General features: G+C 46.3%; 2 protein-coding genes and 1 pseudogene across 6 annotated transcripts; 2 read left to right on the top strand and 1 right to left on the bottom strand.

The window, feature by feature from the left end:
* Positions 1 to 31,036: 31,036 nt before the first annotated feature.
* Positions 31,037 to 137,834, bottom strand: LOC147609672 (uncharacterized). Of its 5 annotated transcripts, none has more exons than XM_086787757.1 (8): positions 137,604 to 137,832; positions 99,624 to 99,686; positions 91,570 to 91,731; positions 90,967 to 91,155; positions 77,929 to 78,075; positions 77,639 to 77,764; positions 31,490 to 31,696; positions 31,037 to 31,416 (listed from the first exon to the last, which is right to left on the bottom strand). In XM_086787757.1, the coding sequence occupies exons 1-8, from the start codon at positions 137,670 to 137,672 to the stop codon at positions 31,174 to 31,176; spliced, it is 1,206 nt and encodes a 401-aa protein (XP_086643883.1). In that variant the 5' UTR covers positions 137,673 to 137,832; the 3' UTR covers positions 31,037 to 31,173. The 5 variants fall into 5 exon arrangements, with proteins under 5 accessions (XP_086643883.1, XP_086643884.1, XP_086643885.1 ...); XM_086787758.1 differs by having other exon boundaries at positions 91,570 to 91,728; positions 137,604 to 137,831; XM_086787759.1 differs by lacking the exon at positions 99,624 to 99,686 and having other exon boundaries at positions 91,570 to 91,728.
* On the top strand, positions 102,573 to 104,046 carry LOC147609674 (uncharacterized; annotated as a pseudogene).
* On the top strand, positions 104,096 to 105,483 carry LOC147609673 (uncharacterized). Its single transcript, XM_086787860.1, has 3 exons — positions 104,096 to 104,521; positions 104,615 to 104,776; positions 104,872 to 105,483. The coding sequence occupies exons 1-3, from the start codon at positions 104,096 to 104,098 to the stop codon at positions 105,325 to 105,327; spliced, it is 1,044 nt and encodes a 347-aa protein (XP_086643986.1). The 3' UTR covers positions 105,328 to 105,483.
* Positions 137,835 to 144,179: the final 6,345 nt, after the last annotated feature.

Here is a 144,179-nt window from a genome sequence, read left to right as displayed (position 1 = left end):
AAAGCAATAGATGTCATGATTGCAACAAGGAAAGGTATGCTCATTGATTTTACATAAGCAATAGATGTCATAATAGCAACAAGGAAAGGTATGCTCATGGATTTTACATGAACCATAGGTTTATGAGAGTGTCGGGTTGGGAACATATGGAAGAAAATAGGTTGTCCAAAGAGTAGAGACTATGTGCAATCAAGGTGAAGCAAGTTTGGTGACCCTTGAAGTTGGAAAGACATGAAGAAGATTAGGATGTCTAAAGAGCAGAAAATACGTACGACCTTACACAACGTGCCCCATCGAGCATTTTTCGGAGGTGTGCTGATCTTGCAAGGTGAAACCCCGCAAAAGGTAGTCAATTGTTACTCACTCAAGAGGCCATTTTTGAGGGTTGTCACTAGCCTAGGAGGGAGGCTAGCAAATCAGCAACTCTTTCACATTAGCTCTCGATGCCGCAAGGTTGTTGAGTGCTCCCATGGAAACTTTTTACCCTTTAGTATAGTGTACATAACACTCACTAGTACTCCTACAATACTTTTTTGCTTCTATTTAATGGCTTATGTGTGCTGTGAATGTTTATTTAGTTTTGTTTTAGTGGATCAAGTGACTAATCAAGTCAGGTGTTACAAAACCTTTATATCTTGCCTTGATGCATTTATCATGATGTTTTTCCAAATACGTGGCTTTTCTTTAGACATAAAGAAAGATGCATGATTTTTTTAAGTTAAATTAATGCATCACTTATGTTGTAGCCTTGTTAAAGTGTGGTATAGATTGCCATGTTGGAATGAAGGGATCATTAAAGCAAGTTACTTCAATGAGTCATTGTCTTCTGAGGTAAGTGAAAGTGTTGGCAAAGGGGAGAAAGAGAGACAATGCTTGAATGATGATGGAGTGCTTAAAGGGGAGAGAGAGAGAGTGTGTGTGTGTGCATATGTGTGCTTAAAGGAGATAGAGAAAAAGAAAGAGAGTGCTTTAATGATGGATCAACATTCTCCTTTTCTTTGTTTTAGGGATCAAATACAGCTTATGTGTGTGTGAGCATGGACTCCCAAAATCCTCATGTGACAGGGAGTCCCATGTTTATTCTCCATTCTCTCAACTTACATTCTTTTTTTACATGCAACAGTCCCAAACCCCAACTAATTCAATGTGGTTGGTCATTCTCTTGAGGTTAGAACATCTTTCCCCATCTCTACACGCATTCGACCCACTACTTTCACAGACTATCCATGTGCATTTAGGCCCTACCAAAGACCAAACATACCAACAACCACTCTAAGTCATCGTCTTGCAACCTCCACATTTTTATGTACAAGAAGAACAACAAGTGGGATTTGCTTTGTGAAGATACCAAATTCCACCCAAGTCTCAAAAATTTCATGTCAAGCAAAGATTTGTGAGCAATGATGTTGACTTGGAAGAAAAGAAAGGAGTAGATAAAGGGGATGACAAGAGAAAGAAGACAGTGGCAAACAAAGAACACTAATATGGAGGACCATCTTGTTAAGGACAAGAAGCCAAAGGTTTGGAAGAAGGCATGGATGGCACAACTCATTCACAATGATGAATTTGGAAAAACTCCAAATCAAGGAGCTGACCTTTGGTCAAAGGTTACTAAATTGGAAGAAAGTGAAAAATCAAAGAGCTAGAGGAAAACTTTTAGAAAATTTCACCAAATGGGTATAAAATTTCAAGTGAAATTCACCAAGAAACTCAAATTTGAGCAAAACAGTGTTTCAACCATTGAGGTTGAAAGTATGAAATTGGGATTTGTAAATTGGGAGAAAATGAGAAATTGAAGAACTAGTGGAATACTTGTAAGAAATTTTAACAATTGGGTGTGAATGTAGGTGAATTTGAGGATTGCTGCACATAGTCACAATAATTTCCATCTATTTCATTGTTCATCTGTATAGGTTTTAAAAGAAAATTGAGGGATGGAGAGGAGGACAAAGTGAAGGGGAAGAGAAAGAAGAGGAGAAGAATAAGGTTTCTTTTTTAAATCAAGTCTGGGTGAAATTTTATTTCGATTGGGTGTGTTCTGTTTTGTTTTGAAAGTTTTCATTCATTGCGTGTTCCATAGGGACAAAACATGTTTTCATGTACACAATTCCATTTCATAGGAAACTCATGACCCTCCCTGTGGGTCAATAGTCACAAACCTAGACACTGCCCACAACTTCTTGTCAAAGGTGTAGTAATTTAGCTTTCCTTTCTTTTAACTTCTTGCTCTTGCAAGCAAGGAGATCTATGCTCATCTTGATGTAGCACAGCACTAATATTATGCAGAGTTGCATAATAAGGCCCTCAAAAGAGTATTTGATCGCACTATGGTGAATTGAAACAACCCTTACTGCTGCTAAGCAAGTCTTGTAAGGTTCATCAAACTTTGCAAGATATATACAATTATTATCAGCAGAAGCACATCCCTTGTATGGAGAGTCATCAATAAGAACCGTTCTACGAGCATCACAATCAAAACATGAAGCGATTTTTGACAATCGCTTGAACATTGCCTGAAATGTTGGATTATCAGGTCTAGCTATTTTACCGCTTTTGAGAGTGAGAACAACAAAGATTAATTCATGTATGCACATGCTCTATTGCACACTAAAAGGCAAAGGAGGAATGTAAGAGTTATATTTGGAAAGCACGATGATGTTGATGAGATTGGGAACAACAAAGATCAATTCATGTACGCACATGCCCTCTTACACGAAAAACTAGTTATGCATGGCATGATGTTTGTATTACTTACTGGTGATGCCAACAGATGATAGACACATTGGATGATGCAAACAAAAAGTGTTACATTTACCAAGCTATCTAGAAGTATGTATTTGGTCACAATGGGTTTAATAATAATGCATCTTTAGGTTTTCATAACTTGTAACTATAGAGAGCTTTGTACAATGATGGATGTTCATAGGGTCTTCTTCCTCTCAATATCTATTTCAAAATGCAACAAGATGGAACCTTACCCAACAAAGTGGTGTTCGTATGCATCATCAAGGCATGTTGTTGCATTGGATGTATTAAGTGAAGGTGTTATTGGGGTAAAGGTGTTACTTTATCATCGTTTCTTATTAATCTGTATCATCATACATATAATGGGGTCAAGCAAAGCCATACAATGTCAAACATTACACCCCCATAACCTTGTTAAACTTTGGCCCCTTACACTCATCACTCATCATCAAGAGTCCTCATGATACCTTTCAATCATTTAACACTAAAACATCCACAAGTAATGATTGTAAACTAATCCAGAGATACTTCTAGCTTCTCTACTCGAGCAATTAGCAACTAGCACGTGGTTAGGAAGTGGGGATGATTGAAGGTTGCATTGGTCTCAAGAGTCTAGGAGTTGGCACTATAGTGGAAGCAATCTAATAGTGGCAATTTTCAACCTAGTTAGAATTATTCTTTTTTTTTCCCCAAAGTTACCTTATCAAACAAACTACATTGTCCCTCTTCCATTGTCTCAAAGTAGATTTGTGCCTTTCTTGATGAGAAGTTGTAGTTGTATGAGAAATAAACCTCTTAACACTCATTGCCAAGTGCCTCATTCAAGTATTGTTTTGCAACATCAACATGCCATGCTTCCTCAAATGAATTCTCCCCAACATCTTCACAGCTCTCTTTAAATAAATTTTTTTTATTGTAGGAGTTGGTTTACTCAAACATTGCCTAGCACCAAGACTCATGTTGTTAATGTTTGATGGTAGAGTAACCCTTTAACAGCACGTCATATTACATAGATATATGAGGCACCCAATAGCCTACTAAAGTGATACATCAAATTGTTACCCTACATCCTAGAGACTAAGTCTAGCACTTGTCTCTATTGGTGTAGCAACAGGCTTACAGTCTTCAAGAACAAACCGTGTTAGCAACCTCTATATGTACTTTGATTGTAAGATCACAATACCATCATCATGTTGCAAAAAATTATATGCCCAAAAATAATCATGCAATGAATGTAAATATATCATCTCAAATGACATGTAATTCAACCTTGAAGGGTGAAATCTTATCCTTATTAGAGCCTATGCTCAGCATGTGCTCAACATGTCATGCTACCATCAACTTTATGCTTAAGCTTATAAACCCACTTTATATCAATAGCCTTTTTACTATAAGACAAAGGTGTGAAATACCAATTGCCATTTTTAAGGATTGAGTCGTACTTAACCTGTATCCAATTATCATTTTCCTATGCTTCCTCAAAGGAAACTATTCCTCTTGATTACATATACTAGCAACGATCCACAAAAGAATAAGATGCATAATGAGAACTTGCACGTGTTCCTAATAGATAAAAGAGTAGCTAATTTATTATCTTGTAATGTCCTCACCAACCATTTTGACATACTCTTAGACGTCTAAATGGCTCCTCTTTCATCATCCACAGTTACCTTATCAAAAGAGATTGATCTATGGGCTAAAATTTAAGCTAGTTTTCAGCAGGGCTGCAAGGGCTTGGTAGGGCATCTGATTAGCACTAGCATATAAGTGGCACACATAACTGCCTCCAACCAAAAAACATGAGCTAAATCATGGCTTTTAACCTTTAATCATGCAATGTGCCATATCCATGAGAGATTTGTTCTTCCTCTCAGCCACACCATTTTGTTGAGGTGTGAAAGGCAATGTGTATTGTTGTTTTATACCTCTTTCAACCATATATGCATGACCGACAGACTTGAAGCCAAAGTCACACTTCCCTCCACGTTAGACTTGATATACAAGAAGAACATTAAGCTTCCACATGGATGAGAGCCATTAGGTGAGAACCTTTAGAAAGAACCAAATTGATAACGCTAATTGAACCAGTAATACCAATCCAATTAAGACAGGGAGCTGCAAGAGTTGAGAGCTACAAATATAGGGCCTAAAGTGTACCAATAGCTCCTGAAGCACCAGAATATGGATACCCAATGCCGCATTTATACCCCTTGCATAACCATGAGAAGCATCTTTTGGGGTGCCAGCCTATGGTTATGTGTGACCATCCTATACTCGTGTATCTCACAAAATGGAACCTAGTCACATGACCGCAATGAGTTTTGAGACAATTGTAGAACCAACAAACACTAGGTTGAGAACTCACATAACCCATGAAATAAGAAGAATCCTAGATTCCATTTTAACCTAATCAAACCTACCAGGGGATTAAGGGAGGAAATGGACTCTAGGATAAGACCCTCTCTCATAGCCAAGCTAATTTCGAAGATCGATGGAATGTGAGATCCCTACATCCATTTGGTTGCTTTCAAGAAGCAAGTGTGTACTACAAAAATTGTGACTGATCGTTGAATAAAGATAGATTCATTTGGTTTAACCTTAGAAAATAACTCTTTGATCTACTTTCAATTGTTAGAAGAATCCCAAAAAGAGACCATGGACTTGAAGCTATAATTTACAACATGACTCTCTAAGATGGGTGTTAAGAATAGCTCAGTAACTTAACTAGATGGATTAATCCTCATAAACAAAACATAAGGGAGACCAAAGAGATAGACTCGAGGGACCTACCAAGTTATTTTGAGGTTGAGGATGTTCTAGATTCCTTCACTTAAATTACCTTAGAAGAAGAGCGAGGAGTCGAAAACCTAGATAGACCAATCCTCACAAACAAAGCATAAGAACTTAGGGAAAAAGTCCAAAAAGTGTTGCAATCCCAGGGGGATGAGAGGAACAAACAAACTATCCAAGGGATGATCCAGGATACATTGAAATTGAAGATGTTCTAGAACTTTATATTCTTTGGACGGGATGAAAAGTAGTGATGGATTCATCCTAATATAGGACAAACAAACTCTTGGAAATGGCCAAGAGAGCTATGGAAAGGGGATACAAACCAAGACTAAAACATGAGGAAACCCTTCCTAAGAAACTACAAGAATACCCTAACCTACCCAAGAGTCCTAGGAGATTGAAAGAATCACATAACTCCGTATAGTGGACCCAACTAGAAATAGAGGGACCCGCGGGACCAATCATGCTATTTCCACATAAGATTTCTACACTGATACCTCTAGAGCCAATCCTAGAGATATATTCTGAGGGCAGCATCTCGATCTATGAATCACAAAAATATCGATAATCAAATCACCACTCGAGCCAACAATGAGGAAATAGGGAGGCACTAAAAGAGGTTAGAATTGAAGAGGAAGCCTATAACATGACTTTAGAGCATGGAGAGGAAACCTATAACAAGATGCAAGAAACCTAAGAGCGTTACATAACCATATCTTAAGGGAATGGGAGATTCATGAGAGGTAGCTTACACTCGAAGAATCTATGCTAGGAGAAAACATTGAGGGAAATGAGTCTGAATGGGTGTGGGTATCATATCAGTCAAAAGGAAACTCATTGTGGACCATGCCTTCATACATTGGCTTGGAGAAAGAGTCACCTTAAAAAGGAAGAGGCAACTTGTGAAGGTAGCAATCCCTTACATGCTTATCTCAGGCTAGTTTTATAAAAAAGCAAGAGATGATAAGACTCTATGTGTGTGAGGATAAATACATTGATATTATTGAACAAGCTCATGTAGGAGTCATTGGAGGATACTTTGGGAGTGAAATCACCACTAGAAAAGTCATGTATGCTGGATTGTGGTGGCTCAACACTTTTTGGAGATGCCATGGAATACATCAAAAGATGTGATGAGTGCCAGTACTTCACAAAAAAAACTTCTCAGCATGAATTATTTTCCTCACTCGAGTTTGCTCCTCAAGAAGGGATAATCACATGTGTAAAAAGCTCCTCGCATCTAATAAAGGAGTTGGTAAGCTTGTTCTCCATTACTACAACAAATGGTGGGAAAATCACTCTCTCTTGTTTATGCTAGGCATAAAAAAGCACTTACTATTAGCCATTGCTAAGGTAGGCCTTTGTTGATGATAGGTGTACAATTCACCAAAGTGATGGAGACATCACTATGGTATATGGTACTCTAAGCCATGGGCTTTACATGCTGCACATGTATTGAACATTAGCAGCAAATAATGCCTGTTGAGTTACACGAAGCTATGGCACACCCGCTTTGGTCACTTGAATCTTGGTAGTTTATTACACCTTAAAAGGCAGTGTCAGAGTTGCCAAAGCTCGAGGTCCCTGTCAAACATATATGTGAGGGGTGAATTTTGGGCAAGATGCAATGAGCATCATTCTCAAAAGTGGATCACTTAGGGCTGTTTAGAAATTATAACTTATACATACTTATGTGTATGTGGTCCCTCGTGAGAGGACATCATCAATCAGGGAATATCTCTACTTTTGTGACTTTTATTGATGACTACTCTAGACACACCTAGGTGTATGCATTTAAAGGCAAAGTTAGAGGTTTTTTCACATTTAGACACTTCATTTCTATGAATGAAAATGTATCTACATGTAAACTTGGCACCCTTTGTACAGATTGAGGAGGGGAGTATACGTCAAAGGAGTCTCATGTATATATGGCTAAAAGAGGCATAAAACATCAATGCATAGTGCCTTATACACCTGTGCAAAATGGATGGCTGAGAGGAAGAATATATCTCTCATGGAGATGGCATGTTGCATGGTTAAAGAAAGGCCAGGATTTGCCTCATGTTTTTTGGTTGGAGAGGCAATCATGTTCATCATGCCACCACTAAGCATATTTTGATGAGGAAAGATGTTATCTTTATTGAGAACTCATTTCAACCCATGATTTTATGTAAAAAACAACAAAATGTATGCTCGTAGGACACCTTTGATACACTCCTACCTTTGTACAATGTTGGCGGGTGAGTAGCCATATGTGGAGCAAATGAATACTCAAAAGGTGCTATAAATCAGCCCCTACTATCTAAAAATTGGCTCAAATTTTAACCCACAGATCACCCTATTGATGAGACAATTATGGATGATGCAGTGGTGGGGATGAGGAAAGGGCAACCATACATAGGCATCCAAGAGTGTGCCAAAATGGTTGGTGTGCAGACATTGTAGGACATGAAATTAGCTACTCCTTTACCTAGCATGACACATGCAAGTTCTCATTATGCATCTTATTCTTTTGTGGATCATGCTCTCATTATGCCAGTATTATATGTAATGAAGAGGAACCTATTTTCTTTGAGGAAGCACATGAAAACGATCATTGGATATAGGATGAGTATGAATCAATCCTTAAAAATGACACTTGGTATTTACCAAATTTGCCTTATGGTAAAAAGGCCATTGGTACGAAGTGGGTTTATAAGCTAAAGCATAAATCAGATGGTAGTGTTGATCGCTACAAGACAAGGCTTATTGCAAAGGGTTATGCTGAAGAGAGGAGGTTGATGTATCTCAGCCTCATGGTTTTGTTCAGAAGGGGGTATGAATCTAAAGTATCCAGGTTAAGAAAAGCTTTATAGGTCTTAAGGAGGCTCTTAGAGCATGGTATGAGAAGATAAATGCGTACTTGTTTGCAAATGGTTTTTGCAACAGTCCAATTAAGAGTACCCTCTATGTAAAGAGGAGTAAAGATTGTTTTTTTCTTATCATTTAATATATTGCTGTTGACATGATATTCACAGGACCTAATGAGGAGAAGGTTTCACCCTTCAAGGTTGAATTACATGTGTCATTTGAGATGATATGTTGCATTATTATTTAGGCATATATTTTATAGTATGATGATGGTATTCTGATGTTGCAGTACATACATAGGCTACTTACAATCAAAAAACATATAGAGACTTCTTACAAGGTTTGATCTTGAAGACTATAAGCCTGTTGCTACACCAGTAGAGGTAGGTGCTAGGCTTAGTCTCCAAACCAAGGTAGGATCAAAACGTACGTACGGATCCAATCCGTACTGTACATCCGTACAGTACGGGGATCCGTACGTACGGATCGATCCATACGTGTTTTTTTTGGGTGGTTTTGGGTTTCGCCTGCGATAGCGTTTGGACTCCATATCTTTTTTTTTTTTGGGTTTCGTCGATACCGTCTGGACTCCGTACAGCGCGTGTGGTGGTTTCGGGTTTCGCCTGCGATAGCGTCTGGACTCCGCCGTACAGCGTACACCTTCCGATAAGGGCCTCTACAGTCTCTCTCTTCGCTACTTTTGCCACCGCCTTCCCTTCAATTCGCCTCCCTCCAGGTGCCTCGCCATGTTCGCCTTCCCTTTTGTGTTCGCCTGGTGTTGGCCCCCCCTTTCCCCACCCACCCTTGCTCTATGTTTGCCTGGTGTTGGCCGCCCCTTTCCCCACCCACCCTTGCTCAGGCCCCCAAGGCAGCAACATAACTCTCTCTCTCTCTCTCTCTCTCTCTCTCTCTCTCTCTCTCTCTCTCTCTCTCTCTCTCTGATCCTTAGCCCACCATCTGTGGACCGTGCACTGAGCTCTCAGCGCCTCTCTCCTTCAAGTCTCTCTCTCTCTCTCTCTCTCTCTCTCTCTCTCTCTCTCTCTCTCTCTCTCTCTCTCTCTCTCTCTCCCTCTCCCTCTCCCTCTCACTCTCACTCTCACTCTCACTTGAGTTGCCCACTAAATATTATGCATTGCGTGATTGCTGAATCCTGATTGAAATTGTATGGCATTGTGCATTGAATTTGTCAGAGCAATCATGCCGAAGCGAGAGAACCCATACTGGAAGGAGCACACAAATGTCATTCGCATTGTGACTACTCCAAGGTAGGGAGGTAGTGGCACTCGACAATGGCAGTGCAAGTACTGCAATTTCACCCTCACGAGTACAATTACTCGTGTCATCAAGCACCTCACAGGCATTGGCACCACCAACAATTGTGCAGGGTGCAAGAGAGTGCCACAAGCATTGAGAGATCAGTTGATTGCTGAAAATTTCCCTACAATGGGGGCAGCTGGAAGAGGAAGAGGCACACAAGAGACACAGGATGCGCTTCATGATGCTCTTCTTGGGGACTTGGCCGGTCCATCCACGCAGGTTAATGAATCTCAGCCTGCCTCTTCTGAGCAGGCATCGTCTGCTAGAAAGAGGCCTCCTGTCATGCAAGATGAGAATGAGGGTGATACATATACGGAAAGGCAAACCACCTTGCCTTCTCGTGTGCATGCATAGTCTTGGGTCAAAGAAAGGCAAAAGGTGGCTGAGATGGAGATTGCTCGCACTCTCATAGAGTGCAATATCTCCTTCAATGTTTAGAGGACTGACCAATGGAAGAGGATGGTCAAAGTTATAGCCCAAGTTGGACACACGGAGTCATGGTCAGGGCTTGAGTACAAAAAGATGCACACCACGATGCTTGATGAGCAAAAGGCCTTGATAGACAAGGCATTGGTGCCAGTGAAAGTAGGTTGGCAACAATTTGGTTGCACTATCATTTCAGATGGTGGCTGGAGTGACACATGACAACGACACATCATCAATATTCTTGTCTCTTCATGTCTTGGTATGTATTTCTTACGCGCTGTGGATGCTGGGAAGGCAGGTGAACGCATCACTGCTGAGAGTATCTATGAGCATATTCGCCAGGCAATTGTTAAGGTTGGTCCAGCGAATGTGGTGCAGGGTCTTCCACAGCTTACAGATATAGCTCTGCGAGTGCCATCTCAGGTATGTATATCATGTATGTACTATGGACTATGAACTAGTCTTGTGAAGCTTATTGGGAATTGCCGAGCTCACATGAATGAAGCACTTTTTTTGAATTGGAGTGCAGGATTGTTCAGCAAGTGCTTGTGAGCGCAACTGGAGCGCTTACTCGCTCATACATACAAAGATACGCAATCGTTTGAGCACCTCTCAACTAGAGAGACTGGTCTATTGTAGGGCCAACATGAAGCTCGTACAAGCTTATCATGCTTTGGGCACCCCAAAATAGGTGAGTTTATCCTATTCATTCTCTTATGGGGATTGGCCTCCCATTTACATAGCTTTAATACTATAGTATACAAAAAGTTGAGTCATTGACACTCCGCGTTCTCTTTGGTTTTACGTTGAATAGGTGGATCCAACACGTGTCAAGCTGGTCCCAGATCCTACCACCATTGATGAGGTGGATTGGCCTCCCATCTACATAGCTTTAATACTATAGTATACAAAAAGTTGAGTCATTGACACTCCGCGTTCTCTTTGGTTTTACGTTGAATAGGTGGATCCAACACGTGTCAAGCTGGTCCCAGATCCTACCACCATTGATGAGGCAGAGCTACGGTTGAGAGATGAGCAGGATGAGATTCTTTGCCTCCTGCATAGAGAGCTGGAGAGTGTAGATAGGCGGGTGACGAGATCGAGAGCCCGGGCTTATAAAATTCAGCTACATGAGGGACCTGGAGATGCAGAGAGTTTTGGCCGGAGAGGCGCCCGGAGAGGGAAGCTGCCTATTTAGACTCCTTGAGCACGTGCAAATGAGGCCGTTCGCCTCATTCACACTACCCAGCAAGATGATGCAGAGACAGGGACAGGGACAGGGACATCTGAGGCAGCCCACCCACCTGTGCCCATGATGACAGGGCCTGAGTATGATGACGAGGGCAATATCATCACGGAGGGTTATATGCTTGATTCTCCAGGGTCATCATCCTCATCGGATGATGAGTTTTGATTTGGATTACCTTAGTTTTGATTTGGTGTTGTATGGACATGGCACATTTTGTCATTATTCATACTCATTTTCAAATTTCATCATTTTTTGATGTGAATTGTGAGTTGTTACGACTCACTTGTGACAATGTGACTTGTCTTAAGTAATAAGTATTAAGTATTAAGTATGATTAACTTATTAAGTATGATTGACGACTGTGTGATTCTAATTTCTCACTTTTGAATTAGTAGGTTTTTGACCTTGTTGTGTCTCTATTTCGAAAGTTTTATATGTCAATGTGGACATGGACTGAAATTTAATGTAGGTGGCTGAAATTTCTGAGATTTTATGTATTTTTACCAATGGTACGTATTTTTACGTACCTTAAAATTTTTTCCCGTACCAAACAACGTACAGTACGTACGGATCCGTACAGTACATAACGTTTGGAACCACCTTGCTCCAAACCAAGATGCAGGTGAACCATTTGATGCATCACTTTATCAGTGAGTTGTTGGGTGCCTCATATATCTATATAATATGAGGCCACACAATCAGTTTAGGGTCTCTTAGTTGAGCAGGTTTATGCACAGTCTCGAGAGTAAGCATTGGCAATAGGTTACTAAGTGAGTATTCAAATACTTTATAGGGCACTCAGTCCCTTGGTTTATTTTATGCTAAGGGGGATGATGTTCAATTTCGCATTTAGTGATTCCAATTGGGCTGGATGTTATGACACGTGAGTGTCCCACTAGTGGCTTTTGCTTTCACCTTGGTGATTTATGTATATCATGGCTTAGTAATAAGAAGTAGCAATAGTGGCCACTTTTGTTGAAATATACAAGTGAATAGGGTGCGTGTGGGAACAAGCCCTTAGCAAGTGGCTGTAAAAGAGAATCTGTAAATGTGAGAAGCTGTGAAAAGGTGAGAAGTATCTACTGGAAGATAATAAAGGGTAGCATGAGGAGATTCAGGAGGTGTGGAGATATTATGGGAAGAGGTGGAGAGAATCAAGCAAAAGAGGTGGAGTGAATCAAGGAGAGATCAGTGGGAAGATGCTAGATGTAAACCCTATAAATTAAGGCATTGGCCTAATCAAAATTTGCTAGTTTTTATTATCCATGCCTACATTAAGCTATCAGTTAATTGCTCACTAATCACATATTAATTATCATCTAATCTCTTTTCTAATGATGTTGATTCTAGCATTTGATCCACCATAGCTCATCACATTGCTGCAAATTTAACATGGTATCAGAGCCTAAGCCTAGAATCCATCAAATTTATGAGCCCACTATCTTGCTAATCATCGAGCTAATCAAGGTTTACCTCTTCTTTTTAAAGAGCTTCTATACTCCCAGCTGGTGGAGGGGCTTGATCTCCCTCCAGGCTTAACAATAGCCTCCAAGATTTTAGCCACACATAGCCACAAGCCTCATGCTCCAGCCCATTCAAACAATTCGTCAAAACTACCTACTAAAGTTGCCAATTTTTGCTAAAACGTTGGTGCCTTTTTTCTGAAGGGAAATGGAGATCTTGTCTACACCAAATGAAATCGCTCTAATTCCTCTTGGCTCTAGTGGTTTTCAAGGATGCTCTACAAGCTGGTGAAGATAGTTTTTGATTTGATCAAGTCTACAGTGAGATCCAAGCTCTTCATCAAATCTGCAGGTGAATTTGGTGAAAGAGAGATTAAGCATTCAATGTTTGGTCAAATCTTATGTTTCTTGGCTTAATCCTCTACTAGAATAATTGCTATTGATGGCCTTGAAAGGATTTGAGCTCATTTGAACTCTAAGACCCTAGATATGGACTCCCCGCATACTCTGTTTTCTGCACACAAAACAGAGGATTAATTTGCTAATCAGTAATAAATCAATACTAATCAATGTATTTTAGGGTTCAAATTAACCATTGGGTATCTGATACAGATCCTTATAACTTCATATTGCAGTTCGGAGATGGTTTGATACTCCAACCATTCCATACGGATTTGTTACCCTTGGTTTAATTTAATTTCTCGTGAATTTATGCTCATAAATCTGTTGTAATCATCACCTAAACACCAGATTGAGTTGTAAAAGGGTAGACACTGTTCTTGAATCTTGAAATTGGATCAAGAGGTAAGACCCCCTTCACACCATCACATGAGTACAGCACAAGAGATAGCCAAATTTAATAGGGAGTAGTTTTACACATGGCAAACAAAAACCATGTATCTGCTCATGAGGAAAAATCTGTAGGGGCTAGTTGAGGGAAGAGATAAATGCCCAGAGGTGAGAGGGGAAAACGAGTGGAAAAGCAGGAATAAGAAAGCATTAGGACTTATCGCACTCAGTTTAAATGATGAAATTATTTATCACATCACAAGGATACAATGGGCAAAAGATGCATGGGATGAACTCAATAAATTATTTGGCACTCAAGCACAAAATTCAAAGATGAATCTGTTAATGCAATTCTACAAACTGGATATGAAGGAAAGTGAACCTTTAATCACACACTTGAACAAATATAAAAGCATTAAGCAACAACTATCAACCATTGGCAAAAAGGTAGAAGATGATGAGTGAGGCACTATAGCAGTGCTTCAAAAGAGTGTGGACAAAGGTGAATATGAAAACATTGTAGCAACATTAAAGAATGTACCTTAATAGCTACACGAGATAGAAGGAGCTCTACTAGAGTAAGAGACCAGAGTCAAAGAGAAGAAATGGCTGGACTCAACAGCTGGGTGGAGAAGAAAAAGCATTCTTCACCCGAGGAGGATTCTCTCGAGGACGAGGACGAGGAAGAGGCAGAGTAGGAGGAAGGACCTTCACTTGCCACAACTGTGGAAAGCTAGGACACATGGCAAGAGACTGCTACAGCAAACCCAGTGGAGAAGGAACGACATCGATAAACTTGTTAAAAATACAAGTGAATAGGGTGTGTGCGGGAACAAGCCCTTGGTTAGAGGTTGTAAAAGAGAATGAGTAAATGTGAAAGAACCTGTGAAAAGGTGAGAAGAATCTACTAGGAGAGAATAAAGGGTAGCATGAGAAGATTTAGGAAGTGTGGAGATATTATGGGAAGTGTGGAGATATTCTGGGAAAAGTGAAGAGGTGGAGAGAATCATGGAAAAGAGGTGTAGTGAATCATGGAGAAATCAGTGGGATTTGATGCTTGGATGTAAACTCTATAAATTGAGGCATTGCCCTAATGAGAATTTGCTATTTTTTGAGTATCCATGCCTACATTAATCTATTTGTTAATTATCCACTAATTATGTCTTAATTATTTAATAATCACTTTGTTAATGATGTTGATTCTAGTGTTTGATCCACCATAGCTCATCACAATGCCCTAATTTCAACATGGTATTAGAGCCATGCCTAGAATCCATCAGGTTTATGAGCCCATTATCTAATTAACCAAGATTAGTAGATAATTAAAAATTAATCAAATTTTTAGTTATTTTTCAAATAGCCTCCAGCCAGTGGGGAGGAGCTCCCTCTCCTTGCACACATAAAATTAGCCCAAACCCTTCTAGCCATAGATAGCCAACTCATTGCTACTCTAGCTAGTCAAATCAGAAACGCAAACCGCCAACCGGATGAAGAGAAATCGCATTTTTATCAAGCTCTGTTTTTCTGTAGCAGCAAATCAGTAATTTCCACTCGATCAAATCAAATTGCTCTAATTCCTCTTAGCCCCGGGGGTTTTCAAGCATGCTCTACAAGCTGGTGAAGATAGAATTCAATTTCATCAAGTCTACAGTGAGATCCAAGCTCTTCATCAAATCTGCAGGTGACTTTGGTAAAACAGAGATTAAGCTTTCAATATTTGGTCAAATCTTGTGTTTCTTGGCTTAATCCTCTATTAGATTCATTGCTATTGATGGCTTTGAAAGCATTTGAGCTCATTTGAAGTGTAAGGCACCAAATCTAGACTCCCCGCATACTCTATTTTTTGCACACAAAACAGTGGATTAATTTGCTAATCAGTGATTAATCAATACTAATCACTATATTTTGGTACAATTGAGGGTTCAAATTAACCATTAGGTATCTGATACAGATCCCTATAACTTCAGATTACAATTCGAAGTTGGTTTGATACTCTAACCATATATTTTGGTTAGAGTATCACTATATAGTGATTAATCAATCACTATATTTTGGTACAATTGAGGGTTCAAATTAACCATTAGGTATCTGATACAGATCCCTATAACTTCAGATTACAATTCAGAGTTGGTTTGATACTCTAACCATTCCGTACAAATTGGTTACCCTTGATTTAATGTACTTTCTGGTAAAATTGTGCTGATAAAATTGTGATAATCATCATTTTGCATTTAACCCTTGGTTAATGCCTGTAAATCTCACTCAAATTAAAGATTATTCATAGCCAGAGTTGCATTTGGGAATGTGCATAAGAATGAATGCTATACGCATTATGTATTGGACACATTGCATCAGTGTAAATATGGGATCAGACACTGCCCTTGTCCACAATAAGGCAAGAGGTAAGACCTCCCGCATAAATTTGGGTTTGCATTGCATAATGACACAAGATGAACATCAAAAGGCCAAAGAAACTGCCAGCAAAACATTGAAACATGTTGCTCACATGGAGCAAGAAGACTTGACAGACAAGCTCATGGCCCCAGCAATGAAAGAAGAAGAATATCTCTTTCCAAGAGGAAGATCCACACCAAGAAAATCTAGAGGAAGCATTGAAGGAAAACATGGAAACAAGAAGAGAAGCTGCCCCAAGAAGAGTGAAAGAAGAAGAAGAGACAGACGCGTGGAGAGAAGCTGCCACGACAAGAAGACTGAAGACAAGAGAAGATGTGAGGCTCCAAAGAGTGAGGAGCCATGTGAAAATCTCTGAGAGAGAGAGAGAGAGAGAGAGAGAGAGAGAGAGAGACCCCACAACCCAATGTAACCTGCCCCAACAAAGTAAAACCACCTCTAAGAGAGAGAGAGAGACCCTACAACCCAACGTAACCTGCCCCAACAAAGTAAAACCACCTCTGAGCCACCGCCGATGATGTAGGCCATGTGGTAGATAGATGTATGTGTGAGCACTTTAGTCAAGGTCGCGGGCAACTATAGTAAGCCTTGGACACATAGAGAGAGAGAGTGTCAAGGACTATGAGTTTAGGGACTTGAGGCACTGGTCGCGGGCTATCAAGTAAGAGAGAAACTTGGTACAGGGTCCAGGTGTGCTAAGATAACTTGAGGGGAGGCGTGCTAGACACTGGTCGCGGGCTATCAAGTAAGAGAGAAACTTGGTACAGGGTCCAGGTGTGCTAAGATAACTTGAGGGGAGGTGTGCTAGACACTGGTCCGGACTATCAAAAGTAAGGGGAGGCAAACTTGGTATAGGGTCTAGGTGTACTAGGAGTATTCACTTGAGGGGAGGTGTTAAAAATACAAGTGAATAGGGTGTGTGCGGGAACAAGCCCTTGGTTAGAGGCTATAAAAGAGAATGAGTAAATGTGAAAGAACCTGTGAAAGGATAGATCGAGGATGAATGGTGGCAGGGAGAGAAAAAGGGATAGATGGGGATAGACAAAGGGGGAGGGAGAGAGAGCCTGCGGTGTGGGCATGTGTGGAAGGAGGAAGAGAGAAGAGAGAGATAGAAAAGAGAGAGAGGATGTACGGTGACAAGGAGGAAGATAGGGAGAGGGAGGGTGGGTGTGAGTTGTGTGTTGGAGGAGAGAGAGAACCCAGCCATAGACGGAATGGAGATAAGTTTCTCCATTGCCGGGTATATATGGTGGCTCGCCTGCCTACACATACCTGACTGCCCGCGGAACTATGCCTGGGTGTCCTCTCCCTTGAACCCTGGCTCGATCGCCGCGCTCCGGTGGGCAGTCTCGAAGTCCGATCGAGCTCCCCATAGCCGCTACGGGCTATGTAACAACATTCGAGAAAGGCTTAAAATTGTAAGGCCATTTCCTAATCAATTTGGCTAGCCTTAAAATGGTCTTTATAAGAATTACAAATAACATTTTATTAGTGAATTTGGCTTGGCCATTGGCTTATCAATGGCCAAGGTGAGTATTTTTGATGACCACCAAGAAATCCTATAAGAGGCACTAACTTACCTCGTTGATAAGTGTGATCCTCCATGATCACTTACTAGCTCCAACAAGCATCCAAATCTAGAAATAACTTGCTTATACAAGAATTTAGCATTGGTACGAGCATCTACCTACCGCATTGATAACATGTGATCCTTTAGGATCTCTTCCTAGCTCCAACAGGCATCCAAATCTGGAAATTCTTGCTCATACAAGAATTTAGCACTGGTACGAGTGTCAACCTTCTTCATAGAGACCCCGGTTTCTATTCATTAAATGAAATAGTCAATTACCACAATGATGTAGCATGCTTGGGTTTGTCATGCAGTCGGACTCACAGGTTCTATGAATTCCTTATAGCTTGTGTTTTATTTATTAAATAGCCCCCAAAAATAATTTTTTTTTTGAAAAAACATACTTATATCTTAAAAAAGGGATTGGCCACAAGGCAACCGATGTCGCTCCATGAGAGAGGACTCTGCAGGCAGCAGCAACCTACCGGACAGGAGGTGTTGGGGGGCAAGGACAATCCCCGTGTAGCTCAGTAGTAGGTACGGTGTGGCCAGATCCGATGCTAAGAGCAGCAGCAGTAGTAGTAGTGGTGATCATCATAGGCAATGACTTCCATGCATGCGCGAGTGTCTTCGGACGGTAGGGTGGCATCGCACATTGATAGATGCCTGGGCCCATGGGCAGGCTTGGGGCAGATACCAGCACCTAAGGGACACTAGCAGAGTCAGTTGGGCGTACAATCAGCAGCAGAGTCAGTGAAAAAAGTTACCAAGTGGCCAAGAAAGGGTGTTACAAGACAGAGCACGACAGGGGAAGGCTAACCAGCTAGAGAACATGGTTATGCACTTTGGATATGGGGAACTATGCTGGTGGTTGGTCTCCATGGTACGTCACCTGGATTTTCTTGAACGGTGCGTGTTGGTCATGTCCACACTGTCGGCTAGTTCAGGTGTGAACCAAGCTTACTCACGGGCACTTTTTCCCTATGATTGGACACAGGTTTTTTTCCCGAACATACTTGTGTGTTGGGCACCTTGCCCTAGGATTTTATGTACTCCTTGTCCTTTGTACATTATCATCATTATTGAGTACTTCTTTCAACGCTCCAGCTCTCTCACATTTTTTGTTCAAGCTGTGTGTGTGTGTCACTGTGAGCAGGCAAGCTTCTCCCATATCCAACATTGGTATCAAAGCTTGGTTAGGGTCAGGATTATGGTTACACCCTACTGTCCCCTTAGCTTGAGATTTGGCCTATTACACATAGACGTGTGCCTTCTCTCTCTACAACTGCACGCATTTTCTCTCTCTTCGCACATTGCTGCTGCGTGCTAACGTACGGCTATTGTTGTTCTGTCCGCGCTGTTGCTGTTGCAGATTTGTGCGACCATATTGCTGCTGTTGCAGAGTTGCGCACGAGTGCTGTCCCTTGCGTTGATGCAGCCTTTTTGCTGCCGCTGTGCACTGCCACTAACTTGCGCCGCCCTATCTACACCTTCTGCCCGACCTATTCTGTCCAACTTATTGAAGCTATTGACTTAAGCTGCTCGGCGATTGCTACGGTATGTCTATAATTTTTTTTAAAATTAGCAAATTGATTGCATTAATTCTGGGACTTTCCACCATTGAGCCTGAAATTGCAACACTTGCACTTTTTGGGTGTTACATGCACATTCACTTGGCATTGGGATATTTCTCCCAATTTTTTGGGTGTTACAGCATTGGTACAGGTGATAAAGACACATTTGGGGCATTTCTCCCAATTTTCAGGTGTCTCAGCATTGGGTTGCATTGAAGGTTTTTGCACTCCAGTTGATGTGGTTTATGCCTATGTATTGAGCAAACACAGTGGTACACTTGGGTCATATTGCAATTCACACCTTGATTCAGTTACACTACCTGTTTGTACGCATTTGAAACAGCCATGTCTGGAAACACTAGTGATTTATTTGGCATGTTGTCTGTTGAGGATAAGTTGGATGGCACCAACTATCTTATATGGGCATATATGATGAAATATGTACTAGTCGCAAAGAAATTATGGGTCTATGTATTAGGGGCTAATGTCAGGCCTATTACTCCTGCACGAGCAGTAAGTGCTTCAGGCACTAATGCAGGTGATGATGTATCTTCAGGTGGTGCTACATCTTCTGCACCTTTGCCACCCAGTTTATAACAGCTAAGATGGGATACCAAGGATGCTCAGGCACATGCTTTGATTGCTCTTTCATGCAAAAGGTAGGTTATACCACACATTCGTTCATGCACTTCTTCTAAGGGTACATGGGATATACTTGCTTCTTTGTATCAGGTTCGCAATGAGGCTCTTGTTGCTTATTTTTGCAAGAAGATTGAGTTTGAGCATATGGATGAGGGTGATTCAATGGACAAGTTCCTTACCCACATCAAGGATTTGTGAGAGCAGCTTATCAACATTTATGAGATAATTCCAAATGTTTCACTTGTGTCTATAGTGCTTTAGGGTTTTCCAAAACCCTATCAGGGTTTTGCTACTACTCTTCGTCTACTCATGCAGGGTAATCCAAACTTGTAATACCTTTGATGAGTTGGTGGCTCTCTTATTGCTAGGAAGAGAAGCCTCGTTCTAATAGGACTACTATGCTTTCTGCTGATCAGGCATTTGGTACCTTTGATCGAAACAAGGGTAAATTTGGGGCTTCATCTAGTGGTAAGCCTAAGGGCAAATGAGCTGCCCATTCAGATTCTACCTTGTCTAAAGAGGGTGACACCAAGAAGAAGAAGAGATGCAACTATTGTAGGAAACCTGGCCATCTCATCGAGGAATGCAAGAAGCACATCGAGAGCGAGAAGAAAGCAAGGTTTGGTGGCTACAATGGACACTAAAGAAGAGGCTAACTTTGCTCACATGAGGGCTATGCATTAGTAGTTACATGTAGTTTTCCTACTTCTTGTATGTCTATCTCAGCTGGAGATTGGTACTTTGATAGTGGTGCTTCTAAGCACATCACGTCTTGCAGGGATATATTTTTCACTTTGCAGGATTCACCTCTAGGTGGCATTGTTATGTGTGCCAATGATGCCTCTTACTCCATTAAAGGCATTGGCAACGTGGAGCTAACAGCATGTAATGGGGATAATTTTACTCTTAGTGACACTTTATATATACCAAGCATTAAGAAGAATCTCATTTCTGTTTTAGCCCTTGTATTATCTGGGTTTAAGGTTCAGTTTTCTGACCATTGTTGCTCAGTGTATGACAGAAGAGATTCAGCTTCTCTTATGCTTTTTGGGACATTATGTAGTGAGTTGTATAAGTTTGACATGTATGACAGGAGTTCTCATTCTCATGGTTCTCATTCTCATGATGCTATGGTTGCATCCACCTCCCGTGTGTTGAGTGAAATTGAGTTATGGTATGCTCGGTTTGGTCACTTGAATGTGCTTGGTACCACAAGAGATACATACATAATTGACTGCCAAAGGGTTTCAGAATAGTTCAGCTGAGAGTACACCTTATGTTCACCACATTGGGAACAATGTTCTCATCCTTATTCTTTATATGGATGACATGCTCGTCACTGGCCTTGAAGAGGGTGATATTTCAGCTTTTAAGGCTGATTGGCAGCATGCATTTGATGTCATTGACATGGGGCATTTACATTACTATTTAGGCATATAGTTTATACCTTTTGAGGGGGGTATCATGTTATCTCAGTGTAGATATGTTGAGTGGCGCCTTGAGCGTTTTCACATGACAGATTGTAAACCTGTTTCTACTCCTATGGAACCAGGTCTAAAACTATCACTTGAGCATGTTGGTGAGCCTTTTGATGTTGCCACCTATCAACAGGTTGTGGGATGCCTTATTTATTTATGCTCTACTCGTTTGGACATACAGTAAGCTGTTGCTCAGTTGAGCAGATTCAGGCATTGTCCGAGCACTATGCATTGGCAAGCGTGTAAGCGTGTCTTTCGCTATCTTAAAGGCACCACAAACTTTGCCTTGCTCTATGGCAATTCTTCTACATTATGCTTGCTTGCATTTAGAGATAGTAGTGATTGGGCACGTTGCTATGACACGCGAGTGTCAACCAGTGGTAACTGTTTTCTTTGGTGACTCATGCATCTCATGGCTCAGTAAGAAGCAGCCTACAGTGACCACTTCTAGCTGTGAAGCTGAATATAGGGCAACCTTTACCGCTACTGTGGAATGTGTTTGGCTACGACGCCTATTAGTCGATCTTGGTATTAGACAGCAGTCTCCTAACACCATTTACACTGACAGTCAGAGTGCTTTGGTAGTTGCACAAAACCTAGTTTTTCATGCCCGCACAAAGCATATTGAGGTTCACTATCATTATGTCAGGGAAAGGCTCCATGGAAGAGATATTGACTTGGCTTATGTGCCTACACATGCCAATATAGCAAATGGGTTTACAAAGCCTCTTTCGAGGGAAACGTTTGAAGCTTTCCACAAAGCTTTGAGCTTACAGCCTCTACCAAGGTAGTATGCTACACCCTGTCTCCGTTCACACCATTCACTTGAGGGGGGTTTGTTGGTCATGTCCACCCGACCACTCTCGGCTCTAGTTCAGGTGTGAACCCAACTTACTCACAGGCACTTTTTCCATGTGAGTGGACACAAGTTTTTGCCCTGTGTGAACACACTTATGTGTGTTGTGGGCACCTTGCCCTAGGCTTTTATGTATTCCTTGTACTTTGTACATCATCATCATTATTGAGTACTTCTTCCAACACTCCAGCTCCCTCACGTTTCTGGTTCAAGCTGTGTGTGTGTCTCTATGTGCATGCAAGCTTCTCCCATATCCAACAATGCGCACACAAGTGGTATATACCTCCTCTTCAAATGACATACCTCGGCATAAAAAAGACCTCACTTTTTTTCTAAACCAAAGTGCAAGAATATCAAAGAAAATAGAAATAAGAGTCAAAGAAAGCAAGGAGTTTGAGTTTTCAATTGGAGAACATAAGGACACACCTTATAGCCCAACATGATATCTTGCATACATAGGTACTCACAATAGCTAACACCTGCACCATGCCTCATTATTGACACTCATCCATGGACATCTCTGGATGGGGGGCCATAGTGGGTTCTTCAAGAAAATAACTCTTTCCGAACTATATCAAACCATTTTCCTCTTCTTTGACTCTCTTCAAGAAAATAACTCTTTTTTATCTACATTGAACCATTTGTCTCTCCTTTGACTATCTTCATCATCATAGTAAAAACCTTAACCAACAACAACAAAGCAACCTAGTATCCAATTCCACCATGAGATCTATGAATTGTACCTCACCACACCAAGCAATTCTAGACCACTAGTGGTCATTGCCAATGAAATGAAGGAGGCCTTGGCACGGGGATGCGGCCTCACATCATCCTTTGCAAGAGGGAAGAACAAGCCTTTTCTCAAATTGAAAATATTATTTTATATATGTCCATATAAATAAATAAAAAACTAATCAATTAGATGCCGGCACCTTTCTAAGACAAAGAGCTTCATGAAACCAACAAACTTGAGGAGCTGGTTGGAAGCAAGCAATGAAACGTTGTATCACCCCTTATTTTCAACAATTTAGGTAATGAACAAGCTGTACGCTTTAGATGCTTAGATAAATTGTTTTTCTTTGTAAATTTGGCAGTAAAGGATGCTTGTAAAAGTATCTGGCAATGGAGTTCAAGAAAGCTATAGTTACAGCACTCCAAGATCACAAAAGCTTCACATCTTCGACTATGCGCTCTTGTCAAGGTCTCATGTCAGCAGAGGACTCAACATGGAATGGTTCAATCTTCGTATGTTTTCCGAGTTCTCACCTTATTTGCTATGTATGGACAAAATTGTACAATATATGGAGTTACACTCTGTGCACTCTAAATGCAGAAGCACAAACATGCATATTACTGTATGTGGGGCCTAGACATGTTGGAAATAAGTTTCTCATCTTTAATCCATATTGCCACTACGGAACCAAGACTGCTATGTAAGTGTTGGCTTTTTGACACACTAGTGACTCCGGCAATGACGTATGCATCCCCATTCTAGGCATCAGGCTTACCAGTTGGTAGATTGGCAACGCATAGAGTGTCCATAAATTTTGATGCTATCCAAATTGATGCGTAGCAAACCATCTATCCCTCACCATACCATTCGAGCAGAGTTTACTACTACACCTATGGTGGTAGAGGACTTATTCCATACTCTTATGTACACACAATCCATATTGATGATGGATTCATTCACAGTTGACCATACCCGACACTACAACCTTCTCCGGCGATAGTGGAGAGAGAGGTCCATCCATCCTCTGGTATGCTTCTGTCCTCACATGGTTCACCACACATGGGCTACAGATGAGCCGACTACCCCCATTTCAGTTTGACATAGACTCCCCCTACACTAGACTCACACATGTATGCCACATGCCATGAGGATAGCACTTGGTTAGCTTAGGGTCTCATCCCTTAGGCTCGAGATTAAGGTTGGCAAAGCAACAAGGATCCCTAGAGAGAGCAGACTGTGTAGATTGTGCCAGGGAGGAGTAGAGTCTGAGGAGCATTATATTTGTTAGTGCTCGGTGTATTATGAGAAATAGTTTAGAAAGATTTTGGAGAGCTTAGATTTTTCATTGGTGCACCCAGATAATAACTACCTCCCAATTAGCTGGTTAGAGATTCGACGACATAGAGAGTTACTATTTAGGGATCCTCAACCTCAGCAACCATGTCAGACTACCATCACCAATTTTTTTCAGTCATAAGAGGAGGACACTCAATCGGATGAGTCCCCGCCATAGTAGCGATGAAGGGCCCAAATACTTCGTGATATGCTATACATGATAGTCAGAATAGTCAAACCACTCAGGCAAAGAAGGGGAAAGAGTCTCCTTATGCATCATTGTCTGATAAGATCTCATGAAGTTCTCCTCATTGGGGACTTCAACGCTAGGATCGAGAGTGAGAGTTGTCTTAGTTATATAGCGTTGAGGACCCCATCACACTACACGCACTTGACCAAGAGGGCACAAGATTGTTGCAAGCGGGCTTCTTAGGACCTTGAGCTATATCACTAGATATGGGAGCACCTCCTCGAGTTGGGTTCTCGGGATGGTCTTATTATTTATAACAGGATGGCACAACGGCGGTTGGCTCACAAGCTTTCCCTATCATGGAGGATCGATTAGGGTAGATTATATTATGGGACCCCCTCAACTTGCTTCACTCATCTCCAAGTTCACCATCCCCAGATGCCCTCTTGGAGCCGACCACACCTACCTCTCCTTCTCCATTGCTTGTACACCATCCAGCCCACCGCCGCTACCCCCACTTACCTCCCACTATACCAAAATCCACTTCACACATGGACAAATAGGCAACGCATAGAGCATCCATAGATTTTGATGCTATCTAGATTGATACGTAGAAAACTATCTATCCCTCACCGTATTATATGAGCAAAGCTTTCTACAACACCTATGGTGGTAGAACATACAATCCATATTTGGTAATGGATTCATCATGGTTCCATACCTGGCAATATAGTCTTATCTCACGCAATAGCAAAGAGAGAGGTGCATCCATCCTGTTATGCTTCTATCCTCACATGTTTCACCACACACGAGATACAAATGAGTCGACTACCCCCATTTTAGTATGAGCTAGACTCTCCCTACACCAAGCTCACACATGTGGATAAGAATTGCGTAATCAATACGAATCGCTATAGTTATACATTTGAGATACATGATTACCCAAGGAGCCCCTATCACCCAAGACACAGTACTACATGGATTACCCCAGAGGAGCCCTTACCACCCAAGATGCAATACTATGGTGACCACTTTCTAAGGCTTACAAAGGATGGATTCGTATAGAGGCTAGGGTACCTGGATGTTTTAATGTCACATGCCATGAGGATAGCACTTGGCTAGCTTAGGATCTCATCCCTTTGGCTCGAGATTAAGGTTGGCAAAGCAGCAAAGGATCCCTAGTGAGAGTAGACTCTATAGATTGTGCCATGTAGGAGTAGAGTTTGAGGAGCATTATATTTGTCAGTTTGGTGTATCATGAGATCAAGGGAAGATTCCACTACCTATTAAGATAGGGGGGTTTGGGTCACTATCTCTAGTTATGGAGTATCCAGATTAACGTCGTCTTGGACTATTCCTCTTGGAGATCCGACGACGCACAGAGTTACTATTCAGAGATTCTCGACCCCGGCACCCATCTCAGTCTACCATCACCAATTTTTTTGCTTATAGGAGGAGGACACTTAGACAAATGAGGCCCCATCATAGTAGCGACGAACGGCCCACCATCTCGCCCCTCAACTAGAGTTACCTTGCCTTGTGCCACTACACTTCGGAGAGCCAAACGGCCTCACCCTCCCAAACCTCAAGCACCCCAAACTCACTAGCCCCAGACTGATGAGATCCTCACCCACCACCGAGCATTTGTAGCTGCTACCTCATCCCATCTTCTCCTTGGCCTTGCAAATCTAGGGGCCCTCCTCACACCCTCATCGATGCTAGACATCCTTTATGGACCCCTACTACCACACGTTGATGGATAGCTCCCTCTCTGCACTCACACCATCGTATCCCTTACACCCACCTTATATCCATGATGATGAGGATGATGATTATGATCCATACATATCTATATTTACCTTGGGATTAGTGTTAGTTTTTTATTGTTATGTTGTCTTTTTTTTTTCCCATGATGAGATTCCATGGAACATTTTGCCTCAGACTCGTTGGGTCCTTTGTAAGATGTTAATATATATTTTCTTCTTCTATTCTTCTTCTTCTTCTTCTTCTTCTCTCTCTCTCTCTCTCTTTCTCTCTCTCAGCTAGCTTCTTTACCCACTCGATGGTACAGGAAGCTATCCGCCGCCTACAGCATGGACGGGCTGCCGACCATATGGGCCTGCAGGGTGAGCATCTCATATATGCAGTAGATTCTTTAGCTCCTTTTCTTGCACACCTGTTTAACAGGGCACTAGCAGAGGGTTTGCCTGCGGAGTGGACGATGCACACCATTGTGCCGATTCACAAAACAGGGGATATGCTCGATCCGAGCAACTACAGGACGGTTATGGTTGGCCACGTGCTGGCCAAACTCTATGGTGCAGTGCTGGAGCAGGAGCTTAGCTTATATGCTGAGCGAGCAGGTTTACGCTCATCAGGGCAGGCAGGCTTCAGGAGAGCTTTCTCTACCACTGACCATGTATTCACTTTGAGATGTATGATTGATCAGGCCAGAGTGAGGAAGAGAAAGCTCTATTGCTGCTTTGTGGATTTCCGCAAGGCATTTGACACAGTACCACGAGAGAGGCTCTTTCAGCGCCTGCAGTCTCTTGGCATACCAGCAGATATGACATGGGGCATCTATGCATTATATGAGCAGGTTTTTGGGCGAGTCAGATGTCCAGGAGGTATGTCCGAGACTATTGCTAGCACCATTGGTGTGAAGCAAGGATGCCCACTTTCCCCCACGCTATTTGGGTTATACATTGATGAGGTGGCTGACTTCATTACACGGGGAGGCGGAGATGGAGTTGATTTAGCAGGTACCTCAGTACATATTATGCTCTATGCTGATGATATTGTATTAGTGTCTGAGTCCCCCGGTGGTCTACAGCAGCATCTACATGCACTCCATGATTTCTGCACACAGAGGGGTCTTACTGTGAACCTTGGGAAAACCAAGGTTATGGTCTTTCATACATCGAGACAGGGCAGGAGTCAGCTGACATTCACTCTCGCAGGATGCCAGGTGGAGGTGGTGACATCATACGTGTACCTAGGGGTTACCTTCTCTGCAGCAGCCACACGCTTTACCATGGGTTCAGCAGCCAGAGCTAGATTGACACGGGGATATGCAGCATTGGCTATGCTAGAGAGACAGTGCCACCAGGCGCATTTTCAGGAGCCCCGGACGAAGGGGTGGCTATTTGACACATTAGTCACACCGGCATTGATGTATGGAGCAGCAGTATGGGCGCCAGGCCTTGCTACACATTGGTGGACACAGATAGAGAGACCACAGGCCCTCATGATGGCACGCATGATACGCAGCAAACCGTCAGTACCTCATGACATTATCCGAGCAGAGTTTGCTGCGCCTCCTATGATGGTAGAGGCCATATTTCAGACTATATGCCTGCTAGACAGATTCAGAGAGATGCCACAGGACAGATTATCATACAGAGCTTTTCAGGCATCTAGACAGTTGGCTGAGGCAGGAGACAGAGGATCATGGTATGCACAGGTCACACATTGGTTCTCACAGCATGGACTAGACATGGATCATCTACCACCATTCCAGTATGACAGGGATGCACCACATATCCGTCTCTCTCATAGTGAGAGGAACAGAGTGTTGAGACAGGATCTATGGCAGCTCTATACACGAGAGACATGGATATCGCCTACACAGCCTCTTCCACCGAAGATGCTATACTACAGAGATCACTTCATGAGTATCACTGATGATGGATTTATAGAGAGGCCTAGATACATGGAGGGATTTTTACCACACGGCTCCCGAGTGGCTATTGGTCAGCTCAGAGTTTCATCACACCGATTGGAGATTGAGCTGGCAGAGCAGCACGGATCCCCCGAGAGGAGAGGGTATGCAGATTGTGCAGAGAGGAGGTGGAGAGTGAGGAGCATTATGTATGCAGATGCAGAGCATATACAGCCATCAGAGAGAGATATCCCATTTTATTCAGAGAGCCACATTCCCTACGCCAGATCTTTGAGGCAGCAGACCAGCGCATACTGGGGAGATACATTCTAGACATACAGCGCCACAGAGAGACATTATTACAGGCTCAGACAGCTCGAGAGGGGGGGCGACAGACACAGATTACTACATTTTTTCAGAGATCCATACCCCTCCCAGCCCCTACACGGCAGGGAATTACTCTCCAGAGAGCAGAGACACTTAGAGCCCGCAGGAGACAGAGGACACCTGGCTTTCGGACACCACGCCTATACCAGAGAGAGATGACAGAGATCAGAGCTCAGTTTCATAGAGAGGGTGAGGAGCGACTGGCTCGCTTCAGAGCACACCCAGGCATGTTCTTCAGAGAGCTGTGGACACCCCCTTCACTGATGTATACCATTTTATACCCCCAGTATGGTACAGGATGGAGCTAGCTAGGTTGCATATCATGATTGTATACTCCATGCATATAGCTTTGCATTCTCCTAGTAATAGAGCTCCATCCCCTACACACCCAGATTCAGCTTTTTTATTCAGTACTTTTTCATTTTGTTGGGATGACAGAGGATACCCCATACATGTACTCCGATTTGTCTCATAGGCCGAGTTCGGTCTTTTGGAAGACGTTAATAAAATCTTTCTTTCTTTCTTTCTCTCTCTCTCTCTCTCTCTCTCTCTCTCTCCATCCTGATCTCTTTTTTGCCAGCACAAGCTCTCCAATTTCCTTAAGGTCACATGCGATAGAAATTTTGGAGGTAGCAACAATGGGAAAACCATTGAGTTGTCGATGTTGTGTAGGAGAATGGGAATCCCAAAGCCATTGTCCTTAAGATTGCTTAGCGGCACAAGAAGAAAGACAGACTCCCCACATCTCTTCACCTAGGACCAGCTAAATATTCATTTTATATCCTAGGGAGTGCACATCACAAGGAACAAAGACACATGCTTTTGGCACTTCATGTCAAGTATATGAACGTATCACGAGCAAGATAAGTACCTAAGATTCCTTGGACATTGTCTCTGCCCCAAAATTCATAAAGGCAATTGATCCATAAGCTCATAGTCTCGCACATTTGGTGGGCATGGTGTATTGAAGAGACTCACCTCACTCTCATAAAAATAACCAAAAAAACTTATTCACCCTCTTTGTGGTCAATGTGAGTGTTTTTTGAAGCACATATAGGGCTTCACATAACAAGAAGTTAGAGACCTTCCTTATCTAAAGGCATAGATGGAATTACGTGGTGTAATAGACCCCAACCTTTGCATTCAAGAGCACCTACCTATGGAGGGGTTATTCCCTTCTCGTTTGACTCGTACTTCGCAAGTTTTTTCTAAAACAAATCTTTGGTGTGCCTTTATAAAAGGCTTGCTATAGTAATCATTCTCATTTTTAGCCAAAAATTAAGAAGATAACGATTAAAAGAAAAAAAATAAGATGATAACAATTTTCTCTCTCTCTCACTCTCTCTCTCTCTCTCTCTCTCTGGTCATATTTGGTCTCTTGGGATTGTTCCTACGACATTAAAAGAGCTTCTTCTTCTTGTTCTCTCTCTGTGGTCATGCAATATAAGGACCAAAGATGTTTAGGCATGTATTTATTGGAGCTTCACCGCCACAATGAAATATTGTTGAGATAGTACTTCGAGAGACAAGACTAGTGAGGTGCCTCCTAGACCTCCATCACAAATTTCTTTGAGTCACCACCACCGTCTATAGTGGCCTGATAGAAGCAACAACATGAGCAACCTAGTCTATGATAACCTACATGAATGCGCCCTCCGACACCAAGTACACAGGGTGCCACTAACGAGCGTGCGCAATCCCTTATGAGAGTCATATACCCCACCCAATAGTTGCAAATCTAGGATGTCCTTCGACGCTATGGCAAGCTCCCATCACAGAGGGGAGATGCTATGGCTAATTGCATTCTATTATGGAGGAGAATGGTATCAATGTATGAACACACTTTGTCATCATGTAGCATCACCCAAATACTTTAACTTATGCAACTAGTTTTGAACACTTTATTTTTATTTTCCAAAGTTCAATATTATAATGCTACCTTGTTGGTCTCATGGACCCTTTGGGTCCCCTCTCTCTCTCTCTCTCTCTCTCTCTCTCTCTCTCTCTTGTCAACAAAGGTAGGCTCTTAAAAAGAAATTCTTCCCTTGTTTCTTCTAATGTTGTTGGAAAAAACAAGGGCTTTGTTCACAGCTTCAAAATTATTGTATTTCCTTTGACATGCAAGTGATTAAACATATAAAATTTAACATTTGATTGATTAATAATACTTTATAAAAACATTGTTCTATACATGAAAACCATCCTCCTTAAAAGTGTTCCGTCTAATGAGATTGGAGGTTTTTTTTTTGTATCTTGCTCATTTGTATATCGATTAATATTTCAAACTTCAACAACACTAAAAATAACTGAATGAATTGCAATATTCACAACTTGAAATTTTGCATTTGCACCTTGAAAGTTTTTTGTCTTAAACCTCTAGGGGCTTCTTCAAACTTTTACTTAAGCTTTGGACTGTGCATGAAAGAATGTGGGGTGGGAAATCAACCCCCCACAAAATCTAATAAAAGCACGTGAATAAGAGATACTATTTCCTTTTTTTGGGGGGGGGGGGGATAAAAGCACGTGAATTGATACTATTTTGCTTCCTTTAAAAAAAAAAAAAGCATGTCAATTCCATCTCTTTATATATATATATATATACATATAAGCTAACAGAGACTCCTCTGTAGTTGAATTGCCTGCTGTAATGTAACAGCTATCAACAGTTCGTTCTTGTAATATATGCTTAAAACACAAACTCAATTAACGATTTTTGTTGTTTTTCAACACTCGCTCCTCCTGAATCAACACTAGCGCACTCTTAATCATATCATGTAAATCTGTGTTCATTTCGTTAGAACTGGCGGCGCTTCTTGCCTTGTTCAAGTTCTCCAAGGATAGATCAAAGTCCTCCTTATACAAGTATATCAAACCAATGGTTAAGAAAATCTCACTAACATTTGCCTTAGAGCTTCCAAGAACTTGTTCCTTCACGCCTACGATGTCCTGCAAGACAGCATGGGTTATCCATTTGCTTGATTTGCAAGTGATACATGCACCAGAATAATCCAATCTTTACCTGCAACATGGACATAACATCGTGAATATGAGCCCATTGAAATATGATTTCATGACTATTCTTGAGGTTTGGAGTAATTTGAGGATCCAAATCTCCAAATGTCTTGGAAGGCATATTTTGGTTTCTACTTAGTACGAGGCCTCCCATTACCAGCAACCATATATCCAGCACCACATCTCCGAAAGCCAAGCAATCTTCAAATCTACCCTGTGGCAGCATGAAAAACATTCCGTACAAATGCACAGCCACGCTTACAACGACTGACCCCCCCTCCCTCCCCCCCGAAACCACACACATACACACAATGGGGTAAAAGAACCTCTCATAAAGCCAACAATAAATAGCAACTCAATTCTTTATACAACATCTCTCTTCTTATCTAGAGAATAAACTTGTATGCAGAAAATTACATGGAGAATCGAGATACTTATGTAGCTTGGAGAACCACATCTTTAATATATAGAGATCATTTATCTTTATTTACATAAACATATAAATGCAAACTCAATAGCTGCCCCTAGTTTATATTATAAAATGCCATTGCATTAGAAGCGGACAAAACATTATTTACTTATTAACAAGCCATGTGGTGTCACACATCCAATAATAGTACCATCCTCCTCCATGACAAAGCACAGAGCTGTGATGAAGCCCACCCCTCCTGTGGTCCATGTCATGTCCTGGATTTTCAGCCGATGGGTGGAAGGTCTGGATCTCTAGGGACAGAGACGCCTGGCTCTCAAAAGGGATCAGACTCTCTCTTTAGTGACACCCTGGTGCGTGGGGCCACAGCTCTGGTATGTCGATGGCCTGTATGATTGCTCTATCCATGTGACGCCTGAGTGGCCTCCTCTGTCGCAGGCTGAGGCAGTCCAAAAAAGCACGTAATGGAGGTCCGAGAAGCATCCCCTTGGCTGCAACCCCCCGGAGTAGGGCTTCTCGATGATGACAGAGATCCAGTAGACACACACCTAAGCATTGCTGATCTGTATACTGCATGACCCGTGAGAGAGGGCCAGATCCATCTCTTGGAAAAGAACTACAAAATAGTGCTCCGGTCTCCAGTTCTCCGGTCGTGCATACCTGGCATATCCATCTCTCCTGGGGATGCACTCTGCGAGACAGTGCGATGATACACTTAGCTCACCAATGGTGGTACGCACGGCATGGTATCTAGGGCACATAATGAATTCATCATAAAAAATTTGCAGGTAGCGCTCTCTGTAGAGCTGGAGTTTTGTGGGGAGCTTGGGTGGGGCTATCAATGTGCAGCTCGTGAGGAGCCTTGTCAAGTCTGTTGGATTACGTGTGAGTCCTTGAGAGCAATCATATGATTAGGGTGGATCATAGGTATGTGTAAGCATCATTGTGAGAAGTGATTAAAGATAATAATGATGCTAAAAGCAACCAAATGGTACACAAGTTTAATTAGTGAAAAACCATCACATTAATCTAAGTTTTGAGGCCTTTTATATAGGCAAGTACAAAGGCAAGAGGTGCAACAAGTATCTCCCCTGTCATCTCCCTTAATTATCTCTATCTATCCCCCTTTATCTCCTCAATCCAAGGCTAGACACCTTCCATAAATCCTAAGAGAAACTCGTGGGCTTTCGGTAGATTCTAGGAGCTAATGATCACTTACATTGGATAATTAAGAGATTCACAAAGCATAAGTTCCTTTGGTGCTCCCCCCCAGCTAATAACATTGGACTTTAACAAGTGTTTTACTCAACAATCTCCCCCACTTGTTTGGTCCTACACTCTTCTAGGCATAAATGGATTTATCTATTTTTCTTTTTAGATTTCACCATCTTAGCTTGTGTGGTTTACAAGAGTAGAGGTGTTGATTAATGACTTCTGAGAATGCCCAATCAGTAACTAGGTTAGCCTCATTAATTGAGACTTGCACTTCATTTTGGATTTGTCTTTGGATGGTAAATTTCCCAAACCCTTGATTAATGACTTTCGAGAATGCCCAATCAGTAACTAGGTTAGCCTCATTAATTGAGACTTGCACTTCATTTCGGATTTGTCTTTGGATGGTAAATTTCCCAAAACCCTTGTTGTAGGAAGCTCCTTGACCTTTGGTGAAGTAAGATTTGGAATCCATAGGTCCTCCATTGAAAAGCTTTGCTTTGATCCTCTCGTCCTCTTCAAGTAGAGAACTTTCCACACCTTCCAAGGTTGGCTCTGGAATGTTCTTCAAGGTGGCCATAATGTGGTCGAACTCTTCAGGGATGCTTTTTAGGAGCATAGCAATACCATGATCTTCCCCTACTAGTGCTTTGATAGCTGCTAGTTGAGACAACATGCTCTTCATATTGTTGAGATGTGCTGCAAGGGACTCTTCAACTTTCAAATTTAATTCATAGAATCGTACTTTAAGACTGACCTTCAAGTTCTTGCCTTGAGCTCCAAAAAGTTTATCTAAATCATTCCTTGCATCGAGAGAGTTTTGCGCACTTACAACATCATGAATGCAATTGTCATTAAGCCCTAGTGCTATGATGGAAAATGCCTTCTTATCCTTAGCACTCCATAATGCATCTCCTTCTCTAGTGTTAGGCTTCTTTACATCCCCATTAACAATATCCCATAACCCTTCTCTCATGAGTAAGAACTTGACCTTAACTTGCCATGTATGGAAGTTGTGACCATCAAACTTGGTACATTGAGGTTTGAAGTGGAGGGGGCTGAGGCTGAGGTGAAGCTAAAGAAGGGGTGGAGGGAGGGGGAGTAGGTGGCAGGGGGAGAGGGACCTAGTCCTGGAGACCACTCTCGAGGGGTTGGGGTGGGGTGTGGGGGGGGGGGGGGGGGGGTGTGTGGAAGAAGGCAGCAAGGGGAGAGGGGTGATGAGGAGAAGGGGGGTGGGGGGGGGGGTGGGGGGGGCGAAGTCCCCAATTTGTCCCATAAGAGCAGGAGAGCCCATCAAGTAATCCACGGTGTGGGAGCCACTGGAGTGGGGGAAGCAAGTCACACAATCTGAGGTCGGCCAACCAGACATCCTATTGTAGATTAACAGTTCACGCATACCTCCCATGTCCAAGAAACTCCTGCCATAGCTAGCGATCTGTCCACTGCTCTGCGATGACGCTGTAGCCCTAGCTCCATAGGGTCTATCTCTGTAAGCATAATTGGGTCTGCATGAAAGTCGACATACATGCACTAGCATCTCGGCTGTCTATGCATTAAAGTGCCAACAGGAGGATATCTCCCTCTTGGGCATACTCCACGATATCTGCAAACAAAGGGGCATACAGTGAGTGTTCATTCTGAAGAAAATCCCATGCTAAGGGAGAAGCCTATGGTGGAAGGTAGCATATCACAATGTGTAGCGTGGCCTGGCTAAGCCATCCACATGAAACAGACCTCCCCATCCTGTCGGACAACTGTGAATACTCTGCCACAAGTGGGGCCTAACAAGGCAAAGGCATGCCACTCCTCTTGAGCCACGTACCCAACCACTCCCCAAGGCACAGGTGTGGCTCCTATGTGCGGACTCCGATACATCTCCAGACACCTTGACTAGCCCTCTCTCAAGGCTCTTGTACATCTCCATAGGCTGCAGAAATCACGTGTCCGGGCTCATAATGTGTCATCGTCCTCATGGACCATGTACCTGGCCTCAATATCAACCACATGTGGGGCTGCCTATCTATATCACGAAAGCAAGTCCTGGATCGCGAGCTGGTGCGTAGAGTGTCTCGATCACTGAGAGCGGGGGTGCTGGCTTGCTGGAGGGACTGTGCCAGACTGCCATGGATCTGAAGGATGCTCACTCCATGATATGTCCAGATTTGTCCTGGTCCACGTGTCTCGGGAAATCTCGTACCGGCTGAGTGTCAGCTGGGGATCTCTGCTGAGCCAAAGAGGTCAGTGATAAATGTCTGGGTTGTATCCCGCATCTAGGGCTGCTGCCTCAATAATCTGTCTCAATGGTGTCTCAACCCAAGCAGACAGTCCCAACATGGTTAGTTAGTACGAAAGGTACGGTACGGTACGGTACGATACAATACGGTACTAATTGGTACCTTAAAATTTTTTGAGGTACGGTACGATATTAGTACGTTTTTTTTTAAAAAAATACTTCCTAAACTTAAAAATTGTAGACAAGAAGTTACAAAATAGTAGAACCATGAACATAATGTCATCATGCCATTAGAGTACAAAATTGCTACAAAAGGATAGGCCAAAAACTCATGGCATGGGCGACCGCCAACATGCGTACATACATGATACTACATACTACAATACATCATCGATGGGCTAGAAGGAGATAGATGCCCAATGCCTAGAGAGCTATAACATATCAAAAGTCTACATCATCACCAACATCTGCATGATCATCAACATGATCACTACTAGAGTGTCCATCAAGAGAGTTCTCTGAAGAGGACTCTTCGAAGGTGGACGAGACACTCTGGGGATCATTCTCGCTAAGTAGGTTGCCATCATCATCAAACAAGGGCTCTCTAGGCAGTGGGGTATCATCATGAGGGGGCAATGGAATATCATCATGAAGGCGGGGATTGGAGCTCGAGGATCCCCGCCTCACATATGTGCGAAGGCCACCCTTTGCCGATGCCGAAGGCGGAGGCCTATGAACTCCAACTGCTCGGGCCCCCGTCCATGCTGACTCCTGGTGCTGCGAGTATCTGCTGCCACAAGCTCACTATAGAGCTCCATGAAGATTGCCTCGTCCTCCTCATCAGGCAATATGATCGCTTGCCTAATATGGCAATGGCAAGTGCACACGCTGACAAACAGCTCCCTATAGGCTGCAAATGGCAATGAATGGCTCTCTAGAAGACTGAAATTGCTCCACGCAACAGCAGCAGCAACAACAACAACAACAACAACGACGACCAAAAAAAATAAAAATAAATAAATAAATAAATAAATCGTACGGTACCGTACGGATCCGTACGGTACCGTACCGTACAGCAAGTACGTACAATTTCAATCGTACGACGTACGGAACTAAGCCTGAGTCCCAAGCATCTTTGATCTCTGTAATGCATCATGGCAAGGCCCCGAATCCCTCCCTATAGACGCAGTGGTAGCGTCTGCATATCTCATAGTAAACTGGGCATTCTAAGTACTTAATGATCCTCAGAGACAGGATCTCCCCAGTACTACATAGCCTACATACCAATATGACTTACGGGATTACCTCTACTCTCCCCATCTCAATCTGAAGGTGGTGTGACGACACCCTCAGCTAACCAATGGCGATCCTCATGGCTTTGGAAGTGTATGGAGATAATTGGGCCTCTCAATGAAACCATTTCCACTGACCCTCAAGAAATGCTCTATGTAGGACTGAAAGTTCGGGGAAAGCATGGCCAATAATATCCATGTCCTGTCTGTGTTAAGTCTAGTAAGATCTGGACGGATGATGCGGTTAATCTCCTACTCTGAGAGATCAAGGAAAGGGGAGTCCAAGCTGTACTCCAACAGGGAGAAACAGTCCATCCCAAAGCCACGTGACTCGAACCAACTAGTGATGCCTGCATATCAAGCATCAGCCCCCAATAGATGGTATACCACTTTCCAAAATATCAAGCATGGGGCTAATGAGTATGGCCGAGAGCTCTCCCTCAGCTACTCCACGTGGAAAGTTAGCTCGATGGCGGTGGAGCATGACCTGGATCTGGAGCTCGACGTCCGGGTGTCCAAGGGCATCGGGCACACTGGAATGCAGATGCCCAGTCCAAGGCAACTCCTCTCGGGGGAGGTGGGTCCAGAGCAGCTTGAGGTGGATCCAACGTATGGGTGTCCTCCACCTCCTAGGTCTAGAAGAAGCTGGTGATGGTTGGCTGGTGAGGTAGGGATCAGGGTAGTTGGGTCCGAAGCTCTCTCAAGAAAGTGTCCCTGTGTCTACGGAGCTCAAGCAGGAAGAGCCCTGGGCAACACTGGTCCGTGAAGGCAATGATCCTGGAGAGTGGACCAAATCCCTCATGGAACAGACAGTGAACCCCCCATGGATCTCATGGTATACTAGGCAATGACATGTAATTCTCCTCTATCTCAACCTTTGTGTGGCATAATTGGCACATCCTCTCCTCCCCAAGTCTCCGTATGAGCTCCCCGGCTCTGAAAATGTGCTTAGCTCTACCTGTCTCCACTCTGAGGTGGCGGGATGAAACCTGTATATGGCCAATCACAATCCACATGGCATGGACATGTACGGGTGGTAAACAATAACTTCACTGCACACAAGCACTTTAAAACAACCGAAACTTGAAGAGAAAGAAGATAGAGAGAGAATGTAGACAAGGGGAGCTAGATCATTCCTACACAAAAGAAGTGGTGGCCCCAAACCGCTCTGGCACCCCCGCAGGTATTTCTTTACTCTTCACAAAGTTGGGTTACCGTCACCATTTAGTCCCTTCACCAGTCTTGATCAGTGTTTTGGGGCAAGCCCACACACAAAACAAAACCAAGGTGAGAATGGGGATTTTCCACATAAGAAAGCTGAAGCATTCAGATTTGCAGCTAGTTTACTTCGAGCTTGGGATGACCTCAGGCTGGCCCTTAGGCAGATTGCTCCGGTAGCCTCAGAGGAGCGGGTTAGGCAGCCTTTGGTCTGGAACCCCCTGATCTGTTTAACCAGTGGCCACATGGCAGGGGCCCGACCTCACGTTTCATGGGGCGCGTTGAGTACAGGACTTGCCAGGTCCCTAGGCGATTGGATTGCACATAGGCAGTTACCCCCGGAGGTGCACAAGAGAGGCTTGATAGGGATCCGGGGTAGAGACAAGCTCAACATCGACATCGATTCAACTATTCCTTGTTGGGAGTGGCTGACTCTAGAACCGACTCCCCCAATGTGGCTAGGCGTGTTTACCAGGCATGATATTCTTGTGGCAGTTCATGAAGCGGAGGAGGATAGTGGGCTCCTCACTCTGGCAATAGCAGCACATTGGCAGCCACACAGGGCCTTCACAGCATTTCCTCTCAGATTTTTGGAAGAGGCTTTGGGACACTTTTCGGCCTAGAAAGATCACCCTCTTTCTTTGGCTGATGGCACACACAAGAGCTTGGCTGTTAACACTTGGTTGGTTGCTAGAGGTCGGCCAGCAGCTTGTCCGAGATGTGGCCACCCCAAGGAGTCTCAACGACATTGTCTTTGGGATTGCCCGAAGGCTCAGCACGGTTGGCGGCGGATCCTCCGCATCTTCACTATGGACAGGGCCTCGACCCGGATCATTACTTGTGGCATTGTCGCTTGGGCCCCACAGGCTGGGGTGGTCAGGGCTTACGAGGAGGATGGTGGAGGGCTAGCTCTTCAAGTCTCTCACCACTGCATTTCAGCAATACCAGTCATTGCCCCACCTATAGACCACTGGAGACCAGGGCCATTCCAGAGATGGGAGATTTGCAGCAGCATTGCAGTCTGGCATATACGGGGGCTCGATGCAGTGAAGCCATTGAGGGCTGGGAGCATTTGGCTCAATATCATACATACCCTCTGCGGTCAGTGGGGGAAGTTGTAAGGTGGATCTGACCGCATGTAGAAGCGGCGAGAAGCTTTCTTGAGGCTTTGGCGGCCTGGCCCGTTTCTCACTAATAGAGGTGGTGACCCTACTTGGCATTACAGACCACCGGTGTGGTTGTCTCCCCCCCCCCCCCCCCTCCCCCTGTATGAGATAGCCTTCTCCTCATAGAGTGGCTAGCTGGAGGACAAGTGTCTTTCTCCTCCTTTGATTACTTGATCCCTGCCCTGCCCAGCCCAAAATGCAAGGAAATATGTTTGGGGGCATACAGCCTGGAATGCATAGTGGCATGTTAAAAGGATTTTTAAAAGTTTCTAAGGTTTAATAAACCTTTGAAGGCTTAAAAAATTGGTTATATTTTTAAGCATGCGTTTTGCTGATTGCTTTTGGCATTTTTGAAAAGCGATCGTCTCTTTATAAAGGTGGTGTGTGGCGTGTGGCGCATCACCTTGGGATCACAGGTTTGAAGGTGTGGCGTGTGGCGAACTCATGGGTTTTGGTCGTGGGTCATCATCGTATGGTGTGGTGCGTCTCTCCGTGGGCTGGCTGTAGGGGCTGCTGCTAGTCGGACTACTAGGCTGCTGCGCAAGGGCTGGCTGTAGGGGCTGCTGCTAGTCGGCGGACTACCAAGCTGCTGCGCAAGGGCTAGCTGTAGGGGCTGCTGCTAGTCGGGCTACGAGGCTACTACCAGACGGGTGACCAGGCGGCTACCAGACAGGTGACCAGGCGGCTACCAGACATGCTGTGTGCACGAGCTGCGCAACAGGCACCAAGCGGGCTGCTGCCAGGCAAGCATCAAGCAGGGAGGCTGCACGTGTGGGTGGCGCCTCGACTAAGTTGCCGTAGAGCACGCTTCCGTACTGTTTTCAACCACGTGTGCTCTCCATCTCCCTCTTTCGCTTGATTCGCAGAGGACTGGACTGCACATTTATGAAAGAGCTAGTTGGGGAGTTTACAGGCAACCTTCTGCAATGTGGAACAGGCATACCAGTGGCGGCTGCGTGTGTGGAATCAGCCAGGCGGGGCAATGGCCTCAGGTGGTGTCTAGCATTTCTCTCTGTGGGTGGCTGGTCGCCAGGCGATTCCCAGAACAGCAGCGCTATAGACTGGCTGGCAACGACTCCCAGCAGAAGGTGGTAATGGTCTTTTTTTTTTCCAAAACCTTTTTGGTGCAGGAGATTAGAGATAGGCTTTTTCTCTTTTTCTCTGGGTTTTGGCACCGTGATTGGATGGTGCATATGTGGATTTTTCTCATGGAAACAGGACATTGGTTTTTCGAGAAGAAACACGACTTTGGTATCGAGGATACAAGCCTATGGTTTATGGATACAGGTCTATGGTTTATCAGATACAGGTCTTTGGTTTCATGTGGAAAGCATGTCTTTGGATTCATGTGAACAGGTTCTAGTTTTCTCAAGGTTGCATGCAAGCTGCGACTATAGGAAGGACATGAGGTTTGGTACAGCCCTATTGCTGTTTGGGAAAGGGTTGTGGGATCCATGATAGAAATGGAGAAGACCTTTTCAAGCAAGCAAGTGTCGTACAGGTGTGCCTTCTCTATGGAATGTTTTGCTGTGATAACGAGAGTTTTTATTTGGAAGTCCTGGGTGAAAGCTATAAGGGATCCTATTGGTAGAGGATTCGACAAGTTGTACTTTGTACTCAAATTTTGTTTAAGTAAAGAAATACCGCAAGGGACGCCACTGCGTTTTGGGGCCAATCGGTGTCCTCGTACTATTTGCAGGAGCATTCTAGCTCCCTTGTTTGTTTTCCTTTTCTAGGTTCCCATGGGTGATGAAGTGTTTTGTGTGCGAGTGTTTGTTCCACCGCCCGTCAGATTTCTGAAGGCCGGTTTCATGGGAGGGTCAGCAGGACTGCATGGTATGCAGGGTGTGGGAACTGGCAATGTTGACCCTAGTATGGGCATGAATGCAGGGGGTAGCAATATTGTAAAGCCACTTCCTTACGATAATCTAACACCTTTGGGTAAGGCGAAGGATTATAAGGGGAAGCTGCAGTGAAATTTGACACATTCAGTGGGACAAAAGATAGGCTCAAGACTCTTACCTTTTTACAGCAGTTTGATGCTACTTTTTTTGGTGGCAATTACATCGAGTCCTCGAAAGTGAGAAAAGCTGCTACTTTTCTCAAGGGCAATGCATTGCAGTGGTAGTCCACTCTTCTCTTGCAAGGCATAGCACCAACTACTTGGGTACACTTTAAACAGGTGTTCTCTTTTGTGTGGCTCACATCTACATTTGAGGTGGATGCAATGACAGCATGGCATAAGTTGGATGCATCGAAGTGTGAGAATCTGGAGGATTATAATAAGAAGTTTTGGGAAGCTTTACTCCCAGTTACTTCTTATCGTGCAGTGCCACTGTCTGAGCAGGTTGAGAAGTATTGTTGTGGGTTGCCCAAGGAAGTGCGTGACTATTCCATTAAGACTCGAGTAACAAATATGTTGCAGATGATAGAGAATGCTATGACAGCAAATGCGTTACTCACTCGGGTTTCAATAGGATTTAAGGGCATCAAAAGCACTGGCAAGAAAACTGAGAAGTCAGCGCATGGCACATGCACCTGAGGATGTAACAGTGGTTGATGATAAGCGGCATAAAATGTTCCAATGCCTAAGAGAAGTCCTGAGGAGAAGCAAGCTTTATTGGCTGCCAAGAAATGCTTCTTTTGTACCAAAGAGAGACATATGTCTTTCAATTGTCCTAAGTGCAAGTCCAACAAGGACTGTGATATTAAAGGGGAGCCTAAGCCTAAGAAACCAAAGCCTTCTGCAAGGTTAGTTCCTGATCTTGTTAGGGAACAGCCAGGTGGTGAGGAGACAGAGTTGTGTAGAGCATGCGGCAAGGTCAGAGATCAGATTAATTTGATTTTCTTTGACACAGGTGCTAGAGTCAACTTTATCTCACCAGATTTGGTTGGCAAATTGGGGATTCGTGCAGAGGAGATGGGGCCTATTTATGAGGCAAATATGGCTTGTCTTGGGTATCCAGAACCCGTTACCCCTATCATTGGGAAGCTGAGGCTTCATGTGCAGGGTTATGTTGATAGTGAGGAGTTTTATATCATGCCACCTGGGTTCCCGTGAGGAACAGCTTTGCTCCCCTCTAGGAGGAGACCCCTGCGACGACTGAGGACCAGGAGATGCCAGCACCCTCTCCTTCAACCCCCCCACTCCCGTCCCCCCCTACCGCCTCGCTTCCACCCTCGCCTCCTCCCGTCCCCGCTCCGGTTTCGGCAGCGGCTCCTTCTCCACCCCCCTCGCCCCCCCCATTGAGAGGGCTTTGCAGGACTGATAGTTATTTTGGTCCATTTTGGCAGAAGATCCAGGACGGGAGCTCATTGATTGACCAAGACTCGGTGACTAAGCAGTCTACTATGCAGGCTGCAGGAGGTCAGTGGATGATTCGGAATGGTTTGCTATTCCGTAATGGCAAAATTTGTGTACCACAGATCCCCGACATTAGGTCCAAGATTCTTAAGGAGTGTCACGATGCCCCTTCTACTGGACACCCTGGGGTACACAGGACACTATCATTAGTGAAACACACTTTTTATTGGCCAAAGATGAAAGGGTATGTAGAAGATTATGTTCTCAAGTGTCAGATTTGTCAGGCAAATAAAGCTGAACGCTTTAGACAGGCTGGGTTGTTGCATCCTTTGCAAATCCCAGGTAATAAATGGGAAAGTATTTCCATGGATTTTATTACCGGATTGCCAAGAACACATCAAGGCCACGATTCTATTTGGGTTGTGGTAGATCGCTTGACAAAAATGGCTAGATTTTTACCGACCCAGAAGACTATTACAGCTACGCAATTAGCTCGGCAGTTTATCGAGCAATTGTTTAGTCTGTACGGGTTACCGCAGGACATAGTCAGTGATAGGGACTCTAAGTTTACGAGTGATTTTTGGAAACTTATTTTTGAGAAGTTGGAAACAACTTTGAATTTGAGTTCCTCTGATCATCCTCAATCTGATGGCCAGACTGAAAGAGTGAATCAGATTTTGGAGGATATGCTTCGAGCATATGTATCCAAAAGACAGAGTTCATGGAAGGATTATCTTCCTATGTTAGAATTTGCATATAACAGTACTAAGCATACAAGTACAGGTTTTAGTCCTTTCATGCTTATGTATGGTTTTCAACCAAGATCACCTGCTACAGTAGGATTCTCAGGACTTCAGCATGATGCAGCACGTAATTTTTTGCAAGATATGCAGGAAATGTTACAAGTTGCAAAGGAATCTATTAGAAGTGCTCAAGACCGAGACAAGTTTTATTCTAATGTACATCGTTCACCTAGAGAGTTCTAGGAAGGAACGATAGTGTATTTGCGAGTTCCGAAAGATTCCGAGACTTTACGGACAAGTAGATCTCCGAATCCCCTAGATACTGTGGACCATTTCAGGTTACAAAACGGATTGGTTCAGTTGCATATGAATTGGATTTGCCTTCTCATGTGAAAGTTCATCCTGTATTTCATGTCAGTAGACTTAAGGAAGAACTGGGTGGAGCAAATCAGTTAGTTACTCCTCAAGAAATTATAGATGTCAAGGACATGACATTTGTTCCGCACAACCCTGAATGGATTTCGTGAACGACGATTGCGTAATACGCTTATCACGGAATACAAGATCAAGTGAAAGGATCGTGTTGAGGAGGACGCTACATGGGAGACATTGACTACTTTTCAGAGAGATTACCCTGGCTTTTTAGTGAGCTCAAGAGTGAGCTCTTAGAGGAAGGGGAGTATGTCATGTGCATAGTGTGTATCTACCGTGTGCTATACGCATGCAAGACTAGTTTCGAGGCTTGGGGAAGCTTGGAACTAGGCAGGCTGATTGACGAGCTGAGTTAGGGAAATACTAACGGGCGGGCACCCAAGTATAGAAGGGCGGGCGGCCAAGTGTGGACGCTCGATGACCGGCCAAGAGCCTATAAAAGGGTGGCCAAGGTTAGTTATTGTATTATAGAGAGTCTCGCGAGTTTGTGAGAGCTCTATGGTCTTGGAGCCTCGATCTAGTGCAGACGTGCACCTGCTTTACACAGCCGAGACCGGCAGCAATCTCGAGGCCCGCGAGGGCAGCTTCGTGGCGGTATGGGACGTCGCGAGGAGTTCTTCAAACACAATGGCCAAATGCGCCTTCTATGCTCCTCCTCAGTATGTGAATGCACAATCATATCATCAAAGAATGTGCCCACCAACGCTCTATGAGGCCGGAAAATCCTGTCCATCATTCTGTTAAATGTGGCAAGTTCATTTGTCAAACCAAAGGGCATAACCAAGAACTCATATAATCCAAAAGTGGTTCGGAATGCTGTCTTATGCACATCCTCGGGTCTAATACGTATCTGATGATACCCGCTTTTCAAGTCAATCCGACTAAAGAATGTGGAGCCCTGTAAGCGGTCCGATATGTCATCGATCCTCAGAATAGGGAATCGATTCTTGATGGTATTCATGTTCAGCGCCCTGTAATCAATACACATGCGCCAAGAACCATCCTTTCTTTTGCACTAAGAGTACAGGTGAGCAAAAGGGTGATGAGCTAGGCTGTATCAACCATTTATTCAACAGCTCCTGTACCTGACTCATAATTTCTGCTTGTTGGGCTGCACTAACACAGTACGGCGGTCTATTTGGTGGAGTACTACCCGGAATTAGATCAATGGCATGATCTTCTGGCCTTTCCGGAGGAAGTTCTCCTGGCAATGACTCGGAAAAGCAATCTTGGAACTCACATAAGAAATCAGTCCTGTCCTTATCTAACGTAGACAAATTAGATTTAGACTCATCATCTTTTGCATCCTTTACATAAATCAAGTACGTGGAAAGATGCTTTTTCATTACTGATGAAATTGCGGAAGCTGATACAATAGGAACAGATTCCCCTTTATGCTTTACATCCAAAACATGTTCTTTCCCTCTATAAGTCAAAGTAATCTTCCTATTGTATGTATCCACCACCGCATGTACTCTGTGGCACCATGGCATACCCAACAAAACATCACATCCATCAAGAGGCATGATGAAAAACTCCTCACTGTCCACATATCCCTGCAAATGTAGCCTGAGCTTCCCAATAATAGGAGTGACGGATTCTGCATACCCAGGACAAGCCATGTTAGCCTCATGTAAAGGCCCCATCTCCTCTGCACGGATCCCCAATCGGCCAGCCAAATCTGGTGAAATAAAGTTGGCTCTAGCACCTGTGTCAAAGAAAATCAAGGCATTTTGATCTCTCACTTTGCCCCATGCCCTACACAAGTCAGTCTCTTCACCACCTGGCTGTTCCCCAACAAGGTCAGGAACTAACCCTGCAGAAGGTTTTGGTTTCTTTGACTTGGGCTCCCCTTTTGTGTCAGAGTCCTGTTGGGACTTACGCTTGGGACAATTAAGAGACATATGTCCCTCTTCTATACAGTAAAAACATTTCCGAGCATCCATCAAAGCCTCTCTCTCCTCAGGAGTTCTCTTGGGGATTGGTAACTTCTTATACCGCTTCTCTGTAGACCCTTTTGCATCACGCGAAGCATGCCCTGACTTTTCAGATTTCTTGCTCGAGCTTTTATTGCCTTTAAATCCAGATGAGACCCCAGTGAGTAACGCATTTGCTGTCATAGCATTCTCTATCATCTGTGACATATTTGTTACTCGAGTCTTTATGCAATAGTCACGCACTTCCTTGGGCAGCCCACAACAATACTTCTCCACCTGCTCAGACAAAGGCGCTGCACGGTAAGAAGTAAGTGGGAGTAAAGCTTCCCAAAACTTCTTATTATAATCTTCAAGATTTTCACACTTTGATGCATCCAACTTGTGCCATGTTGTCATTACATCCACCTCAAGAGTAGATGTGAGCCATACGGAAGAGAACACCTGTTTAAACTGTACCCAAGTAGATGGTGCTATGCCCTGTAAAAGAAGAGTGGCCCACCACTGCAATGCATTGCCTTTGAGAAAAGTCGCAGCTTTTCTCACCTTAGAGGACTCCGTGTAATTACCACAGAAAAAGCAGCATCAAATTGCTGTAAAAAGGTAAGTGCCTTTAGTTTATCTTTGGCCCCACTGAATGTGTCAAACTTCACAGCAGCTCCCCCTTCCTTATAATCCTTCGCCTTACCCATAGGCGTAAGATTATCGTAAGGAAGTGGCTTCACAAGATTGCTACCCCCAGCATTCATGCCCATCATAGGGTCAACATTACCAATTCCCACACCTGGTATGCCATACATTCCAGCCATGTTTCCAAATATACCATTATGCATACCGGGCTGCATGCCCCCATACATATTTCCTTGCGTTCCGGACTGCATACCACCATACATATTCCCTTGCATACCAGGCTGAAAATTAGCTCCAAAAGTCCCTGGGATACCCATGCCTCCCTGAGGGTAACCCCCGGTCATGGATTGGAACACAGAGCCACCACCAAAATAACCTGGATGCAAAGACTGCTGAGGAATAGATGGCTGCCCGAAAAAGGAACTCTATGAGTTAGCACCAAAAGTATGTTGCATGTTTGGAAACTGTCCAAAAGATGGATCCTGTGGGAAGGCACCACTATTGCCCTGAGGTAGGTTCTTAGAACGCACTTTCTTCTTCTTCTTTTCAGGCTCGGAACGGGATCTCATAAATTCAGCAATTTTCTCACTTCGTGTGAGCTGCATAAACACATCCATTACACCTGCCAAACGATTTTTAAACTGAGCATCATCTTCCTCTTTACTAGGCATATCTTCTGGCTGTGTTACATCCTCATATTGTGCATCATCTGCAGCCTGTTCTCCTGCAAGAATCTCCTCAGATTCATTTCTCTCAAGAGAGGTCTCTTGCTCTTCCTCTTCATCATTTCTCTCAAGAGAGGTCTCTTGCTCCTCAGATTCATTTCTCTGAAGAGAGGTCTCTTGCTCTTCCTCTTGAGAGAAATGAATCTCCTCAGATTCATTTCTCTCAAGAGAGGTCTCTTGCTCTTCCTCTTCATCATAAAAATATTCGTCTTCTGTATCAGACATGTTGCTGAATTTTTCAGCAATGACTTTCCTCGAGTTACCCACGAGCTCACCCCCTTAAGAAAGTTGATGATGGGTCCCGGCAACGGAACCTTGAAACCGGCCTCTGGTAGAAACCAAAGTGCGGTAGACTAGCAGTCACCCTTCCAATTGTAGTCCAATAATAACAAAATTAACTGGAGCTAGAATGCCCCAAAACTGAAAGGAAATCGGCACCTGTTGGCCCCAAAGCTTGGCGCCCCTTTCGGTATTTCTTTATTCAAATTCAATGAAATGTATAACTGAGTACAACAAAGCCAGTCCAGGAAAGAAAACCTGCATGTCCAATCTGGCAGCCCTCAAGACCTCTTAGCACAGAGGATTCACACACAGATCTGTGTCCCACAAAAGCAACACACTGTGCTTCCCTCTAGTCAACCAAGACAATTCAGAAGGGCAGCCTTGAGCATACATCTAGCTGTTCCATGAACATGGTCTCAACTCAGTTCAAACATACATCCACTGTCCAATCTCTGTTTCCACCCTTCAAACTGCCATACCCCTCCTCTCACAAGGGGCCAGATGACACAAGCAGACATAAGCCAGTGGACATGAAAGAAAGATTGACAAGTTCAGAGCTTACCAATTCAATGCGTGGATCTGTACCAGAGGGACTGAATGTACCTCACTACATGCTTACCCACTAACTCAAGTGTGTGCTTTTCAGAATATATTGTGTATATTATATTAGTAAAACATTATTTGCCAAGTCTGTACTTGCAAAATAATGTCTGTACTTTTCTCCCTGCAACCGCCTAACTGATGCACCAACTATATTCTGATAAAACACCGCCTGCAGCTTGAGATGCGTCGCCTGTTACTGTTCAGGACTGAAGAGGACTGTACCTGCCTGTACCTGTCCGTACAGGTCAACAGCACCCCACTGTACCAGTCCGTACAATACTGTAGTACTCTGCTGTACCTTTCCGTACAGTTCTGTACATGCAACTGTTGCCTGTGTCAGCTGTTGTACAGCAGCGGTACCAGTCTGTGTCTGATGTCTTGCAGCGTCTGTGCTATTCTACCCGTACAGTACCCATCTGTGCACTAGTCTGTACCGTACACTCGCCTGCACAATAGCCGCCTGCTGTCTGTACCTGCCAGCGCCACCTGAACCAGTCACCAATAGAACTGCAGTCGCCTAACTGTACGGCCTGCAGCCACGTGCTCTGTACGGCCTGCAGCCACGTGCCTCAGGCGCTCCTCATCAGTGCCTGGGGGAGTCTGGAAGAGTGACGGCCTCAGATGCGCCCAGGCCCTCAGAAGGCTAGTTGCAAAACGCTCCTCGAAGCCAAGGCCCACTCCTCTGGATCGCTGCTCTGTAAAGATCCACCTGATGCTGGGGGTCCAGGGGCCGCTAAGAGGAGGAGTGCGACTGAGCATCCTGGAAACAAGAAACTCCTTCCACGGCTCAGCGCCTGGTAGGAGGCCACGAACCACCAACTTGCCAAGCAAAGCTCGGCTTTGGCAAATAGGATCAACAATGCCCAGGCCACCTCTCTCCCTCGGCTGAGTGATCACAGCCCATGCCACCTTGGCCCTGGCGGGCCGCCCGTCGCCACCGGACCAAAGAAAGTTCCTGATGAGCCTCTGCACCTGGCCAATGCACGCCCGAGAGAAGTGATGTACCACATGGTAGCAAGCAGAACCTGGTTGGCCACCACTACTCGGCCAGCCAGAGATAAACGAGCGGTACTCCAATACAGAAGCTTTCCCCCCCCCCCCCCCCCCCCCCCGAGAAAAGATCCTTTATTAGTTATAGAAAAAACGCCCGTAGGGCTACAAAAGATCTCTCCTGCTCATAAGAGAAACAGAGCAGTGAAAACAGCATGGCAGCCCGGGAGACTCTCCCTAGGTGCTGCAAAGTACAAGCATCAGTATAGAGGACTGAGAGGCTAAATCATACAATAGGGGGGGGGAAGAGCCAAACAAGTGGCCTGTAGTGCCAGCGGGGGGATCCCGTGTGTAAGGTGTAGAAGGGGCCACAACGCCAAGTGGTGTGAAAGGCCTGGCGCCGCAATATCGCCTCATCCGAGTCTCCCCGGATGCGATCGTACTGTCCTCGCAGGGTGTGAATCAACTCCTGCCAAATCCCACGTACAGTCTCTGCTGGTGGCTCCAATCTCCCCTCAAAGGCCGTAAAGCACCGGGCCCTCCAGGTGAACCAGATGGTGAGGCTGCTGAGGAGCTCCCATCGTAAATCCCGCTCCTGTGTCCAGCTAGCGGACGAGAAATCCGATGCCGGAACCAGGCGAGGCTGGCCCCTAATAAATCTGATGGCCTGACTGCCCTGCTCCATCTCATAGCCCATAGCAGGCCCTGACGACGTCGACCAAGCAGCGGCACCCCACGTAAACATACCCTATGGAGAGAGGGGAGCCAGAATACGCAGCATCCGCAGCCAAATCTGTTGCGCCTCCTAAAGGCAGTGTCTCTGTGTCTCCATAGGGTGGCCGCATCGGACGCAAGCCGCTGGAAGACCGCTGTAAACAAGCCAAGTGCCAACTGCTGAGCCCCTGTGGGCGACCAACCACTGAAAAGTCGAGATCCTGCAGGCCTGTCGACTAGCCCAGAGCCGAGCCCAAAAATCCTCCAGGAACTCCTGTGAGAGTCCTTGTAGCCGCCAATGCCCCGCTGCCGATGGAGAGATCGTCCTCCTCGCCGTCAAAATATGCCGCCCCAGCCGAACAGTATACCGGAAAAAGGTAATCTCTGTGGCCTCAAGGGATGCATAAGGATCATGCCACTCATACTCCCCGGGGTCCCACTGTAGCCGGGCCAAGGGGCGCGCTGCATATGCCCATATGCGCCAATCCGGGAGCACATCAGCAGGATCGGGGTCTATATGCCACTTCCGAGAAGCGGCGGCCACTACCCGAATCCTCTGAAAGGTGCACTCTGCAACCAAAGGCGACTCCTCCTCCACTCGCTGGAGTCTGCCCTCATCCTGAATCTCAAAGTAGAGGCAACTGCCATCCTCGGTGCAAGCTCTGACAGCAATCAGGATCTCCAACTGTGTAAAGGCTCCCATCCACCGTGGGGTCATTGGCTCGAGAGGCGTGAACCACTCCTCTGTGAGTGCCTCCTGAATATCATCTCTCATAATCAACCCCCCTCTGAAGTGACTCAGCCTCTCCACCTGGATCTCCTCTGGGAGACTGCAGAAGGCCTGCCAGTCTCCAAAACTACGAGCTGGGCTTGCCGCTAAAGGCCCCCAGGCTAAACGAGGCCGAGAACCCAACATATGACCCTGCTCTGTGCGAACCGCTGGGCTCCAGATGAGCGGCTGTCTGGCCCGCTCCTCAACACAAGAAGGAGATCGCTGAGAGAGCCCCGGTCTCAGCAGCTCCCAAGCTCTCAGGATACTCAAAGCAAATCTGTCCTCCCATCCTCTACTGAGGCCTGTCCTCCTCATCTCTATGAAGATCCAGCGAATCTCTGGTGCCCAAGTGCCCCCTGCTGGGGGCGCTCGAGCCTGCAGCCGCTGCAAGAGGAGCTCTTTCCAAGGCTCACCGCCTGGAAGCAACCCCCGAACAATAAGCTTCCCCAATAAGGCTCTGCTCTGATCGACTGGATCTATAATGCCCAAACCTCCCTGAGCCAGCGGAAGTGTAATAACTGCCCATGCAACCTTTGCCCGAGCTGGCTGACCGTCCCGCCCGGACCACAGAAAGTTCATGATCAGCCTCTGTACCTGGCTGATGCAAGAGCTCGAGAAGATCCAGCAAGACGTAATGTACCACATGGTCGCTAACAGCACCTGATTTGCCACCACCACCCTCCCAGCCAAGGATAGTCGAGCTGTACTCCAATACAAAAGCTTCTTCCGAATGCTCAGAAGAAGCAGGGCAATCTGCTGCTCAGGTGACAAATCTAGGCCAATTTGGCATCCCAAATACCGCACTGCTGTGCCTGGAGGAATCCATCTAAAACCGGGGTCCGGGCTCCATGCCGGAGTGGGAGCACTACTGATCCAAAAGGCCACTGTCTTGCGCCAATTGATCAATGCTCCCGAAGCTGCACTAAAAACCTGGAGCGACTGCTCTGCCCGAAGAAGATTGGCCTCTTGGCCATGCAAAAATAAGCCCGTGTCGTCTGCAAACTCAGCATCAAGCAAGTCCTCCCCTCGGACTGGGAGCTGAAGTCCTCTCAAACCAACCTCCTCTGCCGTCAAATACATGCTCATAGCCTCCGCAAAGAAGAGAAAAAGAAAGGGGGCGAGAGGACACCCCTGACGGACTGATCTGGTCAGCTCAAAACTCGGCCCCCGTCCTCCTGCAATCAACACCTGGCTGCGAGCTGTGGAATACAGAGCCGCCACCCCTCTGATCCATCCTGGCTCAAAGCCCAGGCGAAGCATAGTGCCCTCTAAGAAACCCCAATCAACTCTATCGTATGCCTTCTCAAAATCGAGAAGCATCACGACCAAGTCCTCGCCAAGAAATCTAGCTCTGGCCGTCGCCTCCCAGAAAGTAAAGATGTTGTCAAGGATACTGCGCTCCTTGACAAATCCTGTCTGAGTAGCATGAATCAACTCCCCCAGGAAGGGCTGGATCCTCAAACTCAAGGCCTTTGCTAAGACCTTGTAGACAGTATTGAGGATCGTAATGGGCCTCCAATGCCGAATATCATCTGATACTCCCTCCCCCTTGGGGATAAGATAGATCAAGCCCTCTGAAAAGCTCTGCGGCATCACCCCAGTGTCCAAAACATGCTGAAAGCCCCTGCGGAGGCCTGGCCCCAAAAGGTCCCAATAGCGCATAAAAAAGACTGGCGTCAATCCGTCCTCCCCTGGGCAGCTATGTCGCGGCAGGACCCTCAAGGCCTTGGCAAGCTCAATCTCTGAAAGAGGCGCACCAAGAACCGAACGCATACGATCTGTGACCCTCCTCTGCACATGGGCCCACACAGTCTGTCTGCAAGCATCTCTGTCCTCAGTGGCTGGCTCCGCTGAAAGCAGGTCTCTATAAAATGCAGTGGCTATGGCTCTGATCTCCCCGGGCTCAGTAGCTACCGAACCATCCGGTCTACCAAGCTGACAGACTCCTGCCCGAGCATGGCGGGGTCCAGTGATCTCAAAAAACTCACCAGTCACTCTATCATCAAGCTGCATCCACTGAGAGGCCTGACGACGATAGTAAAACTCATGTCTCTGCTCCTCTGCCTCTCTAACCTCCTGGCGTACCTAGCTCAGCTGGGACGCCAACCACTCACATGCCGGCTCTGCTGCTCTTGGAGGCGCTGTAATGAGGCAAGGCTGCGTCTCAGCCGATGCTCCCTCTCGCGAATCTCTCCCAGCCGTGTCAAAGCTGCAGCGTGCAAAAAGGAGCTAAGCTCGATGAGTCCCTGGGCACACTGGCCTGCTGCATCCTGGTCAGAGCACTGACTATCATGCCAGATCCTCTCAATGTCCTCAGCGAGACTGGGATCTGTAAGTACCCTCTTTGGGATCCTCAACTGCAAGCTGGGCTCCCGTGTCCTCTCCTCCCATGTCAGGATAACTGGCGCATGATCTGAAAATGAGATGCCAGCGAGAATGCCGACGGAGCCCCCTCGCTCCCCTAACCAGTCGCCCACATAAAAGCGATCAATCCGTGATAAATTAGTCCCTCCCTGTCGACGATCCGACCGAGAGAAACTAAGACTGTCCTGAGAACGGGAGAAAGCCCCATGCTGCCATGCATCAGTGATCCTCAGTGTCATGCAAAACCGATCCCAAGCTGCAAGCTCCGTGCCGTGCACTGTAACATGACTGCCTCCCACCCTATCGGCCGGGTCCTCAAGCATATTGAAGTCTCCCCCGACACACCAATGTGCGGCCTCTGGCAATGCATCCGTAACCTGGGTCCAGAACTCTGCTCTGGCACTAGCATGATTAGGCGCATAGACCTTGAGCACGCCCAATAGCTCATCATGCATCCTCAGAATGACATACTGTGCTCTACCAGGCACAATGATCCCTCGATCCACAATGGCCTGCTGCCATACATCTGCGATGACCATGCAAACTCCTCCCTGTCCACCCAAAGGACCAAACCCTGCAGACCAAAAGGTATCCCATCTACCAGGCATCACCGAACCATATCTCCGGATCCTGCTCTCACCCAAGTGGTGCTCCTGCATCATCAAAATATCAATGCTGCCACCAACCAGGCATCTCTGAAGCTCCTGCCTCAAGCAACCTCGATAGCGTATAAAATGTGCTCCACCCAGGCCCTGTACATTCCATGAGATGATCCTCATGGATGACCTGCTGAGGTAGATGCTGTCTCAGCCGTGCGGCGGGCCTTCGCAAGTGGCTTGGATGGAGATCCACTACAGAAGCTTCTTCCGAATGCTCAGAAGAAGGGGGGCTATCTGCTGCTCCGGAGATATGTCAATGCCCACATAGCATCCCAAATAGCGCACTGTAGTGCCGGGGGGCAGCCACTGAAAACCATCAACTGGCCTCCAGGTCGGGGGGGGCATAGAACTGACCCACAACCCACACGACTTGTGCCAGTTGATCAAAGCGCCCGAAGCTCTGCAAAACCTGTCCATGGCTGAGGCGAAGCGGCGGAGGTTCTCCTCTCCTCCCTGAAGATAGACAGCAGTGTCATCCGCAAACTCCGAGTCTAGGAGCTCCTCCGAGGTGCGGATGGGGAGCTGGAGGCCCCGCAAACCTGTATCCTGTGCCGTCAAAAAGTGCTCATGGCCTCCGCCACAAAAAGAAAAAGAAAGGGCGCCAAGGGGCACCCCTGCCGCACCGAGCGCGAGAGCTGGAACCTCTCTCCGCGCACGCCCTGTATCAGCACCTGGCTATGAGCCGATGTGTACAGTGCAGAGACCCCACGGATCCACTGAGGGGGGAAGCCCATCCTCTCCATAGTGCCTTCCAAGAAGGCCCAGTCCACCCGATCATATGCCTTCTCGAAGTCGAGAAGGAGCACTGCCAGATCCTCGTGCCGAAATCTAGCCAAAGCCGTAGCCTCCCAGAAAGAGAAGATGTTATCCAGGATGCTCCTATCCTGGATGAAGCCTGTCTGCGTGGAGTGGATGATGTCTGGAAGGTGAGGCTAAAGCCGCCTGCTGATCGCCTTAGCTAGGACCTTGTAGGCCGTGCCTAGCAAGGTGATCGGTCTCCACTGTCTAATCTCCAGTCTGTCTCCTCCCTCTTTGGGGATCAAGTGAATCAACCCCTCTGCCATGCTGTCCGGCATGACCTCCCGACTCCATAATCTCCTGGAATGCCAATCTGAAACCCCTATGTAAGAGACCCCAGTACCTCTGGAAGAAAGCCACTGAGAGACCGTCCTCTCCTGGGCATTTGCCCCGAGGAAGTGCTTGAAGAGCCTCCTCCAGTTCCGTATCCGAGAAGGGGGAGAGAAGGGAGTGCTGCAAATGGGCCGGCACAACCGGTCTCGTGAAGCGCCAGACTGCCTCCCGAGCCTCTCTCACCCTGTCATCTGCTGGCTCAGCAGAGAGCAGATCCCTGTAAAAATCTGTGGCTATCGCCCGAACCCTGGGGGGATCCACCACAACCTGGCCATCAGCCTGCCGAAGACGCCTGAGACCCTCTCGTCTGAAGCGAGGCCCTGTCGCCTCAAAGAAATCTCGAGTCACTCTGTCTCCAGCCTGAGTCCAAAAAGAAGCCCGAGCATGGAATCGGAACTCCACCCTCCTCTCCTCGATGGATCTGATCTCTGTGCGAGCTGACTCCATCTGCTCTGAGATCCAAGGGCTCGTAGGATCATTCTCCTGGAGTCTCTGAAGGGATGCTAGACTCCTCCCGCAGGCTCCTCTCCTACTCGCTGAAGGCCTCCAGACGGTCCAAGGCAGCCTATCTGAGCATCCGACTGATCTCCTGCAAGCCCCTGGCAAGATCGCTGGCTGCCGATCCTCTCCTGAACTACAGCTCCTGCCAGACCTGCTCAACTCTGGTCGCAATCTCAGGCTCCTCTATGAGACAATCTGGAATCCGGACGCTCTGGCCTCCCTCTCCTCTCGTAGGGTCCTCGATCTGGAGAAGCACTGGAAAGTGGTCTGAAAACGAGGAGCCTGCAAGTATGCCCACAGTGCCACCTCTATCACAAGCCCACTCATCAATGTAGAACCTGTCGATGCGGGAAAGGTTAACTCCTGTGGCCCGTCTATCCGAGCGCGAGAAAGATAAACTCCCTTGCAACCTGCCAAACTCCGGGAGAGTCCACGGATCCTGGCCTCTCACCTGCAGCACTAGTTCCTCCCAGGCAGCGAGCTCCGGCCCATGAATGGTCTCCTGGCTGCCCCCCATCCTGTCCTCTGCATCCTCCAGCATGTTACAATCCCCCCCTAGGCACCAGTGGTCTGCCAAGGGGAGGGACTGCCTAATGGTGCTCCAGAACTCGGCTCTCCCGGTCGCCCCATTAGGGGCGTAGAAGTTGAGGAAGCCAATGCGGTCTTCCCCAACCCGAAGGATGATCCACTGCGCTCGACCCTGGACCAGAGTGCCAGAATCCACAACCTCAGATAGAAGCTGCTCGCTGACTAAGATGCATACTCCACCCTGGTTCCCCTGGGAGCCATATGCCGGTGACCAAAAAGTGTGACTCCTGCCTGGCAAGATCTTCCCGCAGGTGCGGGTACGCCCGGCAAAAAGGTGGTGCTCCTGGATGAAAAGGATATCTATGGGTCCTCCAACGAGAGCCCTCTGGATCTCCTGGCGAAGTCTGCCCCGACCAATGTAGCAGCGATGTCCACCGAGACCCTGGATGTTCCAACTTCCATGAGAGGATCCTCATGGATGAGCTATGGCAAGTGAAGCAGCCGCCACTGGCTCACCCCTCTCAGCCGGCCCGGATGATCTGCCCTCCACTCTGTGAGTCTTGGGCACCGGCTTGGGGGGAGAATAGTCACTGTCTGTCCGGGTGCGGAGTCTCTCCAAAAAGAGGGTGACCTGTCTCTGTGTCCAGCCCCACTCCGCCTTCGCCCTGTCCAGGGCATAGGTGTGAGACCAATCCTCTGCATATATGTATCTAAAGGTAGGCTGCACCCTCGGGGCGGCATGGAGGAGAATCAGTAGCACCGCCTCAACTGAGGTGTGGACCGGATCCGCCTGCCAATCTCCTATACCAAACAAGCTCATGCGGGCTGAGTGTAATCGGGTCTGCAATAAGTCCGTGAGCCCCAAGTCACTGAAGTGGTGAGAAAACTCCAGTATCTGATCACGCAAAACTCCCTCTACAGAGTTGCAATCCCATGCTGTGTCTGGGGCAACACTGAGAGGAAAGGAGAAGGCCACCATGCTGCTCACCACTGAAGGAGAACGAGAGGGATGGCACACCACGCAAACTCGCAGGGGCACGACCAGTGTCTCGAACGGGCCAGCATCCAGCTGGAGAGACCTGAAAAAACCGTAATCCACTGGGAGCCCCATCACTCGCGGGGGCTCCCCAGGGGAGGATGGAGAGAACTCTGTGGCGGGCGAAGCTAGGATCGCCATCTCCACCGGCCCGAAGTGGCGGTGGAACAGCCGCTGGACTGAACTCTGGCCTACCCAGCTGCGCTGCCCCGGGGCAGTGGGTGGTCTGGCGAAGTATCCTGGAGAGGCCGAGGGAGGGATGGGGGCTCGCGGAGAGGAGGGAGGAGAGCAAGGAGAGGATGGAGAGGCGTCTGCCAGGGGATAGGTGTCAGGGGGGGCCGCCGGGGGAGGCGGGAGGGGGGGGGCTGGGGGGGGAGAGGGGGGGATGGAAGGAGTGCTCTCCGAGCGAGGGGAAGAGGAGCCGGGGGTCGCAAAGTGCGGCCCAGGATCCTCAGGAATCTGCTCCATGGAGGGGGCGGGGCCCCCCGCGGGGGGAGGCGGGAGCGGGATCTCCACGTGGGAGGCTCCACCGGCGGCCTCAACGGGCACTGAGTCTGAATCCTCATCCATCGGGGTGGGACCTGCTGGCCGCCTATCCCTGACTGGAGCATAAGTGCAGGTAGGTGCCTGGACGCCAGCCGGAGTCGCCTGTCCGCCAGCCTGTGCTGCCTGCTGGCGTCTGCGAGGACGGTCCCTGCGGGCCGGGCGTTTCCGCCAGCGAACCTCCTGCCATGTGCCAACCTCCTGGGTCTGCGCGGCATCCTCCGCCGGGGGCTGCTCGTCAGATGATGGCGCCTGCTGAGGCGAGCCAGGGATGTCCGGTCTCTGAGGTGGATGGCCACCCCTCGGGTCTCCTGCAGTGGGTCCAGAGGCGGCATAGCGTGAAGGATGAACCCCCTTGTGGGGGCAGGCGCGTGCGAGATGGCCCATCTCCCGACAGGTGTAGCACTGGCCGGGGAGGCCCGAATACTCCACGCGCTGTATCAGATGTCCTCCAGAAAGACAAGGGAGGAGGATCGTCTTCGGGAGGGACTCCGGTGACGGAACCACAACACGAATGGCCGGGAGTCCTGTTGCCCAAGAGCTCACTGAAGCCGCTGTCTGAGGCGTCTCCACCACCTGCCCCAACGCCTTGCCAATGGATGACAAGAGGGGCAAGTACTCCCTACGGAGTCCAGGAAAGCAGATAGTGACAGGAAAACCTGTCGCGCCTGCTAGCGGGTCAGAAGCGGGGTCGAAACCGTGAGTCCATCGCGCCAGGAACGCCCGGGAAGAGCGGAGGGCAATGGGGCTCCGAGCCAGCACCATCTAAGCTGCCTGAGGGGACTCGAAATCCACCTGGTAGTAGCCACGTCCCAAAAAATCTACGCTGACGATCTTGGCAGGCACGCCAACAAGGCTGCCTTGCAGAAGGTCGCGAAGCTCTCTCCGCATCGGACGGCTACCCACTATCTTGCAGACCAAGGAGGAGGCCTCAAGAGCGGATACTGTGGAAACAAACAACTGATGATCTTCGGCTGTGAACTCCAGACGGAGACCGGAATCGGCAGGGGTAGTCGGAGCGGCTTCCATGGAGTCCTCCAGAGGGAAAAGGCCAGAAACCGGGGTCACCAACGGGAGGGACACAGCCCTGCGAGGAAGAGGAGAGGCGAAAGGTTACAGGATAGCGGGAGCGGGGCGCGGGGGGGGGGGAGGGGGGAGCTGAGGCGGGGGAGCTAGCGGTGGGGGGAGGGGCAAGACGGAAGGGGAGGAGAGGGAGAAGACGGGGGGGAAGAGCCGCGCAGAGGAGGAGAAGGCGGAAGGGGCAGAGATGGCGGAGGAGAGAAGCGAGGCGGAGGAGAAGGAGGCGTGGGGGGTAGAGAGGCGGGGGAAGAGATGGCGGAGGAAGGAAGCGAGGAAGAAGGCGGGGGGGGGGGGGGGGGGGGGGGGATGGCGGGGGAGGAAACGTGGAAGGAGGCGGAGGAGGAGAAGGCGGGGGGGGGAAAGAAGGCGCGGGAGGATGCGAGGAAGGAGGGGGGGGGAGGATGCGAGGAGGAAGGCGGGGGGAGGATGCGAGGAGGAAGGCGGGGGAGCGATGGCGGGGGAGGATGCGAGGCAGAAGGTGGGGGAGAGATAGCGAGGAAGGGTGCGAGGAAGGAGGGGGGGAGAGGACGGAGGAGAAGGCGGGGGACAGGCGGGGGGGGAGAGGGGGGCGCGACGGCGAGAAGCAGCGGGAGGGGGGGAGGCGGAGCTCGCAGGCGCAGATCACAGTATGGGGGTTTTACTTAGTTTGCCTTGTGCCATGGCACGTCTATCGAATGCACAATCATATCATCAAAGAATGTGCCCACAAACGCTCTATGAGGCCGGAAAATCCTGTCCATCATTCTGTTAAATGTGGCAAGTTCATTTGTCAGAGGGCATAACCAAGAACTCATATAATCCAAAAGTGGTTCGGAATGCTGTCTTATGCACATCCTCGGGTATAATACGTATCTGATGATACCCGCTTTTCAAGTCAATCCGACTAAAGAATGTGGAGCCCTGTAAGCGGTCCAATATGTCATCGATCTTCAGAATAGGGAATCGATTCTTGATGGTATTCTTGTTCAGCGCCCTGTAATCAATACACATGCGCCAAGAACCATCTTTCTTTTGCACTAAGAGTACAGGTGAGCAAAAGGGTGATGAGCTAGGCTGTATCAACCATTTATTCAACAGCTCCTGTACCTGACTCATAATTTCTTCTTGTTGGGCTGCACTAACACACTACGGCGGTCTATTTGGTGGAGTACTACCCGGAATTAGATCAATGGCATGACCTTCTGGCCTTTCCGGAGGAAGTTCTCCTGGCAATGACTCGGAAAAGCAATCTTGGAACTCACATAAGAAATCAGTCCTGTCCTTATCTAACGTAGACAAATTAGATTTAGACTCATCATCTTTTGCATCCTTTACATAAATCAAGTACGCGGAAAGATGCTTTTTCATTACTGATGAAATTGCCGAAGCTAATACAATAGGAACAGATTCCCCTTTACGCTTTACATCCAAAACATGTTCTTTCCCTCTATGAGTCAAAGTAATCTTTCTATTGTATGTATCCACCACCGCATGTACTCTGTGGCACCATGGCATTCCCAACAAAACATCACATCCATCAAGAGGCATGATGAAAAACTCCTCACTGTCCACATATCCCTGCAAATGAAGCCTGAGCTTCCCAATAATAGGAGTGACGGATTCTGCATACCCAAGACAAGCCATGTTAGCCTCATGTAAAGGCCCCATCTCCTCTGCACGGATCCCCAATCGGCCAGCCAAATCTGGTGAAATAAAGTTGGCTCTAGCACCTGTGTCAAAGAAAATCAAGGCATTTTGATCTCTCACTTTGCCCCATGCCCTGCACAAGTCAGTCTCTTCACCACCTGGCTGTTCCCCAACAAGGTCAGGAACTAACCCTGCAGAAGGTTTTGGTTTCTTTGACTTGGGCTCCCCTTTTGTGTCAGAGTCCTGTTGGGACTTACGCTTGGGACAATTAAGAGACATATGTCCCTCTTCTGTACAGTAAAAACATTTCCGAGCATCCATCAAAGCCTCTCTCTCCTCAGGAGTTCTCTTGGGGATTGGTCACTTCTTATATCGCTTCTCTGTAGACCCTTTTGCACCACGCGAAGCATGCCCTGACTTTTCAGATTTTGTTATTGCCTTTAAATCCAGATGAGACCCCAGTGAGTAACGCATTTGCTGTCATAGCATTCTCTATCATCTGTGACATATTTGTTACTCGAGTCTTTATGCAATAGTCACGCACTTCCTTGGGCAGCCCACAACAATACTTCTCCACCTGCTCAGACAAAGGCGCTGCACGGTAAGAAGTAAGTGGGAGTAAAGCTTCCCAAAACTTCTTATTATAATCTTCAAGATTTTCACACTTTGATGCATCCAACTTGTGCCATGTTGTCATTACATCCACCTCAAGAGTAGATGTGAGCCATACGGAAGAGAACACCTGTTTAAACTGTACCCAAGTAGATGGTGCTATGCCCTGTAAAAGAAGAGTGGACCACCACTGCAATGCATTGCCTTTGAGAAAAGTCGCAGCTTTTCTCACCTTAGAGGACTCCGTGTAATTACCACAGAAAAAGCAGCATCAAACTGCTGTAAAAAGGTAAGTGCCTTTAGTTTATCTTTGGCCCCACTGAATGTGTCAAACTTCACAGCAGCTCCCCCTTCCTTATAATCCTTCGCCTTACCCATAGGCGTAAGATTATCGTAAGGAAGTGGCTTCACAAGATTGCTACCCCCAGCATTCATGCCCATCATAGGGTCAACATTACCAATTCCCACAACCGGTATGCCATACATTCCAGCCATGTTTCCAAACATACCATTATGCATACCGGGCTGCATGCCCCCATACATATTTCCTTGTATTCCGGACTGCATACCACCATACATATTCCCTTGCATACCAGGCTGAAAATTAGCTCCAAAAGTCCCTGGGATACCCATGCCTCCCTGAGGGTAACCCCCGGTCATGGATTGGAACACAGAGCCACCACCAAAATAACCTGGATGCAAAGACTGCTGAGGAATAGATGGCTGTCCGAAAAAGGAACTCTATGAGTTAGCACCAAAAGTATGTTGCATGTTTGGAAACTGTCCAAAAGATGGATCCTGTGGGAAGGCACCACTATTGCCCTGAGGTAGGTTCTTAGAACGCACGTTCTTCTTCTTCTTTTCAGGCTCGGAACGGGATCTCATAAATTCAGCAATTTTCTCACTTTGTGTGAGCTGCATAAACACATCCATTACACCTGCCAAACGATTTTTAAACTGAGCATCATCTTCCTCTTTACTAGGCATATCTTCTGGCTGTGTTACATCCTCATATTGTGCATCATCTGCAGCCTGTTCTCCTGCAAGAATCTCCTCAGATTCATTTCTCTCAAGAGAGGTCTCTTGCTCTTCCTCTTCATCATAAAAATATTCGTCTTTTGTATCAGACATGTTGCTGAATTTTTCAGCAATGACTTTCCTGGAGTTACCCACGAGCTCACCCCCTTAAGAAAGTTGATGATGGGTCCCGGCAACGGAACCTTGAAACCGGCCTCTGGTAGAAACCAAAGTGCGGTAGACTAGCAGTCACCCTTCCAATTGTAGTCCAATAAATAACAAAATTAACTGGAGCTAGAATGCCCCAAAACTGAAAGGAAATCGGCACCTGTTGGCCCCAAAGCTTGGCGCCCCTTTCGGTATTTCTTTATTCAAATTCAATGAAATGTATAACTGAGTACAACAAAGCCAGTCGAGGAAAGAAAACCTGCATGTCCAATCTGGCAGCCCTCAAGACCTCTTAGCACAGAGGATTCACACACAGATCTGTGTCCCACAAAAGCAACACACTGTGCTTCCCTCTAGTCAACCAAGACAATTCAGCAGGGCAGCCTTGAGCATACATCTAGCTGTTCCATGAACATGGTCTCAACTCAGTTCAAACATACATCCACTGTCCAATCTCTGTTTCCACCCTTCAAACTGCCATACCCCTCCTCTCACAAGGGGCCAGATGACACAAGCAGACATAAGCCAGTGGACATGAAAGAAAGATTGACAAGTTCAGAGCTTACCAATTCAATGCGTGGATCTGTACCAGAGGGACTGAATGTACCTCACTACATGCTTACCCACTAACTCAAGTGTGTGCTTTTCAGAATATATTGTGTATATTATATTAGTAAAACATTATTTGCCAAGTCTGTACTTGCAAAATAATGTCTGTACTTTTCTCCCTGCAACCGCCTAACTGATGCACCAACTATATTCTGATAAAACACCGCCTGCAGCTTGAGATGCGTCGCCTGTTACTGTTCAGGACTGAAGAGGACTGTACCTGCCTGTACCTGTCCGTACAGGTCAGCAGCACCCCACTGTACCAGTCCGTACAATACTATAGTACTCTGCTGTACCTTTCCGTACAGTTCTGTACGTGCAACTGCTGCCTGTGTCAGCTGTCGTACAGTAGCGGTACCAGTCTGTGTCTGATGTCCTGCAGCGTCTGTGCTATTCTACCCGTACAGTACCCATCTGTGCACTAGTCTGTACCATACATACTCGCCTGCACAATAGCCGCCTGCTGTCTGTACCTGCCAGCGCCGCCTGAACCAGTCACCAATAGAACTGCAGCCGCCTGACTGTACGGCCTGCAGCCACATGCTCTGTACGGCCTATGCTCTACACAGCAAATCCAGTAGTCACCACCTCTATGCAGCCAGTCGACAGGGTTTCTCTCCTCCTCCACGCACGTAGCTTGCACGTTTTCCAAAAAGCAAGAGAGAGAAAAAATGAGAGAGGCGTGTAGCTCCCAAAAGTGGATGGGAGGCTTTACACAGTTGGAGATCCTGATTGCTGTCAGAGCTTGCACTGAGGATGGTAGATGCCTCTACTATGAGATCCAGGACGAGGGCAGACTTCAGAGAGTGGAGGCAGAGTCGCCTTTGGTTGCAGACTGCATCTTTCAGAGGATACGGGTAATGGCCACCGCTTCCCGGAAGTGGCATATTGATCCAGACCCTGCAGATGTGGACTCTGATTGGCGCATATGGGCATATGCTGCGCGCCCCTTGGCAGTGGGACCTTGGCGAGTACGAGTGGCATGATCCTTATACGTCCCCCGAGGCCACAGAGATCACCTTTTTCCAGTACACTGTTCGGTTGGGGAGACACATTTTGACTGCGAGGAGGATGGTCTCTCCAGCTGCATCGGAGCATTGGCGGCTACAAGGACTCTCACAGGAGTTCCTAGAGGATTTTTGGACCAGGCTCTAGGCTAGTCGACAGGCACGCAGGGTCTCGACTTTCCAGTGTGGCTGGTTGCCCACAGGGGCTCTGCAGTTGGCACTTGGCTTGTCTATAGTGGTCTTCCGGCAGCCTGCGTCCGATGCAGCCACCCTTTGGAGACACAGACACTGCCTAGGGGACTGTCCACAGGCGCAGTAGATTTGGCTGCGGATGCTGCGCATTTTGACCCCCCTCTCTGAAGGGCATGTATACGTGGGGTGCCGCTGCTTGATCGACTTCGTCAGGGCCTGCTCTGGGATACAAGACGGAGCAGGACAGCTAGGCCATCAGATTCATTAGGGGCCAGCCTCGCCTTGTTCCTTCACCGGATTTCTCGTCCGCCGGCTGGACACATGAGAGGGATCTACGATGGGAGCTCCTCAGCAGCCTCACCATCTGGTTCACCTGGAGAGCCCGGTGTTTCAGGGTCTTTAAGGGGAGACTGGAGCCACCAGCAGAGACTGTTCGGGGGATTTGGCAAGAGTTGATCCACACCCTGCGAGGACAGTATGACCGCATCCGGGGCGACTCAGATGCGGCGATCTTGCGGCACTAGGCCTTTCACACCACTTGGCGCAGCGGCCCCTTCTATACCCTACACGCGGGTACCCCCCGCTGGCATTACAGGCCACCTGTTTGGCTTTTCCCCCCTCCTATTGTATGATATAGCCTCTCAGTTATTTGTACTGATATTTGTACTTTTTTGCACCTAGGGAGAGTCTCCCTAGCTGCCTTGATTGGATCTCTGCTCTGCCTTCTTATGAGCAAGAGAGGTTTTGTAGCCCAGCGGGCGTTTTTTTTATATAACTAATGAAAGGATCTTTTCTCAGAAAAAAAAAAAGAAGAAGGCTCTTTTGAATCAAAGAGACCACCCATGGCTAATGCAGACTCCCCACGATGCATATTCAATGCATGGCTGGAGCTAGCCCTTGTTCTACCTGTCAGTGGAGCTACAAGTTTGCTATCTTGCAAAGTTTTCAGACCATCTCGGCACCGACTTGGCTACTTTTTCCATAGAAGGGGACTAAATTGTTGGCTGTTCCACATGTTCTACATGAGGATTTTCTTGTGTAGGGGCTGGCTGATCTCAATCCCCCCTTGTTGCAATGGGTAATAGCCCATCAAACATGTCTTGTATTCCTATATCATGACTTTTATACAAGTTATACATGGGCTGAACTGAATTTTCAGCAAATATCACATCTCTACTGACAAAAATCTGGCATATTGCTGGATTATAAAGATGGTGTCCTTGCTCTCATTGTTGTAGCCCACAAAAATGTACTTTATTGCTTTATCATCTAGCTTTGTTCTGGCACATGTGCATATGCCAAACACCCAAATATACGCATATAATCCACTTTTGGCTTTCGGCTATACCAAGCCTCAAATGGTGTTATGGTTTTCAAGCTTTTGTTCGATACCTGTTCAACACATGAGTTGCACACATTATAGCTTCCATCCAAAAATTGTGAGGCAACTTTTGTGCTTTCACTATGCATCTTGCTATCTCCATGAGAGATCTATTTTTCCTCTCAGCTACACCATTCTGTTGTGGTATATAAGGCACAGTACATTGGTGTTTGATGCCCTTTTGAAGCATATAATCCTTGAATGCATTTGACATGTATTCTCCACCGCTATCTAAGCGGAGTGTTTGGACTTTACATCCACACATATTTTTAGCCATTGCTACAAAGTGTCGAAAGCATGTAAACACCTCAGCTTTTGCTTTCAAGGGGTAAACCCAAGCAAACATGTAGTAGTCATCAATGAATGTGACAAAATAAAGATGCCCCCCTATGGATGGTGTTCGCATTGGACCACATACACAACTGTGTATGAGCTATAATTTACTTTTAGCTCTAGCGGCTCCATCCCTGGGGAATGGTTTTCGATGCATCTTTCCCAGAATACACCCCTCACATACATGTCTTGTTGGACACTCAAGAGGCGGCATATTGTCAGAAAATTTACATGCCCAAAATGAGCATGCCAAAGCTCTGCATCATACATAGTAGGAACGTGGGCAGCCACTGTATGTGCATCATAAGTACGCTTGTCATAGGTGTCCAGCTTATACAAGCCTTTGTATCATGTTCCGAAAGTGACTATTTCATAACCCTTTGATGGGTCTTTCACCAAACACTTCCCATCTTCAAATTCAACCTTTAAACCTTGGTCGTCTATGGCTGAGACGAAGAGCAGATTTTTCTTTATCCCTAGAACATACAACACTTTTGTCATACATATATTGGCACCATTGGCTGCAACAAGTATGACATTGCCAATTCCCTTTACTGGATAAGTGGTATGATTTGCACATGATACAGTGCGGCCATGAGAAGCATAAACCAAGTGCTGAAATACATCTTTCCATGAAGTGATGTGGCTCGAAGCACCACTATCAAAATACCATGATACATCCTGTCTGTCATATGCAATGCAAGACATATCATTGTTTGAAGCACTTGGTGTCACGTGCACACCCATCAAGTGTACAAGTGGCATGGCATCATCAGGCATATAATCAGGATATTCATTCAGGCATATTTAAGTATGAGCATCATATGGGGGTGTTTTATCACCAACATCAGCACTCTAGTCATCATGAGCATTGTAAGGCATTCATGTGCATCAGCCGACAGCATCTATAAACCAGCCAACTGGCATTTTATGGCATTCATATGCAGTCGTGAGCATTCAGGGCTGGCTGACCAGCACCAAGCACTCATATAAATGGAGATGCATACCATTCAATCCATCATCGCATCTCACATCAGCATTTTCAGTCCATCAACGCATCCCAGTTCAGCGCATAGTTCAGTCCAGTTCAGTTCAGCCAACGCACCCACCTCCTCAGCGTTTCCTTCTCAGCATATAGGGAGCATATTCAGCATATAGTTCATCATTCCTATCTCCTACATAGAGGGAAGCCGGCATCGAAGGGTGGACCTCAGCATTGGAGCAAGGAACAGTCCTCAGCATCAGTATTCAGCCTATTCTTCTCATCCCGAGAAGGATATCCATCTAGGAAAGCATCATAGATCTATTCAGATCTCATTGTAACCCATTCATCTAATATAGCTGCATTGCATTGACACTATCTGTCTTTTCTCAAGCATCATTAAGTGCAGTTTAGTTAGACTAAGGTTGTGTTTACGACGGTCAAATCCCTCACACGTCATATTGGTATCAGACCGTTACAAGGTAACCAGCCTTAGATCATTTTCATTCCCTTAGTCATTCAGTCAGACATCATGTTAATCGCTTCCGCACAGTTAAAAACCCAGTTCTCAAAATCTTGCAGGCCACCCTTAGGGATTTTCCCTTAGGTATGCATTAGTAACCCATCCATCTGCATTCTTGCACAGCATATAGGGTTGCACATGGCTTGCATAGCAGTCATCTTAGCAGTCAATCTTGCATCTGCAAGACATACATATTTGCCCATGGATTCTCTAGGGAAGAATCACATCCATCATCAAAGGAGTGCATAAGTTTTGAGCTTCAACTGGCAGTAGCAAGGGGTTCTCTTCCACAGAAGAAGACGGAAGTTTGCTCCAACATCACCTCAAGAGGTTCAGAGCTTCAGGAACGACAGAGATGGTAGGTGAAAGGTTTCCAGAGACAGGTCAGGGGTGACTCAGGTATTTCCAAGCAGTTTTAGCAACATTTGCCATTCAATTCCCATAGTCGACAAAGTCTTTGGCGGCTCAAAGGATCTCACTCCTACATACGACCTCAATCCCGGCAGAAGAAGTCGGAAGGGGGCAGTGGTTCGGTGGAGAAGGATCAACAGAGGAGTCGAAAGGTTGCCAGGTATACCACCCAACAACGGTTTAGCAGAGGGGAATGTCACGTGCACACCCATCAGGTGTACAAGTGGCATGGCATCATCAGGCATATAATCAGGATATTCATTCAGGCATATATCAGTATGAGTATCATATGGGGGTGTTTTATCACCAACATCAGCACTCTAGTCATCATGAGCATTGTAAGGCATTCATGTGCATCAACCGACAGCAATGTTACTCAGCCGACAGCATCTATAAACCAGCCGACTGGCATTTTATGGCATTCATATGCAGTCGTGAGCATTCAGGGCTGGCCGGCTGCAGCAAGGCTGGCCGACCAGCACCAGGCACTCATATAAATAGAGGCGCATACCATTCAGTCCATCATTGCATCTCACATCAGCATTTTCAGTCCATCAACACATTCCAGTTCAACGCATAGTTCAGTCCAGTTCAGTTCAGCGAACGCATCCATCTCCTCAGAGTTTCCTTCCCAGGCAACAGGAGAGCATCTGCATTTTCAGCATCAGATCAGCATCGCATCAGTTCCAAAGCCATCCCTTCAGTGTTCCCTTCCAAGAGACAAGGGAAAGACAGTGGGACAACAGTTCATTCAGTATATCAGCATATTCAGCATATAGGCAGCATATTCAGCATATAGTTCATCATTCCTGTCTCCTACATAGAGGGAAGCCGGCATCGAAGGGTGGACCTCAGCATTGGAGCAAGGAACAGTCCTCAGCATCAGTATTCAGCCTATTCTTCTCATCCCGAGAAGGATATCCATCTAGGAAAGCATCATAGATCTATTCAGATCTCATTGTAACCCATTCATCTAATATAGCTGCATTGCATTGCATTGACACTATCTGTCTTTTCTCAAGCATCATTTAGTGCAGTTTAGTTAGACTAAGGTTGTGTTTACGACGGTCAAATCCCTCGCATGTCACACTTGGTGTGTCACTAGTGCATGTGACCAAAAAAGTGTACTCTTCCTGAATTACATTAGCGGATTGCTCTGCTTTGTCATCAAAAGAGTCTGCTACTGCATTGCCTACATCTTTCTTCTTCTCTTTTGCAATCCACTTTCTACATTCATTTATGTAGTGGCCAGGCCTATGGCAGTAGTGACATTTGCCCTTCGTTTTAGGCTTGTTTGCATCCCCTTTATCAGACTTTTCACCACCAAAAGAGGGTTGTCCATGACCAACCTTACTAGACTAGTGTCCCCCATGCTTAAAGCTCCTTGCTTTACCCTTATCCTTGGCTGTAAATGCCTTGTCTCAGGGTTGCTAGATAGGTTTGCTCTTCCTGCAAGAGTAAACCCATTAGCTCTTGAAAAGTGACGGGATTGGCAACTCCTCTCATAGAGAGGTTGAGAGAGGTGTGAAAGCCCAAATAGGAAGGTGGTAAAGAATTAAGAGCGTTGGTGACCAGCTGTCTGTCTAAGATAACCTCATCAATGTTGAGCAATTGTTCCTGGAAATCTTTCACTTTGGTGAGATTATCTAATAACATGGAGTCACCCTCATCCCCATAGAAAGAAGATCCAATTGTCTCTTCAAGTAGGCAACTCTTGCCTCGTTGCGTACCTGATACATAGCTTCCAATGTGTCCCATGCAAGCTTCGATGTGTTGCAAGACCGAATGTGTGGAATAACAGACCTTTTCACTGAAAGGGCTATCAAGTACATGGCTTGTGCATCCCTAGAGTCCCATCTCTTCTGCTCTTGTGTGGGAGAAGGTTCTACTTCAGGAGCTCTTTGAGCACCTCCCCTTTGAGGCGTTGCTGGCTATATGGTAAGTGGGCGTGTGTCATCACCACACACAACGCCCCAAAGCCCTTTGGCTACCAACAAATTACAGCTCATGAAACTCCATAGGGAGTACTTTGATCCATCCAACTTGTCCTCCTGGGTGAGCACACCAAATACATCTGTTCCATTTTGAGCCATGTAGACAAAATACACCTGCAAGCAAACCAAGCACTAATGTGCACTGCCAGGCAACCAAATGTCCTGTGCAAACTTTTGCTTGCAACTTCAAGCAAGTATAAACCTGCACCAAATTGTCTAAGTACACTCAATGTGTATACATATGTGACAAATCAATGCTGTAATCTCCTATTACATGCTCCAAACTGAAAAGCCCCAATTTTTATGCACTGCAATTGCTTCAATGTGCAATCAATTGCCCAATTTTCACAAAAGCCCCAAATTTATGCAATCGAAAGAGGCTCAGTTGATTGATTTTGGCCTCAATTTTTAAAACCCCCCAAATTCCAAGCAAGGCAATATGTTCAATTTTGCCAATTTTGCATCAAATTGAGGAATCCACCAAATTCCGTAAGGCAACTCACAGAAATCCCCAAATGCTTGCACTTGCAAGTGTCTGAATTTAATGTGTAAAATCAAAAAAAATTCTTTTTAATGATTTACTTGCAAGTGACCTGGAGAGCTGCAAGTGACCTTGCGGTGGAGCTAAACTGCTGCTGTGAGCAGCGGGGAAGCTATAGGTGGCGAAGGTACAGAAGGTGACCAGGTATAGAAGGCTACGAGCTGAAGACGGAGGTGCAAGGGGGTAGCGGTGCAGGTGCGTCAGGTGGCTGACTGTGGGTGATAGCACACAAGCAACTTGCTGGCGAGAGGCGTAACAAACGGTCCGTGCGCAAACATGGCGAACTGGTCGGAACCAGAGAAGACGTCGGATGGCAGATGACGAAAACGGCGATGAAGACGCCGGCCATAATGGGGCAAAAAAAGCCTCGAAATTCCGACCTATGCCATGTAATACGCAAGTGTGGCTGAGCACCGCTCAGTTGCGCCCCTCGTGGAAAGAGAACCGCTCGCGGGCTACGCGGTAGTGGTGCACTGGACAATAGCACCGCCCGAAAGGGAGCCAGAAAGGGCGGCACAGCGGCGGCGCAAGAACAGCCGCTGGATGGAACTCACGGGCACTGTCGGACGGAAACTGCTGAGCGTCGGAACAGTGTGGACGGAGGCTGGCGAACAACGATGGACAGAACAGTCGACGGAAGTCCAATGGCATGCAAGAGCAAGAAAGCTCTGATACCAAATGTTGGGACTCACACACAGCAAGGTTTCCTACAGATTAGGGTTAGCTGCAGAAACAAGAGGCTCACACAAAGAGAGAGAAAGCAAGACACAAAATGTGTGGTGATCACAAATGCAAGTCAACTCTTGCATGTGAGTCACATCCATATAATATAGAAGTACAAAAGTTATATGGATAGAGTGTCCTTTCACACTTGATATCCAAGGGGGAAAACCACATGGGAAAAAGTGCCCTTGGTTAAGCCATGTTCACACGTAGCACTACTATAAGTGAGCATATGCCTACAAACAGCAAGCTAACAAACGCCCCTTGGCTCTCTCAGAACTCTCTTCTCTGCAATAATGCTCTCCCCAATGCAACTCTTTTTCACAATGCTACCCTGCCACTATGCACTTCCCTTCCGGCTCTCAAGCATCTACCTCTCCTCTACTGTGCATGCAAGAGTTATTTCTTCATTTGGCTGGGGTGACAACCATTGGTTCTATTATAGAAGGTCGCCAGGCAACAGTCACCTATTTCCTAAGGTTTCTAGCTATCCTCGATGCGCTTATTCTTATTCCTAGGGTTGGGGTGGACACATTTATAGAGCTCAAAGGTTTGGGAACAAAAAAACCCATCAACGTCTGCCTTGGTGGAGCTGCTGGGAACAAAAAAACCCATCGTCTGCCTTGGTGGAGCTGCTGTAGGCAGACTCTTATGGAGTAGAACCCGAGCTCAGATAAGCTCTCTACGAGAGCTTCCAACCAGCTCCACGTGCGTCTACACAACGACACCATTACTGGAAGCTGTATCGCCCACTGCCAAGCTCTCACAGATTCTGAGCTGAATGCCAAGCTCACACAGAGTTGCGCAGCTCTAATTGAGCTCTTCAAACAGATTTCAACTGCCCCAGAAAATGCTTGAAGTAGATGTTATGAAGGACCTTTCTCAGATGCTGAATAATGCACCAGAAAGACAGCAACTTCAATCAAAAAATTTGAGCTCAAAAATGGGCTGAGAATGGAGCTATCTCCTTTAATTTATGCAGTCCACATTCAATAGAGTGACAATAAATCTGTTGATTGCTTTCTCTCTCTCTCTCTTTTACTCAATAGCACTCCTTTTCTCCCTTCTCTCTCTCACTCAGAGATGCTTGCTCTTACTCAAAGATTTGCAAACATAGATCTCTCTCACTCAATGTGCCACACTCACTGCGGGAGAAATGTTATATATATATATATATATATATTAATGTCTTCAAAAGGCCATAATGACCTATGAGACCAAAAAGTTACATCATGGTGGATCTGATACAATGTCTGGATAAAAAACCAGAAAATGAAAAATAAAGATGATACTACTGGCACCTAGAAAATGAAACTGGAACTAGAAGGTAAACAGAAACCCTTATAGGGTGTGAATATAGTGAGGGGGGGGGGTACGCTATGGAGGTGAGTGGAGTACAGTGAGGGGATACAATATCATGTAGGATGGGGGGGTACACTATGGAGGTGCCTCCATCTCATAATATGTGCCGCATCGGACGCTGGCAGATCTCCTCAATATCCTCTGTGGTCAGCACCCTGACTGGGTGTCCCGCATGTCTCGCAAGAATAATCTGAATCCGCCGCTACAACCTCCGTCTATGCTGGGATGCCTCCTCTGTAGTCATGGGCGTCTGGACCACCCAAGCTCAATCGCCCGATCAATCAGTGTACCGCTGGTGTGGGCGGTATCCATGTCCTGCTGCTGCTGTGGTCCATCTGGCGCAGTGATGGCTGGACTAAAGAAGTCTGTAATGTGCCTCTGAGTCTGGCTCTCTGTGCGCCTAAGCAAACTATCTCTATATCTCCGCATCTCAAGCAAGAACAATCCCAAACACCTCTGGTCCTGGTACCCCATGACTCTGGAAAGTGGTCCAAAACCCTCTCTGAATATACAATGGAAACGACCACGTATCTCATAGTATGCAGTACAACGGAGAGAGAATGCCATCTCAAAGATTTACTAAATATACTCACAAAGAACTATTCCCCTCCCTCAAACTAGTCTGGGCCACCCACACCAATGCCATGAGAAGAAGGTACAAAGAGTGTTGCACAAAGCAAGGTTCACATAGAAGCTCACAAAGAGATTTGGATGTTGTCTCTCTTAATGCTCCAAAATGCCACTCAATTAAAGCAAGAAAACAGCCCACTAAGCAACTAATGCACACTTTATAATGAGGAATGCTTGTGAACAAATCACATACACCCACAAACACTAAGGTGCATCCTATCAACACATGAAGGAGCACACTCCCATGGGAAGGAGCTCTAATACAATGTTAAAAGAAATGATGAGAAGAAGATAATATGGCAATCAATTATGAGTGATTAACATTATCTTAAGCTATCATCAATGTGCTAAACACACAACGAAGCTACAGGAGTATAAATGAATGAGACTCAAGAGCAATGGAATGTGCTCAAGAATCACCACATAGGCATACACATGGAATCAATGTAAGATGGACACAATGCCATGTAAAGTAGAGAGTATGTTCCACAAAGGACCACTTAGTATATTAAGCACTAAGCAAGTACACAAAGTATGCACTCTACTCTCTCCACTTGGCTAGTGAATGAGTAGAAGAGCCTGTTAGGCACCTAGAGGCCTAGAATCGCTCTACCTCTCCTAAGATCTCTCACCTGACTCGCCTAAAAGGTGATGGCTAGAATCAGGGAGTCACCTACTTGACCTACACAGTAATCAAGTAAAACAAGAGCATTCTAACCTTAGACCACTTTTTCTAAGGTACCACTAAACATTTCCCACGAAGGTTTGCACTAAGGATGGATGCTAGATCACATATTTTCTAACAATGGCTAATAGGACCAAACCCCTCTCTCAAAAGGCAATGGTACCTCCCTTTGATCTCATAGTAGACTGAGCATTGGCATACATAATGCTCCTCGGACTCCACCTCTCTGCTGCATAATTTGCAAATCATGTCCTCCCTGGGTATCCTCGCTATTCTGTCGGCCTCGATCTCTAGGGTATGGGATGAAACTCCGAGCTAGCAAATGGCAATCCTCATGGCATGAGACATAAAGATATCCAGGAAGCCTAGTCTCTATATGAACCCATCCTCAGTGAGACTAAGGAAATGATCCCGATAATACTGCATTTTGAGAAGCAAGGGCCACGCCGGGGTAATCCAAGTGTCCCTAATGTTTGCCTGAAACAAATCATATCAGAGCAATCGGTTACAGTCCACATGGGAAAGCCTGAGGTATGATGAGTCTCGGTCATACTAGTAAGGAGCGAAGCGAGCTGGTCAATCTGAAGCCCATATGCTGTAAACCATGTGATAACAGAGCCATACTAAGATGAGTGTGTGCCTCTCGCAGCACCTGAGAAGACTCCAGGGCTAGGCGAGGCAGTCATGTGGAGTCCTATTGGGGCAGATCATACATACTTGGCATTTTCACTAGCCGGATCACCAGTATCACCAGTCCCCCACATACCAATGCCACACACTACCATCTACTTCACACATGACATGGCAGACATATACACTAGCAGAGTAGAGGATGGGCTCCTACTCATGGATCCCCTGGCACCTATGGATACCATTACAGCCCAGTTGGCATCACTCCTACACACGGCTGCATTACAGAGCTTCCCACATCGTGTACACTCAGGAGAGCCTGCGAGACCTGGGACTATGCCCCAGAACAGATGGTATGATGACGAGTGCAGAGCCCTATACTCACGGGCTCCGCATACAGAGAGCCTTGGGAGTCATCACAGAGCAGGAGTCGAGGAGAGAGATGAGGAGACTTACTCGCCGCAAAAGGCGGGCCTTCGCAGAGATACAGGAGCTAGAGATCTTTCATTTCTTCATGAGTAGAGATAGCCCTATCTCATGGCGGCACTTCAGAGAGCCCCGGACCCCGACACCTATTGCAAACCCACAGACATGGCACACATATGCAGAGGGCCTATACCATGCCCCACAGCAGCCACCTATACCTCAGCCACAGGAGCCTCGACCTACCACAGCTAGCTTCTTTACCCACTCGATGGTACACGAAGCTATCCGCTGCCTACAGCATGGACGGGCCGCCGACCATATGGGCCTGCAGGGTGAGCATCTCATATATGCAGTAGATTCTTTAGCTCCTTTTCTTGCACACCTGTTTAACAGGGCACTAGCAGAGGGTTTGTCTGCGGAGTGGACGATGCACACCATTGTGCCGATTCACAAAACAGGGGATATGCTCGATCCGAGCAACTACAGGACGGTTATGGTTGGCCACGTGCTGGCCAAACTCTATGGTGCAATGCTGGAGCAAGAGCTTAGCTTATATGCTGAGCGAGCAGGTTTACGCTCATCAGGGCAAGCAGGCTTCAGGAGAGCTTTCTCTACCACTGACCATGTATTCACTTTGAGATGTATGATTGATCAGGCCAGAGTGAGGAAGAGAAAGCTCTATTGCTGCTTTGTGGATTTCTGCAAGGCATTTGACACACAGTACCACGAGAGAGGCTCTTTCAGCGCTTGCAGTCTCTTGGCATACCAACAGATATAACATGGGGCATCTATGCATTATATGAGCAGGTTTTTGGGCAAGTCAGATGTCCAGGAGGTATGTCCAAGACTATTGCTAGCACCATTGGTGTGAAGCAAGGATGCCCACTTTCCCCCACGCTATTTGGGTTATACATTGATGAGGTGGCTAACTTCATTACACGGGGAGGCGGAGATGGAGTTGATTTAGCAGGTACCTCAGTACATATTATGCTCTATGCTGATGATATTGTATTAGTGTCCGAGTCTCCAGGTGGTCTACAGCAGCATCTACATGCACTCGATGATTTCTGCACACAAAGGGGTCTTACTGTGAACCTTGGGAAAACCAAGGTTATGGTCTTTCATACATCGAGACAGGGCAGGAGTCAGCTGGCATTCACTCTCGCAGGATGCCAGGTGGAGGTGGTGACATCATACGTGTACCTAGGGGTTACCTTCTCTGAAGCAGCCACACGCTTCACCATGGGTTCAGCAGCCAGAGCTAGATTGACACGGGGATATGCAGCATTGGCTATGCTAGAGAGACAGTGCCACCAGGCGCATTTTCAGGAGCCCCGGACGAAGGGGTGGCTATTTGACACATTAGTCACACCGGCATTGATGTATGGAGCAGCGGTATGGGCGCCAGGCCTTCCTACCCATTGGTGGACACAGATAGAGAGACCACAGGCCCTCATGATGGCACGCATGATACGCAGCAAACCGTCGGTACCTCATGACATTATCCGAGCAGAGTTTGCTGCGCCTCCTATGATGGTAGAGGCTATATTTCAGACTATATGCCTGCTAGACAGATTCAAAGAGATGCCACAGGACAGATTGTCATATAGAGCTTTTGAGGCATCTAGACAGCTGGCTGAGGCAGGAGACAGAGGATCATGGTATGCACAGGTCACACATTGGTTCTCACAGCATGGCCTAGACATGGATCATCTACCACCATTCCAGTATGACAGGGATGCACCACATATCCGTCTCTCTCATAGTGAGAGGAACAGAGTATTGAGACAGGATCTATGGCAGCTCTATACACGAGAGACATGGATATCGCCTACACAGCCTCTTCCACCGAAGATGCTATACTACAGAGATCCCTTCATGAGTATCACTGATGATGGATTTATAGAGAGGCCTAGATACATGGAGGGATTTTTACCACACGGCTCCCGAGTGGCTATCGGTCAGCTCAGAGTTTCATCACACCGATTGGAGATTGAGACTGGCAGAGCAGCACGGATCCCCCGAGAGGAGAGGGTATGCAGATTGTGCAGAGAGGAGGTGGAGAGTGAGGAGCATTATGTATGCAGATGCAGAGCATATACAGCCATCAGAGAGAGATATCCCATTTTATTCAGAGAGCCACATTCCCTACGCCAGATCTTTGAGGCAGCAGACCAGCGCATATTGGGGAGATACATTCTAGACATACAGCGCCACAGAGAGACATTATTACACGCTCAGACAGCTCCAGAGGGGGGGCGACAGACACAGATTACTACATTTTTTCAGAGATCCATCCCCCTCCCAGCCCCTACATGGCAGGGAATTACTCTCCAGAGAGCAGAGACACTTAGAGCCCGCCGGAGACAAAGGACACCTAGCTTTCGGACACCACGCCTATACCAGAGAGAGATGACATAGATCAGAGCTCAGTTTCACAGAGAGGGTGCGGAGCGACTGGCTCGCTTCAGAGCACACCCAGGCATGTTCTTCAGGGAGCTATGGACACCCCCTTCACTGATGTACACCATTTTATACCCCCAGTATGGTACAGGATGGAGCTAGCTAGGTTGCATATCATGATTGTATACTCCATGCATATAGCTTTGCATTCTCCTAGTAGTAGAGCTCCATCCCCTACACACCCAGATTCAGCTTTTTTGTTCAATACTTTTTCATTTTGTTGGGATGACAGAGGATACCCCATACAGGTACTCCGATTTGTCTCATAGGCCGAGTTCGGTCTTTTGGAAGACGTTAATAAAATCTTTCTTTCTTTCTTTCTTTCTCTCTATATATATATAGGTAACTGTCTAGAAGAGTGCCTCTATAACCATGGGGGATGCAGAAAACTCCGTTCGAATGATATGATATGGGACAGATGGTTTGCTGCGAATCATCCATGATAGCATGAGGATCAGAGGCCGCTCAATCTGCTCTGCTAGTCTGCCGAGGATAATCCCTGTGCCCAAAAGGGGGCTGCATATATCATCACTGGAGTCAATGAGACGGAAAATATGTTACATGTGATCCGTGAGTAAACTGTGTCTGTGGGGGAATATCCTGTGTCTAGAGAATCTCTTGGATCTAAAGCTGCCATGTAATGTGGGCTCTATGACACCATGGGAAGGAGCGAACCAATTCTAGTAGTTTCAAACTTATAATAAAGATAAGAGTCCATATACTCTTTATCTTTTCTTTTCTTTTACAAAACCCCAAACAGGGAGGTTATTGTGGTTACTTTTGTCCCCAAGCTTTAGCCAAGTAGTTATAACAACCTCCCATCAAGCTGACAACAAAGGTTTGATTCCTGGACATGAAGAGAAGTTGGTGTGTGCGTTTCTTACACAACACACCCTTTTTCCTCCCCCCCACAAACCACCACCCCTCCAAAAAAGCGAAACTTGGAGCAAAGAAAAAGATCAAGCATGTTATCAACTAGGGCCTTAGGTGGCTCACGGTTGTAGACTTTTCATCCAGCCTTTTCTAGGTTATAGCAAAGGCTTTTGGGTTCATAGTCGGATGCAGGAAGCTACTTTGTGTGAAAGCAGGAGCTTCATATCATGTAGAATTTTATCAAAACTGGGTTGTCTCTTTGACATGTGATCATGCAAAAGTTGTTGCCTATGGAGTCACCACGTCTTTTACCTTGTCGCATAGAAAGTGCATTTCATGACTGTCAAAAGAAGCATAGCCTCAGGGAAAATTATAAGAATGCCAATGACATTGAATTTCTGCTTGCAACAGAAGAATTTTTCAAAACATCTTCTAGAAACACTTACCAAAGATTTGAGCACCTTGAAGATGTTGTAAAACCCTATGCTTGTACGGATATCTAAAACACCATGTTTCATGGAGACATAGTAAATCTCTTCAGCAAATGCTTGCAAAGCATTTTCCAGCTTATTCTAGAGGAATGATCACAACACAAAACTAAAATATCAGGTATTTCAAAGCCAGATTTGCAAGCTGAGATCATGTTGACCTAAGCAACAAGTATTTACACAACTACCAAAGTAAATCTAGAATTCATGATAATGACTAAGAGTATCTAATTGTACTGAGTTGTCACCTGAAGCACATATAATTGACCAAAGAGTCGCGAAATTTCTGCTTGTGTCTCATAATTTTCTATACATTCTGGTCCTTGAAGAAATATCCATGATGCAATCCCTAACATTTCCTGGCATTGTGTACTTCTACCTAAGGATAAGCAAACCTAAACACAACATGAAATGATTTTTTAATGTCGACTTATCATAGTCAACAATTTCTCTCTCTAGTTGCGCTTGCATTACTCAGTTTTCTTTATTGAGTTGCTATACGGTCCAGTCCCCACAATAACTTTATTATGACTGTGTGGTAAATATGATTTCCTCACACTATGTCAGAAATTGCCACAAAATTGGATTGATAGACGCATCAAAAAAATATTAAACAAAATAGTGGCAGCCAAGTCTTCTTTTAAGATCAAATGGATCAAAAAATGCTGTAAGAAAACAGTTACAACAACAACAACAACAAAAGCTGTAAACAGATCAGGAAGAAGTTAAAAGCCCATATGTAGCTGGCAGAAGAGAGTAGGCATACTTTTTATGCATGCTTACTTTTTGCATGGGACGAGATCCGAGCAAGGAGGAAAGCCTTCCAGAGCTCACCACCTGGCTGAATGTAACTGAAATCGGGGACCCGGAAGACTAGACAAACACTTCAAGTATGAAAATAAAGTATGAACACAGCAGCAAGCCACAAAAATATAAAGACACCACATTGAGCCGGAGCGGCCAGCCCCTCGTAGGAACTTCTTTATTCAGTAGAAGCTTTACAAGAATCCAAGGTGAGGGTGCAGAAAGCACCAAATTTTCCACAAAGCATCAGCAACTTTTCACAGAGCATATACAATACTCAAGCTTGTCCCTCTTCACAAAAGACAGGCCACAAATCAGCCCAAAGCTGTCACAAAACAGCCCCAAAGGTTGTCCAAAATCTGTCTCTACAACACCCCCAAATCAGCCCGTTGTACGGCCAGAATAGAGAGAAAAAACCAGCAGCTGTACAGCCAGTTCTGTACGGCCTATTCTGTGGAAAACATACATGAGGACGGCCAGCAGATAAGAGGACAGCGCTACTGCTGTACGGCCAACACTCAAGAGAAAACAGATCAGCTGTTGTCGCCTGTGTACAACCAGCGCACAGCAGAAGGAGAGAATATGCTCTAAATGGCCAACGCCTGAGGACCAGCAGCTGCGCCTGCTGTATGGCCAGTTCTGTAGGAGAGAGGGAAAGAGATGTTGCTGACCAGGGGATGTGAGCGCCTGCTGATGATCAAAAGGGAAGCCCCCCGTAGCTTTTTATAAAGTCGACCGGCTCTATATTTGTTGTGCTTTTCCCTTTTTGCCAAAAGTAGCTGGGTTGGCCCAAAATATCAATTGTTATACTTTTTCCAGCTTAGCCCAAGTTTACTCTTCTAGGTGCCTCCTTCTGTCCACCTATTCATGCCCAAAATAATATGTCCAACCCATCATTAATGATATGTGAGCACGTTGACTTACAAACATTGTAAGTCACTTTAATGAATAAAATCCCATGTTGCTCATGCTTTGTATAGTCATCTTTCAGGCCGTAAATGCTTCAACTTTCTTCTATGGAAAATCCCCGTTCTCACCTTGGTTCTCTTTAGCGTGTGGGCTTGCCCCAAAACACTGATCAAGAATGGTGAAGGGACCAAACGGTGACATTGAAGGCCTCAAACGAGCAACTTGCCCAAGAGGGCTCTTCTCTAAATAGCTAAATCAATGATGCCCAACCCACCACGATGACAGGGCTGAATAATAACCCTCAACACCACTTTGGCCCTTGCAGGATGATTGCATGTCCTTGCCCAAATAAAGTTCTGGATCAGCCTCTGCACCTATCTGGGAGAATGCCTAACAAGAGGTAATGTGAGCACCTGGTTGGCCACTACCCCTCGGCCAGCAAGGGAGAGACGGACGGTGCTCCAATAAAGCAGATTCTTCCAAATGCTCCGAAGAAGAGAGGCAAGCTATTGCTTTGGCAAAATATCAATCCCCACCTCACATCCCAAATATCTAACCGAGGCATCGTGGGAAATCCACTGAGAAGACTCAACTCATCTCCAAGCCAGGGTGGGTGAGGATCCAACCCAAAAACCACCATTGATCTCAGCTCCTCACGGTAAGCCATGTTATGACACCAATGGCTCTCAACACATTGTATCCTATAGGTAGGCCATGTTATCACACCAATGGCTCTCATCACATTGTAACCAATGGATAAGCCATGTTATCACACTAGTGAATCTCTTTGAGCAACTCCATCTTTATAAGACCACCTCACCTTTGTTGAGCTTTTGTCTCATAAGAGGGAGGACATCAAACGGGCAAGAATACAAGATATTTTGTATGCTTTTTATGAAATAAAATGAGACCTAATCAAGTCATCTTCTCAACCGATACTAGTGCTCGCTCAAGCTCCCGCACTCCCCCCCCCCTCTCTGCTCGCGCTGCCTGCACACCTTTCCCCTCACCCACCCACGCGCCCCCCTCTCCCCCCCCCCGCTTGCCCTTGCTTCTGCGCCACCCCTCCGCCTGGCTCTCTCGCGCTGAAGCCCGCCCCCATCTTCTCACCATCGCGCCCCCCTCCCCTCTTCAGCGCCTCGTCCCCCCCCTCCGTCAGCCCTCGCTTTCCCCCCTCCTCTCCTTTCACACTGCTTCCGCACCCCACCCCCCCCCCCCCCCCCCCCCCCCGAGGGTTTTCCACCCCCTCCGCCAGCCCTCTCTTTCCCCCTTCCTCTCCTTTCTTCGCCGCCTTAACCCCCCCCCCCTCCCCTTTCTTTTTTTCTGGGTTTTTTTTCCGCCCCCAGGGGGTTCTTTCCTTTTTGTTTAACCTTCCGCCTTCCCCCTCCGCCCTTTGTGTGCAGCTAGGTTCTTGCAAGTCTCTCCGCATTCGCTCCGCCTTCGCCATAGCTTCAGACTCTGATGGAGGCTCCTCCCGCCCCGCCTCAGAGGGACTCTTCCGCAGCCCCCTCGACCGCCCCTAAGGATACCCCCATCAGGCTTTCTCTTTCGCCAGAAGAGGAAGCGAGCCTCGCCGCAGAGGTGGAACGCCTCCAGGCACATTCCACCATTTGCCGTATAGTCGGCACTCGCCCTAGCAGAGGGGAGATCCGGGATCTTCTCCAAGCCCGCCTTCTTGCAGATGTGGGCAAGATCCTGGACGTTCAGCTACTGGGCCGTGGACACTACCAGATCGAGTTCGAGACTGCCCAGAGCATGGCCCAGGCCCTAGCCATGAGTCCCCTTGACATCAGGGGCGCTCGGACATTCTTCAGACCTTGGCAGCATGGCTTTGACCCAGCAGCGGCCGAGCAGGGAGAGCGCCTTTTCCATGTTACAGTTTGCTTCCCTGGACTCCGCCGCGAGTACCTTCCGCTTCTTTCGAGGCTAGGAGCACTGGTGGGCTCGGTGCTCGGGACTGGCCCCACTGCAGCTTCACTGGTGGCTAGAGCAGCTGGGCTACCTTCGGTCAGAGTTTTGGTTCCTGACATCTCTTCCCTTCCGAAGGTCATTCAGCTACCTCGGATAGGGGGGGGATGGATTGATCAGAGAGTGGAGTTCTCGGGGCTCCCGAACCAGTGCTTTATTTGCAGAGAGGTCGGCCACCTGGCCAAGGCCTGCCTGCCCTCGCAAGAGACCCCGACCTGTACCGCAGCAGAGCAGGCCCCTGATGGCCCGCCCACAGATGCGGCTCGGCAGGCAACCTCCGGGACCAAGACCTCGGAGTGGCAGCCTGGAAAGGGGCGCCGTCGAGGGAGACAGCCCCAGCAGCACGCCCAGAGACCGATATAGCAACAGCCACAGTCTCAACATCACTGGGTTCCCGTGAGGAACAGCTTTGCTCCCTACAGGAGGAGACCCCAGTGCCGACTGAGGACCAGGAGATGCCAGCACCCCCTCCTTCGCCCCCAGCCCCCCCTCCCCCGTCCCCCCCTTCCGCCTCGCTTCCGCCTTCGCCTCCTCCCGTCCCCGCTCCGGTTTCGGCAGCGGCTCCTCCCCCACCCCCTTCTCCCCCCCCCCCCCCCCACTCGCCTCAACTACTCGGGAGGCCTTGGCAGTCCCCTGGCGTTCACCTGCAGTCCGGAGGGCTCTGAGCACCGACCTTGCTCGAGCACCGCAGAGGAGACTTACCATGCCGATTCGGGCTTCACAGATATCCTCTATCCGCAGTCGTCTCGACACTAGACAGCGCTCGGAGGCTTTTGATTACTCCTTCACACGGCTTTTTGGAGCAGAGGGCCCCCATGAGCCAGCACCCATCAGAGTGCATGTAGTGATACCTCCGGCCCGCGGGGAGGAGGCACTTGATTCAGCGGTGGCCTTCTCATTCCCTCTCTGTGGCCCATGCGCCCGGGAGTGGACTCTGGAGCTCGCTCTTAGCACTTTGAAGACTTAGGCAGTTGAGTTTTCTCACCATGTGAGCGATCTGGAGGTGACAGATGTGATAGCCCGACTATGGGAGTTGGCTCATTTTTTCATTGATCCCGGGAGTGTGGATGCCTCAGGGATTCGACATTTGGTCGTTCGCATAGTGTTAGACTTAGCACGCAACCCTGGATATGTATGCATACACGAGGGTGCTCTGTCTGAGCGGGAGGCAATCGCCATGGGACACAGCCAACTGGCGCCTGATCCGAGATTCTTGCAGCACACCGGGTGGGCAGATTCGTAGCCGCTCGGATGGGGACTATTCTCCATCCAAGCCGCTTGCGAAGGCCCGCCGTACGGCTGAGATAGCATCCACCTCAGCAGGTCATCCATGAGGATCATCTCATGGAATGTACAGGGCCTTGGCGGTGCACATTATATACGTTATCGTGGTTGCTTGAGGCAGGAGCTTCAGAGATGCCTGGTTGGGGGCATTATTGATATTTTGATGATGCAGGAGCACCATTTGGGTGAGAGCAGGATCCGGAGATATGGTTCGATGATGCCTGGTAGATGGGACACCTTTTGGTCTGCAGGGTTTGGCCCCTTGGGTGGGCAGGGAGGTGTATGTATGGTCATTGCGGATGTATGGCGGCGGGCCATTGTGGATCACGGGATCATTGTGCCTGGTAGAGCACAGTATCTCATTCTGAGGACGCATGATGAGCTCTTTGGCGTGCTCAATGTCTATGCGCCCAACCATGCTAGTGCCAGAGCAGAGTTCTGGACCTAGGTTACGGATGCATTGCCAGAGGCCGCACATTGGTGTGTCGGGGGGGGACTTCAACATGCTTGAGGACCCGGCCGATAGGGTGGGAGGCAGTCATGTTACAGTGCACGGTACGGAGCTTGCAGCTTGGGAGCGATTTTGCATGACATTGAGGATCACTGATACATGGCAGCATGAGGCCTTCTCCCGCTCTCAGGACAGTCTTAGTTTCTCTCGGTCGGATCGCCGGCAGGGAGGGACTAATCTATCACGGATTGATCGCTTTTATGTGGGCGACAGGTTAGGGGAGCGAGGGGGCTCCATTGGCATTCTCGCTGGCACCTCTTTTTCAGACCATGCACCAGTTATTTTGACACTTGAGGAGAGGACACGGGAGACCAGCTTGCAGTTGAGGATCCCAGAGAGGGTACTTACCGATCCTAGTCTCGCTGAGGACATTGAGAGGACATGGCATGATAGTCAGAGCTCTGACCACGATGCAGCAGACCAGTGTGCCCAGGGACTCATCGAGCTCAGCTCTTTTTTGCACGCTGCAGCCTTGACACGGCTGGGAGAGGCTCGCGAGCGGGAGCGTCGGCTGAGACGTAGCCTTGCTTCGCTCCAGCGCCTTCAGAAGCAGCAGCCTACATGTGAGTGGGTGGCGTCCCAGCTGAGCCAGGCACGCCAGGAGGTTAGAGAGGCAGGAGAGCAGAGACATGAGTTTTACTATCGCCGCCAGGCCTCTCAGTGGACGCAGCTTGGTGATAGAGTGACTGGGGAGTTTTTTGAGATTACTGGGCCCCGCCATGCTCGAGCAGGAGTCCGCCAGCTTAGTAGACCGGATGGATCGGTAGCTACTGAGCCCGAGGAGATCAGAGCCATTGCCACTAGGTTCTATAGAGACCAGCTAGCAACGGAGCCAGCCACTAAGGCTCGGGATGCTTGCAAATAGACTGTGTGGGCCCATGTGCAGAGGAGGGTCACAGATCGTATGCGTACAGTTCTGGGTGAGCCTCTCTCAAAGGTTGAGCTTGCTGAGGCCTTGAGGGCCCTTCCGCGCCATAGTTGCCAAGGGGAGGACGGATTGACGCCTGCCTTTTTTATGCGCTATTGGGACCTTTTGGGGCCAGGCCTCCGCAGGGGCTTTCAGTATGTTTTGGACAGTGGGGTGATGCCACAAAGTTTTTCAGAGGGCTTGATCTTTCTTATCCCCAAGGGGGAGGGAGTATCAGATGATATTCGGCATTGGAGACCTATTACGATCCTCAATACTGTCTACAAGGTCTTAGCAAAGGCCTTGAGTTTGAGGATCCAGCCCTTCCTGGGGGAGTTGATTCATGCTACCCAGACAGGATTCGTCAAGGAGCGTAGTATCCTTGACAGCTTTTTCACCTTCTGGGAGGCGACGGCCCGAGCTAGATTTCTTGGTGAGGACTTGGTCGTGATGCTTCTCGATTTTGAGAAGGCATACGATAGAGTCGATTGGGGTTTCTTAGAGGGCACTATGCTTCGCCTGGGCTTTGAGCCAGGTTGGATTCGAGGGGTGGCGGCTCTATATTCCACAGCTCGTAGCCAGGTGCTGATTGCAGGAGGACGGGGGCCGAGTTTTGAGTTGACCAGATCAGTCCGTCAGGGGTGTCCTCTCGCCCCGTCTCTTTTTCTCTTCTTTACTCAGGCTATGAGCATGTATCTGACGGCAGAGGAGGTTGGTTTGAGAGGACTCCAGCTCCCAGTCCGGGGGGAGGACCTGCTCGATGCTGAGTTTGCCGATGACACGAGTTTATTTTTGCATGGCCAGGAGGCCAATCTTCAGCGGGCCGAGCAGTCGCTTCAGGTTTTTAGTGCAGCTTCGGGAGCATTGATCAATTGGCGCAAGACAGTGGCCTTTTGGATCAGTAGCGCTCCCACTCCGGCATGGAGCCTAGACCCGGGTTTTAGATGGATTCCTCCTAGCACAGCAGTGCGATATTTGGGATGCCAGATTGGACTAGATTTGTCACCGGAGCAGCAAATTGCCCCGCTTCTTCTGAGCATTCGGAGGAAGCTTTTGTATTGGAGTACAGCTCGGCTATCCTTGGCTGGGAGGGTGGTGTGGCAAATCAGGTGCTTTTAGCGACCATGTGGTACATTACGTCTTGCTGGATCTTCTCGAGCTCTTGTATCAGCCAGGTACAGAGGCTGATCAGGAACTTTCTTTGGTCTGGGCGGGATGGTCAGCCAGCCCGGGCAAAGGTTGCTTGGGCAGTTATTACACTTCCGTTGGCCCAGGGAGGCTTGGGCATTATAGATCCAGTTGATCAGAGTAGAGCCTTATTGGGGAAGCTTATTGTTCAGGGGCTGCTTCCAGGCGTTGAGCCTTGGAAAGAGTTTCTTTTGCAGCGGCTGCAAGCTCGGGCTCCCCCAGCAGGGGGCACTTAGGCACTAGAGATACGATGGATCTTCATAGAGATGAGGAGGACAGGCCTCAAAAGAGGATGGGAGGACAAATTTGCCTTGAGCATCCTGAGAGCTTGGGAGTTGCTGAGACCGGGGCTCTCTCAGAGACCTCCTTCTATGATGAGGAGCGGGCCAGACAGCCGCTCATCTGGAGCCCATCGGTTCGCACAGAGCAGGGTCATATGCGGGTTCTCGACCTCGTCTAGCCTGGGGACCATTGGCGGCAGGCCCAACACGTAGTTTTGGAGACTGGCAGGCCTTCTACAGTCTCCCAGAGGAGATCCAGGTGGAGAGGCTGAGTCACTTCAGAGGGGGGTTGATTATGAGCGATGACATTCAGGAGGCACGCACAGAGGAGTGGTTCACGCCTCTCGAGCCCGTGGCCCCACGGTGGATGGGAGCCTTTACTCAGTTGGAGATCCTGATTGCTATCAGAGCTTGCACTGAGGATGGCAGATGCCTCTACTATGAGATCCAGGATGAGGGCAGGCTTCAGAGAGTGGAGGTGGAGTCGCCTTTGGTTGCAGAGTGCATCTTTCAGAGGATACGGGTGGTGGCCGTCGCTTCTCGGAAGTGGCATATTGACCCATACCCTGCAGATGTGGACTCTGATTGGCGCATATGGGCATATGCAGCGCGCCCTTGGCCCGGCTCCAGTGGGACCCAGGCGAGTACGAGTGGCATGATCCTTATGCATCCCTTGAGGCCACAGAGATCACCTTTTTCCAGTATACTGTTCGGTTGGGGCGACATATTTTGACGGCGAGGAGGATGGTCTCTCCAGCTGCATCGAGGCACTGGCGGCTACAGGGACTCTCTCAGGAGTTCCTGGAGGATTTTTGGACCAGGATCTGGGCTAGTCGACAGGCAGGCAGGATCTCGACTTTCCAGTGGTTGGTCACCCACAGGGGCTCTGCAGTTGGCACCTGGCTGGTCTACAGCGGTCTTCCGGCGGGCTGCGTCCGATGCGGCCACCCTAGGGAGACACAGAGACATTGCCTATGGGACTGCCCTCAAGCGCAACAAATTTGGCTGCGGATGCTGCGCATTCTGGCCCCCCTTTCTCCAGAGGGTATGTATACGTGGGGTGCCGTTGCTTGGTCGACTTCGTCAGGGCCTGCTATGGGCTATGAGACGGAGCACGACAGCCAAGCCATCAGATTCATTAGGGGCCACCCTCGCCTTGTTCCTTCACCCGACTTCTCGTCCGCCGGCTAGACACAGGAGAGGGATCTACGATGGGAGCTCCTCAGCAGCCTCACCATATGGTTCACCTGTAGGGCCCGGTGCTTCAGGGCCTTTGAGGGGAGACTGGAGCCACCAGCAGAGACTGTTCGGGGGATCTGGCAGGAGTTGATCCACACCCTGCGAGGACAGTATGACCGCATCCGGGGCGACTCGGATGAGGCGATCTTGCGGCGCCAGGCCTTTCACACCACTTGGCGCAGCGGCCCCTTCTATACCCTACACGCGGGGTCCCCCCGTTGGCACTACAGGCCACCTGTTTGGCTTTTCCCCCTCCTATTGTATGATATAGCCTCTCAGTTCTTTGTACTGATACTTGTACTTTTCAGCACCTAGGGAGAGTCTCCCTGGCTGCCTTGCTTTGTTCTCTGCTCTGTTTTCTTATGAGCAGAGAGGATCTTTTGTAGCCCTACGGGCGTTTTTTATATAACTAATGAAAGGATCTTTTCTCGAAAAAAAAAAAAGTCATCTTCTCAACCATAGACCATGTACATCAAGCCAAGTCATTTATTTAAGTTTTGGACACCCTAGTGTGAATAAGGGCCAGTTATATATAAGTCATTTTTCTCATAATGCAAAGACACAATCCTCCTTTGTGCTGATTGAGCTCTTGTGTACTCGTTGATCCTTGCTCGTGTGGGTGAGAAAGAGAGTTGCAAGGATTAGCTTGTTATTCTTAGTATATGTGTCCCGTGTAGAGAGTGAGAGGTCCTTGCAAGGCAGTGCAACAACTTCTTGGTGACAGCAAGAGGTGAGCCTCAGAAGAGTGGAGCTAGCAACCCCTGGAGGAGCTTTTAGAGGCTATGGGAATCTTGAGCTTGAAAGCAAGGTAAGTATCCCCATGATGGCTGTCACATGTTTCCTTCCTTAAGTGAATCCTTGAGAGTTCTTTAGGGGGAAAAACCAAGCCATAACATTTTTGGCGTTGGCGCCAAGGAAGCAATCTTGCTTCTTCCCTTTTCTTTGAGCACTCATGACTCCTTCCTTGCATGTTTACATTCATTGTTCTCTGTTTTGGGTGAAGATTGTGTGAAGAAAAGAGTGGATAAGGTTTCTGTTGTGCGAAGAAAATAATGGAACATGTGTTGTTTTTTGTTGTTTTTGGCAGTGTGATTGAGTTGTGAGTACTTGGGTAACTTGGAGGAAAGCAAGCCCATCATTTTTCTTTTGATTTCTATTGATGTTAGCATCGTTGGTTCTCCATGTGTCTGTGCAATCCTCCAGCTAGAGCCTCTCAAATGCTGCGTGAAATCCAATCTCTGCACCTCGGTGAGGCTCTGAAGCCTCTTCCAAGCCAGCACTGTGGGGCATAGGGTCTCCCAGCCAATCCAAAGAATATGCATAGCTGCCCCAAGAGGCCTACCATGCACATCTAAGATCAAATCATTCCACAGAATGGGCTGCCGGTTAACTTCCTCCGCTGAACGCAGGGCGATGTGTACCAAAAACTCCTCAGGCAGTCCCACGCCCGTAGGAGGGACCTAACCAGGGGGGATAAAGGGGAGCAGTGAGCTGCATCCGAAAAAATAAAGCGTGAGCTGAGTGTCCAGTCACCTCCGCGAACAGTGACACACTTCGTGATCTGCTGCCAGTGCTTGGAAGAAAGCCCCTAACAACAAGCTTACAAAGCAAAGCCTTACATTGCACCTCAGGGTCAATGATATTCATTCCCCCTTTCTGCTTAGGCCTGATAATGGTTTCGAAGCAACTCTGGCCCTGGTGTGTGCATTTCCATCAAGCCCTGACCAAACAAAGTTCCGAATAAGGCAACGAAGCTGGCCAATGCAGCCCTTATGAAAAATCCAGCACGAAGCGATAAACCAAGCCGTGGGTAGCAAAACTTGGTTAACCACCAAAGATCTACAGGCCAAGTCAAGCTTCCTCCTACTCCAGTGATGAAGTTCGCTTTTAATGCTTAAGAGCACTGGAGCAAACTGTTGTGCAAGGGAGATGTCAACGCCCACCTGACAACCAAGGTATCTGGCAGAGCATCCTCTCGCAATCCAAGTAAAACCAACATCTGCACCCGAATCTGCAGAGGAGAATCACTGATCCAAAAACCAACAGACTTATGCCAATTGATAGTAGCTCCTGCTGCCAAACAAAAGGCCTCCAAGGCTATCCGGAAAGCACATAAACAAGCATGTGAAGCCTCAAGGAACAACGCCATATCATCTGCTAACTAAGAGTCCAAAAACTCTTCCTCCATGGATAAAGGCAGCCTGAGACCTACAACACCACGGGCAGCCCGAAGAAACCTGCCCATAGCCTCAGCTACAATGAGGTGCAGTAAAGGGGCGAGGGGACAGCCCTGCCTCACGGAACGGGAAATCTGAAAACGCTCACCGCCCCCCCCAAAAGGCTAAAACAGTGCTATGAGCCTCCCTGTATAGGCAGGACACCCCTCTGATCCAGTTTTGGGAAAACCCCATGTGTGCCATAGTGCCCTCCAAAAAATCCCAATCCACTCTGTCATAAGCTTTTTCAAAATCAAGCAAAAGAATGGCAAGAGGCTGCTAACTAGACTTTGCCCACAACACAGCTTCCCAGAAAGAAAAGATGTTATCAACTATTCTCCTTCCTCAGAGGAACCCATTCTGGGTATCATGGATAGTCCTTTGGAGAATCGGCTGCAACCTTGTACTCAAGGCTTTAGCTAAGATTTTATATGCAGATCCAAGGAGGGTGACGGGCCTCCATTGCTTGATGTCAGTCTTGTCCCCACTCTTGGGGATAAGGTGAATCAGCCCCTCCGTGAGGTATGGCGGCATCATACCCGACAACCACATTTCCTAAAGGGCAACAATGATAGCATCTCCAATATATCCCAAAAAAGAATAAAGAAGGCGGGAGAAAGACCATCGTCCCCTGGGCATGAACCACTGGAAAGAGCATGCAGTGCGTGAAGGAATTCATCCTTCGAGAAAGGGGCATCCAGGGAAGAACACACAGCATCTGTAATGAGCCTGGGCATGCACTACCAAACTTTCTGTCGTGCCACATCTCTCTCAAGAGAGGGCACCTCTGCAATCAACAAAGACCGATAAAAATCTAAAGCAATACCCCTCACCTTATCAGGCTCAATCTAAACCTCACTTTGTGAATCCTGCAAGTACCTCGCAGAATCCCTGCTATGGGAAGGCCTGTGTGCAAAAAAAACTCTTTGTTGCATCTGCCACCCATCTGAGTCCAAAAAGCCTCGTTCGCATGAAACGCGAACTCGGCCCTCTTGTCCATGGCCAACTGCAGCTCTGCTCTAACTATGGTCAAGAGGTCTGTAATCCAAGACGCATTTGAATGCTTTTCATGTTCCCTCTGAAGAGCAGCAATCCTACGCCTAATAGCTCTCTTCTTGTCCAGAGCCTCCTTCTTCTTGGACAGGGCAGTGCTATGATAATGATGGCTGGTCCTCTCAAGAGCTAGCGCAATATTATGACAAGGATCAGGACCGTCACAGTTTCTCCATATCTCTCTCATCTCAAGGGAGATGTCAGCATCTAGACAAAGAGAGTCAGAGATACGGACACGGGGAAAGGGAAGAAAGAATATCTTCCTCGGGCCCAATGGCAAAGGGCTGCCCTTCAAAACCTCTGAGGCTGCATCCTCAGAATGAAATCCACTTGGAAGAAACCTCTTCCAAGCAACTTGACATCTCGAAAGTGTGGAGCGAGGTCGGAGGCCAGAGCCGCCAAGACCCAATCCCAAGCTTGGAGACGGGACGGGTCAGATCCAAAGATTCTGGCAATGCAATGAGTGTTGTTTTGGAGTCTTTCTCTATTTCGGCATAGAGGACGGCGAGCTTGGCTTCGGAAAAAACAATGGTTCGCCCGGCCGAGGGAGATTGATTAGCCATGATGCTAATCGAAGAAAAAGGCCGACTTGAACCCGGATGAGGAGCAATCCGAACCAAGGGGAAGAGGCAGGCAAGGAAGCGGAGGAAAGGAAGGGAGGGTGGAAAAAGGCAAAAAAGAAAAAGAAAAGAAAAAAGCGGGAGCACAAATTTCTAGCATGGAGCACTCTGTAAAATGACACAAACTGTCATATACAAACCACTGAAAGTAACAAAGAGGAAATGAAGTGTCTGTCAGTGAGCAAGTTGGACAGGTCTTTTGTAGTTGAGAAACATTGTATTACAACATAAACATCATAAGCTAGAGACTCAGTACTTGAAACTTTCAAGCTCTTGATTGAAAACTAAAAAATTGCAAGGAATCACCTGCACTGCAAGGAGATATAAAGGAACAAGTTGCAAAGGAGCTTTTGGATAGAAAATTTTTTGACCCTGTTTTATTGCCTCAAGAGCAAGTGCTAAAGCATCCTCATGTTTTCCTTGTCCCATCAACACTGCAGATTCTTGTGTCACCATTCGCATCAGAGCAATCTTCAAAATGGGTACCAAATCAAACTGCAAAAATGGGATTATTTTCACTTTGCCTTGCTTTTGTAAGAATCACTGTGATTGACACCTAATGAAGATTGTAAGTTGCAATGAACATATGGGTCAGCAAGGCCATGAGCATGTGGGTTGGCATTGCCATCGGCATGTACTCACCTATTTGCCCTGCACCCATCCAGTCATGGAAGGTGCTTCCTCTGTAATCATTTGTATGCAGGACACCACGGAGCCAAACCACACAAATATGACCTTTAAAATGAGATTCACAAGAGAGGGTTTTACCGAAGAAATCTCTAAGAAATTACCAATAATAGCTTTCATCAATTGATGTGTGAAAGTTTGGAATCTACAAAATTGATCACAACAGAAGATAATGCAAACAATTATTTTCAAGAAGTATCCAAGGGCATTGTCACAAAGTACCTTATGCTTGTCATTCAGAAGTTCTTCGAAAGTTCGAGGAGACAGCAGAGTGGCACCAGCAGATGTGGAAGACTCTGGGAGAACATTCAAATGTGCCAAAGTTTCTAATACATTCTTGTCATCCGTGTGTTTCTTATTGTATCTCCCTTGTCTAAGTTCCTGCTTAAATAGTGGACACGCATTTGAAGATCAATTTTGCATTTTGTTTAAGTAGCAAAGTTATCAGCCAAATTAATTATGCATTAGCATATCAAATCAATCCATTATTCCTCCATTTTGCCTAAGTACCAAAGTTACCAGCCAAATTTATTATGCAATAACCTTTCAAATCCATGCATTATTCCTCCATTAATGAAAAGGCAGAATCTCCTACTGTACCTATCTCCTTCTCAGTGATAGGGGACATAGCTTTTGTGCTTCTTTAATACAAGCTTTTCACACAATATTACCTAATATTTGGCCTAGTAGGTCCTACACAACGCAGAGCTGTGAGCCCCCCCATACCTGCACCCTGCCTTCTGCGCGATGTGCCTCCCCCTCACTACCGTCACCCTCTTCATCCTTCTCGCCTGCATGCTGCCCCCCTTCCGCCTCCCGCCCACCCTCCAGCCCCCATTCGCATCAGCCTCTCCCTCCTCCTCCCGCGTGCTGCCCCCCTTTTTCAGCGCCCTGCTCTCCCTTTTTCCTCCCCCATCCAGCGCCCCTGTTTTGGTGTTTTTCCCTGCTTTCCACCCCTGCTTCTCTGCTCCCTCACCTCTACGTCCCTCGCGCAGGCCGCTCCTCCTCCGCTCCTTTTCCTTCATTTGAGCCTCCCCTTACCTTCCTGCTCTTCGTGTCCCCTCCTCACTTCCCCCCCTTCAGCGCTTCTTCAAGGCAGCTTTTCAGCTTTCAGGCAGTTTTCCTCTTGGCAAGTTTCGGCCTCTTCTAGTGTTGAACCCCCAAGAAGACTCCATGGCAGCCGCTCCGTCACCGTCCCTTGCCGATCTTTTTTCAGAAGCGGACCTAAAGGGCATCTTTGGAAGCTTCCACCCTGGTTTGCAAGAAGATTGTGGGTAGCCGCCTAGCACGCAGACAATTCAAGGACCTGTTTACAAGCAAGCCTTCTAGGTAAGATATCTAAGTTGAGTTGAGTTCGATTCTCCTATAACTTCGGACAAAATCATGCAGTTGAGCCCCGTCGCACTGCATACAGCCCATGCCTTCTATGCGAGGTGGCATCACGGCTTCGACCTACCGTCCGACCCTTGGCTGGCGTCTTAGGATTTCCCGTGATAGTCTGCTTTCTTGGTCTCCAACTATTCCCGAAAACACCCCCCCCCCCCTCCCTCTCTTTCCACCTCTCGAAAGCACTCCCACCGCCCCTTGGCCACGCCTGACCCGGAGCAGAGACAGCAGCCAGCTCAGTCCGCCGTTTGATCCATTTTTTTACGGAACCCGTATAGATGACCACCGCTGCCTCTCTAGTGTGGGCTCCTCTCCAGAGTCACCAGGCGGCCCCCATAGGGTGCTGGGGCAGCCAGTTGACTACAATTTCTTCCAATGCCTTCCTGTCGAAGGGGCTAGTATGTTTGAGGAGACGGTGGCTCCCATTCGCATTTGCATGGTGTTATATCACTCTAGACCGTCCACCCCAAAGAGTGCGCGATCTTCTCCTTCCCAATGAGTGTAGCATCACGGCCCAAGCTGGCTTGGAGACTCATCATTTAGCCTCACCATAGAGGCGGCCTTTCTGTGCAAAGCAGAGCCCTTATAGGTAAGCTCATCATCAGAGGCCTAGAGGAGCCCTGGAAGGAATTTCTCAAGATCTAGGACAATCTCTAGCAATGTGGCCTTGTCGTCGATGACAAATCCGATATTGGTCAGGTCTGCCTGCAATCTCCATCCTCTAACAGAAGTGAGAGCCGTCGGGCCTCTAAAGCATGATATGATCATCAATAGTTGATGTATCAAGAACTAGCACAAAAAACCCAGGATACACCATCAGAAGTGGTGGTGACAGCAGCGGAAGCTGAGGTGGGAGAGCTCGGGAGGGGCAGTACCTCTAAAACCTAGCAAAAGGATGCCCCTATGGAAGCTGAGAGCTTCCAATAAGACCAAGGAAGAGCAGGGAGCCACAACGGGACCACGGTGAGGTGCTGATCCTCCACTGGATCAACGCCCACCTCGTACTGAAAGAAGAAGATCTTCCTGTGGCCAGGAGGATAGGGGTTGCTAGCCAACATTCGCGTCTACTTACTCTAGGTACTGGCCAAGTAGTCTGGAGCCCAGTGGACTATCACATGTCATAAATCCAAGCATTGTCCACACATAAAAAATATCACAGAAAGTCAAAGAAATTCAAACATACATCAGTATGCAATGCACAAGTAATGATCCTCTGTTCATGGATTGTCCTGTGTGGTTTCATCGGAAACCGTGCTGAGCTATCTGGCTCCCGAGGGAAACCGCTCTGACTATCGCTGAAGGCCATCTGGTCACTAGGACCGCCCGAGAATTCGCTCAAGGCCATCTGGTCACTTGGACCACCGAGAGTTCATCAATAGTCATCTGGGCCATCTGGTCCCATTGACTGCCCGACTATGAAATCCCATACAACCATCTAGGCCATCTAGTCGCAATGACCGCCTGTCTATGAAATCCAATACAATCATCTAGGCCATCTGGTTGCAATGACCACCCAATTGTGAAGTCCAAGATATCTGGCATCGTTGCCGTCCAATGGGTCATCTAGCATCGTTGCCTCCCATATACAAATCTCATTCTAGCATCGTTGCCGTCCAATGGGTCATCTGGCATTGTTGCCACCCAAATACAAATCTTGCTCCTTGGGCTATTGGGTATTCTTGCCACCCAAACTAAAGCATGTCCAAGTAACCATTATATAAGCAAAATAATGACCAATTCCAGTCCAATATATATATATATACAATGAAGAGGATAGAGGCACAATCCCTCCCTCTTGAATCTGTCTTGATCGCAAGACGTCTATATCTATACTTCAAATACGTTTGGACCAACCACTTCCTCATAAGCTCGAAGTATATCTGGATAGTCCTTGAAGTACTTCTTTGGCATTTAATAGCGAATAATTCTTGAATTCCAAGAGAAACTTTCTAACCACTGTCTTTCCTCTTTTTCTCACAGAATGAAACTCAATCTACTCTGGCTCTTCCACCCCTAGTGGATCCTCCAATACTAGATCTTTTGGGGATAACCTGTACATGGTTCCAATAAACTATCAAGGAAGGCATTATGTGTCGTCCCATGATCTGAAAGGTCCAACCGATGACATACATGGTAGATCTTCTTGGTTTCCTAAAGAGGTCCATATACCATCATTCCCATTTCAAGACTTTGGCAATCCAAAGACAAAATGCATAGCAATACTCTCCCATAGAACATTCAATGGGTGCAATAATCCTTTTAACTTTTGTCTGCCAATCTTGTCCATCTGAAAAAACCAAACATTCTCGAATATATAGCTTAATGTCTGTTATCTGCTAGGCGAGTTGCTTTCCAAAGCTTGAGTTGTAATGGCCTTCATTGATTACTTTTGGCCTCAAATCCTTTGTTTAATCATAAACAGGTTTTCTTCATAAAAGAATCCTCCTTGATGACAAGAAACGTCACAAAATTTCCATTATATGTTCTGTTCCAATACAATCCTTGAAATCCTCATCAAAGACTTTCATAGACCACAACATAGCCCTCATGGTACAAGACTGCTCCAATGCAATCTCCTCTTGACAATCTCCCTGGCAAGATGTCAATCTTATGATCTTTCGATCTGTCTAATTTCTTGCTTTGGCTTGTCAGGACAATTTGTAGCCATATGTCCCTTGTTTCCACATTGGAAACACTTCCCTTCTTTGGTGTATTCCTCATGTTGCTTGAAGGACAATCTTCTTCGAAATAGTGGAGGCTTCTCCCCACTCCCATCCTTCTTCTTTTGAGACTCGGCTCTTGATGGGCAACCGGTGGTTGGGTGGAAAGAAGCGATGGTTAAGAATGATGATTAAGCATATAGATTAACATAAGAGAATGAGCAAGAGAGATGAACACAAGTGATTAGCATAAAGCAAGAACATAATTCTTCTTTAGTTGATAAGCCTTCTATAGGTACCAAAATTACGTAAAACTGAGCACCAAGATTTGACTTTTACTCGAGCTAAATGTAACTCCAGATTTTACTGTTGCACCTTTGCACACTCTAATGTTGATGGATAATTATTTGTTATTTCTAACATGTCTTTTCCATGATTCAATATTCCATGGACTTCTTGTACTGATTTTGGTCCCGTAGACCCGTTGGGTCTTTTGAAGGCTTCCTACAGGTGGAGCAAAGGAAGCTTGGAATAATACATGTCATGGAAACACACAAGGCCGGCAAATGTACTGATTTCGGTCTCATAGACCCATTGGGTGTTTTGAAGGCATTCCTGCAAGTGAAGCAAAGGAAGCTCAGAATGATACTCATGGAAGCACACAACTCTGGCAAATGGGCTGTTTATCGAGATGATCGAGTTCTATCTTAAAGAGGCTTCCCACATGATGGGGTGGGGTCTATGAGACCATAGATGTGCTTCAAATGGTCACATGGAACTATATTGTTCCTTGTGATCCGACCCCGGTGGCTTCGCCGAGACCTACGTACCAAACACGAACATGAGTTGTACCAGCTTTTTTTGAGTGGCTTGCAAAGCTTTGTCTTGAGCTTCCTCCAAAGACTTTGGACCAGCCATATAAACTGCTTGCATAAGCTTTGGTTGTCCATTCACAAACTTTCGCATTTCCATTAGTGGTGGAATAGGAGTATAAGAAGTAAACTTCAAAGAAACTGCTGAAAAGTTGTTAAGGTATGATGCCACATTCTCACCAACTTTTTGCTTTACCTCATCTGATAACTTCTGCACATCTGCTTCAAAGTTTGCGGGCAGAAACTTCTTGTTGAACATAGTCTTTAGGTCAGTCCACATCTTCGGCTTGGTCCCTTCTTGTACCACTTTTAGCCACCGATTCAAGGCAACATCCTTCAAATGTATGCGAACCATTCGAAGCTTTGACTTTTTCGGACTAGTCATCCCCTCCAAAAGCGGCATCAAATTGTTTAACAAAAGAGAATGCTTTTTGTGTATCTTGCTTTCCATGAAAAGCATCAAACTTGACTCTCTTCTCTCCCGGCTTGAAGTCCATCTTGCCAGTGCTCCTTCGCTCTTTCCCTCACCTGTCTTGAAGAAGCTAAATCTGAGAAAGCAGGCCTGGGAATAGCCTCCCTGTTTCCTCCACGAGAAATAGACCAGGTAGCTCTAGATACTTCTGCAATCGTGACTCCTTTGGCCATAAGATAGGCTTTAGCACCTTCCACTTTTTCGGCTTTGATGGCTTGATCCTTGATAAAATCTTCAAATATCCGAGCCCTTCTTTGGTCCTGTTCCTTCTTGGTTCTCCAAGCAACGAACAGCACATGGGCCTACCCATAGTAGGGAATGTGTGAGATACTTGCAGGACTCACAGGGAGAGATTCAAACTAAGCAAGTTAAGATGAAGAGTATTGCATCAGATTTTTATCAAGTTTTGCTTCCTCTCCACAAGAGATGTTGCACAACAAAAAGTTTGGGAGTGCATGCCCAAACTTATCACAGATGATGTGTTTCTCATTGGATGCCCCTTTCTCGAAAGATGAGCTCAGACATCCATTGCAAGCAAGCTCTTTCAAAAGGAAAATGCCCAGGGGATAATGGTCTCTCCCCATCCTTTTTTATACAGTTTTGGGACCATATTGGGGTGAGATCATTGTTGCTTTACAGGACATGTGGCATATAGGTACAATGCCCCCCCGGATGGTCTTATCCACCTTATCCCAAAAGGTGGGGATAAGACAACATCAAGCAGTTGAGGCCCATCACTTTACTTGGATCTGCATATAAAATCTTAGCTAAGACATTGAGTATGAGGTTCTAGCCTGTTTTTCAAAGGGTTATTCATGACACACACAAAAGGGTTTCTCCAAGGAGTATATTTGATAACAGCATCTCATTTTGGGAAGTTGTAGAGTGGGCAAAATCTAGGCAGCAACCCCTTGCCATCCGGGTTTTCCCAAGATTGGATCAGAGGGGTCTCATGCCTATATGGCCCATAGCACAATTTTGGAATCCGGGGGACGTGGTACGCGTTTTCAGATTTCCTGCTAGCTCTCTTACTATACTTCATAGTAGCGGAGGCTATGAGCAGGTTCATTTGGGCTACCCCAGGAGTCTCGGGCCTCATTCTGCTTCTACGTAAAGCAGAAGAGTTATTGGACTCAAAGCTAGCAAATGATACCGCAATGTTTTTGGAGGGCCTCACATGTTTTTTGTGCCTTTCGGGAAGCCTTGGAGTTGTTTTGTTTGGTAACAGGAGCCACCATTAATTGGCCCAAGTCTCTGGGATTTTGGCTCAGTGATCCTCCTTTATTTGGATTTCTCTACTTGGGGCCTTCCACCAACCAGTGGAGATCAGTCGTAGGTGTTAGCCAAGCATGCCCGAGATTTGCAGGAGCTTCAGAGACAGTCTACCATGGCTTATGGGAGTGCTCAGAAGCACAGAGAATTTGGATACGATAGAACATCTCCTTAGAAGGATGAGGAAGGATGCTTACATTTCTTTTGGTGCTATCATGTTGCTGACACCGACGGACCCATAGCTCAAATATGAAGAGAACGTCAAGGATCTGGTCATTTAAGATCAGTCAGGGAGTTGCTTGGCAATGCCATCTTCAGGACAAGCCAGAGTCAAGATACATCCCCACAGCACATAGGTTGGACAGTGCATGGGAGATTATTGATAGTATTTCAGAGCCTAGCACATTTGGAAGGCTAGATGCACTGAGGCCATTGAGGGCACTTTGGTTTATTACTCACAGTGTATTTGCAAGATTTGGAGTGATACCATCCACATCCTCATAGCCACTTGGGCCAGAATCCAGGGATGTTCCAGGGCCATGGAGAAAAAGTGCATCCAATTTATGAGAGTGTGGGCTTTTTCACTCCCACTCATATGGGACCGGCAGCACAAGGTACAGGATTGGTTGAGTTTCCCCCTTGTTTAATTTGAAATCTCCCTCTTGTATATTTATTTATACTTAATAGAAGTCTCTTTTTCAGAAAAAAAAATTCCTGGCCATGTATTTGGTTATTGCAAATATCCCCAAGGGTACCATCCCTAGATACAAAGGAGCGGAGTATACTGTATGAGTTGCTTGCTGAATTTTTAGATGTTTTTCCATTTGAGCTATCTTATGGACTGCTTCTTGTAAAAATTGATGATCATAGGATCAAACTCGTTCCTGGAACACAAATAACTTTAAAGAATCTAATCGGTTGAGTTTCATGAAAGAAGAAGCTGCGAAGCAGCTTCTTGATTCCCCATGAAAGTCTCTTTAGGAGGTGCTAGTGATTCTGGAATTTTATTGACTGATGTGAAGTCTTTGGACATATTCTTTAAGTATTTGAAGCATTATATGCCCACAGAATTGATGTTGCATATAGCAGATGCTCGCAGCTATGCTATTAGTGATGCTTTGCTCATGGAACAATCTCTCATCTTCCAAGCTTGTACTCCAGTACTCCTAACTCAGGCACAGGCCAACGTGCCTCTCCACCTGTATCTACCCAAACACGGGCGAGTCCAACCAATCCACCCGTCTGCACCCAAACGTGGATAATCAATAAAACTCTACAGGCATCTCCCATGCCATGGATCTTGGGGCTTATGTCTAATTGGGTAGCTTATAAGCTGTGATTACACACATCAAAAGGTCCATAAAACTTTGCTTCACGATCTCATTCTCCCATGGTTTAGAAACAAAGAAGTGAAAACAACTCCATAGAGGTCGCTCATTGTGAAAAAGTTTACTTGCAAAGCTTGAACCTTAGAGCGTGCAATGGAAATCAGATGAGGAAAGACGTATCTTATAGATAGCATTAGTTAGTTCATGTTGAACTCCATCTCGGTTAAACTAAGGAACATGTGGATGCTAGATTACGACATGAATCAATAGCCCCAAGAAATAATACCTTTCCAAATGTGCAAGGGTTCTCATTGAAAAGCGTTGAAGATATCTCGCTCATTGAAAACATCTGAGACATGGCAATCCCACAAAACATCTAATGTTATCAATAACTTGAAAAGAATCACCCATAACACCACTAACAACACCTAACAAATTTATCCATTTGAACAAGATCATATAGAAAGTGAGAGTAAATTCATGTCAGTTACAAATAGAACTAGTAACCTGAAGATTCAAGAACTAAACAAAAGAAGTAGAAAAACATATCCAACTAAACCTTGACCACTGTATTTGAATCATAACTCCAAACATTTGGATAGTAGTATTTTATCCACCTTAAGAATAGAAATTTGACATCATCATTGAACTCTGTGTGTCTCACTCTCCATATTCTATTCGTTGAGCTGTTTACCATCAGCTCAATTCAGCAGAATTAACACCACTAGTGACAGGAGTATTTTACTTTTTTACCTTTTATGAAAAAAATTGATGTTATATAAATAAAAACAAGAGTCATCTGCGTGGAGGTAGGTTACAACCCTCCAAATAGGTATAAAACACTAAGATGGTGTAACCACACTTGAGGTTTTCGGCACACTAAAGGTATTTATAAGCTATATTGAACACTTGAAAGTCACAGCACAAAATCCACAGGCATTAACTTGAAAATGCACAAACTAGAAATCTGACACCGCACTGAAGCCATAATGGACCGATACCCCAAGGAGTATTTTATATACTCCTGGATAAATGTTGCAAAGAACAAGCAATGAGGGCCTTTTCTTCTCCTGACGGAGATGGCCAGATTATCCCCCATATACATGTTGGAGAATACAATGACTCCTCATCATATTCCACATACCGTAAAGTTCTGAAAATACCGTATGTTCTTAGCCTGCATCCGGAGAATCTTGAACTGGTCCTTGTCATCTTTCACTGATACATGTCTCATGGCAAGATTCAGGCCATGGTATACCTAGTACACAAGTGTCAGCAAGTACAACAGCTTGGTACAACTGATAGCAATAGTATTTTGAACAGCTACAACCAGTCTTCAACTCAGTAGCAAGGTACGGCCAGATTCAGCCCATGCAGCAGCAGCTGTTGAAGGCCATAAAGATGGCTTTCCAGAGAACATGGTTATAAGCTTTTCGGCCACAGATAGTTTTAGTCGTTTTGGCCATAGATAAAACATGATCCCAAGACATAAATCACAATACCATAAATGAAATCTTGAACAAGACGTGCTTTATAAACATGTCCATAAACCTTGGACAACTCCAAATTTTCCATTTAATATAACTCCTTATTTTTTTTAAATTGCTTCCTTTTCCTACGATGGAAGGTATAAAACCATAAATGCATAGAACCACACTCTTGTATGGGTCTACAAGGGTTAAGTTTACAAAATACTTCCTCTCATGTTCCATGTTTCCTAGTATTCTGTCACCAATTTGGTCCCCTCATTAGTCTTGAACAGTGTTTCACACACTGTCCGGAAAACTCACGACCCTATGTTTTTCTCTTGATAGTATGCAGGTGTGCACACTGACATGGTGGACAGTGTGAATGGCATCAGTTTGGGAGTTAAAAAAGGACTCAAGGTTTTAACAAGGTTCTTTTTATATAACCCCATGTGGAAAAGGGGACAAAATGTTTGAAACCTTTAAAAATAAAAGAACACCCTTTGTAAGGTCGTGGCCCTTTTGGGGAAGAGTTACGCTATTTTTGGGGGGAGTCTTCTTTTGGAAGAAGTCGACTGCAGCTCCACGCAAGAGTGCTTTTGTTCGTGGGAAAGACTGGAGGGCTGGTCAGGCAGCAACACGGGTTTTTCCTCTCTAGCGACTGTCGGGCTGCAGGGAAGGCGGGCACGTGTGCTGGACCCAAGGTTGCATCCGTACGTACGTACGGATCGATCCGTACCGTACAGAACGTACTGTACGGATCCGTACGCGTACGGATCCATCCGTACGTTTATTTTTAAAAAAAAAACCCTTTTTGACCTTCACCGTGCGATTTTGGCCTTGTTTTGGAATTTCGCCTGTTTCGCCTACAGCGCTCTGTTTCGCTCCGTCTCTGCACACTGTGCACATTGCAACCAGGTAATTCACACGCTCTCTCGCTCATGGCCTTGGTCCCTCATGATGCATCTCTGTCTCTCTCTCTCTCTCTCTCTCTCTCTCTCTCTCTCTCTCTCTCTCTCTCTGCCAATGTACTACATGATTAATCTCGTCTCTCTCTCACTCCCTCTCGAGTCCGGGGTCCCTCTCCCTCTCTCTCTCTCTCTCTCTTTCCTCCTTTGGAGTATGCTCTACGCTCTCCCTCTCTCTCTCTCTCTCTTTCTTCCTTTGGAGTATGTACTCTGCTCAGACAGCTCCAGAGGGGGGGAGACAGACACAGATTACTGCATTTTTTCAGAGATCCATCCCCCTCCCAGCCCCTACACGGCAGGGAATTACTCTCCAGAGAGCAGAGACACTTAGAGCCCGCAGGAGACAGAGGGCACCTGGCTTTCGGACACCACGCCTATACCAGAGAGAGATGACAGAGATCAGAGCTCAGTTTCACAGAGAGGGTGCGGAGCGACTGGCTCGCTTCAGAGCACACCCAGGCATGTTCTTCAGGGAGCTGTGGACACCCCCTTCACTGATGTATACCATTCTATACCCCCATTATGGTACAGGATGGAGCTAGCTAGGTTGCATATCATGATTGTATACTCCATGCATATAGCTTTGCATTTTTCTCCTAGTAGTAGAGCTCCATCCCCCGCACACCCAGATTCAGCTTTTTTTTTTGTTCAGTACTTTTTCATTTTGTTGGGATGACAGAGGATACCCCATACAGGTACTCCGATTTGTCTCATAGGCCGAGTTCGGTCTTTTGGAAGACGTTAATAAAATCTTTCTTTCTTTCTTTCTTTCTCTCTCTTTGTTTGTGTCACATAGCTTCCAGGATCCAATATGCCGAAGCCATGCAACCCCTACTGGCAGGAGCACACGAATGTCATCCGTGTTATTAATACGCCGACCCAAGCTGGTTCTGGCACGCGTAGATGGCAGTGCAAGTATTGCAACTTCGAGCTCACGAGCACAATTTCTCGTGTCGTGATACACTTGACAGGTATTGGCACCACCGGCAATTGTGGTGGGTGCAAGCAGGTGCCGCAGGATATCAGAGACAAGCTCATTGCTGAGAATTCATCAACAGCAAAGGGTTCAAAGAAGGTAAGGGGCAGCCAGCACACTCAAGATGCACTTCATGATGCGCTTGTGGGGGAGATGGGTGATTCTTCCACACAGGATAGCCAGTCTACAGGGGGCAGAAAGAGGGCCCGTGTCATGCAGGAGGGTGATGAGGATGATGATGCACATGTGCTGAGACAGAGTACTTTGCCTTCACGTGTGTCATCTCTTTCGTGGGTGAAAGAGAGACAAAAAGTGGCTGAGATGGAGATTGCAAGCACTCTTGTGGAGTGCAACATCTCCTTCAATGTACTGAGGACTGATCAATGGAAGAGAATGGTGAGGGCCATAGCAGAGGTTGGCCACACAGACTCGTGGTCCGGGGTGGAGTATAACAAAATGCGTACCACGATGCTTGAAGAGCAGAAAGCCTTGATAGACAAGGCATTGGTACCTGTCAAGGCAGGATGGCAGTCTTTTGGGTGCACCATCATATCTGATGGCTGGAGTGATATGCGTAGACGACACATTATCAATATTTTGGTGTCCTCATGTCTTGGCACATACTTCTTGCGGGCTGTGGATGCAGGAAAGGCAGGAGAATCCATCAGTGCTGAGTTTATTTATCACCACATCAGACAGGCAATTTTGGATGTTGGGCCAGAGAATGTGGTCCAAGTGGTGACAGACAATGCTTCAAATTGCAAGCGTATGGGTGAATTGGTCGAGGCAGAGTTTCCTCGCATTGCTTGGACTCCTTGTGCTGCACATTGCTTGGACCTGCTGATGGAGGATATTGGAAAGTTGCCATGGGTGCAACCTAATGTTGCAGATGCCATGAAGATTACTACATTTTTCCGAAAAAAACATCAGGCTTTGGCCATCTTCAGGAGCCATAGTGCACTTGATATGGTGTGACCCTCGAAGACCAGGTTTTCTTATATGTTCTTGGTCTTGCAGAGGCTTTTTAGATTGCGGGACCCACTACTACAAACTGTGGTGGACCCGAAATGGAGGTTTATGCACCATGCACAGACAGAGGCCACTAGATACATTCAGCGGAAAGTGCTTGACGAGGCCTTTTGGACAGAGGTACAGAGCTTGACGGTGGCATTGCAGCCTATCCATGTCCTCCTCCGAATCACAGATATGGAAGGCTCTACTCTTGGACTGGTCTATCATCTCTTCATGGAGATGAAGCGCCATATTGCCACCTGTACGACATTGACGGAGTCTCAGTGAGTGTACACTTGGATATTGTTCTTGGTTGATTATATTAATATTAAATAATATGCACATTGCAACAATGAACAATATGTTTAAAGTTATATTATATAATGACTGTTGGAATGTTGGCTTGTCAATTTGTAGCCGTGGTGACATCCTGGCTATTGTAGAGCGGCGATGGACATTTATGAGCCGTCCCATTCATGGGATGGCTGCATTGCTTCATCCCTTCTACAAGAAGCCAGAGCTGTTTAGTGAGAGCACTCTGCTCACGCAGAAAGACCAGTACATCAACATAATGTACGACGAGGATGAGCAACTTGAGGTTGATGTAGAGATGGTGAGTTTTATGAACAATCTAGGACCATCCTTTGCTAGAGCGGTGGTTTTGAGAGAGGAGGCGACGAAATTTCCTCTCACGTGGTGGCAGAGCTATGGAAGACAAGGTCTTCCAAAGCTGACTCATCTTGCTCTCCGAATCCTCTCGCAGGTACTCTTGACTCTTTCACAATTGCATCCATCTTTAAAGTTTGATTCATTAAGGGTTTTGACTCCGAAATCGTATCGTGATTCGTGATCGTAGGATTGTTCTGCTGGTGCTTGTGAGCGCAATTGGAGTGCCTACTCCTTGGTTCACACGAAGATCCGCAATCGACTTAGTACCGCTCAGCTGGAGCGATTAGTGTATTGCCGAGCTAACATGAAGCTCGTGCGAGATTATCATGCTTTGGGGGCACCCAAGCAGGTATATTTAAGTTTTAACTGTCGTACGTCTTTTGACACATTTCAATATAAGTCATTTCTTGTGGTTCTGACTTGTCGGATTTTGCTTTTCCACAGGCAGATCCGACCCATGTGAAGATGGTGCCAACCTCTACTGAGGGCGACGTGGAGCAGCGTGTCAGAGACGAGCAGGCAGATATTATACGACTCCTTCATAGAGAGTTGGAGAGCATCGATCGTCGTGTCACAAGGTCACGCGCACGGGCTTTGGCGATACCTTTGCGTGAGGAGGCTGCAGATTCAGAGAGCGCTAGACGGAGGAGCATTCGTCGGGGGAAGCTGCCTGTTCGTACGCAGCGGACTCGGGCGAATGAGGCTGTCACTCTCATTCATACTCAGAGTGAGCCAGGAGATGATGATGTAGCACATGGATCTCATGATACATCTTTCACATCATCACATGTGCCCGTGATGGCAGAGCCTGAGTATGACGACGAGGGCAATGTCTTGACAGATGGGGACTTGCTCTCTTCTGGTGCATCGTCATCATCATCATCCGATGAGGAGTTTTGACTCTTAGATCATGTTTCATTGTGGAGTCTAGACTCTGGACTAGCCCTTATGGGCCTTTTGAGGACATTTCTATGATGTAGTGTTGCAGCTTGCTATGTAGTATGTGCATTGTATTCAGTTTGTTTTGAATCTTGATGCATTTGCAGCCTTTTGACATGGATGAGAGTCGAGACTTTTGTTGTGTGAACACTGATTCATCAGTTTATATAGAGCTAACTTCTAAGAGTGGTGATTGGTGATTGAAGATTGATCTCTGTCATCTGATTGAAAAATGGTTTTGGTATCTGATGTTTGATTTCTGAAGTAACAAGTTTTACAACATGCGGCAAGGGTTTTGTGATTACTAATCAAATGCGTATTAGCAAAGACCTTATTAGATTGTCTTGTAGGTCTCTCTCACAATTTAAAATGTATTTGGATCTTTTTATGTTTATTTTGATATGAAATGCCATATAGATTGATATTTTTTACAATGGTACGTATTTTTACGTACACAAAAATTTTATCTGTACGGAACAACGTAAAAATACGTACCGTACATTACGTACAGTACGTACACATCAACCTTGGCTGGACCGCAGCAGTCAGGCTGCAGTACGCGGGCTTTCTCTCTCTTTGCAATCGACTGCTGGACAGGCTGGACTGCAGGCGCACAGGGCTGAACAGCACGTGGACACACTCTCTCTCTCTCTGTGTTCTCTCTCTCTCTCTCTCTCTCTCTCTCTCTCTCTCTCTCTCTCTCTCTCTCTCTCTCTCTCTCTCTCTCTCTCTCTCTCTCTCTCTCTCTCTCTCTCTCTCTCTCCGCTCTCGCCCTGCTCGCCTGCCGTTCGCATGCTCGCCTGCCGTTCGCCCCTCCCGCTTAGTATCTTTCTCTCTCTCTCTCGCCCTGCTCGCCTGCCGTTCGCCCCTCCCGCTGCCTGCCTGCGCCCCCCATCTCTCTCTCTCTCTCTCTCTCGCCCTGCTCGCCGCCGCCGCCCTGCTCCTGTCAACGCCGCCTGCTGTTCGCCCTGCTCGCTTTCGCCGCCTTCCCTCCCGCATGCTGTCCCCCCTGCTCGCCGCCGCCACCTGCTGTTCGCCCGGCTCGTTTCCGCCGCCCTGTCAACGCCGCCTGCTTCGCTTCCCCCTCCCGCCTGCTGTTCTGTACGCCGCACAGTTCTGCTGGCAATGGCCAGTCTATCTATCCGTTAGGCTGTTTGCGCCTCTTTTCCCACCCACCCTTGCTCAGGCCCCCAAGGCAGCAGCATAACTCTCTCTCTCTCTCGGTTCTTCCATGGCTTCCCCCTTGCGCAACCCGACGAAGGCGTCCTTTATGGTCACAAACAAGAGGATAACAAATGTGGAAAAGGAAATGAAGGAATGGAAGGCAGAGATGGAGGGATGGTGGAAGGAGAAAGCCAACTTTCTCCAAATGGTATTCAATGAGGGTAAGCGGTGGAAAGAGGAGAAGGAGGACCTCATAGCGGAAGTCAAAGACCTTCACGGGGAAGTCAACACGCTCAAAGGCGTAATTTCAGCTCTTCAGAGGGAGCTTGCAGAGGCCAAGGCAAATGGTGGACTTGAAGAAGGTGAAATTCAGCCATCCATGATAGAAGAGCTCAAGGTTATCAAGGAACAAGTACGGGCAATTAAGGAAGAAGAGAAGCAAAACGAGGCAAAGACTTCCTCATGGGTGGAAGTCATCACCAAGACGCAAAAGAAGATGGATGAAGCGGAGAAGTGGATAGAGGTCGCCAAGAAGGGTAAAGGTAAGGAGATAACAACCCCTACACCTACAATCATCAACATGACTTTGGAAGAGGAACAACGAAGACGTACACGTGCTTTGCATGTGAGGATTACCGGCCTTAAAGACGGGGATAAAGTTGAAGAGGAGGTAAAAGAGCTTATGGTGTTGATGGGGATTGACAGTCCGGCCCACGCAAAGGCCTGGAGAGTGGGCAAAAAAAGCGGAGGCAACGGGGAAACATCAAAGGAAAGAGCTCTCATACTTCGCTTCCCCTCTATTGAGGCAAAGAAGGAGTTCTTGAAGAGACGACCCACTTTAAAGAATACAGGCATTTTTCTTGGTGATGATCTTACTCTTTCGCAGCTTGCACATATGAAGGAAGTTATGCCAGAGATTAGAGCGGCAAGAGAAAAGGGAAAGATAGCATTTTATAGAGAAGGGAGGGTGGTCATCGTGGAGCGACGCTCTACATGACGGTGCGAGACCTATGGGACCAAATTAAAGCTAGCAGCCTGGAACTGCAATGGATCCCTCAGACTTGATGTAGGTGCCTTTGAGGACAGCTTTAGAGATAGAGATATAGTCTTCTACTCGGAGACTCACCAGGCCCCTGGTCAGATGATGCCACAGGTGACAGGATACAGATGGGAGACAGCTTGCAGAGTAGGGACGAGATCGGTACACAGTAGTAGAGGATCAGGAGGGGTGGCATTTCTTTTCAGGGAGGAGCTGCAACCGCTTCTACACATCGTTCGGAGAGATGATCAGGCCAGATATATGTGGGTGAGACTGAGGGCCGACACAGGCAGATTCCTGTATATTGCCATATGCTATTTTGCTCCTAGTACATCGACATATGCAGCACCTAGAGGGCAGTCTCCTTTCTCTGTGCTAGATGATGACATATGGGAGTTCTCTAGGGATGGAGACATCATCCTGTTAGGGGACTTTAATGCCCGGACGGGCAACCGCCAGACAGCCTTTTATGATACCTCGGAGGAGATGCTGAGAGAGCTGGACACTCTGGATATGGGATTAGACAGACGCTCACAGGATGTGGAGTGCACAGAGTATGGGAGATATTTGGTAGATATGGGGACTGCACATGGGTTGGCCATACTTAATGGCTTGCAGAGGTTTCCGTCAGCAGCTGGATTTACTTGCTTTCCACATAGACATGGTGCTAGCACAGTGGATTATGTTATGGCTATGCCCAACTTTGTTTCATGCATTGAGGACTTCACAGTTGGATCTCGGCCCATTGGGGTAGTATTGGATCATGCATTGTTGACATTGACTATCTCTTTTCACTTTACCACAGCTCAGAGGACACGAGGGGCAGATCACACTCGATATACTTTTACCTCAGAGACTGATGCTGTCTACACAGATGGGATTTATAAACGTCTGTACACAGAGGAGCCAGGGAGACCTTTGGAGGAGTTGACCCATATACTGACAGTTACTTTACATGATGCAGCGAGAGAGGCATATCCACATACTCAGCCTGGACAGAGACAGCGTTCTAGATGTATGCCCCAGAACAGTTGGTATGATGAGGAGTGCAGAGAGACCAGAGCCCGACTGCAGCGGGAGGTTGCTTTGGGAGTCACTACTCACCGACAGTCACGTATTGCCTTCCGACGCCTTGTGCGAAGGAAGAAGCGGGCCTTCCTTGCTCAGCTAGAGCAGGAATTATACCAGCTGTTCTTGAGCCAGGATTCGAGGGAGGCTTGGCGTCTGTTTCATGAGTCCTCCCCTACTTTGGCCATCACTTCTACAGAGGTCTGGGGTAGTTATGCAGCATCTCTATATACAGTTCCTGGACAGACACCTTTTCCTGACCCGCCAGCACCATGCCCACAGACATGTACTTTCTTTACCGCAGAGATGGTAAGGAAGGCCATTGATAGGATGAAGACTGGGAGAGCATATGATCATGATGGATTGGTCGCTGAGCACTTTATTCATGCGAGAGACATGCTGGCAGAGCTTCTAGCAGTGATGTTCAATCGTGCTATGTGCGAAGGCTTACCTGAGACTTGGAGTAGGTCCACCATCGTGCCTATCTTCAAGTCAGGGGACCCTATGGAGCCAGGTAATTATCGCACTATTATGATTGGTCACACACTAGCACGATTGTATGCATCCATTCTTGAGCAGCAGTTGAGTAGATGGGCAGAGAGAGTTGGCATTCGAGCAGAGGGACAGGCAGGGTTCAGGAGAGGTTTCTCTACTCTTGACCACATCTTGACTCTACGGGCCATTATTGAGGAGGGCAGGTCGCATGGGCGACGGATTTATTGTAGCTTTGTGGACTTCCGCAAAGCATTTGATACAGTGCCCAGAGCCAGATTGATGAGGCGATTACAGGAGATGGGGGTACCCACAGAGCTCATATGGGGGATTATGGCTTTATATAGATCAGTTGTTTGCAGGACAGGTACGCACCCCAGAGGGGGTCTCTACTTTGGTTCACTCCACTATAGGAGTGAAGCAAGGTTGCCCGTTATCTCCTTCACTATTTGGTATGTATGTGGATGAGGCTTCTGACTACATTGAGAGATTGGGGGACAGAGGAGCCCAGCTAGCAGGTACATGGATCCCACTATTGTTATATGCTGATGATATTGTGTTGATCTCTGACTCCCCTGAGGGTATGCAGCGTCATCTGGATGCTTTACATGAGTTTGCACATGATAGTGGATTGTCTGTCAACCTTGGCAAAACCAAGGTTATGGTGTTTAACACCACGCCACAGTGGGTTAGGCGATCAGCTTCCACATTTACATATGGGCAAGAGATTGTGGAGTATACAGATGCATATACATATCTTGGGGTAGTATTCAATGGGCCAGTGTTTTCGATGAGGAGAGCAGCAGAGACTAGATTGACTAGAGCACATGCAGCCCTGGGTGGTTTGGAGAGGATGTGTTCGCAGGTTCAGTTTCAGGAACCTCGAACGAAACTTTGGCTTTTTGACACTCTAGTGACATCAGCTATGCTTTATGGAGTGCAGATATGGGGACCTTCAGTGGGCCATCACAGCGCAGGCGGGTGGAGAGGTATGGAGAGGCCTTTGGTATCTATGATTGCTAGGATTATTAGAGCCAAGGCCGTGGTACCTCATGAGATTATTCGAGCAGAGCTGGCGGCTACCCCTCTGGTGATTGAGGCTCTTACGAGATCAGTCTCCTACATACATGGCTTGTGGGATCTCCCCCGAGACAGATATGCACGCCTCGCCCTGGAGTCCTCCCGACAGTTAGCTTTGCAGGGAGACACGGCTTGTTGGTATGGACAGATGACATCTTGGTTCCAGGCACATGGTTTTAGCATGGACAGATTGCCTCCCTTCCAGTATTCTCTGGAGGCACCCTCTCTCACTCTCACACGGACAGAGATTACCAGACTCATCCGTCAAGATTTAGTTCAGCTGGACATTAGGAGGACATGGATACAGCCGACTGAGGAGCTGGGCACGAAGATGGCTTTCTACAGAGAGCATTTTCTTCAGCTCACAGCAGATGGTTTTGTGATCAGACCCAGTTACATGGATGTACACTTGTCTCATGCAGTACGATGCGCTATTGGTCAGATTCGCACATCCTCACACCAGCTTGAGATTGAGATTGGCCGATATAGAGGTATACCAGCTGAGGCCAGGATATGCCGAGTATGCCATGGGGAGCCAGAGACAGAGCTGCATTATATATGCCATTGTACTGCATACTATGAGATACGTGGTCGTTTCCACTGTTTATTCAGAGAGGGTTTTGGACCACTTTCCAGAGTCATGGGGTACCAGGACCAGAGGTGTTTGGGATTGTTCTTGCTGGAGCTGCGGAGACATAGAGATAGCCTGCTTAGGCGCACAGAGAGCCAGACTCAGAGGCACATTACAGATTTCTTTAGTCCAGCCATCACTGCGCCAGATGGACCACAGCAGCAGCAGGACATGGATACCGCCCACACCAGGGGTACACTGATTGATCGTGCGACTGAGCTTGGGTGGTTCAGACGCCCACGACTACGAAGGAGGGCATCCCAGCATAGACGGAGGTTGCAGCGACAGATTCGGATTATTCTTGCGAGGCATGCCGGACACCCAATCAGGGTGTTGACCACAGAGGATATTGAGGAGATCCGCCAGTGTCCGATGCGGCACATATTATGAGATGGAGGCACCTCCATAGTGTACCCCTCCGTCCCACATGATATTGTATCCCCTCACTATATTCCACTCACCTCCATAGCGTACCCTCCCCTCACTATATTCCAGTTCCAGTTTCATTTTCTAGGTGCCAGTAGTATCATCTTTATTTTTCATTTTCTAGGTTTTTTTTTTTATCCAGACATTGTATCAGATCCACCATGATGTAACTTTTGGTCTCATAGGTCATTATGGCCTTTTTGAAGACGTTAATATAACATTTCATTTCATTTCATTTCATACTAGAGCCGGCTGCAGCTACAGTACACAGGAGCTTTTCTCTTGGGAAGGCAGGTGGTTGGCTACAGAAAACAGAGGGCTGAGCAGGGAGCGTTGGGTCCAGCTGGACAGCAGCGGGAAGGTCTGCAAAGAGGGCTACTCGGGCAGGTGCAGCTTGGAGGATACAGAGAAGCCTTCGTGAGAGAAGGGGATTGGCAGTGTGGAGAATGGATTTTAGGGGCTTTTAGAGACTGTGTGTGTCTGTTGGTGCAGGGCTGAGGCATCTCTCTCTTTCTCTCTGGCACGTGGAAATGGAAGAACTTGGAGATTTGCTGCTCTGAACATGCACACATACGTCACATCATGGGTGACCTATGATGTGGAAATGGAAGAACTTGGAGATTTGCTGCTCTGAACATGCACACACGTAAGCCGAGAGGCTCCTTTCTCTCTCTCTCTCTTTGTTATGGAGAAAGCACAGGGTTTTACTATGGTAAACAGCCCTGGTTTTGGCACTGTGTTTCATTGCTGCTGCTGATTGGACAGGGATTTGGGAATCCATGGCTGAGATGGATAGCACCCTTGTAAGGCACAGAGGGTTGGTACAGGTGTGTCAATTGTATGGTTTATTGTGCTGTGATGCGAGTTCTCTTTTGGGAAACAGTTTGAAGTCGTTGTGATGCAGGAGCAGTGGATGTGTCAGGGTGTGATACTGTTCATAGGGTGAGGGGCTATGGATGGTTGTGGCAGCCTTGATCATGGGAGAAAGCTTCTGTATGCAAGACTCAATGTGAAAGAGACTTTTGATGTGAACAATAGTTGGAATTGTTTGTGGATGCCGAGTGAACAAGAGGCCATGATGCAGCATCTTTGCAAGCTTCAGGAGTTCTACTGTGACGGCGGCTAAGTTTCCAGCCTTATTGTAATCAAAGCTCTTATAATCAATTAAAGAAATACCGCAAGGGGCGCCACTGCGTTTTGGGGCCAATCGGTGTCTGTCTACTGTTTGCAGGAGCACTCTAGCTTCCCTCGTTTGTTTTCCTTTTCTTGGTCCTCATAGGTGTTGCAGTGTTTTGTGTGCAAGTTTGTTTTTGCACCGCCCTTTGGTTTCGTCTCAAGACCAAGGCCGGTTTACAGGAACCAAGGTGCGAACAGGGATTTTCCACATAAGAAAGCTAGAACATTTATTGGCAACGTTTTGCCTGAAAAGATAGCTACAGAACCTAAGCAATATGGGATTTTTCCCTATAAAGTGACTAACGGGTTTATGAGTCCACAGGTCCACACATCACTTAAGTGTGGCCGGGCTTCTTATTATTTTGGGCATGTAAATATGGACAGAAGGAGGTGCCTATAGCAAAAATTGGCTAAAAAGCATGGGAAAAGCATAAAACTGATATTTTTGGCACATCAGTTACTTTTGGCCATAAAAGGGCAAAAAGCACGTCAAAAATAGGGCAAGTCAACTTTATAAAAGCTTGGAAGTGCCTTCGTGGAGAAAGCATGCGCATCCACCTACAGGGCTGATCGTACGGGCTTGGACTGAGAGGCAACAACACGTTTTTCTCTCCTTGGAGTGCTGGCCGTGCAGTGGCAGCAGGCCGACCTGCCTTGTTCTCTCTCTACGGCCGACTGGGCAGCTTCACCTCTTTCCCTAGTGCTGCCCGTAAGTTGTACAGCAGGCTGGGCAGATTCTCTTCTCCCCCTTGCGCTGCCCGTCCAGTGGTACAGCAGGCTGGGCAGATTCTCTTCTCCCCCTTGTGCTGCCCGTACAGTGGAGAGCAGGCTCTCCTCTCCCCCTTGCGCTGGCCGTACAGCGGTACAGCAGGCCAGGCAGCTTCTTCTATCCCCTCGCTTACAACCCACACCGTCCATAAGTCTTTTGCGACTCTTTCTCTCTCTCCGAGTTGAAAGTGAGCAGTGGTCAGCTCTGGGGCCAGATCTCAGGGAAGTTTCAGTACAGTTTTGTGGGACTGATTTGGCTTGGTGTTTGAGGCTATCTGGGAACCTCATGGATTGTTTCTAAGGAGCAGATCAGGCTTGAGCAGATAGCGAAAGGCTGAGGCTCTTTATCTTTGTGAAGCGAGCTTGGACACTATCTCATGTGAGCTTTGTGGAAAATCCGGTGGAGGACTCCACCCACACCTTGGTTTATCTGTATCTATTTATTCATTGGAATAAAGCAGTTCCTACGAGGGGCCAGCCGTTCCAGCTTAGTGCTGTGTTTTGATATTGTCATGGTTATTTCCGCTATGTTTTCATATCTTTGTTGGCATCTAAAGTGTCTGTCCATTGCATCCAGGTCCACGTCTGGTTTCATATTCCATGATGAGATTCCATGGACAGTTTTGTATAACCCTAGTGAGATAGCCTTGTTTTGTTTCTATTTTATTTTCCGTTCCATGATGAGATATGCCATGGACATTAATGTAGCATGTTGGTCTCATAGGCCCATTGAGTGTTTAGTAGAGGCTTAATATATCTTTATTTATTTCTCTCTTTAGTGAGATAGTTTTGTGATGTTTCTATTTTATTTTCTCTTCCATGATGAGATATGCCATGGACATTATTGTATCACTTTGGTCTCAAAGGCCCTTTGGGTATTTAGTAGAAAGCTCTATTGCTGCTTTGTGGATTTCTGCAAGGCATTTGACACACAGTACCACGAGAGAGGCTCTTTCAGCGCCTGCAGTCTCTTGGCATACGAGCAGATATGACATGGGGCATTTATGCATTATATGAGCAAGTTTTTGGGGGAGTCAGATGTCCAGGAGGTATGTCCGAGACTATTGCTAGCACGCATGATACGCAGCAAACCGTCAGTACCTCATGACATTATCCGAGCAGAGTTTGCTGCGCCTCCTATGATGGTAGATGCCATATTTCAAACTATATGCCTGCTAGACAGATTCAGAGAGATGCCACAGGACAGATTGTCATACAGAGCTTTTGAGGCATCTAGACAGCTGGCTGAGGCAGGAGATAGAGGATCATGGTATACACAGGTCACACATTGGTTCTCACAGCATGGCCTAGACATGGATCATCTACCACCATTCCAGTATGACAGGGATACACCACATATCCGTCTCTCTCATAGTGAGAGGAACAGAGTATTGAGACAGGACCTATGGCAGCTCTATACACGAGAGACATGGATATCGCCTACACAGTCTCTTCCACCGAAGATGCTATACTACAGAGATCACTTAATGAGTATCACTGATGATGGATTTATAGAGAGGCCTAGATACATGGAGGGCTTTTTACCACACGGCTCCCGAGTGGCTATTGGTCAGCTTAGAGTTTCATCACACCGATTGGAGATTGAGACTGGCAGAGCAGCACGGATCCCCCGAGAGGAGAGGGTATGCAAATTGTGCAGAGAGGAGGTGGAGAGTGAGGAGCATTATGTATGCAGATGCAGAGCATATACAGCCATCAGAGAGAGATATCCCATTTTATTCAGAGAGCCACATTCCCTACGCCAGATCTTTGAGGCAGCAGACCAGCGCATACTGGGGAGATTCATTCTAGACATACAGTGCCACACAGAGACATCATTACAGGCTTAGACAGCTCCAGAGGGGGGACGACAGACACAGATTACTACATTTTTTCAGAGATCCCTCCCACTCCCAACCCCTACACGGCAGAGAATTACTCTCCAGAGAGCAGAGACACTCAGAGCCCGCAAGAGACAAAGGACACCTGGCTTTCGGACACCACGCCTATACCAGAGAGAGATGACAGAGATCAGAGCTCAGTTTCACAGAGAGGGTGCGGAGCGACTGGCTCGCTTCAGAGCACACCCAGGCATGTTCTTCAGGGAGCTGTGGACACCCCCTTCATTGATGTATACCATTTTATACCCCCAGTATGGTACAGGATGGAGCTAGCTAGGTTGCATATCAAGATTGTATACTCCATGCATATAGCTTTGCATTCTCCTAGTAGTAGAGCTCCATCCCCTCCACCACTCATTGTACTTATTGCACACCCAGATTCAGCTTTTTAGTTCAGTACTTTTTCATTTTGTTGGGATGACAGAGGATACCCCATACAGGTACACCGATTCGTCTCATAGGCCGAGTTCAGTCTTTTGGAAGACGTTAATAAAATCTTTCTTTCTTTCTTTCTTTCTTTCTTTCTCCCTCTCTCGAAGACCAACTGGCGGGAAAACCTTCACATAAGGCCTTGTTAAACATATGAACCAAAAGTGGAGCGAACACATCCCTCGTGTCACATGCACCCTGCACTGGCGTGCTATGTGACACATTGGCTCTACATCAATGCACCATTCATCAGTAGGAATTACCTTTTTTAGGAATATTTTGTCATATGTCATGGCCCCATCGTGAACCCTCAGTCCAGGGACAGTCACGCACGAGCTATGTAGGTCAGTCTCTGAGCGTTAGGTCAGTCAAGTGTCAGTCCTCTTAACCCACTTGGAGAATAAATCAGATAGTGCATATAGTGTCAGCCTTAGCATTAGGGGGGTTGCATTAGGGGCATTAGGTAAGCCTTTAGCCAAGCCATGGCATGACCAGCCCATAAAGGGCATCATCCAAGCCATAGGAGGGCTTGGGCAGCCAGTCGGCTGCCCTACATAGGCCCAATGGCTGTCGGCCAGCACAACAGCCTCACAATGGATGTCGGCCAGCAAAAACCTCATTCCCATGAGCAGTCGGCCAATGTCAGAGCCTTTTGGCAGCAGTCGGCCAGCTTTATTCACCATCCAAATCAGGTCGGGCAACCCAAGCTGTTAGCACATTCATCCCTAGTTTCTCCTCATATTTGGTGTCCCTTTTGGTCCCTTTTCATGGCCCTTGATTGTGGGCTGGCCACCCCTTTTTTGTATATTTTTCTCGGATTTTTCCCATGTCGGGTGCATTTTTCCCAGTCGACCAGCTTCACCTTGTCCAGTCGGCCAGCCCCTCTTACCCAGCTTTATTCACCATCCAAATCAGGTCGGGCAACCCAAGCTGTTAGCACATTCATCCCTTGTTTCTGCTCATATTTGGTGTCCCTTTTGGTCCCTTTTCATCCCTTGATTGTGGGCTGGCCACCCCTTTTTTTTATATTTTTCTTGGGTTTTTCCCATGTCGGGTGCATTTTTCCCAGTCGGCCAGCTTCACCTTGTCCAGTCGGCCAGGTGATCTTGTCCAGCCAGCCAGCCCCTCTTACCTATAAATAGGTGGGCTGGCCTCTCACCTTTTCATATAGTCTAGTCTTCCTTTTGCTCCCTCACTTATGAGACTGTTCATGTCTCTTGCTTGGGACTGTATCACTTCAGTATATTCAGCATAGTTGCTCCATATCTCTCTCTCTCTTGCACTCTCTGCTCAGCACACTCTAGTGCTTGTTTGCTTCCACTCTGTGCACTCATTCATGGTATCATCGCTTGCAGTTCAGCGTTCTCTCTGCTGCCCCAAATTGTGCCCTATCTACAGCCCCTTCACCTCTACGTTTTTTCTCAGATTTGTAGCCCTCTGGTTGCTACGTTTTCTGGACAATTGTTGCTGATTGCTTTCCCTTCACTTGGGCTTCATTTCTTTCAGCCTGAAGGTACTTTTTTTTTTCATCAGCGTTTTTCTCTGGGAACTAGTCGGCCTGTATTTTCACGTCTGCAGCCCCTTTTTTGGCTGCGTTTTCATCTCCTGTGGACATTCCCTATTGCAGAGGGGGTCTTGTGGTGATTCTGGCTTTGGTGGCAACCTTGGTACTTGTGGTGGACACTCCTTCCGAGTTTGTGCATTTTTCTGAGATTGAGCCCAAGCTCTTGTGATGGCTGCCCTGACTACACTTCATATGTTCTCTAAGTCTGCAAAGTTGGATGGCTCCAACTACACCTTGTGGAAGGTGAAGGTGAAATCAGCCTTGCGTGGCGTGGATCTTTGGGATTGGCTTGTTACACCTGCCAATGCCACCCCTCCCACTCTTGCTTCCTGTGGTGTGACTCAGGCACAAATTGATATTTGGCAAGCAAATGATCGTCGTGTTTTCTCTTTTCTGATGTTGAATTGTCAGGATTCTATTCTCTCTCATGTGCATACAGCGGACGCTCCACATGAAGTTTGGAAGGCATTTGCAAATCTTTACGAGATTAAGTCTCCCGAGACGGATTTTGGCTTTGGAAAAGCAGCTTATGAACTTGTTAGTTTTTGTCTTTCCATCTTTATCTGCTTTCATCTCTAAGATGAAAGATCTCCGGGACGAGCTTGCTGTTTGTGGCAAGGATATCTCTACAGAGGATATGGCTATTCGGCTTCTCTCCAAGCTTCCAAAGAGGTTTGATGCTTATTTTCAGTCTCTTGTTTCTTCTCCTCGTCCTGTTCCAGTTACTTGGTCCCCTCCATTATGCAGATTGAATCTCGCTTTGAGGAGCGGACTGGCACCTCTGGTGGTTCTGATGGAGCTTTAGCTGCACGAGATAAAGGGAAGAATCAACAAAAGAAAGGAAAAGGGGGTTTTGACAAGAACTCCAAGGATAACGACAAGGATAAAGACAGACAAAAGCAAATCATCTAAAAACAAGGACATTGTGTCATCATTGTGGCAAGAAGGGTCATAAATCACCCCAATGTCACAAGAAGAAGCGGGATGAAGAAGCAAAGAACTCTTCCTGTGTACAGCAGTGTCTCAGACCAAGAAGGATGATGGTATTCTTCTATTAGCAGGTACTCGTCGTATACTTGCTCTTGTGACTTCTCAGTCGCGGTCGTGGATTGTGGATAGCGGTGCTACTGCTCACATGACACCCCATCAAGATTGGTTAGAGGACTTCACTCCCAAGACAAGCGAGATCACTTTGGGTGATTCTTCTTCCGTGCCAGTACATGGACCATCCACATCTTTCGCTCCTCCAAGGACAAGAGGTACTTCTCTGCATTCTGTACATTCCAGATTTGGCATTTAACCTTTTGTCAGTGAGTGCTCTTACAGCTCAAGGTGCGGAGGTGATCTTCTCTCATTATGAGATTACCATTCCTAACAAGGAGACTGGTAGCATCTTGGCTCAAGGAGTCCAAGGTAGCCCTGAAAATTGGGCATTTGGCATGCACATTGCATAGAAATGTGGTCCGATGAAGACAAAACTTTGCAATAGTATATATATGGACCCCATCCTCACTCTTGCAAAGTTTGGTCACCATCAGATCACATTTGGTTGCAATGCATATGCCAAAGGCGCAATTTTTAAGGGCTCTTTAAGGCTACAACACATTGAAAATTGGGCCTTTAGCATGTACATTACAACCAAATGTGGTCCTCTCCGGTGACCAAAATTTACAAAAGTAAGGGTGGGGTCCACGTATATACTTTTGCAAAGTTTGATCACCATCGTACCACATTTGGTTGCAATGTGTGTGCCAAGGGCCCAATTTTCAATGTGTTGTGGCATTAGAGCCCCCCTTGAAAATTGGGCTTTGGCACGCTCCCTTGGAATAATGATTTGGATATGACCTTCAAACTTTTGAAAGATAAAGTCAAGGAAGCCCCTACCTTAGCACTACCCGATTCTAGTTGGCCTTATGTTCTTGAGACTGATACGAGTGACTGCTGCTCTATTCCAAGATGGTAGACCTGTTGCTTTCGAGAGTCGAAAGCTAGACGACACTCAATCTCGTTGGCCAACCCTTGAGATAGAGCTTTATGCTTTCATTTACGCTCTCAAGGTTTGGAGACATTATTTATATGGCTCCAAGTTTGTGGTATTGATTGATCATCAGTCAATCAAGTATGTGTGTGATGCAGATGATTTGAGAGGACGAAAAGCTAGATGGGCAGAGTTAATGCAAGATTTTGATTTTGAAATACGCTATCGAAAGGGGTCCATGAATAGTGTAGCAGATATGCTTAGTCGGATCAGAGAGGTGAATACTTTGTCGTTCACCGAGATTTCCACCGACTTATTTCAATCATTGAGAGGGCTTTGCAAGACTGATAGTTATTTTGGTTCATATTGGCAGAGGATCCAGGACGGGAGCTCATTGATCGACCAAGACTCAGTGAGCAGTCTACCATTCAGGCTAGGGAGGCCACTGGATGATTCAGAAAGGTTTATTGTTCCATAATGACAAAATTTGTGTGCCACAGGTCCTGGCCATTAGGTCCAAGATTCTTAAGGGGTGTCACGACACCCCTTCTGCCGGATACCCCAGGTTACACAGGACATTAGCTTTAGTGAGACACACTTTCTATTGGCCAAAGATGAAAGGATATGTAGAAGATTATGTCCTCAAGTGTAAAATTTGTCAAGTAAATAAAGCTGAATGCTTTAGAGAGGCTGGGATGTTGCATCCTTTTGCAAATCCCAAGTAGGAAGTATAAGTATTTCCATGGATTTATTACCGGATTGCGAAGAACGTGTCAAGGCCACGATTCTATTTGGGATGTGGTAGACCGCTCGACAAAGATGGCTAGATTTTTACCTACACGACGAAAGACTATTACGACTACGCAATTAGCAAGACAATTTATCAAGCAATTGTTTAGACTGTATGGTTTACCGCAGGACATAGTCAGTGATAGGGACTCTAAGTTTACAAGTGATTTTTGGAGGCTTGTTTTTGAGAAGTTGGAAATAACTTTGAATCTGAGTTCCTCAAATCATCCTTAATCTGATGGCCAGACTGAAAGGGTAAATCAGACTTTGGAGAACATGCTTCGTGCATATGTCTCCAAAAGACAGGGTTCATGGGAGGATTATCTTCCTATGTTACAATTTGCGTATAATAGTACTAAGCATACGAGTACAAGTTTTAGTCCTTTTATGCTTATGTACGGATTTCAACCCAGATCACCTGTTACCGTGGGATTTTCAGGACTTGAACATGATGCAGCGCGTACTTTTTTGCAAGACATGTTAGCAGTATCTCCTGTTTGTATATTTACACCAAGGCCTCTGTTGTGGGTGTGCCCACCCGATTTAGGTGTTTTCTCATTTTTCCCCACTCTCCATATTTTTTCCAGGTGTGGGAGGCAGTATTGGACCTGTCGGCTGTACCAAGTGCTGGCCGACTGGTCACTGACTGTCCCGACTTTCCCTGTGTGCTGGCCGACTGGTCACTGACTGTCCCGACTTTCCCTGTGTGCATATAGCTGGCCGACCGGAGGAAAACCAGGTTGTGGGACTTTTTGCTGCTGTCGATTGTCTTTACAGCATGCCGACTGGCTGATAGGGGCCATATAAAATGGCCCCTTGGGACTCCTGCAAATTTTAAATTGTGCCTTTTCGGCTAAGAGCATCCGCAACGGGGTTATTTGAGCCAGGAATGTTTTCAATCATACCTCCAAATTATTGGAAGATCTGACTCCACTGACTTGGTTGTCACTCCATTGGGCACTAGGCATGGTCTATAACCATTTCACTGTGCCTGGTGATTTGTACTCTCTCCCGTAAAGGAAGTGTTTCCAATGTTTAAGTATTGTCATCACCCCCAATAACTCCTTGTCATACACAAAATCATTCTTTTCTGCGTCATTTAATTTCCGGCTTTAACCCTTCCTACCGGAGGATAGCTCCTATGGCTAAATTGCTAGCATTGGTGATTATGTTACTATTTGGCCCTCCTAACTCTATTTCACATGATGAAATCCATGCTAGGACACTAGACAAGTGGAAGAAAACATGGAGACACGGTCAATAAGGTTTGATTAAGCGCCGACCTTGACTACATGAAGTAGGTGCACTAGATCCAAGCTCCTGACCGTAGAGCTCTCGCAAAGACTCACGTGCAAAGACTCACGAGACTATATGACCAACTGATTGACCTTGGCCACGATTTTTTAGGCTTTTGGCCAGTCACCGGGCATCCACACTTGGGTGCCCGTCCATCAAGGCGTCCCCACTTGGGCACCCGTCCGTCAATCTATCCCTAGCCCAGCTCGCCAATCAGCCTACCTAGCTCCAAGCTACCCCAAGCCTCGAAGCCAGTCATGTGTGCATGCTGCACATGGTAGATACACTCTGTGCACATGACATACTTCCCTTCCTCTAAGAGCTCACTCTTGAGCTCAGTAAAAACTCAGGATAATCCCTCTAAACGGTAGTCAATGTCTCCCATGTAGTGTCCTCCTCAACACGATCCTTCCACTTGATCTTGTATTCCGTGAGTAGCGTATGCCGCAATCGTCTTTCACGAAATCCAAGAACCTTTTCCGGTTCGTGTGGCACAAATGTCATATCCTCGACATCTATGATTTCTTGAGGAGTAACTAACTGGTCTACTCCACCTAGTACTTCCTTAAGTCTATTGATATGATATACAAGATGAACTTTCACATGAGAAGGCAAATCCAATTCATATGCAACTGAACCAATCCGGCGTGTAACCCGAAATGGTCCACATTATCTAGGAGATAATTTAGGAGATCGTCCTGTTCGTAAAGTCTCGGAATCTTTCGGAACTCCTAAATACACCATCATTCCTTCAGAGAACTCTCTTGGTGAACGATGTCTATTAGAATAAAATCTATCTTTGTCTTGAGCGCTTCTTATAGATTCCTTCGCAACTTGTAACATTTCTTGCATGTCTTGTCAGAGTATGCAGCGAAGATGAAGACAAGATCTGAAAACACAAGAGCAAGTGTACTGCAGATAATTTTAAAGACAAAGAGGTGGTAATCATACCTCTCTTATATTTTTTATTAATCAAGGTTGTCCTCACACTTACTGGATCCTTGGTTATTTTTTTCTCTAATGTGTCGAGAGAGAGAGAGAGAGAGAGAGAGAGAAATGAAATGAAATGAAATGTTATATTAACGTCTTCAAAAGGCCATAATGACCTATGAGACCAAAAGTTATATCATGGTGGATCTGATACAATGTCTGGATAAAAAAACCCAGAAAATGAAAAATAAAGATGATACTACTGGCACCTCGAAAATGAAACTGGAACTGGAATATAGCGAGGGGGGGGGTACGCTATGGAGGTGAGTGGAATATAGTGAGAGGATACAATATCATGTGGGACGGAGGGGTACACTATGGAGGTGCCTCCATCTCATAATATGTGCCGCATCGGACACTGGCGGATCTCCTCAATATCCTCTGTGGTCAGCACCCTGACTGGGTGTCCCGCATGCCTCGCAAGAATAATCCGAATCTGCCGCTGCAACCTCCGTCTATACTGGGATGCCCCCCTCCGTAGTCGTGGGCGTCTGGACCACCCAAGCTCAATCGCACGATCAATCAGTGTACCCCTGGTGTGGGCGGTATCCATGTCCTGCTGCTGCTGTGGTCCATCTGGCGCAGTGATGGCTGGACTAAAGAAATCTGTAATGTGCCTCTGAGTCTGGCTCTCTGTGCGCCTAAGCAAGCTATCTCTATGTCTCCGCAGCTCAAGCAAGAACAATCCCAAACACCTCTGGTCCTGGTATCCCATGACTCTGGAAAGTGGTCCAAAACCCTCTCTGAATAAACAGTGGAAACGACCACGTATCTCATAGTATGCAGTACAATGGCATATATAATGCAGCTCTGTCTCTGGCTCCCCATGGCATACTCGGCATATCCTGGCCTCAGCTGGTATACCTCTATATCGGCCAATCTCAATCTCAAGCTGGTGTGAGGATGTGCGAATCTGACCAATAGCACATCGTACTGCATGAGACAAGTGTACATCCATGTAACTGGGTCTGATCACAAAACCATCTGCTGTGAGCTGAAGAAAATGCTCTCTGTAGAAAGCCATCTTCGTGCCCAGCTCCTCAGTCGTCTGTATCCATGTCCTCCTAATGTCCAGCTGAACTAAATCCTGACGGATGAGTCTGGTAATCTCTGTCCGTGTGAGAGTGAGAGAGGGTGCCTCCAGAGAATACTGGAAGGGAGGCAATCTGTCCATGCTAAAACCATGTGCCTGGAACCAAGATGTCATCTGTCCATACCAACAAGCCGTGTCTCCCTGTAAAGCTAACTGTCGGGAGGACTCCAGGGCGAGGCGTGCATATCTGTCTCGGGGGAGATCCCACAAGCCATGTATGTAGGAGACTGATCTCGTAAGAGCCTCAATCACCAGAGGGGCAGCCGCCAGCTCTGCTCGAATAATCTCATGAGGTACCACGGCCTTGGCTCTAATAATCCTAGCAATCATAGATACCAAAGGCCTCTCCATACCTCTCCACCCGCCTGCGCTATGATGGCCCACTGAAGGTCCCCATATCTGCACTCCATAAAGCATAGCTGATGTCACTAGAGTGTCAAAAAGCCAAAGTTTCGTTCGAGGTTCCTGAAACTGAACCTGCGAACACATCCTCTCCAAACCACCCAGGGCTGCATGTGCTCTAGTCAATCTAGTCTCTGCTGCTCTCCTCATCGAAAACACTGGCCCACTGAATACTACCCCAAGATATGTATATGCATCTGTATACTCCACAATCTCTTGCCCATATGTAAATGTGGAAGCTGATCGCCTAACCCACTGTGGCGTGGTGTTAAACACCATAACCTTGGTTTTGCCAAGGTTGACAGACAATCCACTATCATGTGCAAACTCATGTAAAGCATCCAGATGACGCTGCATACCCTCAGGGGAATCAGAGATCAACACAATATCATCAGCATATAACAATAGTGGGATCCATGTACCTGCTAGCTGGGCTCCTCTGTCCCCCAATCTCTCAATGTAGTCAGAAGCCTCATCCACATACATACCAAACAGTGAAGGAGATAACGGGCAACCTTGCTTCACTGCTATAGTGGAGTGAACCAAAGTAGAGACCCCCTCTGGGGTGCGTACCTGTCCTGCAACTGATCTATATAAAGCCATAATCCCCCATATGAGCTCTGTGGGTACCCCCATCTCCTGTAATCGCCTCATCAATCTGGCTCTGGGCACTGTATCAAATGCTTTGAGAGAGAGAGAATCATACCTCTCTTATATTTTTTATTAATCAAGGTTGTCCTCAAACTTACTGGATCCTTGGTTTTTTTTTTCTCTAATGTGTCAAGAGAGAGAGAGAGAGGTGGGGTTCAAGGAGGGATGATATAGTGAGCACATATGTTGAAGCACGAATGTCTTGAACCATCTTCATTTCCCTACTCAACAATCAAGTATAAGCCATTAGGCCTAGAGGAACTCAAGGCCATTCATAGACTACGTAATGGGCAAGCCCAGGATCACAAGGGACTCGCTGCCGAGTACATCTCACATGCCGATGATACCCTGGTGCCCCTACTAGCCTACATGTACAATAGAGCCCTTTGTGAAGGATTTCCACCCTCTTGGTCCACTAACACCATCACCCCCATCATCAAAGCCGGAGTGTTTGTGCTACATAGGCGAAATTGAAACATCGGGCATGGCTGGTCATGCTGAAAACCAGAGTGGACAGCACGTAGAGGGTGGTCCCTCAAGCATGTGTCTACGGGATTGAGTGCTCATGAAGCCCCAAATAGACCGGGCACTGCTTGGTAGCCACCGAAGCTCCTGGTGGGAGTATTCTTGACTTGACGAGCACGGCTCGTATGACTGTTAATGGATTTATGCATTTCTCGCCATACATTTGGCTTTGATTTTTGGTAGCTGATCTCTTATTCTATGGAAGAACACAATTAGCTCTTATGCCTGTGCTTGACAAGAACTTGGATTCGGATGGATCTGACATTATGAGATATGCTACTCAAAACTGAAATTTTCTATGAACTACTATTATATGACAATTGCTTATGACAAGGGGGGAATGACACCATTTGGTCCACCCTTATGACGTGGACAGTGTCCGGTTAGTGAAACCAGCCTCTGGTAGAAACCAAAGTGCGGTAGACTAGCAGACACCCTTCCAATTGTAGTCCAATAGATAACAAAATTAACTGGAGCTAGAATGCCCCAAAACTGAAAGGAAATCGACACCTGTTGGCCCCAAAGCTTGGCGCCCCTTTCGGTATTTCTTTATTCAAATTCAATGAAATGTATAACTGAGTACAGCAAAGCCAGTCCATGAAAGAAAACCTGCATGTCCAATCTGGCAGCCCTCAAGACCTCTTAGCACAGAGGATTCACACACAGATCTGTGTCCCACAAAAGCAACACACTGTGCTTCCCTCTAGTCAACCAAGACAATTCAGCAGGGCAGCCTTGAGCATACATCTGGCTCTTCCATGAACATGGTCTCAACTCAGTTCAAACATACATCCACTGTCCAATCTCTGTTTCCACCCTTCAAACTGCCATACCGCTCCTCTCACAAGGGGCCAGATGACACAACTCTGCAGCAGACATAAGCCAGTGGAAAGAAAGAATGATTGACAAGTTCAAAGCTTACCAATTCAATGCGTGGATCTGCACCAAAGGGACTGACTGTACCAGTCTGTACTTGCCCAAGACTGTCTGTACTTTTCTCCCTGCAGCCGCCTGACTGATGCACTAGCTTGACTATGATAAAGCGCCGCCTACCACTGTTCAAGACTGAACAGGTCTGTAGCCGCCTGTACTTGTCCGTACAGGTCTGCAATACCTGACTGTACCTGTCCGTACAGGACTGTACGGACTGTACTTGGATCGCCTGAACCTGCCCGCCTGCTGTCAGTACCCTGGTCGCCAGCGCCACCTGAGCCAATCAATGCACAGCAGCCTGTACCTGCTGTCGTGTAGCGGACGCCGCCTGCACTGGCTGTACGGAACTGCAGCCACCTGCTCTGTCCGTACAGCATTGTCTGTACTGCTTCCGCCTGAACCTGCAGCCGCTTACTGTCTGTACTCTGTCGCCTGCAACCAGCCGCCACCTGTTCTGTACGGCCTGCAGTCACCATGTCTGTACGGCCAGTTCTGCACGCAGCACAAAGCAGCCACTTCTATGCAGCCAGTCGACAAGTCGACAGGGATTCTCCTCTCCTTCACGCAGGTTGCTTGCACACTTTCCCAAAAGCAAGAGAGAGAGAGATGAGAGAGGCGTGTACCTCCTAAAAGCGGAGTTGCTCTCCCTTCCAATAATATCCTAGTGCCCCTTACTAAAGTTTATCAACTTCCTAGGGGTCACTTATGCCTAGGAGCCTCCCAAGGTTAAAACATTAAAAATGTCAATGTCCTTGGTCCCCCTTCACATTTGAAGATGTCCACCATATTTCTATTTGTCCAGGGACCCAAATGTGAATCATTAAATATTTATTTTGCTCACCAACCACCATGTCCACACTTGTGCTGTTCCACTTTCACAGGGTCATGACAGTTAGCCTGGACTTATTTTACAAACGTTGTGAATGTGCACAAGTACAGGCTCATATTTATGAGATATGGACATTTCACATGGAAGAGAATACCTGTAGAGGCCAAGATTTGATGTGAAGTTTTTATATAGGTTTAACTAGCATGGATATGCATGAAAGATGGCCACATAACATAACTTTTATGGGATTTTATTCATTACGACCACACACTCATGGATCTGTGGGAAGTAAGCCTTAGCCCCTAGCTCGAAGAAGGTCTGTGGACGTGGATCGTAGTTGGGTGGTAAGCTTTCCTACACCCTTTTATGTTGTTTGTACTAATTCTTGTGTTTCGCTTGTGTATTAGATGATCCTAATGAAGCTTAAAGGGAAAGCCTTGACTTCGTGAAAGAGCCTAAAGCAAAAACCAAAGGCTTGGAAGTTTTTGAGCAACGTTTTCAGATTGAATTTGTCTAAACCAAGGATGAGTTTGAGGTGCTCAATAAGCTAATGAAGCTTGAGATGCGAGATATGCCTTTTGATAGCTATATAAAGAAATTTTGCAGCTTGGCCGCCCGTGGTACTCACAAGAATCCACACACTTTGTGTGGATTTTTCATGCGTGGATTGTTGGGCTATTACCAATATAAAGTTCGTAAGAGCCACTGTTGCAGGACAGTAGAGGAGGCTCTAAAAGGTAAGTGCCTTTAGTTTATCTTTGGCCCCACTGAATGTGTCAAATTTCACAGCAACTCCCCCTTCCTTATAATCCTTCGCCTTACCCATAGGCGTTAGATTATCGTAAGGAAGTGGCTTCACAAGATTGCTACCCCCAGCATTCATGCCCATCATAGGGTCAACATTAACAATTCCCACACCTGGCATGCCATACATTCCAGCCATGTTTCCAAACATACCACTATGCATACCGGGTTGCATGCCCCCATACATATTTCCTTGCATTCCAGGTTGCATGCCCCCAAACATATTTCCTTGCATTCCGGACTGCATACCACCATACATATTCCCTTGCATACCAGGCTGAAAATTAGCTCCAAAAGTATGTTGCATGTTCGGAAACTGTCCAAAAGATGGATCCTATGGGAAGGCACCATAGTTGCCCTGAGGTGGGTTCTTAGAATGCACTTTCTTCTTCTTCCTTTTAGGCTCAAAACAGAATCTCATAAATTCAGCAAACTTCTCACTTTGTGTGAGCTGCATAAACACATCCATTACACCTGCCAAACGATTTTTAAACTGAGCATCATCTTCCTCTTTACTAGGCATATCTTCTGGCTGTGTTACATCCTCATAGCATCATCTGCAGCCTGTTCTCCTGCAAGAATATCCTCATATTAATTTCTCTCAAGAGAGGTCTCTAGTTCTTCCTCTTCATTATAAAAATATTCGTCTTCTGTGTCTGACATGCTGCTGAATTTTTCAGCAATGACTTTCCTCGAGTCAACCACGAGCTCACCCCCTTAAGAAAGTTGATGATGGGTCCCGACAACGGAACCTTGAAACCGGCCTCTGGTAGAAACCAAAGTGCGGTAGACTAGCAGTCACCCTTCCAATTGTAGTCCAATAGATACTAAAATTAACTGGAGCTAGAATGCCCCAAAATTGAAAGGAAATTTACATCTGTTGGCCCCAAAGCTTGGCGCCCCTTTCGGTATTTCTTTATTCAAATTCAATGAAATGTATAACTGAGTACAACAAAGCCAGTCCATGAAAGAAAACCTGCATGTCCAATCTGGCAGCCCTCAAGACCTCTTAGCACAGAGGATTCACACACAGATCTGTGTCCCACAAAAGCAACACACTGTGCTTCCCTCTAGTCAACCAAGACAATTCAGCAGGGCAGCCTTGAGCATACATCTGGCTGTTCCATGAACATGGTCTCAGCTCAGTTCAAACATACATCCACTGTCCAATCTCTGTTTCCACCCTTCAAACTGCCATACCCCTCCTCTCACAAGGGGCCAGATGACACAACTCTGTAGACAGCAAACATAAGCCAGTGGAAAGAAAGAATGATTGACAAGTTCAGAGCTTACCAATTCAATGCGTGGATCTGCACCAAAGGGACTGACTGTACCAATCTGTACTTGCCCAAGACTGTCTGTACTTTTCTCCCTGCAGCCGCCTGACTGATGCACCAGCTTGACTATGATAAAGCGCCGCCTACCACTGTTCAAGACTGAACAGGTCTGTAGCCGCATGTACCTGTCCGTACAGGTCTGCGGTACCTGACTGTACCTGTCCGTACGGGACTGTACGGACTGTACTTGCAGTAGCCTGAACCTGCCCGCCTGCTGTCAGTACCCTGGTCGCCAGTGCCGCCTAAGCCAATCAGTGCACAGCAGCCTATACCTGCTGTCGTACAGCAGACGCCTACACTGGCTGTACGGAACTGGAGCCACCTGCTCTGTCCGTACAGTATTGTCTGTACTGCTTCCGCCTGAACCTGCAGCCGCTTACTGTCTGTACTCTGTCGCCAGTATCGCCTGCAACCAGCCACCACCTGTTCTGTACGGCCTGCAGTCACAAGGTCTGTACGGCCTGTTCAGTACGCAGCACAAAGCAACCCACTTCTATGCAGCCAGTCGACAGGGATTCTCCTCTCCTTCACGCAGGTTGCTTGCACGCTTTCCCAAAAGCAAGAGAGAGAGAGAGAGAGAGAGAGAGAGATGAGAGAGGCATGTAACTCCTAAAAGTGGAGTTGCCCCCCCTTCCAATAATATCCTAGTGCCCCTTACTAAAGTTTATCAACTTCCTAGGGGTCACTTATGCCTAGGGGCCTCCCAAGGTTAAAACATTAAAAATATTAATGTCCTTGGTCCCCCTTCACATTTGAAGATGTCCACCATATTTCTATTTGTCCAGGGACCCAAATGTGAATCATTAAATATTTATTTTTCTCACCAACCACCATGTCCACACTTGTGCTGTTCCACTTTCACAGGGTCATGACATACCCCCCTCTTGAAAAATGGCAAGCGTCCTCGATTGCAATCTGGTGATACAGCAAAATATCCAAAGTGAAATGTACAGTATGGCAAGATCAGCATCCCAATCTCTCTAAGCCATGCATATGTAACCACATTCACTGCAAACCAATGGTGTAGTAGTAGTCCAAGTTGTATACCACTGTGAACCATACACAACCACAACATCCAATGTGACTAGTACACATATATCATAGAAGTCCCATAAACAGATGTACTGTCAGCCATCAGTACCTTCGCGTGAGACAAAAGCTACACCAAGCGACCTCTAGATGTCATCTGAGCCTGTCTGTATCAAGGGAGTGGAGGTGCTACCCCCCTCTTGAGCATCAAGCAATGCTCCAGACCCATGCTCTGCTGAACCTGAATGAGCCATAACAAGAGTCGGCTCCAACTCAAAGGCATCGAGATAAAGCTGCAAAACCTGAGGAGAATCTGTTAAGTCACCTTCCGCCATCCACTTCGCATCCATCGGTGAATAGTTCTTGAACTTCACAAGATAGCGTCGGGAAACTTTACCTCGTACCTTTCTTTCCTTATGTGCCAGTATCTGCTCTGGAATAAGAACCTCATCAAGTTCCTCAACTTCCGGCTGAGCCTCATCTGATACATCCTCAGGCACATCCCCACGGAAAGGTCTAAGTAGACTCACATGAAATGCATTGTGAATCCGCCAATGATCTAGTAGCTTCAAGCAATAGGCCACCTCACCAATCTTTTCCAATACCTGAAAAGGTCCATAATAGCGCATGCTCAACTTAGGGAATAAGCGCTCTTTACCCTTCATCTTCTTGAGCCTAGCTTTTTCAAATCACAAAAGAACCCAATCACCCAATGCAAACTCTAATGCACGTCTGTGACGGTTTGCTGCTTTCTTTTGCTTTTGTTGAGTTTTCTAGAGTGCCAACTTAACTCTCCGATAAGCTTCATCCATATTCTCCACATAGTGATCAGCCTCAAAGATCTTATCCTTTGTGTGCAAAATGGGTGGTACCTTCTTCCCTCCTTCCACAATCTCAAAAGGCGCCTTGCCCGTCGAGGTATGGACAGTGTTGTTATATGCAAACTCCACCAAAGGAAGATACTTTTCCCATTGTTGCTTGTGCTCTGACACATAACACTTAAGAAGATCTAACACTGTAGAATTAGCCTCTTCCGATTGACCATCTGTTTGTGGATGAAATGAAGATGAAAACTTGAGAGTTGTACCCATGTTGTCAAACAACCCTCTCCAGAATAAACTCGTCATCTGTGGATCACGGTCACTAATGATAGACGTAGGCAAGCCATGATACTTGAAGATGCTCGCCATGAACAACTTCACCATATGATCAACTTTGATCGTCTTATGTACGGGAAGGAAATGAGCCTGCTTACTGAACCTGCATATGATAGTCCAAATGCCATCATTCCCCGTTTGTGTCCGTGGAAGATCAAATATAAAAACCATGGCAATGCTCTCCCATGGTCTATCTGGAATAGGTAAAGGCTGAAGTAACCCTGGTGTCTTTTGACAGTCAAACTTCACCTTCTGACATACGATGCATTGCCTAACAAAAGCATCAACATCTCTTCTCAAGGTTGGCCAATAAAAGAAAGTCTCAACTGCTTTTACCGTAGCGTCAATACCTCGATGACCTGCATACGGTGGAGCATGACTTTCAATCATAACCTTGAGTCGCAATTGCCTAGTAACACACTATCTACCATGCATCAACAAAAACCCATCTCTGAGAGTATAATGATCATGCCGCTGACCCTCAGACATCTGATCATACAACCTTCCAAAATCCTCATCATGGACATACTGCTCTTTCATTTCATCAAGCTCATGATGATAAGCAAGTGAAACGGCTGAGACCTGTGGCTTGCGTGACAAAGCATCTGCCACAACATTCTTTTTGCCTTCCACATGCACAATCTGGAAGTGGAACATAGACAAAAAGTTTGCCCATCGCATATGCTTCTCAGAAAGCTTAGTTTGCATGAGGAAATAACGCAAGGTCTGATGATCTGTCAGCACAGTGAAATCAACCCCAAGCAAATAGTGTTTCCATGTAGAAAGAGCATGAATTACAGCCAACATCTCTTTCTCATAAACCTGTAAATGCTTCTCGGCATTCTGCAATATTCGACTCTCATAGGCTATCACATGTCCTTCCTGCATGAGAACTGCCCCAATGCTGTTTCCACATGCATCACACTGGACAACAAAAGCCTTTCGGAGGTCCGGTAATACCAATACGGTATCCGAAGTAAGCTTTTCTTTAAGCCTTTTAAAGGCTATAATTTCCTGATCAGCTCATCTAAACGGAGTTGCCTTCTTTGTTAAGGCATGAAGGGGCGAAGCAATTTCAACGAAATACCGTATGTACCGCCTGTAATAGAAACACAATCCCAAAAAGCTGCGTACATCATGCACGATCCTCAAATCTGGCCAATTAAGGATTGCTTCCACCTTCGATGGATCCATACGGACTCCATGCTTAGACACAATATGCCCCAAGAAGTGTATCTCTTGCAAGAAGAACTCACTCTTCTTGCCATTAATGACCAGCCTATGTTTTCGGAGTTCGTCAAACACAACGGCCAAATGCTTCCTATGCTCCTCCTCAGTGTGTGAATGCACAATCATATCATCAAAGAATGTGCCCACAAACGCTCTATGAGGCCGGAAAATCCTGTCCATCATTCTGTTAAATGTGGCAGGTACATTTGTCAAACCAAAGGGCATAACCACGAACTCATATAACCCAAAAGTGGTTTGAAATGTTGTCTTATGCACATCCTCGGGTCTAATATGTACCTGATGATACCCGCTTTTCAAGTCAATCCGACTAAAGACTGTGGAGCCCTGTAAACGGTCCAAAATGTCATTGATCCTCTCGGAATGGGGAATCGATTCTTGATGGTATTCTTGTTCAGCGCCCTGTAATCAATACACATGCGCCAAGAACCATCCTTTCTTTTGCACTAAGAGTACAGGTGAGCAAAAGGGTGATGAGCTAGGCTATATCAACCCTTTATTCAACAGCTCCTGTACTTGACTCATAATTTCTTCTTGTTGGGCTACACTAACACAGTACGGCGGTCTATTTGGTGGAGTACTACTCGGAATTAAATCAATTGCATGATCTTCTGGCCTTTCCGGAGGAAGTTCCCCTGGCAATGACTCGGAAAAGCAATCTTGGAACTCACATAAGAAATCAGTCCTGTCCTTATCTAACGTAGACAAATTAGATTTAGACTCATCATCTTTTGCATCCTTTACATAAATCAAGTACGCAGAAAGATGCTTTTTCATTACTGATGAAATTGCCGAAGCTGATACAATAGGAACAGATTCCCCTTTTAGCTTTACATCCAAAACATGTTCTTTCCCTCTATGAGTCAAAGTAATCTTCCTATTGTATGTATCCACCACCGCATGTACTCTGTGGCACCATGGCATTCCCAACAAAACATCACATCCATCAAGAGGCATGATGAAAAACTCTTCGCTGTCCACATAACCCTACAAATGAAGCCTAAGCTTCCCAATAATAGGAGTGACAGGTTCTGCATACCCAGGACAAGCCATGTTAGCCTCATATAAAGGCCCCATCTCCTCTGCACGGATCCCCAATCGGCCAGCCAAATCCGGTGAAATAAAGTTGGCTCTAGCACCTGTGTCAAAGAAAATCAAGGCATTTTGATCTCTCACTTTGCCCCATGCCCTACACAACTCAGTCTCTTCACCACCTGGCTGTTCCCCAACAAGATCAGGAACTAACCCTGCAGAAGGTTTTGGTTTCTTCGACTTGGGCTCCCCTTTAGTGTCAAAGTCCTTTTGGGACTTACGCTTGGGACAATTAAAAGACATATGTCCCTCCTCTGTACAATAAAAACATTTCCGAGCATCCATCAAAGCCTGTCTCTCCTCAGGAGTTCTCTTGGGCATTGGTAACTTCTTATACCGCTTCTCTGTAGACCCTTTTGCATCACGCGAAGCATGCCCTGACTTTTCAGATTTCTTGCTTGAGCTTTTACTTCCTTTAAATCCAGATGAAACCCCAGTGAGTAACGCATTTGCTGTCATAGCATTCTCTATCATCTATGACATATTTGTTACTCGAGTCTTTATGCAATAGTCACGCACTTCCTTGGGCAGCCCACAACAATACTTCTCCACCTGCTCAGACAAAGGGACTGCACGATAAGAAGTAACTGGGAGTAAAGTTTCCCAAAACTTCTTATTATAATCCTCAAGATTTTCACACTTTGATGCATCCAACTTGTGCCATGCTGTCATTACATCCACCTCAAAAGTAGATGTGAGCCATACGGAAGAGAACACCTGCTTAAACTGTACCCAAGTGGATGATGCTATGCCCTGTAAAAGAAGAGTGGACCACCATTGCAATGCATTGCCCTTGAGAAAAGTCACAGCTTTCCTCACTTTAGAGGATTCCGTGTAATTACCACCAGAAAAAGCAGCATCAAACTGTTGTACACAGCAACTCCCCCTTCCTTATAATCCTTCGCCTTACCCATAGGCGTTAGATTATCGTAAGGAAGTGGCTTCACAAGATTGCTACCCCCAGCATTCATGCCCATCATACGGTCAACACTACCAATTCCCACACCTGGCATTCCATACATTCCAGCCATGTTTCCAAACATACCACTATGCATACCGCGCTGCATGCCCCCATACATATTTCCTTGCATTCCAGGTTGCATGCCCCCAAACATATTTCCTTGCATTCCGGACTGCATACCACCATTTTCCATGCCCAGGAATCCTTTTGGACACAGATGGGTGGCAGATGTAACAAACATTTCTCACGGCCCATCTCATGCCAGAGATAGTGTCAGGCAATTGCAGGATTCACATGGCACTCTTCACTCAGATCCTCTTATGGTTAGACAGATTGCCACCGATTTCTATTGCCAACTTCTTAGTGCTGAGCCGCATTCTGATCTGAGACATAGGGCACAGAGGAAGGTTTGGAATGCATTGCCACATTTGATCACCGAGGAGATGTGTGCCGCTCTGGATGCCCCTTTTTCTATGGAGGAGTTCAGTCATGCTCTTCATTCCTTACCTCATGGTAAGTGTCCAGGGGAGGATGGCCTCTCCCCTGTTTTTTTCACTACTTTTTGGGATGAGATTGGGGCTGAGATAGCATCGGGTTTGCAGGAGATGTGGGACACAGGTTCTATGCCTTCTTCTCTCACTGAGGGGCTTCTTTATCTTATTCCTAAGAGCGGGGATAAGACATTGATTGGCCAGTGGAGACCTATCACCTTACTTGGGACTGCCTATAAGATTCTTGCTAAGGCAGTGAGCATCAAGTTGCAGCCAATTTTGCAGGATGTTATTCATGATACCCAGAATGGATTCTTACACGGCAGGAGCATCTTTGATAACATTTTCTCGTTTTGGGAGGCCGTCGAATGGGCTAAAACGAGCAATCAGCCCTTAGCCATTCTCCTCTTGGATTTTGAGAATGCCTATGATAGAGTGGATTGGGACTTCCTTGAGGGTACTCTTAGTCATATGGGCTTCTCTTAGAGATGGATCAAGGGAGTTTCATGCATGTTTCGTGATGCCCACAGTAGAGTTCTTGCTTGCGGTGATAGAGGAGAGCAGTTTCAGATTTCTCGCTCACTATGACAGGGCTGCCCATTAGCCCCTTTATTATATATCATAGTTGCAAAGGCCATGAGCATCTTTCTCCGCTCCACTGCCGGTATTTCAGGATTGAGGTTGCCTCTTCGTAGTCATGAGGAGTTGGTTGACTCTGAGTTAGCCGATGACACAGCCCTGTTTTTGGAGGCTTCACATATATGCTTATGTTCCTTTCGGGTAGCACTAGAGGAGTTCTGTTTGGCAGCAGGGGCACTCATTAATTGGCACAAATCTGTTGGTTTTTGGGTTAGTGATTCACCGAGAGTTGATTGGGGTGAGAGCTTGGTTTTACTTGGATCAGCAAAGAATGCACTGCTAGATATTTGGGATGCCAAGTTGGGATTGATATTTCTCCTGCTGCATAGCAGTTTGCTCCGGTACTTATGAGTATCCGGAAGAAGCTCCTCCATTGGAGCTCCAGGAGATTAGATTTAGCCTCCAGAGCTTTGGTGGCTTATCACGTTTTGCTTACCTTAGCTTGGTTTATTGCCTCTTGTTGGTGCTTCTCTCGTGCGTGCATTGGCCAATTGCGGAGATTGATCCGCAATTTTCTCTGGTCGGGCTTGGATGGCACCTCAGACACTCGTGCTAGGGTAGCTTGGCTCATAGTTATTCAGCCCAAAAGAGAGGGGACTTGAATATTATCGATCCGGATGTTCAGTGCAGGGCATTGCTTTGCAAACTTGTGGTCAGAGGTTTCTCTACCAGACACTAAGTCTTGGAAGGATTTTTTCTTGTCTCAAATTTCCTGATGTACACCCAAGGTCGGGAGAGACTAGATGCCCAACACACATTTTTTGTTCACAAAGGCTGATATTAGGGCACCATCTTCCCCTCTTATTGCAGCCATTGTCAGAGCATGAAAACGCATGAGATATTTTTTCCGACAAAGGCTTCCTAGGTCTTTGGACGAGGCTGACCGACAACCTATTATGTGGAACAAGTTCATTAGGGATGAGGCTGGTCGGCCACTTGGTGCATCTCGTTATATGCAATGGTCAGGATGGGATAGATGCGCATACACAGTTCTTGCTTGGAAGACCTTTAAGAGTCTTCCGGAGGATCGGAGAGTTACATCCACTCAGCATCTTAGAGGCTCTCGCATTCGTATTGATCAGATTGATGCAGTTATTCCGCATGAGTGGCTTTCTGGGACCTTTCACGGAGACTATCATCCGAGTTGGCTGGGAGTTTTTTCGAGGATAGGCATACCTCTGCAGGTCATTGCTCTGCCAGGCCAAGAGGATACAGATTTCCTCATTTATTCTATCATGCCTAGTGGGAGATTGAGGAGATATGGTATGGAGGAGATTATACCAAATACTAGGCTTAGTCCAGTGAGGATTGTTGGTCGCTCGAGGAAGCACTGGTTCATTGACCCTTCTCCTCAGATGGTGACTCATGGCTCTTGGTGTTTGTGGTTATATGGTGACAGTCCTATCAGATATCTTCAGTGGGATCCAGGAGAGTGGGAGTGGATTGATGCCTTCGATCCTTTGAAAAGCCTTCCTTTTTTCAGTTTCACTGTTCGGAATGCCAGGCTTCTCCTCACTCGACAGATGCATAGGATCCCTACTCTCAAGCCTCATTGGGAGAGCTATGATATTTCTCGAGTGATACAGCGCAAATATTGGCATAAACTTTGGCACTCATATAGAAGGAGCCAAATCTCTCATTTCTTTTGGTTATTCTTACATGGTGGTCTCCCCACCAATCAATGGCATAAACTTTGGCACTCATGTAGAAGGAGCCAAATCTCTCATTTCTTTTGGTTATTCTTACATGGTGGTCTCCCCACCAATCAGTGGAGATCAGTTTTCTGTGTAGCACCTTCCTGTCCTAGATGTGCGGTAGATTCTGAGTCCGTACAACATTGTCTATGGGGATGCAAAGGGGCTGGACACTTGTTAGAGTGCAGCCACAACTTCTGTGCACAGATAGACTGTATGCGGAGTCATAGGCCAAGATATTAACAGTGATGATAGATGATCAATACAAGCATGTGTAGCTCTCTTAATATAGAAAGAGAGAGAAGTGATTGTTACAACGAGGACAACTATCTGGTGGATGCATGTATGTGCATGTGCATGGTGTGCATGATTATGTATGTATGGTGGAAACCATACGAGATTGACGAATGGCTAAACGATGTCAACTCTCACAAACATGACGGATGGAGCCAACAGGTTCAGGGTGATGGAACGTATATCAATATCCAACAACCCAATTCGATTCATACCACAACAACATGCAGATTACGATGGATTTGCGTCTTGTACATAGATACTCACAATACCCTGAGCCGTACGAAATGCGTGCACGGCTCCGCTATCACTGAGGTCCACTTCCAGCGTCGCCATCCTCACTCCCCGCACAACACCCTACCCCCCAACAAGAAGTTATACAAAAGGGAGAACGAGGAAATCTCAACGAATTTGGCGCCTTGTGACGACATGTAGTCCCCCTTTTGATCTATACGAAGGGTGCCAAGCACAAAGTGTCCTTCCACATATTGGCAAAGTGTCCTCTCACTTGGCTTTCAATGGATACACCCAAGTGTACCTTGAGTAGTCATTAATATAAGTCACAAAGTAGAGATATCACCCAACCGATAGTGTCTTGGATTCTTGGATTCTGGCCAAAGTGCCCATGAGGGTGTGAATGATATCACTCCAAATCTTGCAAATGTGTCAAATTACAGTGCTAGAAATAATCTCCCAATGCATTGTCCAACCTCTATTCAGGTGGGACTTATTCTGACTCTGGCATGTACTGAAGACGGCACCACCGAGCCTTCCAAATGTGTCAAATTACAGTGCTAGCAATAATCTCCCAGTGCATTGTCCAACCTCTATTCAGGTGGGACTTATCCTGACTCTGGCATGTACTGAAGACGGCACCACACCGAGCAACTCCTTGACTAATCATAAGACCAAATTCCCCTCATACCTAAGCTGTGGACCCGACTGCATCAACCAAATGATAGCACCAAAACAAATATAAGCATCCTTCCAAGGAGATGCACCCACTCACCAGGGTCCAAATGCAAATACCTAATAGGGCATCCACCATACAACCAAAGGCTCCAAGCATCTATGATCATCCCCCCTAGGGTAGGATCAACATAAAAGTGCTTCCCTGCTTTGCCAACAACTCTCACAGGATGCACCACCAGCCCTCAGTGATATCCTACGCATTTCTCCAAACACCTTGTACAAAAAAAAGAGAGACTAGTGCGTCATCCATGGGGAGGCCCATAACCTGTAGAGGTACACATGTCCCTGAGAAAACTCCAAACCACGAGTGATGAAGCCCTTCCAAGAAGGTATGTGATCCAATGATTGGGTATGGTAGCAGTGAATAAGGGGGTGGAAACTTGAGATGCTATTGCCATGACACTCAAAGTGTGTGTGGGATGAATGGTTAGCTTTATCCAAGTTTTCTTATAATAGTACTCATCATGAGAGTATTGGCATGTTGCCTTTTGAGGCATTATATGGTTAAGGTGAATGTAGCACCTATGATAGTTGTCAAGCAAGAAGGAGTGAATCCAAATGTAAAAAAGAATGCATGCTCTTCTCCAACAATGCGCAAGGAAAACATGAAGCAAGCTCAAGTGAGAATGAAGCATTATGCCAATGCCCATAGCAAACCTTTGGAGTTTCAATAAGGACATTAGGTTTAAGGATCCCCAAGTCAAGATATGGGTCTCTCAATGGGAACACTAACACCGAATAAGCTTATTGCCATTATGGTCCATACAAGTTTTGAGGAGAGCAGGGTAAGTAGCATATCACTTATTGCTTCCATCCACCACAAATATTCATGATATATTCCATGTGTGTCACTTAAAGGCTTACATTGGGCCCGAAGTGCAAGTTCATGAGCTACCTCCAATGAATGAGGAGGGATTGATTAAATATCTTCCTGAGAAGATATTGGGTATGAGAGAGAGGGTAATTTGTAGCCAAACTACGATGAAATACCTTATCAAATGGTGTGGATTACCCATGAAGAAGCTTCATGTCATTTTTTAGAGAGATATCAATGGTTGTTGGATGCATTCGGGGGAAGCAATGATGCTTGGGAAAAAAAAGGTGCCAAACCAATAAAAATAGAAATTTTCTTTAAAATTCAAACTTTCGTGCCAAAAATAGCTAATTTTGCTAATTGTATCCCAAGATTTTACTAAAAATGGCTAAAATTACCCAATTTTGCTCAAAAAGTTACAAAAAATGTCCCCATAATTAAGGGTTATCATTCCCCTCACACTTAATTGCGAAGTGTCCTCGCAAGCACTTCATCTGGAACCATCTACACATCTTTTCTTCTCTGTATCTTCATAAAATCTAGAGTACAGAAGTTCTATAAATAATCAAACTCATAAAAATCAAACATGCTAATCATAAAAATAAATATCTTTTCATTCATTCGTTATCTCTCTTAATAGTCATAACTAAGCCACATCTCCACACTAGCATGCCAAAGATAAACACTAAAATTAACCCAACTTAGAAATTAATACTAATTCACTCTATACTTAAATAGTACTTAAGAATATGTCTACATTTATGACTTAAGTCTTTAGCATAGTACTTCTTAATGAACTCTAATCTCGAAACTACGTATCCTAATCATTAGAAATTCTAATATTTTTATTTCTCTTACTCTTCTTATTTTTATTTTAAGTGAAACTCGTCTCCATCATCACTTTTCTTTTGACCAAGGTCCCACCCCATGAAAACCGAGGCACTGGCCCAAGGACTCCACATCAGAATGTCTAAGGAACCTACCAAGAATCTCGCATGATGATTGTTATCTTCTTGGATTTTTTTTAAAAAATAATATAGTTTTGTTTTGTTTTGTTTTTCTTTTTTTCTTTTTTGGTTCACCATCTCTTACTTCTCCTCTATTATGTTTATTATTAATTACTACTTAGCATTAAACAATTCCTCTCACTCACAACTCACTTATAAAGTTAGAATATAAAGTCTCGATATAGCCCCACTTAAAATATAGCTTGAGTATCTTAGCATACTCCCTTGACACACCTCAAATAGAGCTTAAGCATAAATAGGATCACACTAGTCACTAAGAAAGGATCAAACTTTAGCACCCATCTATCTAGCAAACTCACATAGAATGTAAACTAATTATGACTATCATTCACTTTTAAATATTATTTCCAACACACACACATTCATTAACCACTATAAGCAATAATAACATGTTACTTTAAAGTGAAAAACAATACAAATAAGTATTGGATACAGGTGATATGTCATGTCTTTCACTCTTTCACTCCAACTTATCGTCATTCATAAATACTATGCATTGGATGAAGTCATCACTTCTTCTCTTGTGCTATGATATACATGCATCTCTACCTGGTTCAGCCACCTACTTCAACCCCATAAGCTATAGTAACACGCACATATACCATGCCCTAACCACTTCACACAGAAAAGAAAGTTAGTTGTCTAGCATTTATGGCTAATATAGCTTAAACTGATACCTTTTCTCTCTTCTTTTTACAGTCTTTTGCAATGTGTCCTATTGTTCCACAATATCTACACTTCAGTTGATAACTTGATCTTGAACTTGATCGTCGGTGATATCTTTTGACTCTTAGACTGGTCTATAAGTAAGTCTATTGTCTGGACACCTATACTCATAACCACTTTTTCTATCTTTTCAAAGTAATAATCACTAACACTCTCATAGGAATCACTATCATCTCTCAAAACAATGGGTAAATTTTTGTCTTGCTTCTCTTCATTATTTATTTGTTGACTTTCCCCTCCTAATTCTCTTTGTTTATAACTCTCTATTTCATCTTGGAGCACTCTCACATACTACTAACGTTTGGGTATGACATGTGCTCTTGCATAATAATCTTGTCTTTTCCCTTAAATCCTCTTCTAAAAGTATTCTCTCTTCATGATGATGCTTATCTATTCTCTTTACTAAATCCTTAGTAAAGCCTCTCCTTTTTCTATCTCCACTTTTGAAATCTTAGCAACAAGTGCTCTCTTATTCTCTCTAACTAACTCCCCATAAACAATTTTCACATCTTCCACTTCACTCTTATTATTCTCCACTGAACTTTCTAACCAAAGACAATCAGCTGTCCATTCTTCAGATGTGGATAGCTAATGAGTGATGTCACTATATGAATCATTCTGCCGAGGAGTAGTGATATCACTATCTAAATCATTCCTTGAGGAGTAGTGCACTTTGTATTTCCTTAAATCTCTTTGTTTCGCATAAATCCTTTGATGAACTGAATTGACTTCCATCTTGTCTCCTAGAGGAGATACACTATGTCACATCAAACACTCTATTCTCTATGGATCTACCGGCTTCTTTCTCTATCTTCTTTTTTGTTTGTATTAGTTGTTTAGGAAAGGGTGCCACTTCCACCTGAATTTATGGGTTTTGTAAGGGAAAAGGCAAGATAGGATGATCCGAAGATTTTCCTTGAGATTCATACTCTACTATAGCTTAATGTTATGGCCTGTATTTTCCTCCACACTTATTTTCTTAGGCTCTAGTATCAGTTTCTTAGCTAACTGAGGTGCATCCATTTCTACCCCTTCTTAGTTCAATTGTGAACAAGTCGCTACACTAATCATCGACTCTTTCACAAAGGTAACTTTGTGAGGCGTATTTTTTTATTAAATGGTTTTCTTGGGATTCTTGCTTACTATCTCTACAAGATTGTCTGAGGAACTAGGCCCTTCAACTACCAATCTACGATTCATTAGCCACACATATGACCTCAAATCATTGTTTGTGAGCATCAGGATCTTCGTCATGAAGTCTTTCAAACTAGGTGAAGTTCGTCAAACGAACTATAGCTCTAAGTACTGGGACAACCATTGTGTCAAACAAAAGCGCACTTAGGCTAAAGTCCTTTTCTTCTTCAAAGAACTCTAATGCTTTCCCTTTAGGTATATGAAATATCTTTCGAAGGCCAAAATCCTTACTATACTCAAGATCACTGAATTGTGGTGTACCCTCCTCAAATTTTTTTACATTACCCCTTTTGATGAAAGATATGAGCGGGAGTCTTCTAGAATACTAGTTTTTTCAGAGCTTTGTGGCGCGAGTAGTACAGGGACTCTTAATCCATGGTTATTTGAGCCCGAACATCCCGAAAAGAGTCGATTGATCGACAGACAAAACGGGTGATCCTTTTGAGCAACCAATTATGATCCTTTTGCTTCCTCTTTGATTGGGCTTATATCCTATTGATAGCCGCCATCATCGTTACTATCAGGACTTGAGACAATTCGATCCCAATAATGTAGATTGTTCTCACTATGCTTGAGAGTGTACTTCATGCTTGAGAGTGTACTTCATGCTATGCGTCCTTTGTTTATATTTAGACTAGTTGATACCTCTCCTCTATTAGTTTGTTTAACCTCTACAACCACTCTGCTATATGTTCACTATGCTTCCGTCTCTACATCTTTGTTGCTCCTCTCTCTCTCTCTCTCTCTCTCTCTCTCTCTCTCTCTCTCTCTCTCTCTCTCTCTCTCTCTCTCTCTCTCTCTCTCTCTCTCTCTTTTCTTGTAACTTTCCTACTACTTTCTCCACTCATCCATCTAACTCAACTAACTCCCCTCTCAACTCAATTCCATCTTTTCATCTAAATAACTAATTACTTCTTCTATGGTTGGTAAATATGTAAAGGCCTCCCTCGCTCCCTCTTGTGTATCTTGGTAGGGATCTCTCTCTTCCTGAGGAGACTTAATGTAAACACTATAAGTTTCTAATCTACCCTTTTTATATAGCACGTGCTAGTACTCCTCCGAACAAAACGAATGTACCAAAAATGACCCACGAATACTCTACTCCTTAAAAGCTCTCTAAAAAGATTCTAGCCAATCGAGTATTAGGCTATTGTGCTGCTTAAGGGTTAATTAATTGTTAATTATAGTCTAATTATCCCAAAATTTCACTTATATGTAGTCCAAAATATTACCTTCAATTTAGTTACTCCACACATATATTTAATAGAATTATTCTATTACAAAGAAAGTACACCTTTAACTTAATATTTTATTAAACTCTTTTTGATCAAAATTGACACAAGGATCCTCATCTAGGAATTTGAGGAAGATAATATCTCAAGGAAAATATTTAATCAGCTATTCATCTTAAGCTTTTTGCTACAAATTCAACTAAGGAGGTTGATAATAGTGATTAGCATTAATCATAATAACACTGCAAATAATAAAAAATAGAGATGCATGATTCCATTAGTTCGATGCCTCTTAAATAGGCTCTGGGTACATGAGATTAACTAGTGATTAGGTACTAATCTTTCTCTATAATCCCCTCCTACATTAACTCCTTGTTTATCTCCACCTCTTGCCTCCAAGAATATCTCCAATGAAGGTGGATGTAGGCGTGTTGATTATGGTTGCTTTATGACCTTGTTATACAAGAGTGAAAAGTGCCAATATTAATACCTTAATGACCTTTGAGTTTGCGCTCTACCAAGGGATATTTATGTGTTCATGTGATGGAGTGTATCTAACACCCTCCTTTATCCATACATGGAACATGAAAATGAAAACATAATGCAATAGCAAAGCTCCTATGAGCATAGCTCTGCATGAAGTAAAAATAAATGAGTCCTATGTATTTTCTAAGCATAGTGTATCCCTCCAAATCCCCATCATAACTCCATAAAACATAGTGCCTCATGTGCACTATCATGAGTTGGGCATGGAGACCCAACACTCCCATCAATCTCCCCTTTGAGGGCTACATGGCCAAGTGAGAGATAATGTGGGCATAGACATATCACCACATAACCTACATCATAGGTGGTTAGAGGTGATTTACATATTGGT

Source organism: Cibotium barometz, chromosome 51 (assembly GCF_041138505.1).
Source record: "Cibotium barometz isolate CiBa-2024 chromosome 51, ASM4113850v1, whole genome shotgun sequence".
Lineage (NCBI taxonomy): Eukaryota > Viridiplantae > Streptophyta > Polypodiopsida > Cyatheales > Cibotiaceae > Cibotium > Cibotium barometz.
Note: the sequence above shows the minus strand (reverse complement) of the source record. Positions and strands in the feature narration are given on the sequence as shown.

Bases quoted from the DNA above. Each gene is read 5' to 3' on its own strand.
- LOC147609673 (XM_086787860.1), top strand. From the start codon at position 104,096: ATGCACATTGCAACAATGAACAATATGTTTAAAGTTATATTATATAAT. The intron at 104,522-104,614 runs GTACTCTTGACT...TCGTGATCGTAG, and splicing joins CTCTCCGAATCCTCTCGCAG to GATTGTTCTGCTGGTGCTTG. The intron at 104,777-104,871 runs GTATATTTAAGT...GCTTTTCCACAG, and splicing joins CTTTGGGGGCACCCAAGCAG to GCAGATCCGACCCATGTGAA.
- LOC147609672 (XM_086787757.1), bottom strand. From the start codon at position 137,672: ATGGCGACGCTGGAAGTGGACCTCAGTGATAGCGGAGCCGTGCACGCA. The intron at 99,687-137,603 runs GTGAGTATCTAT...GCCATGTCTCAG, and splicing joins TTCGTACGGCTCAGGGTATT to ATGTTTTCAATGAGCGAGAT. The intron at 91,732-99,623 runs GTATTATTTCTT...CCACTATTTAAG, and splicing joins ACCCTTGCACATTTGGAAAG to CAGGAACTTAGACAAGGGAG.